We start from the raw sequence: 122,765 nt of genomic DNA, 5'->3' as shown, positions 1-122,765 counted from the left end.
TAGCTGTGAAAGTGTTCAATTCAAGTACACCCTTCATTAAATACACACACTCACACACACACACAATATACTCATGAGTGGTTCGTAGTTCGTCGAGACTGTGGCTGTTCATTTTACACAATGTCATCAAGTCCATCACAATTTGCACACCAGCACTCTCTGAATACTCAGATGTCTGTTTTTGTGTATCAGCAAATGTTAATTGTATGAGCCCAGCAAATTTAGAAATCACTAGTGTCAGCACTAGAGTCACTTCGAGCCAAGAGTCCTTCAAGCACTTTGGCCTCTTTACTCAAAAGGTAGGTGTGTGTGTGTGTGTGTGTGTGTGTGTGTGTGTGTGTCTCGGGCACCATACTGCAGATGGCCATCATCATTCCTCACTGAGGGTCTCTGGGGTGGAGTTGAAAGGCGGTGTGGAGTGTCAAGGCCACATGGGTGGAGGGCACAGAAACGATGGAGACACAGACAATGAAGCAGGGTTTTTTTTCCCAGTGTTGTTCAAGGCTGCAGTGCTTTAGTGTATCACAATGCTGAGGTAAATGCCAAAAAGTGATCCCACTGCAACCCAAAAAACTTCTGCCATATTCCCTCATATATAGCTCATAATGAACATTATTGAGAATAACCATAATCCTTATGTCTAAAAGAAGATCTTGTGATATTCAATGATCTGTATATGAACTATCTTGAGGTGCTTTTGTCATGCTAAACCTTAGCTTCAATATATATGTTTGATACTTGAAACTACTGTATTTGAGTATTATTCATACTCATGAACTGGATTTAATACTGTTATTGCAAAGTATATTACTATTATAGTATTGGTAGTTTATTTGTGTAAAATAAGTGCTGTTATTGTGAATATAGTACTATTTGTCAGTATATTGTATTAATGTGCGTCTACAGTACTATAGATAAAGTACTAAGAGTCTGAAATACTACTAACATGGATGTAGTACTATTAGTATAGATAGTACCATTAGTGTATCTATAGTGTATTATTGTAGCTATATTACTATTAGTGTAGATATAATACTATTAGTGTTGATAGTGCTATTAATATTAATGTGGCAATATAGTTCTATTAATGTAGGTATAGTCCTGTTGGTGTAAGTATAGTACTATTAGTGTAGAAATAGTCCTATTAGTGTAGGTATAGTACTGTGTCCTGACTTGACTTGATTTGACTTGGTAATATACATAGTACTATTAGTGTAGATATAGTCCTATTAGTATAGGTATAGTGGAATTTATTGTAGTTATAGTACTGTTAATGTAGATATAATACCATATACTGTTTGCATAGGGAGAGTACTATTAGTGTGGATATAGTATAATAAGCTGTACAACACTAGAACTATACACAACAATAATAGTACATTAGTACTATTAGTACTATAAGTGCAGGTATAGTACAGTACTATTGGTATAGATACAGTATAATACTTTTAATGTAGATATAATTCTATAAGTGTAGATTTGGTACAAATTGCATAGATAGAGTACTATGGATATAGTACCACATTAGTACTATATTAAAAATAATAGTACATTAGTATAAGTGCAGGTATAGTACAGTACAATTAGTGTAGATATAATACTGTTAATGTAGGCATAATACTGTTAGTGTAGGTTTGGTACTATTACTGTAGATATAACACTAATAGTACTATTATTGTTGATAATGCTGCATTATTTATACAGCTATTCTACTATTACTGGTAATATAGTACTAGTGTTCACTAGTAAGTGTAATTGTATACATAGAGGCTAACTCGTATTTGTCCAAGCACAATTTGTATTAATCATTCTCTAACGTTCACCAGTGGTTAGTTTATGACCATAAAACTCATGTTAGCTGAATATTTCTGGTTCTAGCCTAGTCTACCTCTCAGTCAGATGTGCTTAACTTTGTGCATCAAATATATTTTTATTCTGAAGTAGCATATTGAAAGCCTCTAGTGTGAATGATCGGCTGCTCTGTAACTTACTAGAATATTTTCGTATATACATTTTTACCCACATACTTAAAAAAACCAACAAAAACAACTGAAGACTGAGTCCTCTCAGGACACTACCCAATAAATAGAATAAGCATTAGCATTACACTGGGCCAGACATTTTACTGCTGTCCTTGTTTGAAATCACGTCTGTGAATGAGCAAGCACTTAAACAGCCATTGTTGTGTCAATAGTTACAGCCTTTTTGTCAAAACAGCATTACAGTAATAAGAGTGACACTGGCGTCTAAGCAGCAGCATGGACAGGAAGAGGAGGGAGGACCTGTGGTGTGACCTTTTGTTCTGTAAGAAGGATAAATGTTGATGGACCACACCTTGACCTCTACCAACCATCTTTTTTTTAAAGGATGAATAAAGTATGACCTCAAGACTGTATCTTATCCATCTGTTGTTTTCTTTCCCTTAATGTCTTAACTGAGGCATGCCGAGTCATTTACTGAATTGGCCTATCAAATACAGACATTGTATTTTGGGTTTGTAGGACTTTTTTTATCTTAGCGAGTGAGAATATGGTAACTTTGAGCTCCACCTGATCACATTGATTTGCACATTCCCTAACAGCACTGTGTAAACAGACTTGTGAAAAGGAAATTTATCCACAGATATGTATGCCGAACTGATAACAGGACTTCTCAGAATTCAAACAACGAATCCATTCAACCACATTTAGCTTAATATTTAGGAAAAATATATGAAACCAAGGTCTAATAATCTGAGTCCCTTACTAGAACTGTTTGTACTACTTTATCTTAGTTCAAGTAAAAAAGTTATGGCTTTATCTACTAAAATATCAGGGAAAAAATACATAATGAATAACACATTATACTAATACAGAGGTGCTAACATTGCTAACAAGAAAGTACTAGCTGGGAGAGAATTTTTTTTTTAAACTAATTTAAGATTTTAAAAATGGTCACCTATTTTTAAAGTCCAAATGAAAATATTAAAGGGATAACTACCAATTTCCCTAAGCAATTAATTTAATACTTGAATTTTATAAAAGGTTTTTTCAAACAGCTATATATACACTTGTTCAAACTTTCAAATAAATGACAAAATGAAATAACAGTTCTTGGGCATAAACTCAGATTTTCTCTCATTTATAAGTATACAGCTTAATAAGGCTGTATTAGCATAAAATTAGAGATATAACACCCAACAGTCACTGGGATGGTGAATTGTACTCAGTAGCACAGCTGGAAAAAAAAAATCAGCAATTGAATAGACAGTAGCACAGTTAAGGAAATGTTTATGCCCATAACAATACCCTAGCGTGAAAAGATAAAGTGAAAACTAATGAACTCCTGAGAAAATAATTCATCTTGAGAGACCATTAAAAAGGGATGGAGAGACACACACTTGACGGAACAGGAAGGGAGAGGTGGTTGAGATGGAGACAGAGGGAGAAGGCGAGCACGAATCTCCTAGACGAGGTCAGAACTAAAGGACATACCACGTTTGGTCAGCACCAGCAGCCCATAAAAAAAGATTAAGAACAATGAGAGGAACTACAGTATTAAAAGATCCCTATGACCCCTCCCTCATTGAGAAGAATGGAGTGATGAAGCAAACAGAGACTCGTGACCCAGGGGACCAGGACACACGCTCAGCATGAGGCAGATATTTTTGTAAAGAAATAAATGTTTATGTAAGAAGGAGAGTGATAAGACACAAAGGCATGGAGACACTCATAATTAACTTTGCCCTCTTTGCACACACCTTCATCCCTCTAAGTATATAAACACACATGAAGCTGTCTCCCTTTGTGATTACGTATTGTGGCTGAAAACAATGTTCTTGTCACATTGTAGTAATACATTCAAAGACAAGTATGAAGCACCAAAAAAATATGTTCAAAAACATGTTAAGTGCATACAGACGGAGATCTAAATTAGACGGTAGATAAACACCAGCCGACGCAAATCAGGCTGTCAGTCTGTTTATATTGTTTTTGTTCAAGTTTTAGTAACCCATAGTGGAATGCTTGGACTTTGTCTTGCTAGCCAGGCTTAACTCTCCATATCCTCTTCTATTCAGCGCATTGTTCCTTTTACCGCTGATTAATATCTTGTTTAAACAGCCACCAGACGCAACACACCACCAGTGTGTCCATAAATTCTCTAGAGCTGATCAACACAATAGCTGCATTCTTAAACACAGAGCTTCACGTAACACAGCATCTCCATAACACTCGAGATTCTGCAAGGGTAAGCTTAAAACAAAATCAGCACATTAAATCAGTGTGGCACCACTGAGAAAAGAAATGACTGCCAAAAATAGAAGATATTTAACACTATATTTATTAACAAATATAACTTTAGAATCCAATAAAAAACATTGTGGTTTTTACTATGTAATGAGAATAATGTAGTGAAAAAGAGGAAATCACAGATAATATAGTCTGCAGTCACCTCGATTCACAGCAAGTCCTTCTCAGGTGTCACATTTCAATTTCCTTGCTTCACTGAGACTAAAGCGTACCTGTTGTGTGATTGAGGCATTTCATCTTCAGTAGGACTGCACAATCTTTACTGGGTCATATAGATGTAAATCTATTGGATATGAGAATACTGTATAAAATTAGTGATACCCTGGTATAAGAAGTGATATTAAAATCCTATACGCTATCATACATTGTTATAAAAATCTCTATTAAGATAAGATATTTGCTATATATGTGCTATAAGGAACAAACTTTATTTTCCAAAAAAAATTAATGCTCCAGAGAAACATTTGTGTTATGGTAAAGAAAGTAAAATTCTAAATAATATCGTACTTTTTAGATAAATAACAGTATATAAAAATATAAAATAAATAATAATAAAAATAATAAATATAATAACAAATAGATAAAATAGATAAATAAATAGATTAATAATAATAATAATAATAATAATAATAATAATCAAGTCTTTCTGGTATTTTAGCTGAAGAAACCCGAAGCACATGAGAAGCAACGCTTGTAGAAGAACTTCAGCTTAACCTAATTCTGTACATGTTCCTACTGATCTGGTATTTATTAGATGTAAATATATTATTATTTTTTAAATTTATGATTATTATTCATACTATTATAGTAATATATAATATTACCATATTATATTAACATTATGACTTCGTATTGCAATAATAGTGTTATCTCAACACATCAGCCAGCCCTTTCAGGTTGTTCTGGTGGACAGTAGCTGAGATGCCAGCCATGACTTTTTCAGCTCGAAAGCATGGCTTTCTGCACGGAGCACCAAGCACACAATAACAGTAATCGGGAGGAGTTCATTCATGAAGCATAACATTGGACTTTTACCAAAATATGTTATGTATTCACTCTTTGTTTCATACCAGGTTGGTGTACGTATGAGATTGTTATCTCCAGCACACATTGCAGACATTGTTTAAATGTACATTATACAGGCAGCTGGATTTGTTGGCTGAGATGAAGTCTAGTGAGCTCCATAACGTTCACCCTGAAATTCACGCTTCAGTTTCCTTTAATTCCTTTGAAAATGATGACGAGTTATATTAATGCACTCATTCTAAAACCTTCTCATTTCTATAGAAACAGGGACTTGTATGGCAAACGCTCCACATAATCTAAGGCTAACAATAAGGAGATTAATCAAAAGTTATTTAGCAAGGAAAAATGGAGAGTCATTGATCTGGTGAAGCTTTCTGTTCAACATTTATTTGACATTTATAGAACAATTCTCCAGTTTGAGTGCTCCGTAACAGTCAGTTTCTTAGTAACACGACAAGCTGCATCTTTTTAACTTCAAGAAAGAGAAAAAAGATAAACTGGTCAAGGAACGATTGTTTATAACTACAATAATGTAAATAACGTAAGTAACTTGGATCACTGCCATTCCACAACAATAAATGTAAATATAAATGGTTAAAAAGTATGACATGCCATTCAGTAAAAAATTAAAAAGTATAATCACTGGCACATTTCTGTGGTAGAAGAAGAATAAAACACTTTGGGACATGCTGTTATTGGAAAACAATCAACTTCAAGGTGTATATGTTTAATTTTTGTTCTATTCAATTTAAATTATTAATATGTTTTACACTAGACAAGTTCAAAACTAGAGAAGTGCAATGTCTTATCCAACGCACACATATATGCTGTAAAGCAACCATTTGCACTGCCTTTTCAGTGATGGTCAATGTGAAAAAAGACAATACAAACTCATCAGGGTCAAGTTGCAGTTTGATCAGTGAGGCAAGAACAACCTATATGATTACATCTCTAAAACCTGCTTTGCTTCTGAGCAGAATACTGAAAAAAAGGGCCTGAGAGAGCAATCTATCCCCCTCAGGAAATGAGTGACTCTAATAACTGCTAAATGCACATGGTTTGAAGTTACACCTTCAGTCTGTAAACAATAGCACTTTGATCACAGTGTGGGCCTCAAACACAGGTACACATTGTACACTTCTTTTCCTGTCTGTCACACAAGAAAGAAAGATGGGGCACTGAAGAGTTAAAGTCTATGACATGGGTAATGTGTGTGTGTGTATGTAGGTAGGTAGGTATAGTAGTGTTAGTGCCCATATAGTACTATTACATTTACATTTATAGCATTCAGCACTCTGTCACTCTTTTCTAGAGTGGTTATTAGGTATTTGACCTTAATATTAGTGTAGTCATACCACAATACTCTGAGTGTAGATATGGTACTATCAGTGTAGGTACAACAGTACTGTTGTTGTGTGTATAGTACTATTAGTCTAGGCACAGCACTATTAATGCTGATATTGTGCCATTATAAAGGCTATTATACTATTATTTATAAAATAGTACTAGTTTTGTGGAGCTGTTGTTGGTACAGCTTTGGTAGAGAGGTAAGAGCTATGATTAGATTAGGTGTGTGTGTGTGTGTGTGTGTGTGTGCGCGCGCGCCTTTCAGCGCTGAAGACGAGGAAACATGTCTCACGGGTTTCCTTGCTGTAAATCGTGTCGCAGTAGGACCCAGAGGATCCATCATCGCTGAAATTGGACAAGCACACCTTTATGTGAGTCCACCAAATCAGGTTGTTAAAAAAAGAAAAGGCTCCACAAAGTGATTCTTCTCAGCTACAGAAAAAAAAAACCCTTCCGCTTTGAGCCTGTCAATTGGCTCAAAGCACTCGACAGGAAAACACAATGGTTCCTGCTGTCAAACCTGTGACAGCTATATATATAAGAATGCTCATGGACAGGTAATGCATCCTAACGGCTCTAGAGCAACGTTACTGTGGATGTAGGAGGACAGACTGAGAGGACAGACTGAGAGGACAGGATGAGCGCGTCTGTGGCAGTGTACAGGAACATTTACACAGAGGACCGTTTCAGACAGACTTACGGTACCGAGGCCAAACCGCGCGAGCGCTTCAGAGAGAGACTGTGCGCGCGCTGCCGCTGCTCTCAGGTCCACTGCCTCCACCTGCTCAAGCAGCGGATGCCGATTTTCAACTGGCTGCCGAAATACAGACTCAGGAAATGGATTTTAGGAGACACAGTGGCAGGGCTGACAGTCGGGATTCTACACATTCCCCAAGGTAGAGTTACTCCTGCAGCACAGCTGACAGGAGAAACAGTTTGACTTAGAAATTTCCAACAACCTAACATTTGTTTGTGTGAGTCTCTTGGCGCCCAGGCGCGGTGGTGTAGTGGTTAGCACGCTTACCCCGCATCCGTGAGGTCCAGGGTTCGATTCCCCCTTCCGAGCACAGAAAATAGACAAATACCGTCCAGGCAAACCCAAGTTTCTCACAGCTGTTATTTTTTTAAATATAAACTCATCGGTCCACCGGTAGTCAATGTGTTTCCAATCGAAGCGACGTCTTCATCTCGTGGTGCCTGAAAAATGGTTAAATCAGTTGCTCATCCTGTTCAACTCATCATCTCTCCTGTACCCTGAGTTTTAACTGTAAAATAAGGTCTACTGACCCCTATAGAAAAGGTTTCTCTTATGAACTTCATGTCTTGTTCAGCTATTCAAACATTAAGGTCATTATTTAAATGTGTACAAAATATTCTAGCTATTTATTGGAGCCATAGAGATTTTTATTCCTAAACTTCACACCAGCAGAACATGTTAGGGACACATTGACATTATTTATAACCTGCATGTTTTTGAATTATTGAGGTTTGAATTCAACTGACCAGGCAAACCGGCTGATAAGAATAAAAAAATCCATAATAACTGCACTTTGATAATTTAATAATGGTGGATTATGATTTCCACTACTGTAACAAAAAAATAAAAAATCAGACATTTACAGACCTTACTGCTTCACTTCATGGACCCCTTTGTGCCACAAAAAGACTACCCTAATTTTCCACAAAGCAAAGCTGTTATTATACTGTAAAATTGAGATGAATATTAGCACTACTCACTCCAGTGGTTTTGTGTACCAGGAATGGCTTTTGCATTATTGACATCAGTGGCTCCGATCTATGGCCTGTACACATCGTTCTTCCCTGTAGTCCTGTACATGCTGTTCGGGACGGGACGTCATGTCTCCACAGGTAAAAAAAAAAAAAACTTTCAACGTTCAGTAGCAGTGGGCTAGACATTCCTTAGGAAAATTCACTATGGTTAACTATCATTATGGTTTTACTATGATACTATATGGTAACCATGATACTGCCAAGGTTTTCCTGTAGTGCCTCAGAGCAACTGTGCTTTAACTAACATATTTAACCAATATTGTCTACGATTTTACTACTGTGTTTAAGGCTAACTATGGATATTACAAATTTATGACTCTCATGACACTGCACAGGGAAATAATTTGCACTATAAATGGCTATATGCACAAATCAAGAAAAGAAACATAAGCTTAAAAAACTGACTTCTAGATGTGAATATTGAGATGAATATACATTCTAAACTGTACATATAAAACTCAGTAAGTGTGAATGCAGGTATTGAAGTGTAAATTTTGTCATTTCTCATCATAGTTTTTGTCACTGTAGCTAATCAGAAGTGAAATTTGTATCTGTGTACATAAAAAATATATTCCCAGTATACAATATATTCACTTTTTCTTGTATTTTTCCTGTATGTATTCCTCCCTGTATATACTCAGTTGTAATGTTGACTATGTATGGGCCGGTACAGGTACTTTTGCAGTAGTGAGTCTGATGACCGGCACGGTGGTGGAGCAGCTGGTGCCGACTCCCCCTGATCTGAACTGCAGTAGCCCAGAGGTCGCAGAGCTCGAAAATCAGAGGATCGGGGTGGCTTCAGCCATAGCATTCTTATCAGGAGTGATGATGGTAAGAAAATACCTGATATATCTGACAGTAATTCATACATGTGACATGTATTAAAAACAGATTTAATTGGTGTATTGTGTTTGTTTTTGCTGAGCTTGATTGTGTGATGGAACACTAATGTCACCTATTTCTATGGCTTTCACTTCCAGCTTTGTATGTTTGGTCTGCAGTTGGGTTTCCTCTCCACATACTTATCAGAACCCATTGTTAAGGCATTCACCAGTGCTGCTGCATTTCATGTGACTGTCTCTCAGCTGCAGAACATGCTGGGATTGCGGCTCCCTCGCCACACGGGCACCTTTTCCCTCTTCAAGGTCTGTGAGAGGCAATGAGGCCTGTCGAGTTATTAGAATACTTATTATAACATTATCAGTAATGATGGGTTGTGATATTAAATATCAGGGAGGACTAAAATCTAATATATATCGATAGGTCAACAATGGAACTATTAGGATTGAGCAATGCACTATATCATGAGGTAGTATAATAAGAATAATGTGAGGCAAAAAATTTTTTGAATTAAGTCCATAATGCTGTACTGGGTTCATGCTGTGTTTCTCCTGGATACCAAATAAGGTAAACTGAAAGACAAAAAAACACTAAACTTGCGGTTGTGTCATTTGCCCTTTTCTGCAATTTTTGTTTCTTTGCTTGATCAATGTGTGCCTATCCCTGCTAGCCCATTTATAGCAGCTTCCCTGCTTTGTATACAAGAAATAAGAAATAATTTAGAACTGAGTGAATTTATTCCAGTTTAGTGACTTGATGACAAAATGTGTTTACACTGGCAATTTCCCTTGAAGTTGTATACACTGGCGACATATGACTTGTTAACTCTATCCCACAGACTCTGGCCTCGGTGATGGAGAACTTGCCCCATACTAACCTCGCCGAGCTGCTGATCTCGCTGCTCTGCCTAGCTGTGCTCGTTCCCATTAAGGAAGTGAACACACGATTTCGTCAGCGTCTGTGCACTCCCATTCCTGTGGAAATTCTCACTGTATGCCATTAGATGAACTTTGAGACAACATCACAGTCTATATGAAAAGAAAATGTGTTTTGATTTATCTTTTATTCTTCAGTGCTTTACTCTGTTTTCTCCACAGGTGATAATTGCTACAGGAGTTGCTTATGCCTCCTCTCTGGATTCCAGATATGATGTCCAGATAGTGGGTCACATTCCAGCAGGGTAACCATTAGTCCTATTTTTGAATACTACATCTGAATATTTATTGTATGAAATAGTTTATATTGTTTTAAATTGAATACTAAAACTAGGCCTTACAGATTCCTTGCCTCTGGTTCTGTTTTGTAGGTTCCCTCGGCCTCGGCTGCCTGCTCTGCACACAGTGCCAGATATAGCTGGTGACACAGTTGCTATCACATTTGTAGGCTATGCTGTGTCTGTGTCACTAGCAATGATATATGCTGATAAGCATGGCTATTCTATTCACCCTAATCAGGTAAAGCCCCCTGAAACAAAATATCGTAGAGTATTACATGCAGTGTAATACAGTATTAATGTTTGGAGTGACTGTTTTTAATCATTTAAAGCCAGGTTTGTGTCAGATTTTAGGTTTATAAAATGTTTCTTCTTTGAGACCACAGCACCACTTCTTTAGATTATGAATACATAAACTATTTTACTCCTGAAAGTCCTGAATGACAAATGAAAAAATTTGTGGTATAATGTATTAGAAAAAACAGTATAGATAAAGAGAGAAAATATAGTATAATAAAATGCATAAAGTAACAGGATTTATTAAGATTAATAATCAGAATAACCCAAAATTTGGAAAATATGCATACTTTGAACAGAAATTACTATAAATTTATAATTACAGTAAATTATTTATCATTAAATAAACTCCTGTTGGTCCAACAAAGTAATTGAAATACTGAATAACCTATCACTATACTTATTACTACAATCATAAATGGTTCTAAATTTTTGAGTGTTGGGTGCATACTTTTTTACTTTTCTTACAGGAGCTGTTAGCACATGGTATTTCCAATACAGTATCTTCCCTGTTTACCTGTTTTCCAAGTTCAGCTACACTGGCCACCACTAACATTTTGGAAAGTGCTGGTGGTTACACACAGGTAACCAGTAAGACCTTACACACTGCAGACATATCATACTTGTTGTGTTCATTTTTCACATACGGATTGTGACTGATCTGTAAGTTTGCTGCTTTGTTAATTTGCTAGCTTTCCGGGTTGTTCACAAGTCTGGTGGTCCTGATTGTGCTGCTTCTCATTGGCCCTCTGTTCTACTTTTTACCTAAGGTAAGTGGTGGCATAAGGCCCCAAAAACACGTGCAAATTGCGACCGTTGGTGTGAACGCCAAGGCAGCAGTTACAGACAGGTGACAAATTAAAGGAAAATACAACAATGTGTCTTAGTAAGGTGTTGGGCCACCACAAGCCACCAGGACAGCTGCAATGCACCTTAGCATAGATTTGACAACTGGAACTGTACTGGACGGATGGAGCACTCTTCTTCTAAAGGATAGTCCCTAGATTGATATTTTGATGACATTGGGGAGCACATCATGTAACAAAGGTGTTCATAGGTGACTATGAAGGCCATAAAATATGATTAACATCATTTGTATCCTCATCAAACCATTTATTGAGCCCTCGTGCCCTGTGGATTGGAGCGGAGTCATCCTGGAAGAGTCCACTTCCATCAGGTTGGAAATGTTACATCATAGGATCATCATGTCACGTCAGAATATCAGTTAGAATAACTTTGTAAGCTTTCCTTCTAAGGGGTGTTGTGGTCTATACCAGAATAATGCTTCAGTCAAATGCAAAGGATGGACGGATGGATCTGGAGACAGGAGTTTCATAGCAGCTTAATTTTATTTGCAGAAGTTCTTCAGATGGAGAAAAACGGGAGTGTAGTTGGAGTTCTGTTTTGGCTTTGCAAAATTGGCCTCCCTTCCTGTCTAACTAAATGTGTCCATATAGTACACAATAATAGAAGGGATTTATTTATAATTGCACTATCCGTTGCACCCAGATGAGGATGAGTTCCCGTTTGAGCCTGGTTCCTCTCAAGGTTTCTTCCTCATATCATCTCAGGGAGTTTTTCCTTGCCACCGTCGCCTCTGGCTTGCTCATTAGGGATAAATTCACATATTTACAATATATATATATTTTTTTGTGAATCCATTTATTTCTGTAAAGCTGCTTTGTGACAATGTCCATTGTTAAAAGTGCTATACAAATAAAATTGAATTGAATTGAAAGCCTTCCCCATATATATATATATATATATATATATATATATATATATATATATAAACAAGTTCTTAGGTCATTTATGTGATAACATATTCTGAGGCTTAGCTCACTGTTTGATAAAAGAGTCGTCACATGACAGCGTGTACCACTTATCTCTCGCCTTACGTACATTCCATCCACTTATCTTATGGCGAGACATATCAGGTCAGGACACCCTGGTACAGAATATACTCACAAATAGTAAGAGAATAAAACAGAGTTTAAAAAAGTAAAAGTAAAGGAAAAGCAAATAATTCCACATTGGTCATGTAGACCCAAACCCTATCAGAAAATATTCCCCCATAGCATAACAGAGCCACCAGTTTTTCCTTTAGTTTGTCACAGATCTGTTTATAACCAGTGTTTTTCCTCTGTCTCTCTGTCCAGGCCGTCTTGGCATGTATAAATGTGACCAGCTTGCGACAAATGTTCTTGCAGTTTCAAGACCTGCCAGATCTGTGGAGGGTTAGCAGGATCGACTTTGTAAGAGTTGCACCAACACTAGGTGTACGTGCCAGTAAACATACTACAGTGTATTTGAAATATTGGAACATGTATGTGCATGTGTGTGCAGGTGGTGTGGCTGGTCACCTGGCTTTCAGTGGTTGTGCTAAATGTGGATTTGGGGCTGGCCATTGGAGTGGTTTTCTCCATGATGACTGTCATTTGTCGCACACAGAGGTGAATACGATCAATCAAGTTTCCTACAATACTATAAACCTTCTTTTGCTATTTTCTTAATCATCAGGAAGGACCATTTCGGTCAGTCAGACTGTGCATTTGTACTATTCACAGTTGTTATTTCTCTAAGCATTGGAAAAAACCTGTGTAGTTTTTTGCTTTCATGAAATGTTCATAAGAACATTTTGTTCAGTTGTAGAGTGGGTCTGTACTGTTCACATTTGAGTTTTTATTTCTCTATCCATTGGGGCAGTCTGAAAATTTAACATAATAAAAACAATACATTTTGGTCTTCTTCACAAGTTGTTGAGTTGTTATCCTCCTTGGCAGCTCCTTGGAAGATAGCATAAGCTCTCCAACTAGAGCAGTCCCAGTGAAAGCAAATATTGAGCACATGCAGTAATATTGCCAATGTAATAAAAAGCTTTCTTTACTATATTTGTGCATTTATCAGATATAATAACTGTGTTCACTGAATTTTTTATACGTATGCATGCCAAAGCTCAGGAGCAGTCTGGGAAAACTCTGAATTAATATGCACTGCAAACCCCATGTTTCAAAATACATCTCTTTTCAGAAGAAAATCTAAAATCTAAATTAGCCATAAGGAGATGAGGCAGATGAAGTAAAGACGTTAAATATACACATGATCCCTTACTAAACTCTGTTTCTCCAGAGTTAACTGCTCAGTGTTGGGAAGAGCCTCCAATACAGAGATCTACCGGCCCATCAACAATCACAATAAGGTAAATTAATCTGACAGAATCACAGCAAATGTCTTTTCTGCATGCCTTCACACTCTTAGTAAAGCAAATTAATTAGGCCAGGTGATATGTAATGAATAAAACAGGACAGGCATGCTATTATAGGAAAATAATCAACAACAGGGTGGACTAAGTTGATTGTTTTCCAATAACAGCATGTCTAGAAGTGTTTTATTCCTTTTATACCACAATAATTTGCCAATGATTACAGGTTTTATTAATTAATGAATGACACACCATACCTTTTTAGCAGTTTATAGTTATGTTTAATGTTAATTAAGTTATTACTTTTGTTGTGGTAGCTATAAACAGTCGTTCCTTCATCAACTCTTTTTTCTCTGTCTTGAAGGTAATAAGACAAAAAAACTTATAGGATTATGTGGAGTGTCTGTCATACACATCTCTGTGAATGAGATGTTTCTATGGAAGCAATAACATATTAGAACAAACACATTAGTATAATCCTGTAATATGCCTTGCTGTTAAAACTGCTGTCAGAACTGTTGTTATAATTAATCAACACTTTCTGACCAATCAGATTTGAGAATTCAAAAAAGCACTAAGTAAAACAATATAATATTGTGATAAATTATATCACAATACACTTTTTTGTATCATCAGTATTTTTGTTACACAGAGCGACTCCACTGCAGAGTCTGATTGGACTTTTTGTTTTCCGTTTTCTGTGTTAAGTAAATAATCTCAGGCTGTGTGTGTTCAAATCTATGGACGGCAATTGCACCACTATTGAACATACATGCAATGCCCTTTACTCTTATCCATTTGGGTTTGTTTGCTTCTTTTGTAAATCATGTTGGTTAAATAAAAGCAGTTCACTCAGAGGTCACAGATAGTTCTGTGTTCACGTAGAAGTTCTTTGGCACTAATCAGTTTTTTTGTACCATAGTGCTATGAAGTCCCTGGAGTGAAGATTCTGACCTATAATGGACCCATTTATTACGGCAACCGCAGTTTCTTTAAGGCAGATGTGAACCAGCTGCTCGGTCTCACACCTGAGCGTATCCACAGCCGTGAGAAGGCTAGGAAGGCGCTGGAAAAGAGAGAAAAAGAGTCCATCAACACTGTGGTCAGTTAGCAGTCAGTGCTTTCATTTAAACTACCATGCACACAACCGCTTTAAAACTTCAACCTATTATTTATGCAATAGTGAATGTTGTGTCTTTTTGATTTTCAGGACCAGGGACTAGCAAACACCTCATTTTCCTCTGAGAACGAGTTCTTCAAATCAGGTAATTCATTCTTACCAAGTAAATGCTGAGCTTTGAGGCATACTTTGTCATTTCTGATGAATGTATGTTTGATTGGAATTACTGCAGAAATAGCAGAGAATGAAGTCCAGACCGTACTAATCGATTGCAGCAGTGTTATTTTTGTGGATGTTGCAGGAGCCAAGCTCTTCGTACAGGTACACCGCGTGACTCTGGCTTGTTTCGATTATTCATTATTGCTGTTGAATTAAACTATGAGTGTATCTTGCTCATGATTTATATTGCTTGTTATAGATGTGTATTGATTGTCAGAAGATGGGATTGCGGATATTCTTGGCCAACTGTAATGGTAAGTTTTTGAATGTCTGTGTTCTGTATGTATAGTGTGTTTCATAACCATACCAAGTTCCATGTATTTAGAAAAACAACCTCTGCACACAATTTCAGTATGTGTGTATTAAGTAAAGAATAAAACATGACAGGATGTGCTGTTATAAGAAAATAATCAACAACAGGGTGGTGTGATGTGAGTTACTGTTACGACTCCAAAGTCGATTATGTCTAAGTACATATTATTCCACCGTTTATAACACAGGAGTTTGTCCACTATTATTTTTCTAATTAAAGTACAACTCGCCATACTTTTTACCTGTTTATAATTATGTTTATTGTTGTGGAACAAGTGCTTGTTATCACTTACATTACAGCAGCTATAAACATTCATTCATTCACCAGCCTCTCTTTTTCTTTCTGTCGGACTTCATAAGACACAAAAATTGCAGCTTGACTTGTTACAGAAAAACTGCAAAGTCCTTCTGTCCTAAAGACTTTCCTGTGTCATAAAACTTACAGCGTAAAGCTACACCTCTGACTGTTACAAAGCCCTGATACTGGAGACTCCTTCCAAAAATGCTAAATAAACATCTCTTCACAGAAACCGTATCAACAATTACACAGTTTTTTAATCCATTTATATGAAACATCTGCCATACAAGTCCCTGTATAAGTTATTAATATAGGAATAGTAACATGTTACAATGAGCACATGTTGTTTTCTGAGCTGCTGCTATAGAAAATTAAGAGTGGTATAATTATATGCAGCAAATTATAACTAGTCTAAGCCTGGAATCTTGAATGAAGCCATTTAACAGAACTGATTAATCTTGTATTTTTATAGAGAGTGTACTGGAGATTCTTACAGCAAGTGGCCTGATGAGCTACATGAACCCACAGCACATCTTCGTCACAGTCCATGATGCCGTTGTCTACATCCAGCAGCAAAGGGTATAGTGATTTGTCCTTTGGAGGTTTTATCCACTAATCAGAACTCATTTTGTGTACTGTAAAGTGAATTTATGGTGACTGTTATTGCTTTCTGGTTCACAGGAGAAGCCTGGTTCAGAAAACACAATGATTTGGGTGTGAATATCCAAGCATCATTAAAAAAAACCAGCTACTTTAGTTATTCTAAACACTGGGCATAGAGACTTACACAGCTGCTACCAAAAATCTTCTGTAGTGGATTTCTTTACCTTCCCGTATTTGCTGGAGAGTCACACATGATAGGTTATTCAGAGTTTATTCAGAGTAGGCAGTGTGTCACTCTGATCACTGTGGTAGCTAATGAAGCTTGCACTACTGCGGTGAGTCTTATGAAGCACACACAATTACCGTACATACTTGTATGTTTTAAAAGTTTATATGCACAAAAATATGCACACACACACAAACACACACACACATACTCTCTCTCTCTCTCTCTCTCTCTCTCTCTCTCTCGATCAGTCTGTGCCTTCGGTTTCCAGGATCTTCCATATTTGGGGGTTTATGGGAAGAATGAGATCAGTAATTACTCCTCCTTTAATTATGTTATTTTAGTATTTTGTATGCTGCAAAACTTGTGACCATTCCCTAGAAGTATTTATTTATTTCCATTTTCTAGTATGATTTTTTAATTGATTATAAATTTTTATAATCTCTCCTAAAGAAAGATGCACTGAGTGGCCAAAATGTATTTTAATTGAAAATGCTCTTCACTGTGAATATTAGTTTTCTTGTAACTATGTGTACTATGAACACAATATTCATAAATCACTATCAGGACTATACAATATAAATATAAGCCCACACTCACAAAACATGGATGAACAAATGTTTCAATAAAAAAAGAATTGAGCTTGTTTAAAATGTTCAATTTTTATCATGTTAAAATAAGAAAAAACACAGCATTTTGCTAATAAAGCTTTTACTTTCCACATTACTTGAAATTTGAATAAAACAGTTACATGTCTGTGTGTCTTTTTGTGTAAAGTTCAGTAACAGCTAATTCACCCTTTCTGTGAAAGCTGAGTGATGGTACAGGTGTGCTGTAGTGGGGAATGCAATGTGCAGGGCATGTGCCCTTGTAAAACAAGATTAAAAACCACCATACGATATACATGTGCTATTTCATTTAGATTTTTACCACAGAATTCTCTGAATTTGTTGCTGTGACACTAGTGATGTCTGCAAGACAAATCGCAGGTTTATATTAATGCACTCATTCTTATACGTTATTGTTTCTATAGTGATAGCTTACACAGGAACTTGTAGGGTAGGCACTCCACATGAACAGGTTTAAACCAACTGGAACTACCTTGTCTCATGGATGTTCAATAATTTTACATGCAACTATAAATGGATCAAATATACAATATTTTATTATGATAAAAAAAAAGGTTAGTGTTGGCAGATTCCTGTGGCTGCATCACACCACTCTGTCATTGATTATTTTCCTATAACAACGTCCTTGATGTGTTTTACATATATCCTTACATTTATTCTTTGGATGTAGGATTCTTAGCTTTGTAAAAGGTTTTTTTTTTTTTTTTTTACTATAATTACTGTGTGTAGTTATTAAATGTCAATTTTCTGGTAGACTTAAGAGGCAATGCCACAATTTTATCCCACAGTTTGTTGCCTCATATTTATTTATTTTTTCTTGTAGCTATCTAAGTGGATCTTACCCATGATCAAAGCAAAATGCAGCATGCCTCTTGTGTTTTTGCACAGTTATTGTCAGTGGGAGTGCACATGCTGCACTTCACACACTGAAACGATACACTGCCCTCTGCTGTCTCATTACTATCATCACTGACCTACTATTCACTACCTAATCACTAACCAGCACCTTGACCTGATTAAAATGAATACAGAGCCACAAAATGAATGATTTTCGTTTTTGATGTTTGATGCCCATATTTATCCAGGGCTCATTTCAAAGAACTCTCCAGACAATGAACTACCCAGGTTTTACTTTAAATAGCTACCAGAGTATTTTACTAATTGGCAGGATGGCATGTAGATCATAATTACTTTGTGATATAAAACTGCAGCCGCTCAGCCACACCTAAATCTCAAATGCCTGGATGCAAGGATGGTTCAGGCTCAGTTGGGAATTATAAAATACACAATTCTCAGATGGCAAGCCACATCATGCATAATCTTTAACATTTTATATGGAATTGTATTTAAAATGTGCTCTGATCCCTAAGCCTAAGCTTCCTGTCTCCAGGTCACAATGCCTTTCAGTAATCAGTGTTGTGTATTTAATGTAAATGGATGAAATGCCTCTAAACATGTGTGAGCAACAGTACTGAAAATAATGACAGAATGCAATATTTTCTGAAGTGGTATTTATGAAGAATGAAAGGAGCTTGTGTGAAAGTTTTTTTAGTATTTGTGCAACAGGTTGTATACAATGCCCTCCATAAATATTGGCACACTTCATATGTGAGCCATATATAACAGAAGACTCCCAAAACCTTTTTGTTGCCTTTAACCATGTCCTGTGTCCCTTGGGTATAAATATGAGGTTGCACAAAAATACAGCAGGTTTCCATGGGATATTTCTTTTGTCATCCATTACCACTGGAAAAACGAAGGAAATTTCAAGGCAAAAAAGAGATGGTTATTCTCCTGCACAAATCAGGTAATAAGTATAAAAAACACATAAGCAGTTATGTTTAGTAGTTACAGTTAAACAAAGCACATTTACAGCACAAAAAAAAGTTGCACATCTGGAAAAAGAGGGAAAATGCCAAGAATAGGACCACAATGTTCCTCCATACACAGAGGAGGATGATGAAGAAGGGAAAAATGGCCTAAAGATTAAAGTTGTGGATTTATACCGTTGGCTCAGAGGTTCTTATGAAGATTGATAGCATTATGAATTCTGCTAAGTACCAGGTTATTTCAACCCAAAACCTGGTTGCATCTGCCATGAGGTTTAGAGCTCTCAGTGAGTTGATGAGCTAGACATACTTCCAAATCAAAATAGAAATTGTTAAAAAAACACACACACATAGAAGATTCAGATGTGGTCCTTCTCCCAAACTCCAGTTATTCTATGACTCCGTGTGTACCTCTGCTTCATTAGTGTTAACATTTATATGGTCAACAGGTCCACTGTCAATTTCCATTCTTGTATGGTGTTGCCATTTGGCAACATGCCCCCAAAATACTTAGAAGACCTTTATTTTTAAGTCATCTTTAATGCAAAAAACAAACAAACAAACAAACAAACAGCAATATAACTTTTTTCTGAGAGTATCATAACGTATACAACAGAGCGTTTAGTTACTTAAACTTGCTGAGTTCAATTACTTATCTCACTAAATATTTGACATAACAATATTTTACATTGTAGACATACCTGGCCAAAGTTTAACTGTCTTTCTTTTAAAGTATAATGACTCATTTTATGTAGTGAGAAAATATGATAGCCAAAGATGACCTTGTGGAGGCAAGTGTTGCTTAATTTGCACTGCAAAAATTAAGAACCATTTTATCTTACATGCTAAGAACCATTTAAGCAGTCAGATGGTTCTCTGAAATTTTCACGGTTCTATATATAACCACTGTATTTACAAATGATCCCTTGAATAACCTTTTTCCTAAGAGTGTACTTTTAACTTTACATTAAATTAAAGAGTGAGACACAGTAACATGTTTGGGGGAACTGTTATGCAACTTCCTGCAAGTTACCCAACATCCCACCATCATCCATTATTAACAGTTAACCATGCATAATAGGTGTTTCTTAAAGACAGCCATCATGCTATAAATAGTGTACTGTGATGGCTTGGGACTGTGATTGCTGTGATGACTTTGGGGCTGCGGTTGCCACAAGCAGCTTTGTACACAGGACTCCAAAATGGACAGGTTTAACAAACCAAACTTCTTGTGAAAACTGTGATGAATTTACTGGTTGCACAATTGCACAGACATAGAAGGGATTTATTTATAACTACACTATCTGTTAGCACCCAGATGAGGATGGGTTCCCTTTTGAGTCTGGTTCCTCTAAAGGTTTCTTCCTCATATCGTCTTAGGGAGTTTTTCCTTGCCACCATCGCCGCTGGCTTGCTCATTAGGGATAAATTCACATAGTTACAATTTATTTTGGTTTAATTTAATTTGAATCGATTTATTTCTGTAAAGCTGCTTTGTGGCAATGTCCACTGTTAAAAGCGCTATACAAATAAAACTGAATTGAATTGAATAAATAGGCACAAGCGGTAAACTGTGATAGATAAATTAAATTATCTATTAATTAAATTAATTAAATTTAAATATGTGGTTAAGTAATTAATAAATAAATAAACATAATCTCGTTACAGGTATTTTCCAATTCATGTATGAACTTTCTGGTGTTTCCTTTCCGTTTTAGACCATGCCCACTTGGGGTTGAAATCTAAATCCCAATACAGATATGAATATTTGGAGCACAAAGCAGATACAGATAGTGTCATGGTGTTACACGCCTATAGCATACTATGATTTAGTCATGAAATAATATGAACATAATATAGAACTAAAACAGAACTCAAGAGGAAATTTGCAAATTTTATACTTGTAATTTTTAAATGAGTGGAGCAAGAGGTATTAATAATATAAAATAAAATAAAATAAAATAGTCATTTTAATATACAGGAGGATGTAGTGCATCCGAATGGCACAACAGAAAAGGGGCACATCCAGAGATGGCTAGGGCTAGCTCAAATCCTAATGATGCCACAGCCATCCGTGGCCAGGAGCCCAAGAGAGCAGAATGGTAGCTGTTGTGTGATAGGGGAGAGATGCTTGATGGGTGGGAATCGGCCATGAATAAATTAAGGAGGAAATCAGGGAAAAAAAAAAAATTGGATAAGGTTTACCTCAAGGTCTTTTAATTCTTACACTTACACAAAATCTGCAGTCTGGCTTTCCTTTACATACATGCCAAATGGTTTAGAAGTTTAGAAGTCATGTTTGGTCTTTTTTGTATGGTTCATTGACAGGTCTGTAAATTTGCATAATGTCTTACTTTATAACCTCTTTAGACTTCTTAAGGGAGTCTAAAGAGGCACATTCCTAAAAAAAATAATGTATTAATATTCATAGATCACTTTTAATCGTTACTTGTCATGCATTTGAAGTGGTTCTTGAAGTAAAAAAGAGCAGTTTGATTGCTCCAGGTGTTAGCATAACGGAACTTAGAATATTCCTTATCAGTTTCTGATTGTCCGAATGGCAACATCTCTTTGATCTTTGATGCATGGTTGATTATAACATCATCACAGGAACCCACATGGAGAACACCAAGGCCATCAACAAAAAACTCTAGAGTTGGAGGAAATTTTAATAAACATAAAGGTGAAACAAGAACCTTTCCAGTCACGAAACTGACCATATCATGCATTACATTTATTTAGCAATAAATGACAGACATTTTAATTTGACTTCAAACTGCTTACCTATGTGTGCGATCCGTGCCAGGCGAGGGTCAAAGCCCACTTGCCGCACCTTGTCGGTACGTGCCATGAAGAAGTTAATGACGGCATCTGTTACTACACAATTAGGGAAGCCCTCGAGAACATGATAGAAGCCCTTTCTAATGTGTAAACAATCTCCATCTTCTTCACCTTTTTCTGTTGAGATAGTATGGCGGTAGGTGGCAGTGTATCCCGTCACCTCCCTGACTGCCCCTCCTACCTGAGTGCATGCAAGCAAACACACAAGCACACTTACAATACAGGACATAAAATATAAAGAAGGGTCACATTCAAATAGACAAAAATTTTGCGCCAATGTCTTGTCAAAGGGTCTTAGATATACTTGCTCTTGCTGGTAGGGGCGGCAAATTGTCCAGCTTAGATTCTTAGAATTGTCTTTAAAATATAGTAACACTTTGAGAAGGTGCATTCCTTGACAAAGGCACTTAACAGATACTGTAAAGACAGTCTCTGGTGAGTGCAAGACCGAAACAAAATCTTGCAGCTGTAGGAATATGCAAAGCTCTCTGGGAGAGAGAAAGCAGGGAAATGAAACTTCTTGAAACCTTGGGTGTGTGTGCAGAATGTAAATTTTCATGAGAGGAAAAAGAAATTGTTTTAGTCTAAATGTCTAATGTGTACATGTGCATAGGTGACACATGGCATTTTTCCAACACAGGACAACCACTTTAAAAAATATTTGGTGATTCAGTGATATATTATCAATGATTTAATCTACTGAAATGAGGCTACATAATAACAGGACATATAACTCAGATTTGTGTCAAAAACACATCAGCCAAAAAGAGAACAGCTTTATAAATAGTAAGCAAGAGCAAACAAAAAAGAGCATAAAAGCATTAGTTGCAGTGATTCTTTAACATGAGTGCTCCCTTTCAAGTTGCTACTTTGCATATGTGCAATGTAAGTAAATTGGAATGAAGACAGGACAAAATAATTTTTTAGCAAGACTATGTAAGCTGATTTTAGTGATTTTAGAGAGTAAAAAGGCAAAGCAAGTCATCTTATTTCTCTTACCAGGTCTAAACTGGTGCTCTCTAAAACATCTACCATTTTCTCCAACTTTGTGTTAGAGGTGAAGATGAAGTCATCATCCACCCACAGCACGTACTTAGTGGTCACCTGAGAGACAGCGAGATTACGCCCAGCAAACCAACCCTGTGGTAAAGTTTAAAAGGTTAGTCAAAAAACTAACTGAGCTTTGGGCTCTGAAAACTAGCCAGGATCAAGCACTTTAGCTGAGTGGGATTGGAAGTACGTGCAACTAGTTGTCCCTGAGCCACCTTGTAAGTTGGGCCCTAAATGCCACCACCAAAAAGGTCACTGAGTTGATCCAGGAAGTACTGATCCATCACATGCATACTTCCATGTTCCCATTGCTCCAGAACACAGGTGCTTCTTGAGGTTTGCCTTCCTGGGACAGGTGTACAAGTTCTCCCCTTCAGCCTGTCTCTTGCTGTTCTCAAGATGCATGCAGGCTGTCTTGTCACCTCTGAGGGCCAGAGGTGTCAGTGCTCTTCCATACTTGGACAATGGGCTCCTCTGTGCCTCCACCAGAGAGCAAGCTTTATGGGACACTCAGGGTGGTGTGGTGCAACAGTTGTGCAGAGGGCATTTCCTCGTTCACTGATCCTGCCCATGCTGCACAGCATTCAGCAGTCGAACCACTGCTGCTGCAGTAGAGTCCTGCTCATAACCCTGAGGCAGTCAGCAAAGCCCTGGTTCCCACTGCTACTTTCACTAGTGAGGGGAACTCCCAGGGAACTTCCCTAATGAGTTGACTTACTGTAACGAGATTTTTATGTTACTGGTATTTGTACCAGTGGGAAACATTCTGCAAATGGTGTGCACTATCCAGGGTCTAAAGTGTTAACCTTTTTACAGGTACTGCTGAATAATGGCAAGTCTCCATGAAGGTGTATGTGGCAGACATCTCAGCTCATCACGACACATCATGACCACTCAACAGACCAACTGTCATGGCGCTACAAGTGTCTTTTCCTCATGGGCACTACTGGGGGATGTGCTGCGTTGGGAACTTATAATGAGTACTACTTCACTGTCATAATATGATTTTGTGGTAAACGTCCCAGCCTAGTGGCCTGCAGTGGTGTTTTAAAATGAGGAGGCAGTATATATATATATTAGTGCTGGGAAACGATTAAATTTTTAATCGCAATTAATCACATTGTTAAGCGTAAAATTAAATAATGAATTCAAAAGTAGTGTATTGTGCACTTTTATTTTAAAAGTACTGCTATATGAACAAAAGTGCAATAACATTTGGTTTGCAAACACTTTAAACAGATAAGGTGCTTTTTACAGCAGTATTCCCTTTACACAGTAGCAATTAAAAATTTTAATTTAAAATATTTCTTGTAAATCTCAACTTAAACATTAATGTAATTAAATTAAATATAAAACCAAAGCTATCTGCCAATGCCAGGGCAGTAACATTAGTTAATGCACTGTGAACAAACATGAACTAACAATGAACAGCTGTATTTTTATTAACTAACGTTAACAAAGATGAATAAATACTGTAATAAATGTTCATTGTTTGTTCATGTTAGTTAACACATTAACTATTGTTAACAAATGACACCTTATTGTGAAGTGTTACTAATATTATTTTATTTGTGAACTGATGTTCAGCTCTTTTTAATAGTCAGCTTATTTTCGGCTCATCGTCATAAAAGCTCTGTAAACACAAACACAGACACGAAGATATATCTTTCATTTCATCAAGCTGAATGCTCACTAAAAACTAACAGTCATCACGTTTTCACGCCATTTCAAGTTTTCATTTTTGACGTGACACAAAGCAGTGCTATCTAAGCGGGTGAGTTGTTTACTTACTTTTTAATTAGTCAGTAACGCCATCATTTTGTCCATTCAGGCCGAGAGCTCGAAAGTAAAGAAGAGGCGGGATTTATCGAACGAACCTATCACATCCAATCATAACCGATCATATCCAATCATAACCTATCACAAGAAACTGCCTCCCTTGCCTCCTCGGAGGAAACGCCCCTGGTCCCACCCAGATAGCAACAAAATCTGGGTGAGATCTGGCTTACTTTAGGCCCTTCTGGTTTAATTCTGGCACAGTTTTTTTTTCTCACAGTCTTGTGTGAAACAGCATTAGGCTGAGCTCTGGCATGGGTTTGCAGCTTAAGGGCCATTCGAGGGGAGTGGGCCGTGGTGGTATGTGGGCCTAATTTCAACCAGATAAGGCCCACAACCTGTTTCGCTATCTGGGCAGCATATGTGCACATGCGCGAGAGTATAGCAGTATTAAACACCACAGTTACATTCGAACCGAGTGTTCATCTAGTCTGAAATCTTTTCAGACTGACTACATTTGACTGCTTCCTCCACCATCTGCCTTCATCTCCTTACTATCTGCATCACTATTTTTCAACCGCCCAACTAGTTGACATTCCCACAGTGGCAACTTAGTCAACTAGTCGACTAGTCTATACAACCCAAAGTGAATGTTTAGTTAAACACTTTATTATATTAATAATTTGCAGTTAGCATCATCATATACTATATCTTCCTGATACATTCAGTATACATGACAGTGTGTTCAAGTCTATCTATTTTTAATGACAGCAGGCAACAAGATTACTGACATGATTATTGACTTATAATTAGAAAATTGACAGATAATTAGAACATGATGTTTTTCTTAATTATTCCATCTTTGTCAAGATAGGCAAAATAGAGTGTTTATGTTTACATTTATTCAGTTTGGTGAGATGGCATGGGACATTATGTTGAAGTGACATTTAAAGATTAAACATATGGCTCTTACATTAATTCCACTTTAAATTCATGTCTATCTTATGATAATCCTTTAAAGATCAACTAACCATTTATATTATACTGTAGGCCAATGAAATTCTTTACCTTTCTGTAAGGCATGATGTAGTGCTCTATGTAAGGGCCAGTTACAGGCTTAGGATGCTCGCTGTCGTCAGCTATAACTATTGTGACCGTTGGATAGAACTGTCGAATGCTGTCAATCAAATCCTGAAGCTTGTCATAACGCAGAAATGTTTTTGTAGCAATGGTAACAAGCGTGTCTATGTTGTATTCTAGACGAACAGAAAAGTAAAAAGTAATTATGTTTTAGTTTTAATTTTATTTATATGCTTCATGTTACATAATTACATGTCAGGACCTGTATGAATTACCTCCTTTAGGTCCAGTAGGTCCAGGATCATAGAGTTTAGGAGTAAATTCATGTTGGATTTTAATGGTGAAGGATGCTTGGAATCCATGAGTTCTAAATTGCACTGGTTTATAAAAAATAAAGGGATTGGTTATCCATATAAATTGGGTTAGTAAAAGACAACACTACAAAGTACAGAAAAAATCTTATGTCTCCATAAATCACCATAAAAGCAATCATCCAACCTCATGCAATATACATAAACATTTCTACCATTTTGTGAAATGACAGAAGGGTTGAAAGGTAAGGCTCCATTTTAATCAGTCAGCTTGATAACATTGTCACAGTTTATCTGGTTTCGTTAACAGCCTCCATTTAAAAGCCATATCTTGCACCATATGGCAGCTCACCTATGTCTGCAGTACTGGGATGAAAAATTATATTTGTGTAAGTGACGAACTGCAGCTGTCTGTTAAGTGCAGATAGAAGTGGGCTGGAGAGGTTCATGTGCATTGTTCCTTCCCCGTTTATGTGGACATTTTCCACCAAGGCTGCTACATCAAATGTACCCATACTAGCAACAAAATTCACCTGCAACAAACAGAGAAGTCAGCAGTACTGTAGCTGTTTTTCAGTTGTCTAAATAAATACATGCAAAGTAGATAAATACAAAGGAATGTTTTGCCAGAATCCTGTATAGGAATACATAAAATCCTGTACTGATTAAAAATAGGGACAAACTTTACAAAGAGAGTTTTTGATTATAATCATATTTAAATACAGAATGCCTAAACCAATGTAGCCAACATGTAGCAATTGTAAACATAGTGGAATAAGAACAATTGGAAAACTTACTGAATAAACCTTCCTTGACTTAAGTTTCAGACCCAGCCCTTAGTATAAGAAAAAGAAATTACATTGGGACTTGCAAAATGTTTTATTCCTCTTATACAACAGCACTTTAACAATTATTATTTTTTATATTAATTAAAGAATGACACATCATACTTTATTTATCAGTTTATAATTACAGTTAATGCTGTGGAATGTCCATGAGACAATATGTTATCACAGTTATAGCAGCTATAAACAGTCATTCATGCATTCATGCTTCTCTTTTTTCTCTTTAATGAAATTATGACAAAAATCAGCTTGTTATTTTACTGAGAATAACAACTTTCCCGAGGCGGAAAAAAAAAACATACTATCTGTTTGAGACTCCTTCCGTAAATGTTAAAAGACTCCTTACAGAAGGCATATCCATGAATATATAATTACATAATGTTTTTTTTTAACTTACAGATTTATATACAATTAACCATAATATTAATAGTGGCTCTCACCAGGAATTAAAGTAGACTTTTTAGGCCGGACCTGCAAACCCTGGATGGGGTACTGAAGAGGAATATTTGCCTCAGCAATGATAAGAAGATTTGCTGCTGTATTTGATCTGCAAGTCCAAAAAGCCAGCAGAAAGTACTTGGAAGCGTTTCAAGAAGCACATGTTTAAAATTTAAGAGAGCAGTGGTCACTTTATGAAAACACATGACGCAGAATATCCTGTGAGTAGCAGAGCAGCTAATAAAACAGCAACAACGTTACAACTGAATTCTTATTATTGATGCATTAATTTGTCTTTAGTCACCGCTTTATCTTGGTCAGTGTGAATACGGAGCCTATCCTGGGAACACTGGGTGGAAGGCAGGGACACACAGATGGACACCAGTCCATCACACACAAACCTTCACATGCTCCTTTACATTATGTGCAATTTGAGTAGAATCCACCTACCACTAAACTCCTGACTTACAGTAACCCGGGCTCAGGATTGAACCTCAGATCCTGGAACAGGACCCTTGAACCAGGCTCCCTGCAAGACCCTTTAGTCTGGTATTAAAAATTACCACAGTGTGTGAACAAGACCTGACTACAACCAATAACAATATTTAACAGTAGAAAACTTATGGAAATGCTTTTTATTAAGTTTATAAACTTGCCTAGGCTTCTGTAAGTAGATTCGTACTCATGGTATTTATTATATTCATGTTTTAAATTAAATTAAATGCATCTTAAATAAATAAATGTCACTTGTTTTTAGACAATCAGTGTGATAGAGTCTTTCAGTGAAATTGTAATAAAATTTTTAAATGCAATTTTCTCCTTTTGGGGAGGGGGTGTTAGGTGGAGCATCAGATTTTAAAATGCTAGAACTGTACTTGTGGTTGAGATACATGCAAAGAGAAACATATTTTAATTCAGGAAAACATGTAGTTTTCAAGTTTATTTAGTGGAAAATGTCAAAATTTCACCATGTAAATGGTTTTCCTGGGCCCTCACAACCAACCAACCAACCAACAAACAAAAATCTTACATATCCTATGCTCAGTCTTAGATATCCTACACTCCCTTTGTGCATGACTGAAACACCTGGCTTAGTGTAGGAGGAAACACTTCAAACAAAGCCAGCTGCTGGTTGCCACCTCACCTCCTCAGAAAGCTGTTGTACTCATGGTGTCTGCGCTTCTTTATTTCTTCCAGCTCTGTTTCTCTGAATGCAGTGTGCAAAGCCGCAGCACCCACCCGAGGAAACAACAGGTCACTGAAGGGCACATTAAAACTCCTTGTGTCTCCTTCACAAACACATCCATTTCTGCTGCACGAAATGCAAAAAAATACATATTTTTAAGTGGTTTTAGGTGAAAAAGCAACAGATGCGGCCAAAAAAGTTAATAAAGCAGCTCTAATAATAATGACATTTTCTTCATTCATCTTAAATAATGATGCCTCGTAATGAAGTGGTCAAAATTTTGCTTATGCAGCATCATTGTGCAGGCAGATTTATCTCACAAACCTGCTCTGATGCAGCATTAATGGGAAGTAGCATAACCAGAATGGGGCGAAGGTTGATAAATCAGCATGTACTGACAGCTTATGCTCTTTACTTTCTGACTTACACCATTACGTGCTGTTGATAATGATTGTTATAGCTAAAATTAAATGTGCTAAAGTGCAATAATCAATTTTTTATTTCTTATTCATACAAATAACCTGGAAATATGTAGAACATGATAAAAAATTATTATTTAAGCCATGGCCTCAGTCTAAGTGTATTAAGTGTTTGAGAATTGCTTGTTTGTGTTTACACTGGCCTGTCAGTCATTTCATAGACACAGAAAGAAATGGCTGAAATAGGTAAATATGTACTGCAGCCAGATAATTCTTCTGTAAAAAAAAAACAAAAAAAAAAACACACTGAGCTTCAAAAAAACTTAACAACGAGAAATGCGGTAAAACCAGAATAAACACTGGCAGTGCTTTTCCATGATGGAGTAAATTATTGCTGGTGAAAGAGATGCAGCTGGATACATAATTAGCAACGTTGCTCCTGAACGCATATGTAAACACAATCTGCATTTTCACATAAAGAAGAGGGAAGATACATTTTTATCACTTAGAGAGCCAGGTAATGCAATGCTTTGGATGAATCACCTTCACAAAAATGTATGTAATGCTAGCTAACTCCCATGCAGCTAAGGATGCCAGAGCTTAAATCTCATAAGAACTCATTTCAAAGAAAAACAGGACAGAAAATATACTCCTAACTATTCTCATAAATCAGTATGAGCTGAATTTCATGCGGGCTTTGAAGCCTTTGAATGGCCTAATGATGTAGCTAATGCTAACAAAGCAAAAGAAGCTAATGTCAGAGCTTAAAGCTCATGAGAACTCATTACAAGCGAAAACAGCACAACTAAAGCACCTTTGTCCATTCTTGAGCCATATTTTGTGTGTTTATAGTTACAACCTGCCTTTCAAGCTGTTGAATCATCTAGTGTGTTGCTATCAATGCTAACAATGCTAATACCAGAGCTTAAAGGTAATGAGAGCTTATTATACAGAAAAACAGGATCGCATAGGCACTCGCCAATTTTCATTAAAATGGTATGAGCTGAATTTTTTAGTGTCATAACTTGGCTTTCAAGCAGCTGAATGGCTGAGTGTGCTCTATAGATGCAGTTGCAGATGCAGTGTCAGACAAAGGGGCAAGGCAAGAGCCAAACGAGGCAGGGCAAAGGTCAAAACCACAGAGTAGCTATCTAGAAGACAAGAGTTATGGCAGTCTGGGGGGTCAGAGTCTGTGCTGGATGTTACAAATACACCTTATTATCTTGTGTATGTGTAATCACGCCACAAAACTAAGTACAAATGAAGCATCTATATTTAGAATAAGTGTGTGGTTTATAAACCTCGGATTATTATGAAATGTATTGCTTAATCGAGGGTGCTCGTTTGGAGTCTTGTCAGTAGTAAAGATGTTTGGGGGACATCAACATTAACCAGCATTACTTTTTTCCTTGAAAAAAAAAAAAAAATTGCCCACTACTGGTAAGTGTTTCCAGTGTTTTTGTCTTATATACCTGGAGGAAAATGTGTTCTCTGGTCCATCAAAAGCATAACTACGTTTAGTCAGGTCACTAGCCTGCGTACAAATACCACTTATTGAAAATTCTTAGGGCATTTCTGTAATGCATTTTCAAAAAGTAGCTTACGCTGCAGATGCTCCGAAATATTGGAGAAGTAGTTGCAGGTTACATTGAAGTGGTAATATTGACAAAGCAACATGATGTATATTGTGTAATGTGCTCTGTGGTCTGTCTGGTAAGTCAGTTAGATTGCAACCTTCAATATCCTGAAACTTGTGGCCAGAAAAATGTACAAAGCATATCAGATGCTCAGTGAGCCAAGGGAGAAGTGAATCTGAGGCTGAGACTAATTAGCCTGCATTTGGATGATAGTCGAAAACAAAATAATGGAAGCTAGATGGTTAATAAACACAGACAAATTACAACTATGCAATAGCAAAGTGCATCAGGCATTACTTTTTTCAAAATCAAATTATCAAGTTGTTGAGGCATTAATCTGTTGCTATATCAAGTTATATATTGGTGTGCACATCTCTTAATTAGGTTAATGACAGATCAATGATTATTTATCTTAATTTATCTTAAATATCAGTTACAGTATCAGTATCAGGAACAGTTTTGTTTATGCAAAGACCAAATCAAATAACATTTTTTCCTAAAAAAAATAATAATGAACTGCTATAATGACATGAAAATGAGTACAAAATGTAAGCATTTCTAATGCACATTGATCACCGTTTAAAAAAAAAAAAAAGGAGTGACATATTAACCTGAAGCTAAGGCTCTTCATGTTATAACAGGCTGTAAAGATTCCACCATCAGACAACCGCAAATTCACCCCTTCCATAGTGGACCCTGCTTAAAAGCCAGCTTGGTAGCTATTGGTGCAACAAGCATAGTCTTGCACAAGCATGAAAAATTGCTTTAACCCATGTCCATGCCTTTTTTTTCTTTTCAAAGTATGAAGGCACCATAAATAAAATAAAATAGATTTTTAATTTGCTGGTTTATGGCTTATATAAACATATGAAGGATATTTTCTCTGTTGACCTGAAGGAGATCAACAGTTAAATATTTAGGAGACTTTTAAATGATGTTCATAATCCCAGAGTCAATTGCTATGAGAGAGTCTACTCACCGTGCTGTAGTTTCTTTGAGGTGGTAGGGAATACTGTTGTCACTGTTCTTCAACTGTTCATTATGTTCAAGAAGCTTCTCTATAGTGGAGTTTAGTCTTTTTTGACTGTGTATCACAGTTGAAGCACTTGGGGTCCGATGAAGAAAGAGAACAGCTACTAATAGTCCTAGTATCACAAAACTCACCAAAACCTTCACTCTCTGCACACGCATGATGACCTATAGATCACAGAGATGAGGTAGTGGATGATACCCAGAATTTTAGATCACCAATTCAGCAAACATACACCTTTTGTGGTTGTGTGCAGATTAGGCAAAAAAAACAAACAAACAAAAAAAAAACAATGGGCCAGTATTCTGTTTGCCACAAACATGTTCCACTTCCTGTTAATGCACCTAATACAGCTTCATGACAGCCTGCCTATTGTCTGTGGGAGGCCATTAAAACTGAACAGAACGACACTGACATGTCCATGTGTAAAGGCCCGGCTGCACCAAAGTTTACCCCAAACACTTCATTATTTGAAAAAAGAGAAGGAAAAGCTAATGTGTATTAATTTGTGTTGCATGTTGTTTCAGTCTTTAATTGCTTGGTACCTTTTTATTCATTGCTAAAATAAAAATACTACATTTCCTAGAGTTTTTTTTGGAAAGTGCATGAAGCGTAATATTAACATTATGATTCCTAAGTTTGTGGCATAAAAGAACGTTACTCAGTTTGTATGTACGCATATAGTGCAATAGTCCATTTATTAGATTTACTTTACATGATATTATCTGCACAATTTGAAATCTATCAGAACTAAAAGTAACAGGACTTCTTGAGACGGCTTTACAATGTACCAACACCTTCTTACTCCAAACGAGTCAAATATTGAAGCATGAGCAGAAGCCTTTAGCATCACTGCACAGTTTTTTCATTTGCGGTTTTACACTATTTTCATGCGCTTGGTAATTCTACTGTTATCCATGTTATACATACAAAATAAAATAATTCAAATGAATGAATTAAATTAATTATTTCAATTCAATACTGAAAATATTTGCCCCACATCAAACACATGCATAGAAAATCAACAAGCCAACAAACCAAACTGGCCATTATGAATTTTCTGAGATCCCAAGCTTTCACCACACAATAATTTTTTTATTTGAGATTTATAATTTAGCAGTACTGTAACATTTGAACACTGTATCAAATGTCAGTAGCATATGTGTTACATAAGTGACTAAAAACCGAAGAAATATGACTTACCAGTCTAGTGGGAAGAGTGAGCTTTCATTGCTTGACAGAGCTTCACAAAATGTCAGGAGGCGTGTTTGAAAGGGCGTGGTCAGCTTCATGGGTAAGACTTTAGATTACCGTTCCATCATTAATGAATAACTACACAGGAACAAATGAGTAATGCAATATTAACATTCTAGTAACTACTATCAACTAACTCTTATTAATTATAGAAACTCTTAGTAAGTAATAGCTGTAGTTCCCTATTACCTAAACACCAACTACTAGGAGAAGGAGAACTACTCACTAACCATGGATAATTTTAAAGAAATGGCTTTTTAAATGCAGATTTCGAGACGTTACTCCTGTGGCCAATTTTCTGTCATCCCTCTGAACTTCATTCTTATTTGTATCTATTTTTTATATATTATTATTACTACTTAAATAAATAGAAGACAGCTTAGGGCCACACTTCTCACTGAATGACTAGAGAGTCATAGAGACTACTGGAACATTTCTAGAGTTATCAGCCATACCCCAAATGACAAACAAATTATAAGCTATGCATTGATTTATTTATTTAACATACCTCGCCGAAATATATGGTTCTATGTATGTTTCCTACTTCAGTTTTCTTTTGGATAGCTCTCCTAACCATTATGAATAGTTAGAAGATTCTCTACGTTAGGATTAGGTTTTCATTAATAACTATTGTAAGAATCATGGTAGCTCACTAATCATGGCTTGTGTTACTACATCCTTCTAAAGGAATAACTAGCCATTTGGAACAGTATTCTAAAGTGAAGATCATGATAACTCCCTAGTAATGACTCAAATGTTACCAAATCCGTCAGAAGAAATTACTATGCAAAACCTTACAAAAACGTACAAAAAAGTGAAATGGCTTCACTTTTTGATAGCACGTGATATTTATTCATCATGACTGAAGAAAAAACAGCACAGTGTCATGCAGGGCAACCTGTTGTGACACTCCCTCTACACGGAAAGAATGTCTTAGCTACTGAGCCACATATTACAGCTGACTTTGAACATGAGGCATGGAACTCATGGAACAATTACAGTGGCTGTGTTATTACAATGTTGTTGCCAGTCAGGTTTTTATATAAACATTTATTCATTTTATAATTATTAATAATTATGAATCAAGTGTCTGGTTTCATTTTCATTTCATCAAACAGCTTCACATAAACATCAAAACATAAACTTCTTAGAACATTGTGATGCCTGAACTGGAACAAACACATTATTGCCTTATAGTATCTTTAAATGCTATAATGCCTTCTAATATCTTTCAGAAGACATCCTAGAGTCGCGTTATCCTGTGCTCACTCTGTGTTCTCTCGTTGTGTTCCAAGTTCACTGCTCACCCAGCCTGTCAGCTCTCTGTCTCCTCACTTTCTGCTACACCCAGCCCTTCCTTGCCTTCTTCATAGTTTACTGACTCTGCACTTGGCTCTCATGCCACCCACCTGAGATCGAATTCTGACTTCAACTGGCACAAATTCCTGATTCTATTCCTAATCACTCCCACCGCCTCAAGCCATCAATACAACCTGTTTAACTAGTTTCCTGTGTCTGTGTTCTGCTTCTGGGTTCTCTTGTTCTGGCGAATGTAGCAATGACTTAATCTCCAAACTTCAGCTTTATTCTAGTAAATGACCTATTATGAGTATATTCTCAAAACATTATGAATTCATTGTCGTAATGTTACGACTTTATTCTCTATTTTTCTATTTATTATTATTGTGGCACTGTGGTTCAGGGGTACGTTTCCCGAAAGCTTCGTTAGCCAACTGTGGTCGCAAGTTCCATTGTTACCAACAGAGTTAAAAAATTTGGCGTTTCCCAAAACCATAGTTCCAACCAACATTCTCAAGCAGCATTGCAAATTTGTGTGGTTGGAACTACAGCTCTCCATGGCCGATTCTGATTGCCAATTTAGTACTACTTGGCTTCACAATCTGTGGATCGAGCTCAACATGGGGGTAGTCGAGGAGTCCCACACTGACTGGAGCAGCCCGGTGCATATACGATGCCTCGCATTGATGAATCGCTCGATCGATTAGGTTTATTCGACACTGGAGTTCACCAAGCAGTATTGGCAGATTCCCTTGACTCCAATATCCTGAGAGAAAATGGCCTTTTCCACTCCGTTTGGATTACACCAATTTGTCACCTTTCCATTTGGGTTGTTTGGAGCCCCAGCGATGTTTCAATGTCTCATGGACAGAATCCTCCACCTGCACAATACATATGCCGCTGCAGATGACATGATCATTTATAGTTATGATTGGCAGTGGCATTTACAACATACGAGGGCTGTCCTGAGATCGTTGAGACGGGCGGGACTCACAGCGAACCCTGAAGATGTGTGCAGTTGGGTGGGTGGAAGTACAGTTTCTTGGGATTCCACTTGGACCATGGGCAGATGTGTCCCCAAATTGGTAAGACAGCAGTGATTGAAGCCTGCCCGAGACCCAAGACCAAAAAGGGGGTGTGGCAGTTCCTGGGGCTGGCTATTATAGGAGGTTTGTATCTAATTTTTAGGATGTCACCAGCCCACTAACTTACCTCGCTAAAAACGGGGCGCCAGATCTGGTCCAGTGGACGGAGCTGTGCGAGCGGGCTTCCTTCCAGGTAAAAGCAGGTTTGTGTGGGGGCCCACTGTTGCATTCTTCTGGCTTTTCTCTCCCTTTTGTTTTGCAGACTGATGCATTGGACAGAGGGTCCTAGGTGGTGGAGGGGGAGGAGGGCCCTGTGCTGTACACAAGCCGGAAGCTCTTTGTAAGGGAGACCAAGAACGGCACGAGTGTCTAGCCATCAAGTGGGCGGACATCACCATCCGATGCTACCTACTGGGGCACCCTTTTACCCTCTGTTCTGATCATGCCCTGCTCCAATTGCTCAAACGCATGAAGGATGCCAACGTGTGGATCACTTGTTGGTATCTGGCACTTCAGCCATTCAAATTCGAGGCGGTCCACGGACTGGGGGCGCAGATGGTGGTAGCGGATTACCTCTTCAGCCACGGGGGGAGTCAGCTCCACCCAGGAAGGCTCCCCGGCCTGAGTTGAGCAGTGGGGGTATGTGGCAGCGTGGGCATCGTCGAGCATCAGCTGTGGATGGAGAGGAAGCAGGTCGAACCACCAGGTAATGCATGATGTCATATTACTGCCAGTTTACTTAGTTGTGTCTCTTTGTGCTTTCAGGGAATCTCGTAATGGGCGAAAGAAAAAAGAGAGTGCGAGATAGCTGGCAGAGCTTCCGAGACACGCACAATACACACACACACACACACACACACACAGAGCGTGAACTTGAACTTGACGGAGTGAAAGCTGAGAGTCTGGGACAGGCCAGTTTGTTGAAAGTGCGCTGAAAGTGACCACACCAGGGTTCTACACTCATTAATACAAAGGTTTTTTTTATTGACAATAGCTGTATTTTGCTCTTAAATGAGTAACAAGGTTGAATTTTTTAGCAGACTTTAGGTAATGGGGTTGAGTCAATGTTGTGGAATACTAAATTGTTTATATTTCACAACATATAATGGATGACTAATGGAAAAACTTGTTTCGAGACTCTGATGTTAAAAGAATTCACACGCAAAGGCAAAAATAAGATTTTTGCAAAAATCATAAAAGTTTTATATTTCAAGGTAAGGAGTAGCATAGTGGGCTGGGACTTTTATCACATTTTTATCCTACAATTTGATGTTTCTGATTAATTTTTTTCTTGTAGTTTTTTTTTTAACCTGTAATCCAAGTGAAATCAACCATGTTCCACTGTTTGAAATGAATTAGTGTCAGTAATTAATGGTTAATGATTATTTAGTGACTAGTAGGGCAGTGATGAGGAAAAGAGACAGCAGAGTTCAGTGTGTCATTTCAGGGTGAAGTGACACACTGCCCTCTGCTGTCTCTTTTCCTCATCACTGCCCTAATAGTCACTAAATAATCATTAACCATTAACTTGACCTGATCAAAATTAATGCAGCATGCAAAAGCAGGCCACAAAATAAATGATTTTCCTGCTTGATGAAGAATGCCCATACTTATCCAGAGCTTTTTTCAAAGAACTCCCCAGACACTGAACCCTCCAGGTTTTACTTTAGAAATCGTATTATTGGCAGGATGGTTGTAGCTCACATCAATTACTGTGATATAAAACTATCCAACAGCTTAGCCACACATAAATCTCACACAAACCTAAACACAAACAGCAGGTGTCTGAACCTAGTATGCTTTTGATTCATTTATATCATAAGTGTTTTTTTTTTTTTAATCAGGTCATATTGCCTTTCAGCAATCAATGTTATGTCTACAATGGGAATGGATGAAATACCTCTAAAAAGAAGGTGTATCCAACACATTTGGAAATAATGACATGTCAGTGTTCTCTGAAGAGTTCTTTAGATAGAGTGAAAGGACTGAAAGAATTTTATTTTTTATCTGTGTAACAGGTCATACAGTAAAATACAAAAATCTATTATATACAATCAAATACAAAACAAAATGTAAAACAAAATGTATTGTATTAAAATAAATGTTGCACACAATAAATCAGCGTTTTCACTCAAGAGAAACTATACCTCTGTTTAAGAAGGAATTTTCAGAAAAACATTTAAAATAGTATTTTCTCTCAAATATAATGTGGTCAAAAATATAGAATTAAGGAATAATTTAAATAAATGAAAAATAGGTCATTCATAAAAAGCATTTTATATATTATTTTTCATGTGCTCTCAGTCCCAAAGAGCTCTGTTGCTTGCTTGTTGCTTGTTTCCCTGGGGTATAAATGAGGTTGCACACATGTAAAATCCTTTAGACATCCATTACCATTGAGAAAAAAAAAACTTGAAAAAAAACGAAAATTAATAAATAACTTCCGATACAAAATAGACAGCTGGTTGTTGACCTGTACAAATCAGGTAATAGATTTTTTTCTTTAATACATAATCATAAAAATATCACTAAACACAATAACAAAAAGTTCCACGTCTGAAATTGGACACAAGAAATGGACACATGCGCACACTGTCACTCCACACTGCAGATGTGAAGATGGTGAAGAAGAGAAAAAAAGAGCTTAAAGATTTCAGTTTTAGAATTGTACAGCTGATTCAGGGGCTCTTACGGAGATTGATGGCATCATGAATTTTGGCAAGTTGCAACATATTTCAGCCCAAATTGTGATTGCATCTGCCAAGTGGTTCAGGTCATAGATAGAACTTTTAACAGTCAGATAGACTTCCAGATCAACACAGAAATGGTTAAAGAAACACAAATAAAGTGGAGCTTCAGGAAATGGCCTTTCTTCCAAACTTCAGCTATTCCATAACGCCATGTGTACCACAGCAGTGATAATAGGTATTTATTCAGCAGGCCTATTTTCACGGTACAGTGTTGCCACAAAATACCACAAAATTATTATTTTTTTAAATTATTTATTTTTTTTATTATGTATAATGTGTGTAATAGATGGATAATATTACTTCTATATAATAACCATCTTTACTAATGATCCCATGAAGAATGTTTTTTTTTAAAAGTGAACTTTTAACTTTATATTAACATTAGATGAAATACTTCATGATGGGTGAGACACAAGGACATAGGCATTGTTTAGGCCATGTGCCAGATTTAGGAAAATGCTATGTCACCACCCACTATTAACAGTTAGTAGGGGATGAGTAGAACTACTGCAAGAAACCACACATAATCAATGTTTTCTTAATTATAACCATTCTGAAACCATTTACACAATCAGTAAGATGGGATATAATAGATATTAAATATTGCTTAATTAATTCATTGAAAAAAGTAACTAATGTAATTACATGTATTTTTCAATTTATTCTATTCTAATTTCAAGTATTTATCTTCTTTTAATTAGACTATGTAACTGACATAAGACGTAGTTCATTTTTAGCCAACAGTGGGACAAAATCCAATAATTATTTCTCAGTTATGCCAAGGAGACATGAAAATTTAACAAAACATATAGAAATATATGTTTCTTAAATTGGACAGTTGAAGTGTACATTAAAAAACATTGACAACAACAAAATATAGCACAAACAGAACAGAAAAAAAAACTCTATTCTGGTCCATTACTACCATCCAGTGGCTGATGTTGAACATCACTACACCATGTATTGTAAAATGGGTCTCCAAGAACTAACATTCCTTCATTTATGTTCAACTGCTTTATCCTGGTCAGGGTGGCTATCCGGAGCCCGGTAGCATTGGGTGCACGCAGACATCCAGACTCATTCACACCTAGGCACAATTTAGCATAACAAATCCACCCAGCTGCATGATTTTGAACAAACCGGAGAACCCACAGGAGACTCAGAAATACGGGGAGAACGTGTGAAACACTGCACAGACAATAATCTAAGCTCAAGATCCAACACAGATCATATAAAATTTGTAAAAAAAGTAAAATCCTTAAAAAAAGTCATAATCCTAGGGTAAGAAATATCAAAAACATTCATTTTTATGTACAGTTACAAAATCTTACCAGTTCCAAAGGTTTTCCTCAAGTGCTTAAATTTGTGGTCTTTCATTAACGTGCCACAGAAAAAAAACAAGCTCATACTGACACATGAAAATTAAAATCTGCAGACAAACTTTCCTTCAGACTATATGGTGTAGGGGTTATTTACTTATTTATTTATTCACATGGTCATGTTTGGTCCTCAAATTTGCATATAATGTGATGTCTTAAGAAAAGTCTAAAGAGAAAGTCTAAGTAGGCATAGCACAATCAGGCATGATTAAGTCTAAGTAGGCATGGCACATTGAATAGTTAACCATTACTAGTTAGGCATTTGAAGTGGTTCTTGAAGTAAAAAAGTTCATTTTGGTTGCTCGAGTAGTTGCCATAACGGAACGTAGAATAGGCTTTATCAGTTTCTGATTGTCCCCATGGCAACATTCCTTTTATCTTTGATGCATGGTTGATTACAACATCATTACAGGAACCTACTTGAAGAACACCAAGGCCATCAATAAAAAACTCTAGAGAGGGAGATATTAGGGAATATTAAAGTGAAACTTTTCCAGTCACTTAATCAACAGCATCACATCAGATATTGTAGATAATAATCGCTAAATGTGACAGACTTTTTAATTTGACATGAAAATGCTTACCTAGGTGTGCGACCCGTGCCAGGCGAGGGTCAAAGCCCACTTGCCGCACCTTGTCGGTACGCGCCATGAAGAAGTTAATGACGGCATCCGTGACCACACAATTAGGAAAGCCTTCGAGACCATGATAGAAGCCCCTTCTTATATGTAAACAGTCTCCATCTTCTTCACCTTTTTCTGTCGAAATTGTATGGCGGTAGGTTGCAGTGTATCCTGTCACCTCCCTGACTGCCCCTCCTACCTGTGTGTGTAGACAAACATTTTGTTTTGACGTCTTGTAGGGTCTCAAGCATACTTGCTCTTGTTCGTAAGCAGCGTATTCCATTTTGATGTTTTGATTCATAGCATTTGTGAGACATGATGGCATTTAGCAAACCTGCAAATGATCCTACTTATGTTCTGCCAAATTAAAAGAATTTCAACTGCACTGCAATTAAGTCAGCATTATAATTACTAACTGTATAATAGGACATTCATTAAACTGTAAGAACGACCCTAGTTAACAAACAATGGCAGCACGTGAAATCTCATATACAGAATTAGATTTTTGATAATGGACGTATAATGGGCATTAAATGACAATCACATTTATCTGAAGGGGGTGGAAAAGAAATGTTTTGTGTCTGTTTTATGTTGTCTGTTTTGCAGATGATATAATAAAACTTTGAGGAGGTGTATTAAATGACAAATGCAATTAACTGATGCTGTAAAGGCACATTATAGTTTAAATTGAGTGCAAGACAGAAACAAAATCTTGCAGCAGTAGCATTATACAAAGATCTCTGGGAGACAGAAAGAACTGAAGTAAGTATGCACTATACTGCTTGAAACACTGGGTGTGCATGCAGCATGTAAATTTTCTTCATTTTTTTCTTGACAGTGGACGTGTGCGTAGGTGAACAGGAAGTGATTTTACTATGTGTCTACTTTACAAACAGTGCCACCAGCAACCACACCTGTAGCATTTATCAACATGGAGCAATCATTTTGATGAAATATTTAGTGATTCACTGATATTTATGAGTGATTTAACCTACTGTAATGAGGCAGCACAATGACAGGATATATAACACAGATGTGTGGCAAACAAGCATCAGTGGAAAGAAAGAAAAGCAAGTGGGACCAAAAAACAGCAAAGAAGCTTTGAATGAAGTGATGTGTGAACATGAGTGCTCGCTTTCAGGCTGCTAATTTGCTTATGTAGAATGTAAGCAAATTGGCAACAAGTCAAGAAAGGTTTGTTTAGCAAGACTAAGCTGACTTGGGTTATCAACATAGCCCAGAGAGTAAAAGGCAAAGCAAAAGTCAATGTGTTCCTCTTACCAGGTCTAAACTGGTGTGCTCTAACACGTCCACCATTTTCTCCAACTTTGTGTTAGAGGTGAAGATGAAGTCATCATCCACCCACAGCACGTACTTAGTGGTCACCTGAGAGACAGCGAGATTACGCCCAGCAAACCAACCCTGTGGTAAAGTTTAAAATATTAGTTATGAAGATCATCAGTGAGGTTTGAACCTGGTCAAAAATATTTAATGGTTTAATGTATGTCAAAATCTTATCTTTTTTAAACAATCAATCTTAAATCTTGATTGAGCTTTAAAATGTAGGTCATCGACCAACATGTGTCACTACAGTCAATGTTTGTAACAAGCCCAGGTTCAGAAAGGAAGCAGTTAATGTTACACCAAAACCATAAAAAGCACAAGAGACCTAGACCGATAGAGTCTAAAAGAGGCTAGTAACTACGGTAAACAGGCTAATCAGGAACTAGCATGAATAAACTAAAAACACAACCATTTGAAATAGTCTGCCCAATTTAACTTAATAAACTGTTAATCAAAAATGTCATTTGAAATCAGTTCATTTTAATGTTAACAAGGTGTTAATGAACACAGTTTGTGTGCTGATGCAATTAGCTGTGAGTTAGCATGTAGCTAGCAGCTGCTGCCAAAAATGAACGTTGCAGTCTGTGGAGGCCAGGCTAGCCTACATTTTAACAAGCTGGCTATATCCATTTAGATATTACAATTCCTAAAACAGATTACAACTAATTGATTCACAGTTTAAAGGGCAATGCAGTAGCTTAGCGTTCCAGTTGGAATTACTCAATTAGCAAGGTGGTTATTTAAGAACACAAAATGTGAAATCTGATGTTGACGCAATATTAAAAGGAACACAGTTCAGTTCACAGGCTGTGGCCATGAGCTATGAGTTAGCTCAGCTAGCTAGCTAAATAACCAGTGTTCCTGTGAGGTGGACAGACAACTGCCTGCTACTAAAAAGGACATTTTAGATGTTTGATAGCCAGCTTGTTAGAAAGTAGGCTATCACAACAATGGGGAGATATTACAATTTTTTTTCTGAGTGTATGGCAAAACACAAGCAGAATTTGTTAAACATTATAATATGCAGGTTAGCAGTTACATTTTTTGACTTTGTCAGTAAATCCACCAAATAAAGAGGGATGTTTAGCAGCCCAAATATCATTTGATGGCAGAAGTAGAGGCTGGCTGAGGAATTGTGCTGCTATAGTCAGAAATTGTATACTTACATGGTAATGTACATGATAAAATGAGTGTTTATACAAGAGAGCCAGTGAGTGTTTGTACAAGAAAGGTTAACCAAATAAACTGGTATCTGAGTATACAGTCATGAGAAAAAGAAAGTACACCATCCTTACTGTCTGCGTCACTTTTTTTCGATTGCCAAGACTAGTTGACATCCCCACAGTGGAGACTAGTGAATTTATTAGTTGACTAATCTATGCAATCTCTATTGTATGCGTAGTTACACAAACTACCTGATATGCACTTTATTATACCACTATTTTGCAGCATTGTGTACTATATTTACATTTACATTTATGGCTTTTGGCAGACGCCCTTATCCAGAGCGACTTACAAAAGTGCTTTGAAGTCTATCAAAAATACATTCTGATACTGGCTCACTAGGTCACAAACTAGGAATACCATCAGTCCAAAACTCTGTTGGGGACGTATGAGACAAGCGCTAAGAAAATACAAAATCAGAAAAAAAAATGTAAGTGCTAACTTAAGTACTTTAGGAAGAGGTAAGTCTTTAGACGTTGTTTGAAGACTGCCAGTGACTCAGCTGTTCGGACATCTAGGGGAAGTTCATTCCAGAACAGAGAAGAGTCTCGATGCATGCGTTCCTTGTACCCTGACAGATGGTGAGACCAGTCAAGCAGTGCTAGAGGATCGGAGGGAGCGTGGTGCCGTGCAAATGGCGCTCAGAGGCAGACCTGCCAGGAGTGAGTTGCAGTAGTCCAGTCTTGAAATGACAAGGGACTGAACAAGCACCTGTGTGGCCTGTGTGGAAAGAAATGGACGAATTCTTCTGTTGTTATAAAGGAGAAGTCGACATGAGCGTGTCAGATTAGCAATGTGAGAAGAGAAGGACAGTTGATTGTCCATGGTTACCCCAAGGTTGTGTGCAGTAACCGAAGGCGAGATCAGAGAATTGTCTAGGGAGATTGCAAGATCCTGAGATGGGGATGAATCACCTGGGATGAACAGCAGTTCAGTTTTACTGGGATTGAGTTTCAGCTGATGAGCTGTCATCCATGATGAGATGTCTGCCAGACATGCTGATATCCGAGCAGAAACATGAATGTCTGAGGGAGGGAAGGAGAGGATGAGTTGAGTATCATCCGCAGAGCAGTGGTATGAAAACCCATGTGAGGATATGACCGCACCAAGAGATCGAGTATAGAGGGAGAACAGGAGAGGACCAAGTACTGAGCCTTGTGGGACACCAGTGAAGAGTCTGCGAGGAGCAGATGTGGATATGACCGACCGTCCAGGTAGGAAGCAAACCATTGCCATGCTGCATCATGAATTCCTATGCTCATGAGGGTGGACAACAGAGCCTTGTGGTTCACTGCTGAAAGATCAAGGAGGATGAGGACTAAAGATAGTTTGGCTGATCTAGCGGCATGTAGCTTCTCAGTGATGGCCAAAAGGGCAGTCTCTGTGGAGTGTGCTGGTTTGAAGCCAGACTGATTGGGATCTTGGAGGTTGTTCTGTGAGAGATAGCAAGACGGTTGATTGTAGACGGTTCGTTCAAGGGTTTTAGAAAGAAAACAGAGACGTGATACCGGTCGGTAGTTGCTGTTGTCAGAGGGATCCAGAGTGGGTTTCTTCAGGATGGGAATAACCCTTGCTGTCTTGAATGAGGTTGGTACATGACCAGATGTTATGGAGCCATTGATGATAGTGGTGATGAAGGGGAGGAGGTCTTGAGAGATGGTCTGGAGCATTGTGGAAGGGATTGGATCCAATGGGCAGGTGGTAGGATTGCAGGATAAGATGATTTGCAGGATCTTTTCTGTTGCTAGTTTAGAAAACTGTGCCAGAGAATGAGAATCCTCAGTGTGTAGTGTAGGAGTAGGGGTAGAAGTGAATGTCTGGCAGATTTTTTCTCATCATAAAAAATGACAAAGTCTTCAGCAGTCAGGGAGAAGCAAGAAACGATGTGACGAAGAAACGATGTTCTGGAGCTTGCGAGGATCTTGTGCAGTGGATTCCAGCTTTTCCTTGTAGAAGGCAGTCTTAGCAGAAGTCACTTCAGATGAAAATTTGGACAGGAGAGCACGGTAAGAGGCAAGATCTGTGTCGACTTGTGATTTCTTCCACTCTCTCTCTCCTGTTCTTAATTCCCTCCAATTACTGCGTAACACATCTGATAGCCAAGGAGCAGGGCTGGAAATCTTCCTGGGTTTAGAAGATAGAGGGCAGAGGAAGTCCATGGATGAGGAAAGTGAGGAGAGGAAAGTGTCAGTGGCTAGTTCCAATGGTAGGGAGGAAAAGGAATCAGGGACAGGAAGGGATGATAGGGTGCAGGAAGCTAAGGAGGACGGGGCGATAGAGTGGAGGTTTCTACGAGTGGGAGAGAAGTATTGATGGCTGGTGGTTTTAGGCAGGATAGGGAGGGTGAGAGAAAGCATAAGCAGAGGATAAGGCAGTCGGTGTAGCTGAGTTCTGTGGAGAGATCCAAGTCTCAGTTAGTGCCAAAAAGTCAAGAGAGTAATGGGAAGCTAAAGCTGAGATGAAATCAGCTTTCTTTACAGCAGACTGGCAGTTCCACCTACCACCACTGTTTGAGACTGAGAGAACAGAGGAGGGTAGATGAGGTTACTGGAAGTACGGCCTCTGGCTTGTGCATGAGAGCTTCTGGGTCTGTGTGATTGGTTTGAGGCACATGTCTGCAGCCTAGTCAGGAGTGGGGTTAGTGAAAATAAGACTGGGAGGGAACTTGTAGCACTTAACTAAGCAAGAAGAATATACAACATTAAACTTGACACTTTCTAAATTAGTATATCTAACTGTTGCAAATTATGCTTCTGACCGCTACAGCGGATAACTTTCAATGTGCATGATACATTGCATGCTCATGGCAGCTGTCTATTTCTCATGATTGCAGGCAATGAGACTAATTGGCAATTAAATTATGTGGTTTTATAAATTATTCCACCTTTGTCAAGACAGATGAAATGCTGTGTTTGTAATTTGAGTCTGTAATTCAACACTATTCAAATACAGTTTTTTAATATCAGGTCTCTGTAATTTATTTGCTCTCTCATTCAGGTTGGTGAAATTAGGCATGGGACATTATGTTGAGGAGACATTTTAAAATTAAAAGTATTAGATAAAATCCACTGCTGATCCATATCTATTTTATGATAATCCTTTAAAAGTCATTTTATTTATACTTATATTATAGACCAGTGAAACTCTTTACCTTTTTGAAAGGCATGATGTAGTGCTCTATGTAGGGACCAGTTACAGGCTTAGGATGCTCGCTGTCATCAGCTATAACTATCGTGACTGTTGGATAGAACTGTCGAATGCTGTCAATCAAATCCTGAAGCTTGTCATAACGCAGAAATGTTTTTGTAGCAATGGTGACAAGCGTACCTATGTTGTATTCTAGAAGAGGAGGAAAGTAAAAAGTAATGAAACAAACATATTATTCATTTTGAAAACATTTTATGTGCTTCATTATGTTTCAAAACCTGTGTGAATTACCTCCTTTAGGTCCAGTAGGTCCAGGATCGTAGAGTTTAGGAGTAATTTCATGTTGGATTTTAATGGTGAAGGCTGCTTGGAATCCATCAGTCCCAAATTGCACTGGTTTATAAAAATAAAGGATTAGTTATCCAAAGAAATGGCATTGATAAAAGACAGCCCTACAAAGCTACAGAAAATAAAAAAAAGGTTTTTTGCGTATAAAAATGGCATTAAAGTTAAAACCAGATCAACTGAACTGCTGAAATGTTGAACTCCAAGCAGAAATAAAAATTCTTATTTTTTCCACCATCTGTACATCAGAAATCATCCAATCTCATGCATTAATCAGTGACCTTGATAACAGTTTTAAAAAACCCCAAAACAAATCAGTTCATTTTATGGCAGCTCACCTATGTCTGCAGTATTGGGATGAAAAATTGTATTTGTATATGTGACAAACTGCAGCTGTCTGTTAAGCGCAGATAGAAGTGGGCTGGAGAGATTCATGTGCATTGTTCCTTCCCTGTTTATGTGGACGTTTTCCACCAAGGCTGCTACATCAAACGTGCCCATGCTTGCAGTTAAATTTACCTACAACAAACAGAGAGGTAGATTTAGGTCAACGTTACTATAGAAAAGTCGATAAATACGATAAATACAAAGGAATGTTTTGCTAGTATACTGTATAGGATAAAATCCTATGCATAAAATCCTGTATTGATTAAACTGAGTTCCTGATTATAATCATGTTTAAATGCAGAATGGCCTAATCTAAATATACCAAACACATAACAATTGTAAAAATAGTAGAAGAAGAACAATTGGAAAACTTACTGAATAAACCCTCTGTGACTTAAGTTTCAGACCCAGCCCTTAGTATAAGAAAAACAAATATTTATCGGAAATCTGAATTTGCAAAGAAAGCTGAAAAATAAATAAAAAATAAAAATAAATAAAAGAAAAGAAACAGCACACTTATCTATGCATTTAAAAGCAAGCAGGCAGCTATAAATAGATGTAATTTGAGATCATCTCAACACCAATGACTTCTTCACTTCCTTCACTTGTCTTGCAATCAGTTCTTCAGTGTACTGGCATAAGCACACGGGGAAAAGACAGAGATCTCCATCTGCCCAAGTTATTTGGAATGTAATGAGGATTAAAACACAATGGGGGCATGCTGTTATAGGAGAATAATCAACTACATGTGGTATGAGGTGGCCCAACATAAAGTGGAGTTACCCTTAGTTACTCTTACCACCCCAAAGTTGATTGTTTTGCAAAAACAGCATCTCCCAAAGTGTTTTATTCCTCTTATACAACAGCAATTTTTATAAGACATGGGAAGCCTGGCCTCCCCTAAAATTTTATGCAAAATGCAGCAATTAAAATATTTCTATATTAAATGTAGAAAGGTGTCTATATTATTCATCACTCTTGGTGAAACTCAGTATCAAATTATCAAATATCTCACTGCAATATCACTCTGTTCATTCATTTAAAAACTCTTGCGCAGCCTGAGTGAAAATCTCCACTGAAGCTCGTAGAAGCTTCGCTGTTAAACAGTATTGATGCACGACCTCACAGGGATCCCAAGGAACATGCAGTTACACTGTGTTTTAATGGGAGCAAAGATGAACACTCATTAGACAACCAGCTTGTTTCTCTCTCTCTTGTGTCAATGAGTGTGCAGGCCGGGGTTTTTGCATAAGAAAAAAATGGTTTACTGGACAATGCACTACTTTTGTCCTGCCCCAGACACACGGCTTCTCGATATGATGACTGGGAGATCTCTCAAAGGGCCTGAACCTCGTAACCAACTGGCAATCACTGAAAAGGTAATGAACATGACTGACATCTCAAACTTAAAAATATCAGCGCCAGTCATTCTCAGAGTTCTCGGAGCTGCAGTAGTGGTCAGTAGCCTAATCCATAAGAGTTTTACACAACTTGTATAACTTGCTATTATAATCTTTATAATTGATAAATATTGTGAAGAAATTGTAAGTGTAAAGTTATGTTTGATTATTGGTGTTTGTTTTGGATTTGTTTATTTATAGGTCTATCCAGCTAGCGGTCACTACCTTCTTCAGTGAAATTTAGCTAGCTTAGATGCTTTTTAGTGCAACGTGGCAGGCACTTCTAATTTTGTCAACCTGATTTTGGAGGTCTTTTGATGCTCCTACTTATGAGGAGAGACTGAGAATTAAACAGGAGACCAGACCAACAGAAAAACTGAACATACACAGATATATACTTCAGTCACAGAAACCTGTGCTTCCCCTCTTTTATAAAAACCACAAGTCACAACTGAGTTACAGTTATATTTAATTTTGTGGAACATCCACAAGACAAGTTATATCCTGTTATCACTTGTGTTATGGCCGCTATAAACAATCATTCACTCACCAACTTATCACTTTCTTGTTTCTTTCTTTAAGTTAATAAGACAAAAAAGCAGCTGCTTGTGTTACTAAGAAACAGGAAAGTATAGTCTTCTGTTCTGAAAACTTTCCTATGGCGGTAGACTTACTATTACAAGTAAGTGTTAAATGTTAAATGTCATAAATGTACTGAAAGCTTCACCATATCCATGATTGTATAATTTTCCTTTCTTAAATAACATGTTTTTTTTTTATTTAATTATTAGCCTTAGATTATGTGGACCATCTGCCATACAAATCCCTGTGAATAAATTATTACTATAGAAACATTAATGATTTAGAATGAGTGCATTAATATAAACCTGTGATTTAAATTACAGCCAACGCTACTGTCAGAGCTGCTGTTATAGAAAATTAATCAACACCTTCAGTAAAATCAGATTTGAGAATTCAGAAGTGCTGGAGTATAAGAAGCAATTACGATCAGTTGTGATCAGTTGTGATCTCAGAATATTGTGCACCATCAAAAAGTGAACACCTTAAACATAGTTCTAAGGACAAATTTATACATATCAACCATTACCTATTCAGAGACATATTTCTAACAATAGCTCACCAAGAATTAAAGTAGACTTTTTAGGCCGGACCACTACACCCTGGGTGGGGTACTGAAGAGGAGTATTTGCCTCAGCAACGATAAGAAGGTTTGCTGCTGTATGTGATCTGCAAATACAAAAAGCCAGCAAGCATACTTGTAAGCAAAATTTAAGTGCACACTGTTCACAATATGAATACCCATTACACATCCAACCATTCATTCATTCCAGTCACAGCTTTATTCCGGTCAGGGTGGTATGAAGCCTATCCTGGGAACACTGGGCAGAAAGCAGGGACAGACAAAATTTTGGATGCTGATTTACATCTATGTGCAATTTTGAGTAGCCAGTCGACCTACCAGTAAACTCCTGACAGACAGTAACACAGGCTCAGGCTTGAAACCTCAACCCTTGACCCTGGAACTGGGCTACATGCAAAGCCTTTTAGTCTGGTAAACAAATGACCACAATGTATGGCAAGATCTGACTCGTACACTCAAAAATCTAGTCTACTAATGAATCATACTCATGTATCCTATGCAGGAACCACCATAGGTAGTTGCTTAATAACGGACATTATTCTGAAAAAACTTCCTGTTAGCAGCAGCACATTTTGATGTGTTGTAAAAGCAGCATGTGCCTTGGATGTTACAGTCATATGCCAGCATTTCTGCTCTGACATGTAAGGAAAGTATTTAGCAGGAAATTATGCCATTAGCAGGAACTGAGCCATATAGTAAAAGGTTAGAACTATGTACAACGATGTGTGTGTTTTTTGGGTGGCTTATACAATTCTGAAACAAAATCTATTAGAATGTTTTGCAAGTTGTTACGGAGTTAAGGAGTTATTTAAAGTTAAAGAACAAATTGATTGACTATAGTAAGCCAAATGAAAGCATGACTGTTCATCCAGTTATGCGTCTCCCTAAGCCACCCAATCACAAAAGCCTTTCAAGTTTTTTTTACACATAAACGTGTATGGTAGTCTGGGAAAACCCATCTGATGTTGCTGTGGCTGTATTCTGGGAAAATAAAAGGCTACAAAGACAAAACATTTGATCAATTTCTTTCTGTCTGTAAGATACTTTGACACCTCTACTAAGAAAACATAACTATTTCCCCAAAATATTGTAGTAATGTTTAATTAATGTTCTAAAAAATGATCATGTAAAAGAGAAACATATTTCAGTTCCGGAAAAGATGCAGTTTTATGTAGTAGAAAAAGTCACCATGTAAAGGGTTTTCACACAGTAGAAAAACCTCCCTGTGTGCATGAATGAATCACTTGGAGTAGTAGGTAAAATAATACTTCAAACAAGGCTTGCTGCTGGTTGCTATTTATCACCTCACCTCATCTGGTGGTTGTTGTACTCATGCTGTCGGCGCTTCTTTACTTCCTCCAGCTCTGAGGCTCTGAATGCAGAGTGCAAATCCTCAGCACCAGTGTGCGGAAACAACAGGTTACTAAAGGGCACATTAATACGCCATGCGTCTCCTTCACAAACACATCCATTTTTGCTGTGTAAAATGAAATAAATATGTTTAAGTGGTGGTAGGAGAAAAAGACAACATAACTGATATTGCCAAAAGAAAGAACATACTAGATGAGTTAACGACACAGCTTTATAAATAATGATATTTTCTGATTTCATCTTAAATCATGTGCATTTTTACACAAATCACATGGTTCCCTATGCAACAACATGGTGAAACTCTACAGAGTTGCATATGTCACCAGATTGGGACAAAGTACAGTTTTAATTGACAAACCTGATGGAGCATTAATACGAAATATTTACTCAGTCAGCACTGGAATGGAAGAAGAGTTAATGGATCAGCATATACTGACAGCTTATGCTCCTTACTTAATGAGTTACTCCACAAATTGAAGGACCTAGATGCTGCTTATAATGTTTATAATACCTAAAAGTAAATGTGTTAAAGAACAGCTAGGTCAAAGGTATACACGCACACACACACACACACACAAATGAGAGAAATGTAACACAGGAAATAACTTGCACGGAACACAGAAACAAAAAGAGGAAAAAGAGGAGGTCTTCAGCAGCAACATTAAAACGTGAAAAAGATCTGTGTTGTTTTGCGTAAAAAGGGAACCATCTTGTCACAAAACTTTTATTATTATTATGCATCTTTATGAAACTTGTCATATCAAGAAATCAAGCCTAAAGCTGTTAAAAAAGAAATAAAGCAAAAAATTCTCAAGGTGCACTCAAGAAAGAAAAAAATAAATCATGATTTATCATGAGATTGAAAGTTGAATGAATAGTATTATTTTTATATGTTATATAATACCAAATTATACTGGGTCAGTTAGTATTAGTTGATTTTTTTTTGGTATATGATTAATGCTAATAAGTCTACAGGTTGCATCTGTCAAAAATGATGACATCACAGTTGCGTGTGAACACTTATTTTTAAATAAACTACTTTAGCCAAATGGGTCTGTTTGTGTCATTTAATAATTAATGAATAATTAATTGCTAAATCAGCTGGTAGACTCACAGGCCAGACTTGGCAATTTTGTCACTAAATGTAGCTGAAAACAACATTCTCACACAAGAAGAACCAATTTCACTGATGCTGCAAATGACCAACCATGTTTACCTGCCATTGTTTCATACAAAACTCTCCTGAGAGAGAGAGAGAGAGAGAGAGAGAGAATGTGAGAGAGAGAGTTTTCTAGCCATATACAAGTATACAGTAGAACAAAATAGCATTCTCCAAGGCCTTGGTGCGACATTACAGGGGTCACACAGCGGTGTACACAATCGACAACATGTAGTGCAAAATTTGAGGGTGACAAAGTGACAAAGTGGCAGTGCACAACAGACAATACAATAAACACAGTAAAGTAGACAGGACAATAAATACAAGCAATCAAGCAATGGGACGATATAATAAATACAACACAGCACATTAAATACAACACACAACAAAATGGTGTAGTGGGTGTGTGCTGAGAAGGGCATAATCACCACTAGCAGCATAGAAGCATTTTAAAACATTTTAAAGACGTGACGTCATGGGTATTTTTCAATACGGTCACTATAACTATAAAAATATACTCACTGTATTGCAGTGTTAAGATAAACAAAGTCTTAATAGTGAGGTGATAGTGGAAAAGAAGGACTAGATAACACAAGGAGGTTGCCAGTCTATGCAACTCTATTAACCACATTCAGCAAAACTGTGAACAACCCATTAACTTGTTATATACTCATCTCACATAACAGTGGTGGAGAAACACAGTTAATGCTAATTCTGCAAGTGTCAGTTTACTAACTTATTCACAGGGCCTCCATATTTAGAAGCATTTGATATTTAAATATTAAGCATTTTTTCTTTACTGGGTAGTCTTTTTTTTTTCAAACCACATTGACGCACATTATCCACTGAAGACAAGCCGGCAGCTACAATGTGGTTAATATGCTGACCTACTATGCTACAAGCATCAGTTTACTACCTTATTAGTCATGGTAAATCAATTACGAAATGCTGTTCAGGGGAAGCATGTATTATATGTAAACATATGTCATTTCTGGTTGACAGACATCCACAAATTCCACCCTGTCATCTACTCCAAGCTGGTTTATGGGGGTTAGTGGTACAATTAGCATTGCCTCACACCTAGCATGCAATATTGCTGGAAAACACGCACACACGTTTATATATTAAATTGTCAAAAAAAATCAAGGCATAAATAATATGGTTTATGGTTTAGTCATGTTTCGTAAATACTTCAAGGATACCCTCTCTCTTTGACTAAATGAAATTCTTGTGCTGTGATAGAGTCTACTCACCGTGCTGTAGTTTCTTTGAGGTGGTAGGGAATACTGTTGTCACTGTTCTTCAACTGTTCATTACGTTCAAGAAGCTTCTCTATAGTGGAGTTTAGTCTTTTTTGACTGTGTGTCACAGTTGGAGCACTTGGGGTCCGATGAAGAAAGAGAACAGCTAATAACAGTCCTAGTATCACAAAACCCACCAAAACCTTCACCCTCCTCACACACATGATGACCTATAGATCACAGAGATGAGGTAGCATATGGATGCTGTACAGACTTTTCAGATTATAGACTCAACAAACATAAATCTGTTGTAGTGTGTACAATGGGCCAGTGTTCTGTTAACCAGTTTCAGTGTTAAGACTCACTATGTGTTAATACACCTAACACCACCTCACCAGCCTGTCCATGATCTGTGGGAAGCCATTTTGTAGATATCATATCTATAAAGGAAAAACTCTTGCGCATTAACTGCTGTACAGAATTTTTAGATGAGCAATTCGACAAACATACACCTGTTGTGGTTTGTACAACTGGCCAGTATTCTGTTTTTTTAAAAAAACAAAAGTTTTTTTTAGATCTTCAGTGTTACAGCTCACTGAAGATCTAACATCTAACAACTTACATTATAGTCTTTTATCTGTGGGAGGCCATTCAACCTGAATAGCATAATACTGATGTGTAAAAGTTTATACCAAAGACTTATTATTATAAAATAAAATAAAGTAAAAGCTATTGTGTATTAAGTTTGTGTTGCATGTTGCTTCAGGCTTTAATTGCTTGTTATCTTTTTATTCGTTGATTTCAAGGAATGAAATGAAATATTAACATGAAGCTTGTAGGTAAGAGGAAGGAACCTTCTTGAGATGTCGCTATGATGTGTGAAAAAACCCTATAAGTTGACTACAGTTTTAAAGTGTTCCACCCACAGAGGCTGGTGAAAGAAGGCGGCAGGAAAGAAACGTGTAGCTCATTCTGAACGTGTGCTGGAGCACTAACCCCGAACCCGCGACCGATACGGCGGATGTTCAAACGGAAATCAGAGCTAAAAACACAGCTATATTAACCAACCAAAACAAGAACTAGGCTAGTAATAATCCAATCATCAAGCTCTTCTTACCTTCACGTTTATAACCGTTTAATTCCGACTTTTCTTCTCTTCCCCGGCATCGCTCAGCTGAGAGTGATCATGAGTGCGCGTGCGAGTGCGCGTGAAGCGCGCGGCTCCTCTCAGGGTTGCCAGATCCCGTTCCAAAACGTTTTTCTTTTTCAACCGAAATTCCGAATGCGAATGAAACGGAATAATTAAAAAAGCAAGCTATATATTTCGTGTTGCCAAGTATTCACATTGGGGAACTTTTTCAACTTTATTGTATTTTAGGATCTTTTTTTTTTAATCCTAAAAACACATAGACCTACATTTTCTAAGGTTATAGTTAAAATGCAGTTCTACTGAGTGTGCCATAAATCAATCCCCTACATAACCTCATGATGATTCAAATCATGCCATGTTTCATACACTGTTCCTCTGTAGCAGGTTCTGTTCTTATTCTCTGTTCTTACACATTTCCGTTATGAGATCTTCCCATAATGTAGATGAGCTTTTGTAACTACATTCTAAAAATAAAAGTAATAGGAGGAACTACGAAGGAGGATTTCACAGCGATATGCCAAAGAAGAACCATTTTCGTTTTTCCCAAAAAACCTTCAGTAGATAGTTTTCAAAAGAGCCACTTTCTACTCAGACTGGTGACACTGACTGCAGGAAGGAACACCTTACCCACAAAAACACAGACATTAATTCTTAAGTGTCATGTCATGCAGGAAACGCTCTTAAAATATACTTCTTTTGACATGTAGGTTTCTAGAAGTAGTAGTAGTGGTAGTAACTACAGGAAAAACATGGTTTGTACACCAAAATGGACACAGAATATGGTTACATGGTTTTGCATGGGGTTAGGTGTCACATGGGTTTGTTGTCACAGTGCTTGTAGCTTATGCAATTGGGTGCTGTTAAATTGCGTAAAAAATACTAAGCTTATAAGAGCAGAGTGCATCTTTTTTTCTGGCTGCAAGAGATTTGATATGATGTGAGGTTTTCTGTTTTATCTCAAAGTAAAATGTTGAAGTTTGAAGTTTTAGCTATTAATGAAAGAGCCCTGAATGCACCTTGAACTCAACTCAAACACTAACTAGTGGGCCTAGATGGTGTGAATGTTTTGTTTGACCCAGTTTTGCATGCCCTTGAACATAACTTCGTGATATCAGTCAACCTCTCCACATCTGCTTGCTTCTTTGTGTACAGGCTATAAGGCTATAAGGTGTATAATTATATCAGTGTTATCAAGAAACAAGTGCTTAAGGATGATTTATAGTAGGGCATGTGCTATTATCTCTAGGCAGGATCACATTGCACAGATAATGTATTTTTTAGCTGAAATCAGACACTTGAATATGTTGCCCAGGCCATCGATACTTACATTTTATGCTGAATTTAACAACCGAAAAACTAATGGAAAGTTACCATCAAATGACCATAGAGGTCTGTTTACCTAAATAGTGTACAGTGTTTATTACTTCTGCAACAAAATGTTTGGAAATGTTAAAACCCATGCACCATGTCCGTAGCATTTGACTGGAAAAACTAGAAAACATTAAGGGTCTTTTATTAATATTAAACCTACATATCAGGAAAAAAGTAACGCCACCAAATACAGTATATAATTAAGACAAAATAGTCCACAAAGAGGACATTTATACTTGTGACATAGCCAAGTTTTTTTGGATTTTAAGTGAATTCATCAAGGATGTTTAAACAACTCTGTTCACTGGGGTTGGATTTTTTTTTTTTTTTAAGTAATGCTTTTTTACATACAAAATAAAGGCTTAACACCATTACAGTTACATGGGGTGAGTATTTAGGGGAGAGTGGGGTCAGTTGTAACATTTGTCACATTTTTGGTAAATCTTATGTGTAAAATATTCTAAAGAGTTTTTGACACATGATACATAGATTTGTCTTTTAACTATTCATAAAAAACAAATATTATTTTCAGAGGATATATTAAATTAAAATCATAGGACTAAAATTTTACCCATGGGGTCAGTTGTAACATCGCAGTTAATTAAGTATGTTCTTGTGGCTTTCCACTAAATTTTAGACTGTGGCTACGGGAATTTCTGCACAATCAGCCACAAGAACATTAACGAGGTTGGGCACTGATGTCTGGCGAGAAGACCTGCTGCACAGTCAGCATTCCAGTTCATCCCATAGGTGTTCAGTGGGGTTGAGGTCACGCTGGAACATGTCTGGGCCCCATGGTTCCAGTGAAGGGAACCTCAGTCTGATGGCTCTTCAATTTCTCTTGCACATACACGCACACACACGCACACACACACACACACACACACACACACACACACACTTTGGAACCCTATTGTTTTTGTTTGTGTTCTTCTTCTTCTACTTCTTCTTCATCTTCTACTTATTATTATTATTATTATTATTATTATTATTATATGCTGGAAGTCTATGGTAGCCCCTAGAAATGTTGTGAGTCTTCCTCAAACATTCTGTATGGAAGATGTCCTGTAAGGCTGGGAGTTCCCCTTCAGGAACTCGAGCTGCGTCACGAAACGCTATGGGAACGCCCCCGCGTGACCGCGCTCTGAATCACGTGTCTAATCCGTCCAATGGATGGGCGAGACGTCACGAGCGGGGTGATGTAGCGACCCGGAAGCATAAAAGCCCGAGCGGCGAGCCCCGCGTTACCTTCCTGTTTTCAGCAAGCGCTCTGTGTTTATTGTCTGTCTATTTTTGTCTTTTGGTGTTTTATCGTTGGCATGTCTAAAGCCAAGGATAAGACGAAGGGCGAGAGCGGGCAGCGCTTCAGGCCGTGTGTTCCTCCCTGTCCGCGATTTATTACGGGCGGGGATACACACAGTCTGTGCGTTGCCTGTTTGGGAGCGGAGCATGTTCAGTCGGCTCTCGAGGGAGCCGGCTGCGCACATTGCGAGCGTTTACCGCTGCGCACTCTCCGCTCCCGCTGGGCTCTCTTTGAGGAGGGAGCCCTCACTAGCGTGCCTCGCGGTGCCGGCCCCGCTTCTGCCGAGGCAGAGCGGCGGTTGCGCTCGTGGGGCTCGCAGATGGACTTGGCAGAGGGAATGGAGACGGGCCCGTCCCTTTCTCCTTCCTCACCCTCCAGGTCCACTGTCCCCTCCCTGGGCTCGGAAGCACGCTCTGCGGTTTCTTCCCCCCGGGGAGCGGACTCGGCGCTCCACCTATCGTCCTCCGAGGAGGTCGATGTGGAGAGCGTCGACCCTGAGCCGCAGTCTCCTCAATACGGGGAGCTGCTCGAGGTGGTTGCACGGGCAGTCGCTAAGCTTAGCATTGACTGGCCCGCTGAGTCACGGCCTGAGCCTCAGGGATCTAGACTGGAGGAGCGTTTTTTGCGCAGTAGGCCGCCACCTCCGCCCCGGAGCCTGCCCTTTTTTCCGGACCTCCACACTGAGGTGTCGAGGTCCTGGAATAGGCCATTTTCGGCCCGGTTGTTCAGCCCCACGTCTTCCCATTACGCTAATGTGGCGGGGCTGGACTACTCCGGCTACAGGGCGATGCCCAGGGTTGAACAGACGCTAGCCAGCTATCTGTCCCCTGCTGCTGCATCGTCCCTGAAGGCTCCGGCGTTGCCTACCAAGCCGCTGCGGACCACCTCAGCGCTGGTAGGCAAGGCGTACACGGCAGCAGGTCAGGCCGGTGCGTGTCTGCACACCATGGCGGTGTTACAGGCGTACCAGGCTGACCTGCTTAAAGAGCTGGATGAGCAGGGGGAGAGTACGTCTGAGCAGGTAGCTGAGCTCAGGCGGGCCGCTGATCTGTCCCTCCGCGCCACCAAGGAGACCGCCCGTGCTATCGGTCGGTCTATGGCAGTCCTGGTGGCGGCGGAGAGGCATCTCTGGCTGACCCTGTCCGATATGAAAGAGAAGGACAGGGTCGTGCTCATGGACGCCCCGCTTACTCCCTCGGGCCTGTTTGGTGACGCGGTAGACTCCGTCGTCGAGAGATACCAGCAGGCCCGTGCTCAGGCGGCGGCGTTTCAGCGGTTCCTCCCCCGTCGCTCTCTAGCTCGTGGGGCTGCCGGGTGGGGGCAGCCCCCTCCGTGTACGGCCCCCTCCTACAGGGAGGCCCAAAAGCAGAGCGTCGCCTCCCGTGCTCCCCTGAGGCGGGAGCAGGAGTCGCGACGACGCCCTGGGCCCGGCCCTTCGGGCGCTAAGGCGGATCTGAGGACCGTCCTCATGTCCAGAAGGGCCGCGGCTAAGAAGCCCTGATGGTTTTGGCCCAGGGCTTCCGAGGGCGGGCCCCTCTGGGGCGACGCGGCGTATACCTCATCTTACGGTGCCCGGGTCCCCCCAGTGCCCTCAGGAGGTCGATCTGCCAACCCTGCCACCTATAGTGCTTCAGGGCGCAGCGGTCTCCGGCGAGCGCCTCTCCCAGTTCTCGCCCGGCAACGTAGCGGGTCTGGGAGGCTCGCGGCCTCTCCTGAGGCCTTCGCAGCGGTTAGCTCATTTCCCCCATGTCGGTTCGCCGCCTCAGGGCACCCAGCTAACCGCTTCTATTACACCAGAGGTCAGTCTCAAGAGATTGATTCCCTTAGTGAGCTTTCTGGCAGCGTGGAAACTTCTGCCGAATGTGTCTCGTTGGGTCCTGCGTACTGTAGAAAGAGGCTACCGAATTCAGTTCGGCTCGCCTCCACCTCGTTTTTCTGGGGTTCTTCCCACTGTGGTGGGTCCCGAGCAGGCTCTGGTATTGGAGCAGGAAGTACGTACTCTCCTGAGGAAGGAGGCCATCGAGGTGGTCCCTCCTCACGACAGGGAGTCAGGGTTCTACAGCCGGTACTTCATTGTTCCCAAGAAGGGGGGAGGGCTGCGTCCCATTTTGGACTTGCGGCAATTGAACCTCTCAGTCGCTCGACTGAAGTTCAGGATGCTTACGGTCACTCAGGTCGTGTCTCAGATTAGGTCCGAGGACTGGTTCGTCACGATCGACCTAAAAGATGCGTATTTCCACATCTCCATCCTTCCCCCGCACAGGAAGTTCCTGAGGTTCGCTTTCAGGGGTGAAGCTTACCAGTATCGGGTTCTTCCCTTCGGCCTAGCACTCTCACCCCGCACCTTCACGAAGTGCGTGGATGCTGCCCTGGCTCCTATGCGACTACAGGGCATCCGCATACTGAACTATATCGACGACTGGTTGATTTTAGCTCGTTCAGAGCAGATGGTGGCTCGGCATCGAGATGCCGTTCTCGCCCATATGAAGGAACTGGGGTTAAGACTAAACGAGAAAAGCGTGCTTTCTCCGGCTCAGAGAACCGCTTATCTAGGCGTCGTGTGGGATTCGACCACGATGCAGGCACGTTTGTCTCCTGCTTGGATAGAGTCGGTCCTCACAGCGGTCGCGAGAGTGAAAGTAGGCCGGTCACTCACTGTAAAGCAGTTTCAGAGACTGCTGGGCCTATTGGCAGCTGCGTCCAACGTGATACCGTTTGGCCTGCTGCACATGAGACAGTGGTGGCTCAAGACCAGGGGGTTTTTCCAAAACAGAGGAAACCCGCTCCGCATGATCAAGGTCACGCGACGATGCCGCCGTGCCTTAGCTGTGTGGAGAGAACCTGGGTTCTTGTCTCAGGGCCCGGTCCTGGGAGCTCCTGGTCGCCGCGTAGTGCTAGCGACGGATGCGTCCCTCACCGGATGGGGAGCGGTCATGAGTGGCCGTCCTGCCCGTGGTCTGTGGAGCGGCCGCCATCTCACTTGGCACATCAACCGCCTGGAGATGCTGGCCGTGTTTCTAGCTCTGAAACACTTTCTCCCAGACCTAAGAGGCCGCCACGTGTTGGTGCGCACCGACAACACGACGGTGGTCTCTTACATCAACCGCCAGGGAGGTCTGCCTTCGCGCCCCCTTTACAGGCTGGCGCTCCAGATCCTTGTGTGGTCCCAAGGGAACCTCCTCTCATTGAGAGCGGCCTACATCCCTGGTCATCTCAACGTGGGAGCGGACGCCCTGTCGAGGCAGGGGCCGGTGCCCGGGGAATGGAGACTCCACCCCGAGGTGGTGGAGCTCATATGGCGTATGTTCGGCAGAGCCCAGGTGGATCTGTTTGTGACGCAGGAGACGTCGCACTGTCCCCTTTGGTTCTCTCTGATTCATCCAGCTCCTCTTGGACTGGATGCCATGGTACAGCCGTGGCCGAGGCTGCGTCTGTACGCCTTTCCTCCGGTCGCTCTGCTCCCGGGAGTTCTGGAGAGAGTGCGCCGGGACGGAATTCGTCTACTGTTAGTATCCCCGTTCTGGCTGGGCCGAGTATGGTTCTCGGACCTGATTTCCCTCCTAGACGGCTCCCCATGGGAGATTCCGATCAGGAGGGATCTCCTCTCACAGGCGGGGGGCCATCTTCACCCCCGCCCGGAGCTGTGGAAGCTGTGGGTGTGGCCTCTGAGGGGGCACAACTCCGCGCTTCCGGTCTCTCAACTGAGGTTGTGGAGACCATCCTCCAGTCCAGAGCTCCCTCTACGAGGAAACTGTACGCCCTTAAGTGGAAACTTTTCACTTCCTGGTGCGGAGACCGCCGGCTTGACCCTGTTCACTGCCCAGTTGGTACAGTGCTGGAGTTCTTGCAGGCCCGCCTCTCTGCGGGACTGACCCACTCCACCCTGAAGGTGTACGTGGCGGCTATTGCGGCCTGCCACGCCCCTCTCGATGGCCAGTCAGTGGGCAGGCACCCCTGGGTGACACGTTTCCTCCGCGGTGCGCTGAGGATCAGACCTCCAGCTCGATCTCGGGTCCCCTCGTGGGACCTGGCCGTGGTTTTAGAGGCTCTCTGCAAACCCCCCTTCGAGCCCATAGAGGAGATTTCGGACCGTCTTCTGACGTTGAAAACTGCCTTTCTCTTGGCAATTTCCTCTCTTAGGAGAGTGGGGGATCTTCAGGCCCTCTCGGTGGCCCCTTCCTATTTAGACTTTGCGCCTGGTTTGGCCAAAGCATTCTTGTACCCCCGAGTGGGGTACGTACCGAAAGTCCCCTCCTCGGCACCACGGCCGGTCGTGCTGCAGGCTTTCTGTCCTCCTCCCTTTAGGGAGCCCGACCATCGGAAGCTGAATTGTACATGTCCAGTGCGAGCACTGGACGCGTACGTCCACAGAACTGCCCTGTGGAGAAAGGCGGACCAGTTGCTTGTTTGCTTTGGTCCCCCTAAGAGGGGTTTTCCTGCTTCTAAGCAGACCCTCAGCCGGTGGATTGTAGAATCCATTTCTCTGGCTTTCGAGTCCTCTGGTCTCCCCAGTCCCCTGGGGGTCAAGGCTCACTCTACCCGAGCGGTGGCGGCCTCTAAGGCCTTTCTGGCAGGTGTGTCCTTACAGGACATCTGCAACGCGGCGGGATGGTCCACGCCCCTGACCTTTGCCAGGTTTTATGACCTAGATACCCGAGCCACTCCCAGCTCCTCTGTCCTTGTGCCTTAGGCTTGCCTCCTCCTGGAGGCAGGGACTTGTAAGTCTGGCGGCGTGGGTATACTCGTTCCCATAGCGTTTGGTGACGCAGCTCGAGTTCCTGAAGGGGAACGTCTCCAGGTTACGTATGTAACCATGGTTCCCCGAGGGAACGAGACGCTGCGTCTCGGTGCCACACTTCCGGCGTCCCTGCGGCGCTTGCTTCATTTTCCAGTAAGCTAACGCGGGGCTCGCCGCTCGGGCTTTTATGCTTCCGGGTCGCTACGTCGTGACGTCTCGCCCATCCATTGGACGGATTAGACACGTGATTCAGAGCGCGGTCACGCGGGGGCGTTCCCATAGCGTTTTGTGACGCAGCGTCTCGTTCCCTCGGGGAACCATGGTTACATACGTAACCTGGAGACGTTTGTTGCCAATGTTACCAACTTTACTACATTTACAAGCAAGTGTGGAATTTTCTCACAAAAAGAGGAAATATCCATTATTTCCTACTTCTGCCAAAGAGCCATACATGAAATCTGGTTTTGTCTGGTTTCTTCTCTGTGTCATATGGGCTAAGTTCAGCCAAAATTAAAACAAGGTTAAACTTAATTTGATTCACAGTTCATAAAAAGTGTTTTTTGTTTGTTCGTTTTTCATGTATTCAATTTATTTTGCATAACTTTGTCAACCAAGTAACGACTTTGTTGCTCAACAACTGTTTTCACAGAATTTGGGTGTCTTTCGAGTACCATAGCTGATGTACAAGGGGACTCAGGACTTTATTTACAGTGCTAAAAAGGTCAACAGAGAGTACTTGACCACTTTGAAAACTGTTAATTACAATGATTTCTTTTGTGGGTTTGTAGCATGAAATGCATTAGCAATCAGTAAATTTGAAAAGACCAAAAGTCCATCAATCAACTACCATCATGAAAACCAGCTAATACTTTGCATGTTTGCATGTCTTGGGGGTTGAGCACCCCTGAAGGTCTGATCCTAGATCTGCCCCTGGTGTAATGTAATGTCAGATGAGCCTTACATTGTTCACTATTTGAGGACAATTTCTTTTTTCATGCAAGTTTCACAGATCTTTGTCACTTAAGGGTGCTACTGAAGATCCTCTTTTAAAGGGTTTTTTTTGTTTCTGTGTCCTGTTCCTAAATATGTTGTTTTAGAGCAAGATCTATTGCCCTTTCTGTGCATTGGAAACCTCACCAAAGTTTTGCCGTTCTTGTGGGCAAGTTTTAAGATTTTTTTGGAGGAAGCCAAATCTGCAGTGTCTACAGCTGATGTTACAGATGCAGCCTGCAGTCCGTATTTTACCTCAAGTGCAGTTTGAGGTAAAATATAGAGCAACGTAGCTGTATTGTACAGAACTGTTGTTGTTTTTATTGCTGTTTAGACTACGTGGTCATTATTGGTGAATAGTGGAAGATGAATAATTCCTTTTTAGTTCATCTTAACCAATGAATAATGGTTACCATAAACTGTAACTACCTTTTACTCAGTGTGTGTGTTCTCTACAGGTGGGGGTACACCAGAATTCAGTTCACCAAGAAATTCACCAAGTACAAAGAACTTAAGAAAAGAAAAGGAGGATATTCTCCAGGAGTCACCTACAGAAAAAAATCAGTCAAAGAAAACATTAAAGGTACACTGATCATGCAGTAATACAGTGTCAGTGATCCCAATGTCAGGCACCATGATCCTAAGCATTTGTGTCCTATCCATTATCTTCTTTTCCATCTAGATTAATATTGGAGTCATGTGAAGACAAAACACGCCTTTAGGCCAGTTTGAGGGATATTCCTACCTTTAGTTGTAGAACCTCACTGGTTTACTGAACAAGTTTTGGTTGCTGCCACCAAAAAACAGAGACTTCAACCAAGACATGGAGGATGGAGAATATATCCTGCTATATCCTGATGGCTCACAGATCAAAAACATCCCTGGGACAGACTTCCAGACAGTCTTCTCAGTTGATCATTACAGAGAGGCTGTTGGAAAGTCGTATCAGCACATCACACTGTATATCTGCACCCTCGAGACCTTCTTGTCAGACAGGAAGTATGAAACAACATTTAAATCGTCAAGACAAATGCAAATCATAAATCCATCTGTAGGGTGATGATAGGTCAGACGAGGAGGAGAAGGAGGATGACGTTGTTGTTGTTAGGATGGCACCCAGTATGTCACCTCTCTCAGACATAGTATAAGGTGCATCTCAGTATGTCACCTCTCTCAGACACAGTGTTAGGTGCATCTCAGTATGTCACCTCTCTCAGACACAGTGTTAGGTGCATCTCATTACAGGCTGCACTGATTTTTTCTGCCATGCTGTCCAATGAGCCTTGGTATTTTCTCCCATTAAAACACAGTGTACTTGAATCTGTCATAGGGTCGCAGAGAAGATGCCTCAGCATCTCTGAGTGTACATCAGAACTGTGTCTGCGGCTTCAAAGGAGATTTTTACACAGGCTGCACTGCCCACCAAAAACAGTTTGAGTTAAATGAACAAACAGTCTGATATAGCAGTGAAATATTTGATAATTCGATTTGCTAAAATATAGAATTCTTCCAAGATTGATGAATAATATAAAAACTTTGGTAAACATTTTAGGGTAAACTGGGTTTCCTGTGTAGTCTTAAAATGAAATTACCTAGGGTTAGAAATTACCATAATTTCAGCTCCACAAAATGAGGCTAATCAAAAGCCATATGTTACTATGGCAACATATACTTTTTTTATGCTGCTCTGTGTCTGGTTAGTTTTGAAGCTAAGCTTATTTAAATTTAACCAATTTAAAAAGTCTTTCATATTATTTGTATATAAATTACATTAATCAATTGTATGTTCTTACATATTCATTCTGTTGTGTATTTTCTGCCATGCCAAAGATTTGCTTTTTTTTTTTTTTTTTTTTTTTTTTTTTTTTGCAATAAAGCTTTTATACTCATTGTATAATTATAAGTTGTTTAGCTGGAGTGAAAAAAGTGGCTTTTTCACTCTCTGCCATGTCACTGTATCTTCACTCGACTGCTAGGCCTGTTACACTAAGTCAAGCGAGGCTATTTCAAATAAGCTCCACTTTTATTAGCTCGCTTCATGGAATACCCCCTGGTCAGGATTGTGGTGGTTTAAGTTATGCTGCAAGTTTGTTTATATTTTGGGAAATAGGACCAACTAAATTCATTAGAAAATATTGCAGGCAGGTACAAACAAAAATGAGAACTCTACGAGTAGGTTTATGAAACATTCCTGCATCCATGAATTTTCCAGTGACTCTGGAAAGTTAGAGGTGAAGATGTAGTCAACTAACCACAGCACGTACTTAGTCGTCACCGGAGTGATAGTGAGATTATGCCCAGGAAAACAACACTGTAGTAAATGTTAAATGGCTCATGAAGAACTAAAGTTTGTGAGTAAAAAATGTTAATACTCATACAAAATCTATAGAATAGTAAAATCTTATTTTATTATTTTTTAAGTGTGTAAAACAAACAATTATAAAAAAATTAATAAATATTTAAAAAATCATTTTAACATACGGGTACAAAAGCACAATCGTTCAAAAGGTTTACCTTACGTACTTTTTCGTCTTTAACAATATTCCAGAGAAAAAGACAAAAGAGAGTTTTTCCTTCACTTCAAGAGAATATGGTGACAAGAGAGTTATTTAGGCACATGGTAATGTTTGGTCTTCTTTTTCATTGATAGCACTGTAAATTTCCGTGTAATGCAATGTCTTAAGGACATTGAGACAATAGTTAAAAACATGGGTAGGATCACATTTAAGCATTACTGGTTAAGCATTTGAAGTGGTTCTTGAAGTAATAAAGACCATTTACGTTGTTTGAGTAGTTGATATAACGTAACTTAGAATAGGACTTATCAGTTTCCGATTGTCCCCATGGCAACATCCCTTTGATCTTTGATGCATGGTTGACTATCACATCATCACAGGAACCAATGTGGAGAACACCAAGACCATCAACGAAAAATTCTAGAGCGGGAGGAGATTTTTATAGACATAAAAGTGAAACGAGAACCTTTCTAGTCACTTAATCGACAGCATCACATCAGATATTGTAGATAATTATCAATAAATATGACAGGCTTTTTCATTTTGACATCAAACTGCTTACCTAGGTGTGCGACCCGTGCCAGGAGAGGGTCAAAGCCCACTTGCTGCACCTTGTCGGTACGCGCCATGAAGAAGTTAACGACGGCATCCGTGACCACACAATTAGGGAAGCCCTCGAGAGCATGATAGAAGCCCCTTCTAATGTGTAAACAGTCTCCATCTTCCCCACCTTTTTCTGATGAGATAATATTGCGGTAGGTTGCAGTGTATCCTGTCACCTCCCTGACTGCCCCTCCAACCTGGGTGCGTGCACACAAACACACTTACCATAGATAGGTCATATTCAAATAGACAAACATTTTGTGTCAACATTTAATTCATAAATTAATTAAGAATCAGAATCAGAATGAGCTTTATTGCCAAGTGTGCTCACACACAAGGAATTTGACTTGATAAGTGAAGCTTCCAGTATGTACACAAATGTGACAGGAAGACACATAATAAGAATTAAAAAAAAAGAAGAAGAAGAAGACACAATAAGTTTAATGCAGAATAGACATGGTACAGATGGTATGTACAGCTATGCAATTTACAGAAAGTAAGGATATATACAGGTAATGGAATAAATAGGAGCAAATTTACAATTGGACATAAGAGTCTATTCAGGTTGAGTGGGGTCTGAGATGTTATTTACTATCCATTTCCTCATTCTGGAGGGAGGGAGGGCAGAAGAGCAGCAATAATCCTTTCAGCAGTCCAGACTGTCCATTGTAGTCTTCTTATGTCCGCTTTGGTAGCTGAACCAAACCAGACATGCTGTTAAGTTAACAGGCTCAATGACAGCTGAGTAGAACTGAGTCAGCAGCTCCTGTGGCAGGTTGAACTTCCTCAGCTGGCAAAGGAAGTAAGCCTCTGCTGGGCCTTTTTCACAATGGAGTCTGTGTGGGTCTCCCACTTCAGATCTTGTGAAATGGTAGAGCCCAGGAACCTGAAGGACTCCATGGCGGCCACAGTGCTGTCCAGGAAGTCCGTGATCATCTCCACTGTTTTGAGCATGTTCAGTTACATGTTGTTTTGACTGCACCAGACAGCCAGCTGTTCAACCTCCGTTCTGCATGCAGACTCTTTGTGGGGTCCAGCAAGGGTCCAGTGATGTCCTTAAGGTGGGCCAACACCAGTCTTTCAAATGATTTCTTGACCAAAGATGACAAAGCAACAGGTCTGTAGTCATTCAGTCCTGTGATCTTGGGTTTCTTTGGGACGGGGATGATGGAGCATTTAAAGCAGGAAGGAACTTTACACTGCTCCAGAGATCTGTTGAAGTTCTAGGTGATGATGGGTGACAGCTGGTCAGCGCAGACTTTCAGACAGGTGGGTTAGACACTGTCTGGGCCAGGAACTTTCCTGATCTTCTGTTTCTGGAAGAGCCAGCACACATCCACTTCAACGATCCTAAGTGCAGGTTGAGTAGCAGGAAGGGGGAGAGGGGGGTAGCAGGAGGTGTTAACAGTTGTGTGGCGAGAAGATCAGAGCGGGTGTGGGGTGTGAGACTGCCCTTTTCAAATCTACAGCATTACTACTTTAATAGTAAATTAGCCTTGAGGACAGTCATTTCTAATGCTGTAATATTACATGATTAAGTAAACTGCCAATTTTGAGTCACAAAACAGTTTGTTGCACTCCATTATGTATAAAAACAACCCTAGTTAGCAAACAATGACAATAGCCACAGCTATAATCTCATGAATGAAATTAGATTATACTGTAGGTAATGGACATAAAATTATATAATGACAATTCAAATACAAAGTTAACAGAAAAGGAAAATATCTGAGATGTCTATAATATAATAAGACAATGTGAAGGTGCATTAAATGACAAAGGCACTTAACTGAGACTGTAAAGGCACTTTATAGTTTAAGGTGAGTGCAAGACAAACAAAAAAAGCTGTAGTATTATGCAAAGATCTCAGAGAGAGAACACACTGAAATTAATATGCACTAGGTTGATTATCCAGTGTGGACACGTGTTGGTGAAGAGGAAGTGATTTCAAGGGGCACTCTGGCCAAAATCTAAAAATGAACCATTTGTTGTAAACATATTTACAGTAATGAAAGAGCAAACTCTCTAGCGTGATTTCCCAGTTTGAATACTGGGGAAACCCGCTTCTGATTATGTTGAGTGCATATGAAAAGTTTTCCGACCTTTGCAAGTTTTTCACATTTTGGTATGTTCTAATCAGAAACTGTGGTGTCTTAGATGTCATCAGAGAAAATTGAGAGGGGGGACCTTCACAGAGTAAAATTTTAATTCAGTGCAATTACTAATTGCACTGCTCCAGATCTCTCTAGCGTGATTTCCCAGTTTGAATACTGGGGAAACCCGCTTCTGATTATGTTGAGTGCATATGAAAAGTTTTCCGACCTTTGCAAGTTTTTCACATTTTGGTATGTTCTAATCAGAAACTGTGGTGTCTTAGATGTCATCAGAGAAAACTGAGAGGGGGGACCTTCACAGAGTAAAATTTTAATTCAGTGCAATTACTAATTGCACTGCTCCAGATCTCTGGAGCAGTGTAATTTAATTACACTGCTCCAGAGATCTGTTGAAGTTCTAGGTGATGATGGGTGACAGCTGGTCAGCGCGGACTTTTAGACAGGTGGGTTAGACACTGTTTGGGCCAGGAACTTTCCTGATCTTCTGTTTCTGGAAGAGCCAGCACACATCCACTTCAACGATCCTAAGTGCAGGTTGAGTAGCAGGAAGGGGGAGAGGGGGGTAGCAGGATCTAAGAGCAAAACTTGATCTAAGAGCAAAACTCCACACTTGGGGTCAATTAACACAGGATAATTTGTTTCAGACACAAGAAAGTCAATCCTGGCTGTATAATAGGGACACTCAGCTACAGGAATTTACACTGGGAGCTCAAGTGCTCATATTGCTATCCACATCAAGCTCCAAATTACTCGCAAAGTGGCAAGGCCCTATTTAGGTCACACAGCTTGTTGGGGACCACTATGAGGTAAGGTGGACAGATAAAGGTGGGGCAATGCAAATATACTACCTCAGTCTCCTCAAATCATGGTGAGAGGTGGTCCTAGTGGATTTGGTGATGGTGATTTCCGAGATGGAGGAGCTGGAACCAGAGGTGAATCTAAAATGGGTGGATCAATCCACTCCACTCCCCTGTGGTGATCACCTCTCTCCGTCCCAAATTGCAGAGGTTGCAGAGTTGGAAACAACTTTTTCTGATGTGGTTTTGCCTCTACCTAGGCACACTCATCTCATAGAACACCACATTGAAATGTCCCCGGGGTGGTTGTACGCTTTCCAACACAAATCCAATACCACGAATTGATGAACTGCTCAGTCGGTTAGGTGCGGCTCGCTTTAATTCAACACTGGATTTGTCTAAGGGATATTGACCTTGACTCAATCAGCCTCCCTTTGGAGTTTTTCAAATGTGGTTTTACAGGTTCAGTACTTGCCCTGCCATCAGCATCACACAGTAGCAGAAGCACATATTTTCTACTGTATGCCAAGCAAACACTCCTTCCTGTACACAATCGTATTTTAACAGACAATATGACAAGTGGCATCAATAAATCATTCAGTCAGTATTTTATTTAAGGAGCACTTAAATAAAAGGAGTACTCTTTTCATAGAAAGAGTGTAAATGTACATTATAGTATATGACCTACCAACTGAAATACATAAATATTACAGACAGTTTTGGAAAATCAGTCTCATAAATGTGCATGTACATGATAAATCACATCCAGAAGATCCATTAATAGTGTCTTGGTTGAGTGCATAAATAACATCCTCTTCACCATGTACACTATGAATGAACCTCTAGTTGCAAACCAAGTTTCAACTTGGTTTGTTATAGTTCAAAAGATTCTTCGGAAAGCCTCATTTCGCCACCACTGCTTATGTGCAATGTAAGCAAATTGGCAACAAGTTAGGACATTTTTGTTTAGCAAGACTAAGTTGACTTGGGTAATCAGCATAATCAGAGAGTAAAAGGCAAAGCAAAAGTTAATGTGTTCCTCTTACCAGATCTAAAGTGGTGCGCTCTAAAACATCCACCATTTTCTCCAACCTTGTTTTAGAGGTGAAGATGAAGTCATCATCCACCCAAAGTACATACTTAGTCGTCACCTGAGAGACAGCAAGATTACGTCCAGCAAACCAACCCTGTGGTAAAGTTTAAAAGATTAGTTATAAAAGCAGTGAACATTGTGCAGCATAATGGCCAGTCAGATTGCATGCAAAAAAAAACCCCATAATGATCCTGTCATAAGAACAACGCTGACAACTAGGACAAAATATTTAATGGTTTAATGTATGTATAATGTATAATCATGAATGAGCTTTAAAATAAAAGGTCATCAAGGCTAACCAGAAACTAGCATAATGAATAAACTAAAAATATTTCTATCTTACATAATATGCCAATTTTAAATGAATAAACTGCCATGCCAATGTAATTAAACACAAGATCATTTGAACTCTGTTCATTTTAATGTTAATAAGGTGTTAAAATAAATACAATTTGTGTACTGCTGCAATTAACTGTCAGTTAGCATGACATAGCTAGCAGCTGCTGGCAAAAATGAATGCTGCAGTTTGTGGAGGCCATGCTAGTCTTATGTTAGCCTACATTTTAACATGTTAGCTACATCCAACATATTAAGTGAATGTATTAGTCAACTAGTCTATGCTATCCCTAGTATAGGTGACATTGCAAAAACTACCTGTATGTATGTGCACTTTATTATACCACTGTTTTGCAGCATCACATACTATGTGTGCCTGATACATTCCATGTACATGATGCGTTCAATTCTATCTATTTTTCATGACTGCATGCAACAAAACTACTGGCATGATTATTGACGACAGTTAAAATTATGTGTTTTTCTAAATTATTCCACCATGTCAAGATAGTTGAAATACAGTATTGGACAGTATGTACTAGGATTAGACTCTGTAATTCAACACTATTCAGACATTTTAATATCAAAAGTATGGCTCTTAGATTAAATCCACAGTTAATCCATGTCTATCCTACAATAATCCTTTAAAAGTCAGCTAACCATTTATTTTATACTACAGACCAGAGAATCTCTTTACCTTTTTGTAAGGCATGATGTAGTGCTCTATGTAAGGGCCAGTTACAGGCTTAGGATGCTCGCTGTCGTCAGCTATAACTATTGTGACCGTTGGATAGAACTGTCGAATGCTGTCAATCAAATCCTGAAGCTTGTCATAACGCAGAAATGTTTTTGTAGCAATGGTGACAAGTGTGCTTATGTTGTATTCTACAAGAGGAGGAAAGTAAAAAGTAATGAAACGCAATTATTATTCGTTTTGAAAACAGTTGTATGCATTTCATTACATGTCAATACCTGTGTGAATTACCTCCTTTAGGTCCAGTAGGTCCAGGATCGTAGAGTTTAGGAGTCGTTTCATGTCGGATTTTAATGGTGAAGGCTGCTTGGAATCCTTCAGTTTGAAATTGCACTGGATTATAAAAAAATAAAGGGATTGATTGTCCATGCCAAAATTTGATTAATAAAAGACAATCCTACAAGCCTACAAAAAATTTTTTTAAATGTTTTTTTTGTTTGTTTTTTTTTTGTTTTTTTTTACAATAATGACAATTTAAGTGATGTTTGAAAAATATTCAATGTCAAACTCCAGATAAAAATAAAAATCTTATTTCTCCATCATCTATGCATTTCCAAAAAAATCATCCAATCTCATGCAAAATATATAACCATTTCTACCATTTCTTGAGAAATGACAGGAGAATGGAAGTGTACATATTAATCAGTCACCTTGATAACATTGTTACAGTTTTAAAAAAACAAATCAGTTCAATTCAATGCAACAGCTAGACTTGAGTCACATGGCAGCTCACCTATGTCTGCAGTATTGGGATGAAAAATTGTGTTTGTATAAGTAATGAACTGAAGCTGTCTGTTAAGTGCAGATAGAAGTGGGCTGGAGAGAGTTATGTGCATTTTTCCTTCTCCGCTTCTGCTGACCTCATCCACCAAGGCTGTTACGTCAAATGTCCCCATGCTGGCAGTTAAACTAACCTGCAACAAGCAGAGAGGTAGAGTTAAGTCAACGTTACTATAGCACAGTTGATATATACTGTACAAGGAATGCCCTAAACCAAATGTACCAAACACATAACAATTGTAAACATAGATGAAGAAGAACAATTGGAAAACTCACTGAATAAACCTTTCTTGACTTCAGTATCAGACCCAACCCTTAGAACAAGAAAAAAAATTACATAAGGACTTGCAAAAGAAAACTGAAATAAAGTAAGGGACATAGCACACTAATCTATGCATTTAAAAGCAAGCAGGCAGCTACAGTGGATATAGAAAGTCTACACACTCCTGTTAAAACGACAGGTAACGTAAAAAATGTTCAAAAGTAATTATCAGACAGCTGTCATCAATGAAATTATTCTGATTAACCCGAAATAAAGACCAGCTGTTTCTGTAGGATTTTCTTCACATCTTCTTGGGTTCACCTGACTTCTGAAGCCATGGTCTGCAAAGAGCTTACAAATCCTGTACAGGGTCCCACTGTCAATAGATATCGATTAGGAGAGAGGTACAAAAAATTTCCAAAACATTAGATATACCATGGAACACCGTGAAGGCCATCATCAACAAGTGGAGAAAAAGGAGCACCACAGTGACATCACGAAGAACAGGATGTCCCTCCAAAATTTATAAAAGGACAAGACAAAAGCTTAACAGGGAGGCTGCCAAGAGACCAGCGGCAACATTAAAGGAGCTGCAGAAATATTCAACAAGTACTGATTTCACTCTGCATGTGACAATGATCTCTCATATTCTTCACATGTCAGGGCTATGGGGTAGTGTGGCTAGACGAAAGCCCTTTCTCACAAAAAACATCCAAGCCTAACTAAATCACCCCAAACCCTGTGGCAAAATGTGTTATGGTCTGATGAGACCAATTCCAAAAGGTATAATAATTACATAATTCTGAATCCAACTAAAAATCTGTGGAGTGACCTGAAGCGGGCTGTGCACAGGAGATGCCCTTACAGTTTGATGGCTCTAGAATGCTTTTGCAAGAAAGAGTGGGAAAATATTGCCAAGTCAAGATGTGCCACGCTGATAGACTCTTAGCCAAAAAGACTGAGTGGCGTAAAAAAAATCAAAAGACTTCCACAATGTATTAGTTTATTGGTGTGCACATTTATGCAACCAGGTTATTGTAAGTTTTTTTATTTTTCCTATTTTTCCCTAAAATATTTCTGATTGTTTTTCACTTAATTTTTATATGTTGTAATTTCACATTGAGGGTGGAAAAACGTCTGATGTGATTTATCTTAGTTTCATTTTTTTTTTACATCACAGTAACCTGCCATTTTAATACGGATGTGTAGACTTTTTATATCCACTATATACATAAAAATAAGCATGAGACCAGGTTGATCACACATCATATTCATACCACACTTCACTTCTTTCAGAAAATAAGGTTTTACCACCCTAAACATTCTTAATTAACATAACATCCAAATTTGCTTTATGAACAAATATTTTAATTTTCTTATATGTACAAGAATCATGTCTCTTGCAATCAGTTCTTCAGTATATTGGCATAAACACACAAGTTTCTGCCCAAGTTTGTGCTGTTGTAGAAAACTGATCAATGACAGGGTGGTGTGATGTTGCCCAACATGAAGTGGAGTTACTGTTACCACAGCAAAGTTGATTATTTTCCTATACCAGCACATTCCAAAATGTTTTATTCCTCTTTTATTCCTTTTCATCCTTTTTCTTAGTTAAATAACTTATTTTATTAATTTAATTATCAGTTTTAGATTATGTGGCGCATCTGCCATACAAGTCACCATGGATGAGTTCTTATAGAAACAAGAAAAAGATATTAGAACAAGTGCAGTATAAACCTATGATTTGAATTATAGTAGGCACTATTGTCAGAGGTATAGAAAACATCTTCTGACCAATCAGATTTGAGAATTCATCATGATATAAATAAAAAAGCAATCACAAATGTAACAGTGATCTCTGAATATTGTGCAAAATCTAAACACATACACCTTAAACATAGTTCTAACCATTATAAAAATTCACTGATGCCTAATACAAATTTACATACAGTTAACTTTAATTATCTATTCAGTGATGGGTTTGTAATGGCGGTAATTACCGGGAATTAAAATGGACTTTTTTGGACGGACCTCCACACCCTGGGTGGGGTACTGAAGAGGAATGTTGGCCGCAGCAACAATGAGAAGGTTTGCTGCTGTTTGTGATCTGCAAGTCCAAAAATTTAAGAGAGCACTCATCACTGTATGAAAACACATTACACAGAATATCTTGGAAGTAGCAGGGCAGATTATAAAACCACTATCAGCCACTACAATTAATTAATTTCTTTCTTTCACACCTATGTATAATTTTGAGTAGCCAATCCACCTACCAGTAAACTCCTCACGGACAGTAACACAGGCTAAGGATTGAAGATCTGATTCTTACAACCAATAAAAATATTTTTAATGGTAGAAAACATAGACTGTCTGATACACCTTATAAGTGTGTACACACTATGCCCCTGAATGATTTTTATGTTTATCTATGTATCTTATTTATGTATTATCTAACAGAAATAAGAGCCAGGGGGTGTAAACTTCTGAACAGGATGATCGATGTAAATTGTTATTATTTTGTCTTCTGGGAAACATGCAAATATCTTATGTATCTTCTGAAGGGCAGTACTAAATGAAAAAAACAAGATTTTTAAACAAAATAATAACAATTTACACCAATCGTCCTGTTCAAAATTTTACATCCCCCGGCTCTTAATGTAGTGTGTTGCCTTCTTGAGCATTAGTGAATGTTTGCACCTTTTGTAATAGTTGTGTACGAGTCCCTCAGTTTTCCTCAGTGTGAAAAGATGGATCCCAACATCATATAGCCACTGTTGGGAAGGGGTCAAATATGCAGAAGATATTGGAAAAGCAAATATGCAATACCTAGAGGATTTTTCTGAAGAAAAGTGGGCAGTTTAACTGCTCAGGACAAATGAGGGACTCATGAACAACTATCAAACAACATCATCCAGGTAACAACACGCAGTATTAAAGTAAACTTTTGAACTGGTTCATTTGTGTAAATTCAGTTATTATTGTGTCTTGTGGACTATATGTAAACATCTCTTATGTGAAATTTTATGATCCCTCTTTTTTTAATTATTAACATTTTGCAGATTCTTCAAGGCGTATGTAAACTTATGACTACAACCCCCTTATTTAAAGTCAAAGAACAAACTGACTGACTTTAATAATCCAAGTGCACTGTGACTGTATTCTGGCAAACAGCATAAAACTTTGAAAAATTGGCTTTTTACCAACATTGTTTTTTTTTCTATAAGGAAAACACAACTATTTCCCAAAAACGATTTAGAAACATTTTTTATTAACTTACTAAACTTGACTGGGCTCTCTACAAAGATCACATTATATAGATAAGGAACCATTTTAAGGAACATGGCTGTCAAAATGGCTGTAGAAAGGCAGATATGGTTATATTTATAATTTTTATATTTCATTTATTAAATTAAAAGCAGTGGAATTTCAGTGGAATCATCAAAAAAATCTTTAAATGCAGTTTCTCCCTTTTCACTTTTGCATGTAACCATATTTGAAAATGATAGAACTACACTTAGGATAAACATGTAGGTACTCACTAGGTATAGAATGAAAAAACACAAACAAAGCGTGGTGCTGGTTGCTGTATCACCTCACCTCCTCAGGAACTTCTTGTACTCCTGTTGTCGACGCCGCTTTATTTCCTCCAACTCTGAGGCTCTGAATGCATTTTGCAACTCCTCAGCATCCACCCAAGGAAAAAACAGATGACCAAATGGCACATTAACATGCCATGCGTCTCCTTTACAAACACATTCATTTCTGCTGAGTAAAATTACATATAGTCTTAAGTATAATAAAGAAATGTTAAGATTTCATCTTAAATATTGGGCATTTTTACACGCATATCATTTTTACATGCATATCACAAAACTGATGCAGCAACTTTTTTTCCTCAGGCAGCACTGGAATGGAAGAAGAGTTTATAAATCAGCATATACTGACCGTCCTTACTTTCCAAGTTTATAGAAATATTGTAACCATAAAATGTTAACCACAAAACGTATACTCATATTTGAGAATATTTAATCCTCAATGTTATAGATGTATGGATTCGGTATAGTGCACACTGTGACACGGAGGCCTGAAAGGGATCTATATCACCTTACATAGGCAGTGGTATCCTGCTAATGTTGCGAGAGCAGGAACAAGCAGGAACAAGCTGTAAATTTAAGTGAGAAAGCCTGCCTTAAACAATAACATAAGCATATATTGGAATGTTAGGTCTTGTGAAAAGGAGGATGTGGAAGTTTTTTTCATGTAAATGTATATAACAATGCCCTTCTGAAGAGCTGGGCAGCTTTTCTCCACAGAGAACTGTTCGACTTGATTCTGGAAAGAATAAAGTCTATGGCCTCGAACCTCTGCTCTCCGGAGTGATATTTGATCTTCATTACTGGCTATGACAAGTTACACCACAAAAGGGGAGGACCTTGATGCTATTCATAATGATTATTATAGGTAAAAGTAAATGTGTTAAAGGACAGCTTTGATGAGAAATAGAGAAATATCTAGCTCATTAGTACACACTCACTATCAAGATAAAAGTAATGCAGAAAATAACAACTAGGACACAGAAACAAACAAACAAAAAACACCCTTCAAAAGAAGATCTTCAGGAGCAATGTTAAGTGACACGGTAGCAATGTTAAGTGAAACTTGCATGAAAAGAAATTGGATGAGTGTCAGATCACTCAGATCCCAGATCAGATTTAGCTAGCACACTAGCTGGTTTTCATTATGCCAGTTGTTTGATTACTGTTACTTTCCCTAAAACCCCACATTGGTGATCTCTAAAACTAGCCAAAGTGTTGCCAATTTGGTTGCAAATCATGGTCTTTTCAAATCTCCTGATAAATGTTGTGTGTGTGTGTAAAACTAATGCATTTTGTGCTATAAACCTACAAAAAAAATCATTGTAATTAAAAGTTGTCAATGTGGTTTTCAGCACTTCAACACAAAGTTATTATGTAAAATATATTTAATACATTCAAAACAAAAAAGACAATCTTCATGAACTACAGGTACCAAAGTAGGTTTAACCTTGTTATTTTAATTTTGGCTGAACTTAGCCCCATATGACACAGAGAAGAAACTGGAAGAAAACCAGATGTCATGTATGCTCTTTGGAAGGCCGAAGTAGTCACATTTATTTCCTCTTATTGTAAGGACATCCGGTTCCAGTGCTTGTAAATGCAGTAAAGAAAAAAAAAAAAAAACAAAGACCTGAAATTACTGAATCTTTGTCTCAATCAGCTGCTGTTTAGGGACACTGGACACCACTGGGCAAACAACTAGCTTAATCTCAGTAACACTTAAGATCATTCACAAGCAGTTTAACTTTATGTGTTGATATCCTAATGAGATCACGCCACCTTAGAGTTTTCACTGGAGCATCGAAGCCCAAACACTTTTCTGGATGTGGTACTTCTGTCCACAAAGTGTGGCACGCAGAGTAGCTAGCCTGCAGTCCTCTCATGAGCTGATTGGGCATTGTGCATATCCGTTGTGTTTGTGTTCACCAGTCAGCAGAGAGGCATATACCCAGAAACAGTGAGGCATGTATCCAGAAACATTTCTTCTGTGGGTTTAATCAAATTCGTAATAACATCATTTAAATCACAGTGACTGCGCCCCCTAAAAGGGTCTAATCCACCTATGCATTACATACCCATGCCCATGAGAGTAACCAGTCATGTTTTGACAATGGTGCAAGCTTGTTATATATAGTGTATTCATCTTGAAAGTAGTTGTGGTAAAATGTATTCACAGTGTCTGAGAAGTGTGAATGGTGAAAACAGCTGCTTCACTTCACTTATACAGCTATGGACAGCACAGAGTCACACTGCAGCATATGTTGGTAAGAATCAAACATGGTTTCGTGTTGTTATTTTTTCTTCTTCCTAATCATCTTCTTTTAGTTGAAGCCAAAATTAAATGCTCGATGAGGCGGAAAGGCTCCAGGTGCAAAAATGCATGTGCACTTACTGTTGTGTTAATGCACAGACCCACACAACTCCAATAACGTTTTTCAAAAGGAAAATAATGAATTAATAAAAATAAAATAGTATATAAAAATAGAAATAAAATAGAAATAAAAATTAGTACAAGATATATGCATTTATAATACACGAAAAAAAAGAATGACATCTGAAGTAGAAGGTTACATTCGTATTACAGTAGACTGTAAACATTTCCGCTTGACAGGAAAACTCCACCCTGTCATTATGAACCCTGCTTAAAAAAAACAGCTTGAGTTTTATCTACTTCGAGCTGGTTTATGGTGCTTAGTGGAGCAACTAGCATATAATATAATATATATAAAGATATACTAGCATATAATATAATATATATAAAGATATACTAGCATATAATATATACTAGCAATATTATATAATATATATAAAGATATATTAGCATATAATATATATACTAGCAATATTATATACTAGCATATAATATAATATATATAAAGATATAATGTTATATTATATTTAAATATAATATAACATGATATCTTTATTTGTAAAGATATTTACTCTTTTTGCCTGAAGGACCTATAACTATTAAATATTCATGAGACTTTTTAAAGTTCATAATCTTAGAGTCAAATACCATAATAGAGTCTACTCACCGTGCTGTAGTTTCTTTGAGGTGGTAGGGAATACTGTTGTCACTGTTCTTCAACTGTTCATTACGTTCAAGAAGCTTCTCTATAGTGGAGTTTAGTCTTTTTTGACTGTGTGTCACAGTTGGAGCACTTGGGGTCCGATGAAGAAAGAGAACAGCTAATAACAGTCCTAGTATCACAAAACCCACCAAAATCTTCACCCTCCTCACACGCATGATGACCTATAGATCACAGAGATGAGGTAGCATATGGATGCTGTACAGACTTTTCAGATTATAGATTCAACAAACATAAATCTGTTGTTGTGTGTACAATGGGCCAGTGTTCTGTTAACCAGTTTCAGTGTTAAGACTCACTATGTGTTAATACACCTAACACCACCTCACCAGCCTGTCCATGATCTGTGGGAAGCCATTTTATAGATATCATATCTATAAAGGAAAAACTCATGCGTTTGCTGCATGTTGCATGTTGCTTCAGTCATTAATTCTTCTTTTATTCTTTTTATTTGTATTCTTTTTTATTTATTCATGTAGTTAGTCATTTCATGTATTTTTTTAAAGAAATATTAATATTAAGTTTGCAGCAAAATGAAGAAAATGAACAGTATATTTTTTAGATTTACTTTATATGATATTATCCCCCCAATCTAAAGAACTGATCAAAGTCACAGCAGTGAAGCTTGTGTGCTGGTGCAGAAGTGGAGCACTTCAACACAATCTGCGACCAATGCAGAGGAGGTTCAGCTTTTCTTTTGTGCCAAACGGAAATGAGAGCTAAAAATAATATGTAGCAATTTTAAACAAATGAATAAATAACTTTTAATAATCCAGGCAATCTCTTCTTACCTTCATATTTCTAACCGTTTAATTCCGACCTTTATTCCCTGCATCGCTCAGCTGGGAATGATCATCAGTGCGCGTGAAGCGCGCGGCGCCTCGCTGGGTTGCCAGATCTGCATGAAAAAAACTTCAGCGGGCGCCTTAAGTGCGGAAGTTTTATGTTGTACTGTAAAGATAACACATAAAAAAGAATAAATACGCTATACAGGCAAGGAATTAAAGTTTCCTTCTCCTAATTAGTTAATTACTCTCTTATAATAATAATAATAATAATAATAATAATAATAATAATGATAATAATAATAATTTGAAACAATTTAACCAACATTTAGAATACGACTGAAACATAATAATTAAAAAAAGTCTGTTATATATTTATATATTTATATATATTTTTCTTTTTTTTTCAAATAATGATTCAAGATTCAAGATTTTTGTCACATACACGGTTATCTAAAGTATATAACTTGCAGTGAAATGAAAACCTTACATAACTAAATTAAAAACAAGAATAAGAAATAAGAATTAATAAGAAATAAGAAATATTTGTACAGTAATGAAGTCTTTGGAGTGAAGTTTTTGACAAGATTTTAAGAATAAAGTAATAATATTTCAAAAATAAAGTAATTATAATAGTTATTTCACGAAAAAAAAAAGAATAAGATATTATGAGGAAAAAGTTGCAATATTTCGAGAATAAAAAGTCATAACACTAGGACAGAATTGTGCATGTCAGAGCCACGAAACTCTTCTGGCACATCAGTACCTGATGGCTTAGTGTTAGAACTCTGGAACCACTGTGCAAGTCGTGCCGCATCACCCATATTCTCCAAATATTCATTTATTCTTTTATTTATTTATTTATTTGTTTTTTACAATGGCCCTAAAACCCCGTCGTAAGCTTCTACACATGGTACACCATAACAGTTTGTTTGCTGAATATGATTTTAAAAGTCTGTACAGCATCCATATGCTGCCCCATCTCTGTGGTCTACAGGGCATCATGCGCGTGCAGGGGGTGAAGGTTTTGGTGAGGTTTGTGATACTAGGACTAGAGTAGCTGTTCTCTTTCTTGTGCTCCAATTGTGATCCATCCATTCTGTATCACTTTTCCTACACACGGGGTGCCATCCCATCGCAGGGCACAGTCTCACACACACACACACACACACACACAGAGAGAGAGAGAGAGAGAAAATGCCAATCTGCCTACGGCGCATTTTTTTTGACTGCAGGAGGAAACTCCCGAAGCACACAGGGCGAGGCAGGAACTGAAACCCCGGTCTCTGGAGGGCGAGGTGCACGTGCAAACCACCAACAAACCACTCTAAAATGTCACACCGAAACCTACTGAAAAAAAACAAACAAACAAACAAACAAAAAAAACTAAAAAGACTAGACTCCACTACAGAGAAGCTTCTTGAACATAATAAACAGTTTAAGAACAGAAGCAACATCTCAAAGAAAAAAAAATGAGCAAAGTGAGTAGACTCTACTTAATACTTAATAGTTAATTAAGTCTTAATAGTTATATTTCCTTCAGGCAAAGAGAGTCCATATCTTTCAAATGTTTATGAACTTGACTAAGTCAAACCAACAAATTGAAAATCTAAGCTTAGACTGTAGGTCATAGTATTTATGATGCCTTGACATTTGACAATGTCAGTAAAGAAACAAACAAACAAACAAAAAATAATAATTAAATAAATACCATGTGGTTTCCAGCATTGTTGCATCCTAGGTGTGAGACCATGCTAGTTGCACCATTGCCCACCATAAACCAGCCTGGAGCAGATGAAAATAAAGCTGGTTTGCAAGCAGAGTGCAACATAGCAGAGTGGAATTTGGGGGTTTCCATCAACCAGAAATGTTTACAGCCTACTATAACATGAACGTAACCTTCATAATCCTGCTTTTTTCCTCCCATATATTATAAATGCTTACATTTTGTACTCATTTTTTTTTCATCAATTTATTATTTTCTTTTGTCCTGTGCATATACACAACAGTAAATGTGCATGCATTTTTGCAGTTGGGGCCTTTTTGCCTCATGAAGCATCAAATTTTGGTTTAAATCAAAAGAAGAAGAAGAAGAATGAAACTAGAAATCATGCAGTGTAACCTGCAAAACAAAATTACCGTTCTTAGGTTAGAAATGATACATTTTTGCATCATTCTGGGGTTTTCTTAGTAGTCCCTGGTGGTCCCATGCTTTCATGGAAAATCAGAGGCTGACATCAGCAAGGGCATCCGGCATTTAAAAACAAACAAAACCCTCTTTCCCAGATGACCCCTAACGTGAGCAGCCGAAACAACAAGAAGTTATGTTTTCTTAATAGAGGTGTCAAAGTATGTTGTAAGAAGGAAAAAAATCTTCATTGTATGTGGTTTGCCAGAATACAACCACAGTGACATAAGACAAAAAAGACCCTTAGGTGAGACACATAACAGCATGCACAACTGTGATTTCACTTCTCTTATTATAGTCAGTCAATATGTTCTTTAACTTCAAGTTGTACAAACCTTTCTAATAGCTTTTACTGTATGTTTCATGAATGTAGACACCCTTATTCCATGGGAGTTGTACCTAGTTGTACATAATTCTAACGTTTTACTAAATGGCATACTTTGCTGTTAAGCATGACTGTACACAGCAGTGTGATAGTGCTGACACACAACTCTAACAGCTGAGGCACATGCTGGTCTTACTGCACTGCGAACTGTGGTGTTGTTGCCAGGACATTTGTTTCAAACTAACGTCAATTATTGAATGACTATACTGTATGTGGTGTATCTTAGTCACTACTATGCACAATACATGAGTAGGCTTTATTAGTAGACTACAGGAAATACACAAATACATGCAAACACAATCACTCAGGGGTATATTGTGCATACAGTTATAGGATGTACAGTATCAGAGGGTCTATGTTTTCTACTGTTAAATATTGTTAATGGTTGTAGGAACCAGGTCTTCAATCCTCAGCCCATGTTACTGTCTGAGTTTTTCTGCTTTATCTCATTGTAAAACTTTGATGTTTTGGCTATTAATGAAAGAATGAACTTGAATGCAGCTTGAACTCAACTTAATCACTAAAAAGTGGGCCTAGATGGTGTGCATGTTTTGCTCAACCCCATTTTGAATGTTCTTTAATGTAACTTTGTGTAATACCCAACTTCTCCAAATACATGTGTCTCTTTGTGTACAGGCTATAAGTGTCTTGTGTTAGTGGGCAATACACTTGTCATTAATTATATCAGTGTGATCAAGAATCAAGTGCTTAGAGATGGTTTATAGTAGGATATCATCTCTATACAGAGATTAAATTGTGCAACTATTGTATTCTCTAGCTGAAATCTGACAACTGAAAATGTGACTCAAATACTTACATTTTTATTCTAAATCTAACAGCTGAACAACTAACAGAAAGTTAATGTCAAACCACTGTTTAAGAAAAAGAGGTCTATTCACCTGAGTAGGATACAGTGTTTATTTCCCAAAAAGGATGTGCGGAAAAGTCAAAAAAAAAAAAAAAACATGCACCATGTCTGTAGCACTTGACTGGATAAACTAGAAAAAGTTAATTTATTAATATTAAGCTTTTCACATATATAATAAATAATACTACTAAGCTTTTCAAATACAGTAAAAATATTCCACAGAAAAGATATTTTTAATTATGTGTCTTAGCCAGATAATCTTTTGGATTTTAAATGAAAAACTCTAGTATTTTTGAACAACTCTGTTCTTTTTTGAGTAATACTATTTTATATGCAAAATAAAATAATTTAAATTTAAATTTAAATTACATTTTGGCAGAAATAAACCTTGTGAACTTTTCTCCTCATCAAACACATGTGCAGTTTACTGGCACTGTACTCTGTCGCCCCCTGTGTGCTGTATTTAGGGGAGAGCGGGGTCAGTTGCAACATGTTACTTTTGTACATATATATATACATATAAAGTTGCATGTTGAGTTTTTTTTCATAAAGCTTTTTTTTTTTTTTTTTTTTTTTTTAAACACATCTGTACATTTATCTAACTATTCATAAACAAATACTCTTTTCAGAGGATATATAAAATTAAATAAAAGGAGCAAAATGTTACCCAGAGAGTCTGTAACATGGTGTGGGGTCAGATGTAATGCCTCAGTTGATGTATGTTCTGTCAGGTAGGTGGATTTGCATCATTAAATTGCCCACAGATGTGAATGAGTGTGTCAATGTGTGTGTGAATTGTGCCCTGCTATGGACTGACGTGACAAATTCAGTCACCTTGCACCCAGTGTTCCTGGGCTTGGTTCTTAATCCTCTAACTAATAACAGCCCCAGAAGCACAACCCACTCTACCTTCCATGCACTGCACTTTATCATTTTCATTTACTCTGGACTCTGACTGATAGACAGACTGATATCAGACTCTAGTGCTGCAATGTGTCTCATGCACCGCTCAACACAGAATATATTCCAGGGGCCCCTAACTCAGTTAGCTGGATTTGATTGTTGACGATTTGGCATGATCTTGGATTATTCGGTTCTTCAACGCTCATCCTGAAGTTGTTGTCATAGCAACGGGTCGGTAAGCTTAAACCTGCTCGGGAGCAGGCTTATTTCACGTAAACAGGATTAGATCGCGGCTTTATAAGCGGAGGTGATACGGGAAGTCTGCTGCAGCCATGTCTTGCCCGTTTTTACGAGAGCAACAAGTTGCGGAAGGTGCGAGGATAATTCGCAGAGCTTTTAGAATTAATCGCGTTTTGTGAGACAGACCAGGTCCATTAGCACAGTGCGATAGATATCGTTTTTCATGTGAGGGTGTCATAGTTGGAACCTCATATTAAAAGTTCGACTCGTCGGAGTAGGGCTTTAACAACAGCAAAAACTGTGTGCATCGCGTTGAGATTGTTTGCGAGTGGCACTTTCCTTTACACTATTGGAGATGCGGAGAACTTGCATATGTATACAACAGTACACATACAGTACATGAACAGTATATGTAGTTAATATTACCATTTTGTAGAATATTCTTGTATTTCACCTTTACTTGTTCCCAAGTTCTAGCGGGTCCCGTGGTGGCTCTAACATAAAAGATTAAAGTAATTATGAAAATTTAAAAAGAAAAAAAAAAGAAAAGTACATAATATATACTGTAATAAGTGATAAAAACATCCAACACCGTCACTACTTATGCATTTAATTTGTCTGCAACTTTGTGCCAACCCTCTCTCCTGGCTTTTGCAGCCTTTGAGGTGTTCCCTGACTTTTTATTAAATTGTGGAACTCGCCATAACCCTCCATTAAGAGTTCTTGTTCTGTCGCTGAGAAAAAGTGGGCACGCTCTTTGGCCATTGTGGGCAACCAATAGCAGCGCTGCTGATCAGTGTTTCTACTATCTATACATAGCCCCTTTTAAACCAGCGCATGAACGCGCAATGATCTCAGATAACTCAATCCAGCCATACTAATCGTCAACAACAGGTGTGTTCGAAGAACCGAATTAGCCAGATAATGATTAGCTGGATCATATCATCTCGGATGTAATAAGCGACGTACGAAGAACGGGCCCCTGTACACTTGTGGTTATGGTGAAGTGAAAATAAAGTGATTTGATTTGGATCCACTGCAAAAACTGACAAGAATAAAGTGGTTACTGAAGATGAATGAATGTTGGCGATATAAGCTCATTTTTGCAACTTATTTTATCATGCAGTAAAAAAAAAAAAAAAAAACCCATTGTAGTTGCACAATGTTTGCACCAGATGGAGCACTTTCTTTGCTAAAACACTGTGTGAAGGTAACACACTATGCCTCTCTATAAAGTGAAGATGAATGAATGTTGGCGATATAAACTCATTTTTGCAACTTATTTTATCATGCAGTAAAAAAAAAAAAAAAAACCCATTGTAGTTGCAGAATGTTTGCACCAGATGGAGCACTTTCTTGGCTAAAACACTGTGAAGGTAACACACTATGCCTCTATAAAGTGAAGATGAATGCATGTTGGCAATATAAGCACATTTTTGCAACTTATTTTATCATGCAGTAAAAAAAATCTTAGTGTAGTTGCACAATGTTTGCACCAGATGGAGCACTTTCTTTGCTAAAACCCTGTGTGAAGGTAACACACTATGCCTTCCTATAAAGTGTCTTGGTTAGAGGAAATGTTTGGGCCAGACCTCTCTCTGATGGACAGGTGGTGGTCCTGGTATAAGCCTCCTATAGAGAAGCATACAGCCAGTCCACAGTGGAACATCCTTCACAGGGAAGTAGCTACAAACAGACATATGGCACACCTAAATCCAGCAGTAACAGCACAGTGTAGGCCTTGTGGCCATTTAGAAACTGTACAACACACACACACACACACACACACACACGCAAAAGGCTCGGCCTATCATTTTAGCAAGAAAACAGAAAGCATAAACTAGACTCCTTCCATAAATGTTAAATAAATGTCTTCTAACAAAAAATGTCCACACATCAACGATGATAGGAACTACTTTGTTAAACAACGACCCATTTTTACAACAAATCCATTTATTATTAGTCCTAGTTTTCATGGCGTGTCTGCCGTACAAGTCCCTGTCTATGAGCTGTTACTGTAGAAACTGTAATGTATTAGAACGAGCTCATTAATATTAACGATCATGTTACAGCCAGAGCTACCTGTGCTGTTATACGAAAATAATGCACACCTTCTGACCAATCAGAGGCGAGCAGTGGTATGAGGTTTAATAGTATACAGCTTTCCAAACTCAAATCAATACATGGCCATATCCCACTGTTCCACCAGAACTCTTGCCATTGAGATACAATAGTCTCATAAAAAGCTTATCTAATTTCAGTCTGTCAGTACACACCTTTCTTCTCATACATATTGCAGGAACTTTATCTGATATCCATTGTAGAGTTTATCAGTAAATTCTGAGCCTGTTTTTCTACCTTTCATATATACTTCAGTGAACATGACCTTTGACTGTTTCTTGTCATTTGCTGTCAGACTGCCTCTTGGACTTTGTTTGTTTGAGTAACTGTGTTCTCTACCTCAGAACATTTTGTGGATATTATGTTTTTGTACTTAATATGCTCTGGATATACTTCTCCAAAAAATAAGCTGCACATGGATTTTCATTAGTCTTGCTTCTCTGGTAAGTGAATGTGAAATGTGTTAGGAAAAATTAACCAATAGACTGGAATAAAATCTTTACTATTGTGTGACTTAAGGCTAGTTGTTGGTACAGCTTTGCTACTGTAATTGACAAATAACCTACAGAATATCAGCATAGGCTATTAGTACATGGTACTTTATACAGAATAAACACAGACATACAATACATGCAGATCACATGTGCAATAACAGTCAAAGCACATGACAGGAAGTGTCATAAACAATGTATTTGTGGGGGAACCTTTAATGATTCTATGTAAAACCCTACAGCCTAGTGTTTTTTTTTTTTTTCCTATCAGAAAATTTTCAAAACTAGAACATTTTTAGGAAGATTAAGAATGCTTAATGATACAAAGAACCCCTTGTATGATGTCATTTAGTGTATAACTATGTACAAGGTTTATCAGTGTAAACAGGCTGTGTTGTTAAGGTGAAATCAGCTCCCCTTGATTTTTTTTTTCCATTATTTGAGGGAAAGCAAATAATTATGCAGGTGTGTCATATCACTAATATTTGCAGAAAGAAAAAAATATGGGGGATAAAGTATAAAGTCTTATTTAAAAAATGGGCTACTATCAGGAAGGTGAAATCAATCCCATATTTACTAGCAAGTTAAACTTAAAAAAAAAATTTAAAAATCAAAATGGGAAACTCAAAATATTTAGTTTAGCACACTCTGTGCAATGTATGTATAGCTACATAAAGTTTTCTCCCACTAAGTCTTTTAAATGAGGTATATTTTTAGTGAAATAAGGCTAGCGGGGGTGTTATTAGTTAACATTACTAAAAGCTCTATAGAATCAAATAGTTCAGGACATAAACCTTATTATCCTAAAGTAGTAAAGATGATGTTATGGTGCTCTTGCTGAAATAATATGGGCATCTGAAATGTGTGTATACAGTGTTAGTGCAGACAGTGGGATGAGGTAATTATAATAATAAATATAGGTTTCAAAAACGTCATCCCAGCAGAACTACATTTGTACTTACACTCACAGTCCATTTTATTAGGAACACCTGGACACCAGCACATTCATGCAAATAATCAATCAGCCAATCACGTGGCAGCAGTTCAATGCATAAAATCATGCAGATACAGGCTAAGACACTTTATTTAATGTTCACATCAAACATAAGAATAGGGGAAAATGATCTCAGTGAGAGTGACTGGGCCAGATGGGCTGCTTTGAGTATTTCAGAAACTGCTGATGTCCTGGAATGTTCATACACAGCAGTCTGTAGCATTTACACAGAAATGTGTGAACAACAAAAAACATCCAGTGAGCTGCAGCTCTGTGTGCAGAGGCACCTTGTAGATGAGAGAGTTCAGAGGAGAATGGCCAGACTGGTTTGAGCTGACAGGAAGGCTACAGTAACTCAAATAACCACTCTTTACAACCATGGTAAGCAGAAAAGCATCACAGAATGTACAAAATGTTGAACCTTGAGGTACATAGTGGGCTAGAACAGCAGAAGACCACAAGAGATCCCTCTCCTGTCTCCCATCAAGAATGTGAATCTGAGGGTACAGTGGGTGCAGGCTCACCAAAACTGGACAGCTGAAGGTTGACAAAAGACAATGCTTTTTCAGGTGTTCCTATTAAACTGGCCAGTAAGTGTACATTTATGTGTCAGACTTGCATAAAATTAAGGAATATGTGCACCTCCCTAAGGTGCTGGTTAGGAATTTCAACTTATACAACTTGCTGTGAGCAAGTATAATTGGTGACAGCAAAACTTTTGGACTGATTACTCATTGGAAGTGATCGTTTTCCTATATTGAATAGATCTGGAATTGCTCTCATTATTCATCCATTATTTAGAAGTAATGAGTAACAGTCACTCATTACTTCATTTTATACAGATGTGTTTTGAGATGATCGGAGCCATGCTATATTCAATTTTATTTGTATAGTGCTTTTAACAATGGACATTGTCATAAAGCAGCTTTGCAGAAATAAATAAATTCAAATTAAATTAAACCAAAATAAATTGTAAATATGTGAATTTATCCCTAATGAGCAAGCCAGAGGTGATGGTGGCAAGGAAAAACTCCCTGAGATGATATGAGGAAGAAACCTTGAGAGGAACCAGGCTCAAACGGGAACTCATCCTCATCTGGGTGATAACAGATAGTGCAATGTGCACTACATGGACAAATAGTGCAATTGTGCAACCAGTAAATTCATCACAGTTTGCATCGCAGCCCCAAAGCCATCACAGTACAACTCCCCATATGAGATACCCAAGCCATCTCCACGGCCCCTATCCCCAGCAATCCCAATGATCTTCAGGTTGTCCATGTGGGGCCACCCCCAACAGCAGCGAGTGATCTCGACCGATGAGAAGTCCAACCAGAAGTAGGGCATCAGGATGGATCAGGCAGGTCCGGAGAACAGAAGGGGTCAGGATCACTGGTATCTCAGGAGTAGCATGTGTAGCTCGACAGAGAGAGAGCAAGAGAGAGCGAGAGCGAGAGAGAGAGAGAGAGAGAGAGATATGCTATAACTTCACAATGTTGCCATCAATTTTATTCCATTAAAACATGTAACTTGGCTTAGGAAAAAAATAGCAAACTTAGGAACACAATTGGCATAGCCCTGAGGCAAGAAGAACCATTAAAGCCAAAAAGAAAAGCAAACAAGGACACAAAGACACACATATAAGCAAACAAGGACACACAGACACACCCCCCATGTGTGCTTTGGGTGGTGTAACTGACGCTGCAGGAGCATAAGGCCACGTGTAGTAAATCCTTTGTAGCAGTTCACAGCCTTAGAAACAGGGTGACAAAAACAAACAGTCTGAGGCATAATGCAGAAGTCACTCTGATCTAGCATATTTTTTCTTCTCTTTCAGGAACTGAAGCAGGCTGTACAGAGGGAACATAACACATCACCTGGTAAGGACTGGTTAACAGTTGAATGCAAATATTTGCATACCCTTGGGACAAAGAGAAGAAGACAAAGAAAATTAATTTAAAGCAATAAAGCATTAGTGTTAGGTTCCGAAGGCGTCCGTTCATTACCACAGCCCTGCTGAACTATCCAGCGAACCAGCTGCAAAAACGGCTGGTAAGTTATTTTTCAGCTCATTTTATTACTTGACAAAATAAATGTTTCTAATTTCCTTACTGTTGTGTTATTATCTTAAGAAATAACTTAAAAATTCAGAAACTGATGCCAGCTGGTGAAGACGATCTACTACTTGGGCTGAGTTTTGAAAGCTGGTCAGACTAAGCTGGATTTTTCAGCTGGGAAGTAACAAAAAGGTCAATTAATGTGTGTTTTATTAATAGCGAAAAACATATTAATAGGTCTATCATTTTTAATGTTTACATCTCCCTTAGTGAATGTGATATATATTTTTTCTAATAGCTTTTAGATCATCTCAGCTGTTACCTCCCACATTTTTCCTGTTTTCTTTAGGATCAACAAGACATTTCTGTGTTGTTTGTTTAATTGAGAGTCTCCTCATACTCTCTGTCAGGGTGATTTTGTGTAGTTTTAGTGACTTGTGTAGTTTTAGGTAAGTTGTTATTGCACCTAGTCATCAAAAATGGGAACTACAACAAGCTCTAAGCTGGCTTATACCTATTACCTATACATATTCCAGCTGTAACAGAGGCCCATTGGGGCAGGAATCACCCTGCCCCATGCTCGCTTTTTACATATGAAAGTTTTTTTTTTAATGAGTGGGCCAGGAGCAGCGAACAGGACAGTTAATGATACCTCTTCTGTGTTCGTCTCTCACACTGTGACAATTGTGTCAGAACCACACCTGCTATATCAAAGGTAGTTGAATTTCTTTTTTAAAAAATCCATTTGAACATAAGTTAGCAAAATGAACACTGATATCTTTTTAGTGCAGTTTTCAGTCTTTTCCTTAATTGATTAGAAAGGATGTTGACTAACAAGTTTACTTTACACTGTTATCTAGCTAGCTGTGTAACTAGCTAGGTTGTTAATGTGTCTTTGGAGTGCAATTACAACCAGAAACCATCAGATTTGCACCAATTGCTTAAAAAATTGTAACGTCAGATTTCATTAAAGCCATGATCGAAAATTTTGTGCATCCAAAAGATTAACTAAAGCTAAATGTCTTTACAAATGAGGCAAATAAACAGTGTGGTAGCAGTGTTATGTCAGAGAGGTTCAGTTTGATCAACTAAGGGAATTGTATTTTTTTACTTTTTGTGAGGCTGTTTGTCTTAGCTGAAGCACTAGATTTTAGATCAGACTACACCATTCTGCTTTCTTGTTGAAAATTCTTGTAGATTCTCAACTTTTACTCTAAAAATTCTGTAATAGCCTTTAGAATAAGTCAAGTGTGATCGCCTCTCAACTTAATGTTGTTTGAGGCTACTATTTAATGTTGTCGTACCCCAACAAAATCTATGGTGACGAGATGCTCCTCAAAATGATTACAGGAAGAATTTTTCCAAATGAGATGTCCTTGCTCACCTGAAAGGGACTTTATTGACTGCACTTATTGATGTGTTTCCTAGCTGTATTCACTGTTATAACAGATCTGCATATACACAACACTGGTTACATACAAAAATTATTCTTAGTGTAATCTAAAATGTTAATGGTTTAGCCTGCACAAAATTCTACTCATCACATGACTTCTTTAAACTTTAAACCAAGACATATTCATTGACTTTCATGGCAATATTTTTATTTTTAATCATTGTTACTTTAATTAACATTATTCATTTTATATTTATGGTTCTTGTTATTGTATAATTTATTGTAATTTGTTGTCTGAGAGAGGGGGAGCATTTATAAGGTAGGCCTGCGTCACGCGCTGCTACGACAACAACAACAACAACAACGTTACTTCCGCGTAGGAAGCACCTGTGTATCTTTCTCTTTCCTCTCTGCTTCATTCCTCCGACTGCATTTTAAGAATTTGTACATCCTTTAAATGGCTAACTCAATCAGTTTTCGGCTCACAGGCTGAATCAGGTAGGACTGAGGAATCAAGGAACAGACATCCGTTAGAGCTCTGAAAAGTGTTAAGCTCTTTGAAACTTCGCTCACCCCAGAATGCCCGGATGAGACAGCGGTATATGATTTGCCCATATGACTTCCGCGTTGTTGCAACGGATATGTAGTTCTCAGAAACGGACTACTAGAACTACAAGCATATACTATTCACATATACGAAATGTACATTTGTTAGTTATTCCAGTAAAGCACTTTTAATAGAATTAATCGACTTTCGTGAGAATTTTTTTTTATCAGTGGTGACGTATTTTCAACACATTTCCGCAAGTGGGCGGGGCTTCTGAGAACAGAGAGCTACCGTTCCTCCAATGAAATCGCTCAGCGGTGCAGCTGGTGGTAATGCAGCGCGTGAATGAAAGTACACAAAGAAGGCCTTTAACGGAAACCTCGTCGGCGTCAACGAGCGGAATCTGACGCGAGGTGTTTTCACTCCAGTCCAACATTTGTTGGGATTTCTTTGCTTTCTGGACTGTTTAAACGTTTGTGATATGACAACTGAGTAATATTTCAGCGGATAAACAGAAGGACAACGACGAGGTAACACGCTGGAGTGGAATTTTTTTTAACAGCAGGAAATAGATCAGCTGATAGATGTGTGATTTTATGTTTTAATGAATAACATTAACAGTCATTGTATTTCAAATTCACTAATATTCCAACTCCATTCATTACTTAACATTTGATACAAGTGTGCTTAAGTTATCTAGTGTTTCTGAGTATGCTGAGAATAATCATAGTGACCAAACATAAGGAATATCTTACCTACTTGTGTCATGTGTACAGCACATTTGTTTGTCTGGTTTTGTTTTAATCCAGATTACTAATTATGATTTGATGATGTGACTTAAAAGAAGCAGATGTCCTGTGCTGGGAGCTAAGGTAAATACCAAGATCTTCCAGTCACTCAAGGTAACCAGCTTAAAGTGCTCTTCATCCTTATCTAAATCTTACATTATCTCACTGCAAGGTAGTCTTACAGGAGCCAGATCTACAGTGCTAAAAGTGTTGATACTGTGGTTCAAGGTGGTGGAAGAGGAGCTTGGGAGAATAAATGTGCGCAAGTGTTTGGGATCTGGTCTGACTGGATTTTGGCACTATACATACACCCACACACAATCCAGTTTGATAGCCTGAGAGGAAAAAAAACTACACTACTGGTTAGTGTAGTTTCATCCTGAGTTAGCGAATTTTCATATGTTTCTTTATCTTATTCAGATCTGGTCATGTGGCTGCCTGCTTAGTTGGTAGCAGTTGGTAATTTTCAGGCCACTTAAAGTAATTAGTTGTCTTTTTAATCTCTCGCAGTGCTGCACCCAAAACAAAAGTTTGTGGTATGCCAATTAAATTAAAGGAATATTAACGAAATAGTAAACGAGTGTTCCACCAAAGACCTGAATCTGTATGGTTAAAGTCGTATTAACGGCCCGCTCATATTAACTAGACTGTAAAAGTGCGCTTTGTCAATGGCAGGGTGTCACGTCAGTTCTTGTTATACAGAAAATGCCAAAAGTGGTAGGATTAATTCAAGACACACGTATTTATGGAAACAATTTATTTACTTCACATTGCAAAGTGAAGGTTCTGGCTTATGTCTGTAGTGTAGTGTGGTGTGGTGGAATCTCTATGCATCAGCAGTGCTTGGTGTAGTTAAGTGTAGTGGATGGATGGTGTCTCAGCCCTGAAGTCTGAAGAGGGGAGAAGAAAGACAGGTTATTGCACAAGTCTGAAGAGGGGAGAAGTCTGAAGAAGGGAGGAGAAAGACAGGTTATTGCACAAACACTTGTGCATTCATCTACCTCTTCTCCATCAGTGGCCAGCCATTTCTTTGCTTTGGATGAGCTTTATATAAACATAAGCCCAAGGTACTTAATGGGTGTGAGTGCAGCTCCACCCTGGGAGCATGTGGATTTGTGTTTGTTCTGGTCGCTGTTTGTGGTGCTGAACATCAATCCAGGCACTTTTTTTTTGCAAGGATACAATTTGGGAAAATTGTCCCAAGACCAGGCGGGGGAAAGAATTCACTGATGTGTTGTATAGGCTTCGGTGAATAAAAAGAAAAATGCATGCAGTTATCTAATCAGCCAAGCATGTGGCAGAAGTGCAATGCATAAAATTATGCAGATACAGGTCAAGAGCTTCAGTTACTGTTCACATCAAACAACAGAATGCAGAAATAATGTTATCTCAGTGACTTTAACTGTGTCCTGGTTGTTGGTACCAGATGGGCTGATTTGAGTATGTCAGAAACTGTTCACAACAGTCTAGAGTCTAGAGTTTACACAGAATGGTGCATAGAATTGTGATGCAAAGAAATGCTGTAGAGCAAAGATGCCTTCAAAATAATGAAATGAAATGTTTCTACATTAAAAACAAATACTGTAAAGAGCAGTAAACAGTAATAAATGAAACAAAGTCAATATTTGGTGTGACAACCCTTTGCTTTTAAAAAAAAAAAACTCTCAGAAACAAACAACGAATGAATATGACTTGTAATATTCACTGACACAACACAGATGATGCACACAGTAAAATACAGGATATGGTTTGTTTTAGAGCATGTGGCCCTTCCTGTAACTCTGATGCTTTGCATAACTTGGAGAGTTGCCAATGAGGGTGTGCTATAATGCTGTCTGTCCATGATCTGAATAATGCAAGATGCAGTTAAACAAATAAATACAAATATCACTTCCTCAAACTGTCAGTTCTTTTTCTTTACAGCGCTTGAGTGATTGTAGCGGACTGTGAAGAGATTGCCATGAAAGGGGTGAGCTCCAAGTATGCATTCGTGCTGGGCTTTCTGGTAGGATGCTGCACTCTTTACTTCTTCCTGAAGGAGGTGTGGTTTGAGCAAAGCTCCAGCCTGTGGCTCAGTGCACAGCAGAATGAGCAGACCAGCAACAACTTCAGCTGGGTGGTGCAGCGTTCTGCTCTCATCAGCCTGAATCACCCTCATCATACAGGTACATCAGTGCTTCCCTCTGTTGGTCTGTACATGTGACTTTAACAGCAGGTGTAACATGAGAAAGTTAGTTAGTATAGTGCTAGGGTAAGATGATTAATGTAACTTAGACCATTCAGCCATGACATTAAAACCACCTGCCTAATATTGTGTAGGTTCCGCTTGTGCCCCTAAACAGCTCTGATCCATCAAGGCATAGACTGCACAAGACCTCTTAAGGGGTTCTGTGGTATCTGGCACTGAGATGTTAGCAGTAGATCCTTTAAGTCCTGTAAGTTGTGAGGTGGGGCCTCCATGGATCGGACTTGTTTGTCCAGCACATCCCACAGATGCTCGATCGGATGGAGATCAGGGGAATTTGGAGGCCAAGTCAACACCTTGGACTCTTTGTCATATTCCTCAAACCATTTCTGAATAATTTCTGTAGCGTGGCAGGGTGCATCATCCTGCTGAAGAGGCCACTGCCATTAGGGAATACTGTTGTCATGAAAGGTGTGCTTGGTCTACAGCAATGTTTAGGTAGATGGTACATCTCAAAGTAACATCCACATGAATGCCAGGACCCAAGGTTCCCCAGCAGGGCATTGCCCAGAGCATCACACTGCCTCCGCCGGCTTGCGTTCTTCCCATAGTGCATCCTGGTGCCATCTCTTCCCCGAGTAAGCCACGCACACGCACCCGGCCATCCACGTGATGTAAAAGAAATACGATTCATCAGACCAGGCCACCTTCTTCCATTGCTTTATGGTCTAGCACTCTGACCGCTCTGCAGCTACGCAGTCCCATATGCAGCAAGCTGCGATGCACTGCGTGTTCTGACACCTTTGTATCATAGCCAGCATTAACTTGTTGAGCAATTTGTGCTAAAGTAGCTCTTCTGTGGGATTGGACCAGACGGGCTAGCCTTCGCTCCCCATGCACATCAGTGCGCCTTGGGCACCCATAACCCTGTCACCGGTTCAGTGGTTATCCTTTCTTGGACCACTTTTGGTAGGTACTAACCACTGCATACCGGGAACACCCCACAAGACCTGCCGTTGTGGAGATGCTCGGACCCAGTCATCTAGCCACAATTTGGCCCTTGTCAAAGTCACTCTGATCCTTAGGCTTGCCCATTTTTCCTGCTTCCAACACATCAACTTTGAGAACTGACTGTTCCCTTAGAGGTGCCATTGTAACAAGATAATCAGTGTTATTCACGTCACCTGTCAGTGGTTTTAAAGTTATGGCTGATTGGTGTATAATTACTTACTGGGAGTAATAGTAGCCACAACCAACTATTTTTACTTCTTCTTAGGCGCCCTTGACTGTTTTTAATAATGTTTGCCCTTTTTATGCCTTTTCCATGGTGTGTCATTAAAGCATGATGTTTGATTCCCAAACTTGAAATGAAGCATATAGTTTTTTAACTGCATTACTGAGTGTATTACTTCCCTTTTTTCACCTTAGGTGAGGACAGCCATGTTGCAGATGAGCTTTACAAAAAAGTACGTATCCTGTGCTGGGTCATGACAGGCCCTAACAACCTGCAGTCAAAGGCACGGCATGTGAAAGCAACATGGAGTCGTCACTGCAACACGGTGCTGTTCATGAGCTCGGTGGAGGATCGTGACTTCCCAACAGTGGGCCTTGGAACAGCAGAAGGACGCGATCAGCTCTACTGGAAGACCATCCGAGCCTTCCAGTATGCCCTGAAAAACCATGGCGAGGAAGCAGACTGGTTCCTCAAGGCTGATGATGACACTTTTGTGGTGGTGGACAACCTGCGCTGGATCCTGTCCAACTACTCGTCAGAAGAGCCGATCTACTTCGGCAAGCGCTTCAAACCCTATGTCAAGCAGGGCTACATGAGTGGCGGTGCTGGATACGTGCTCAGCAAGGAGGCACTGAAACGATTTGTAAAGGGCTTCAGCACCCAAGTATGCACTCATACTTCCTCAGTGGAGGATCTGGCCTTGGGTCAGTGCTTGGAGAAGATGGGCGTGTTGGCTGGAGACTCGAGGGACAGTGTGCAGCGCGAGACCTTCCACCCATTTGTCCCGGAGCACCATCTCACTCAGATTTTCCCCAAAACCTTCTGGTACTGGAATTACTGCTACTATCCCATAGTGGTGGTAAGTCTCTAACCATGTGTTTGAAATTTCCATTAATGTTATGAGTTGAGCATCAGGGTAAAACTCAATACACTTGCAAGTTAAATCATAGTAAGTCAAGGGAAATAAGCTCAAAATGGGTTTGCCCTAGGCGCACCCTCATGAGTGGCCTGTATGAATATATATTGTTTGCGCATGACTGTGAAATGTAGGTTTTATGGAAAACCAATTGTTACACCATTATTACTCCAGTGACTGAATTATTTGTGACAGTGTGCAGTGCCTGTACATTATTTGTGTGATTTCATGGGGGATTCGTGCTTGAGCCTAAGTAAATATTGTAAATTCTTTCATCAGACGTCACATACTACTCCGATGAAGATTAATATAAAATAAAAAAAGTAGCACAAAGGAGAACAAGGCGAATTTTAGTTGTAATAATTTGTCAGCACATCTTTTTGTCTAACATTTGTCTAATGTGCCTGATAATTCAACTATCAACCCTATTGAGAATCAACTTGAAATGAACAAAATAATCAACAGAAGAGAAATAAAATTGCAGGTATTATCTTACAAATGAAAATTGAGCAGTGATAAATGAAAATAATGTGATGAGTAATAAACACGAAGGGTAGTGCTGTTGTAGAAAAATAATCAATGATGGGGTGGTGTGATGCAGTGTTAGCACCCAGAAGTTAACTTTTTATCTATAACAGCACATCGTAAAGTGCTATATTCCTCATACACCACAGCAATTAAAGAATGACACATTGTACTTTTTATCCATTTATTGTTATATTTCATATTGCAGAATATTCATAAAACAAGTTAGTTTCTTTTTTTAATAGCTCTAAACATTAATTAACTCACCTGCTTCTCCTTTTCTCCTCCCTCTTGAAGTCAGTAAGACAAAAAACCAGCTTGTCATGTTAGCGAGAAACCAGAAAGTCCTCTGTCCCGAAGATTCTCGGGAAACAGTAAAGTTACTGACAGTTAGAAATTGCTGACACTGGAGACTCCTTCCATAAATCTTGAATAAATATCTTCTTACAGCATGTTTTGTCTCTGTGTAAGTTGATATTATAGAAAGTCTTAGATGGAGCACATTAATATAAACCTGTGATGTGCTTTGCAGGGCAGCACGGTTGTCAGAGCTGCCGCTCAAGAAAATCAGTTAACACGTTCTAACCAATCAGATTTGATGATTCAACATTGCTGTGGTATAAAATATATCATAATGAGTCCTATTGTTGTGATTGCTGATATTCTGTTTATGATTCTGTTTCTCAGAAGCTCTTTTGAATTGTGTTATTCATGATCATCTTGGCATCATCCTGTGTGATGTTTGTTCACAGGGTCCACTGTGCTGCTCTGATCTCGCCGTGTCCTTCCATTACGTGGACGCTGAGCTGATGTACATTCTAGAGTACTACACGTACCACCTGCGGCCTTACGGCTACCATTACCGCTACCAGCCTCCAGATCCATCTCTCCTTAGCACAACAGCTAACACTGAGAGACCGGTGAAGGTCACTGTGAAAGTAGCTCAGCGTGTAGCAGAACAACCAAAGGCGTCCAACCTGACGCAGCCGAGCCAGGCCAGGCCAGAGGGAGAGGGGAAAACAGAAGGGGACTCGGTGCAAAAGACAGTCCAAGAGAATAAGCCAGCAAACAACAGCACTGCAACGGTACATGATAGAACATCTTCAGGAAGGTGAAAATGTTGTGTTTTATGTAGAGAAAGGGAATGTGTGCATGGACATGTAATGAACATGGTGATATCGTGTTGATATTGTGTTGAAAGTTTCTCAGAAGCTAAAGGAAGAGAAACCAGTTTATTCAAAATTATATCACAGCACTGTTGAATTCTCAGCCCTGATTGATCAGATGTTGATTCATTTTCTCTCTCAGTAATTCCAGCTGCAAGGCAAATCACAGGTTTATATTAATGCACTCATTCTAATACGTTATTGTTTCTACAGTTACAGCTAATTCACCGAGAAATTGATATTGTGAAGCTTTCTGTAAAGAGATGTTTGTTTATGGAATATTTATGGAAGGAATCTTCAGTGTCAGCACTTTGTTACTGTCAGTAAGTTTTCTGACACAGGAGAGGCATCAGGACATTATTATAGGAAATGAAACAAGTTTGGACCGGTAATAGTAACCTGGCTTTGTTTTGGGTTGCCCTCGCACCACCCTGTTGGTCATTATAACCATGCCCTTATTCCAAGGCATTCTAAAGTCCTGCATGTGTAGACTGGTTTCTTCACCCTTAATTTTACTTTCAGTTCTAATTTAATTTCTGCCAGGTAAAACTAGCAGCATCAACACCGATGTTCTGGACACCAATGCATTTGCCATCACTGTTACGAGAGTCTCTTTTACTCATTGGACTGTTGATTACATCTTTGGCAGCAGATAATTGTTTAGATATTCATTTGATGTGTGTGTTTCATTCATTTCCTGTGCTCCACATTTATTTTTTGCTCTGCAGTATATGCTGGGAGAATTCAGACCTGTGTAAATGATGATGATAATGATGTAGTACCTGGACATGCTGCCTCACCATACACTGTAATTATGATTTACAGTAAAGACTAAAATATCTTTGTACTGAGAAATGAACACTGACCATTTGAAATGTTTTCTCTTAAGTTATTGTGCAGCAAGTGACATATCAATGTACAGGATTTATTTCCCTCTTAAATTGCCTTGGGCTAAATTTGAGGTATATTTTTCTTTGGAGGATGATAAGGTGATGATTTCTCTTACTCTTTCTTTCTTTGTTTCTGCTGCTGTTTGTTAAGTTCTATAACTGTCTCATTGCAAAGAAACTATTTTACCACTAATAAAGCTTGGAGGTCTCTACTGCATCTGAGGTTGTGACTGTGGTGGAGTTCTGGCTATTTGTACATATGTCTACTTAATCATAACATACATATTAGAGAACTGATCAAGAAATAATTTAAAACATTCTAGTGTTTAATATCTTTAGACAGTGTAAGACTTTTTGCTCTTTTTACCCATTTAATCCACCACAAATCTACTTTCAAAGAAATGTATCAAAGTTGATGAGGACTGGACGTGGCAGGAGAGAAATTAAAATGTCAGTCTGTATTTATTTTTCAACACAACAGCACCTTAAACTGAGTAATTCTACACATCAGTGCCATTCAACTCTATACTGTGAGTCATTTTTATGGCTCATGTGCCATAAGATGCATAAGAAAGGCTTGCTGCTGTTTACACTCATAGCCGGGTAAAAAAAAAAAAAAAATCCAGATGGCCTTGAGTCTAAACATTTCATCTATACCTAATATCATGCCAGTCATATTCATTGTCTGGATTTTTGTCTATTTCTAAAGGACTGTTATATATGCTACATATAAAGTCTTAATATGTAGCATATAATGCAGAGCTTACAGAATAACTGGGTTTTAAACAATACATCCTCTCTTTTGTGCTGCTGAGGGTACTAGAGCTTCAAATATAATTGATATATCAACATATACAGTATTCTCTGTGTATCTGTATATCAATGATGAGCTCAATTAAATAATACATTTATTTACAAAAAAATCATGTTTTTTACATTAGAAAGTTAATGTGGTAAATAAATATAGTCAGATAAAGATGTTGTTTCTAGAGATTTATATACTGCTACTGGTATATACAAATCTATGCAAGTTCTAGTTGCAGTTCAACATAAATCATCATCTTATGACAAATGTAATTTAGAATAATTGCTATTGTGTAATTATTTGACTCTTTTTTTTTTTTTTTGCAAAGTGTGTCATGAAAAGGAGTTAATTCTGTGAGAATGGCACAGTTGATCCAGAGGATTTTTGCCTATAACCCACGACGAAACCTGCAATGAAAAACATTGGCTTTAGTTGGCAATAATGCATGCGTGTGCTGCAGTTTTCAAGGCCAGATACAACACTAACCTCAGTCTGCATTTGTTAAAGAACAGGCCACGTGTCTCTGGGTAGTCTTTCCTCCACGGACGTTCAGCGTCTGTCAGTGTAAATACAACACGTCTAAGCTGATGGGAATTCACACTTGCAAATCCCCAGAGTTGAATTACCAACACAGAAACCCAGATGGACTTACACAGCTGATAATTCAGCACTGGGGATTTGGCTATGCACTTGTCAAGGATATAAACTGTGTTTGCAAATTCCTAAAACAGCAGGTATTTGGATTTAAATCTATTCTCACCATCTTCACTGTTTCGCCGTCCCATGAGTCCCACAAAGATGTCATGCATTTCTCCTGAAATCAAACCATAAAGCATAAAATGAGACCATTTCTGTGGACTGGAGAATAAGAATGAGTGGAAATCAGAAAGGAGGATGGTCTTACTTTTACGCCGAGTCTGGTCATTATCAGCAGCATCTGAGAACAAATAACACTGTCAGATTTTCCCACTTAATTGAACTTTTCTTAATCATATTAGGAAAAGGACTGGAAATGGTCTTGGCTGGTAAATAGGATTAGGGTAGCTTTTGTGTAATATCTTTTTAGCTCAAGTTTAGGGTGGTTACAGTGATTTATTATTATTATTATTATTATTATTATTATTATTGATATTGTTGATGCCGCTGTTGTTTATATTATCCTCCCAACAGCCAAGCCAATCTGTCAATCCTACAAAACATGGCATGAAACATGGCATCTCGTGCAATCCCATAACCACTACAGTCATGAAGGATGTGAAAATGCACTCTCACCGGCGCTCCTGCGGCCCATCAGTCCGACAAAACTGTCGTAATCTATGTCGTGATACCGCTTGAGCAAGTTACGAGCCGCGAGTCGAAAACTTGAACTCTCCTGCGCGCACAAAAAAAAAAGAGTGGAGAACATGATGCTACCAAAAAAAAATCAAACAACAAAAACCATACAATGATTTAAGTTAAAGGTAAATCACTTACTTCCGAGGTCGATCTCTGCGTCTCTTGTTCCGCGCAGCTCGACTCACTGAGCCGAGTCTCAACCAGAAGGATGAGGAACACCAGCAGCAAGCCTCGGTACATTTTCACACACAGTCTGAGGAAAGAAAACACCAGAAAGTGTTCTGTGGTTAATATACACTCAGAACTGAGCAGAACTAAATAAAGCAAAGCATCTTTTGCGCTCTTTTAACCTTCCGTTCCGGTGCGTAATGCGTAAATGTGCGTAATGCGTAAATATCATACAGGTCTTTTAACATAGCACATCTCTCCCTCTCTCTCTCTCTCTCTCTCTCTCTCTCAGCGTTACCAGATTGGGTAGATTTCCTTCCAAAGTGTGTTACTGTATAGTAAATAAATGCAATCTAATAAACACTGTATCCTATGTAAGCATAAGTGCCACTAACAATTCTTTCACACTTTTCTGGAGAAAAGGAAATACAAGAAGTGCCAAATGAAGGCGCAAAGCACAGACAGCTTTTATTCTCACGTTTATGATTCAATATTTGTTTAGTAAAGTTACAATTTGAGCTGGTACCAGGTAGTTACCTGGGCTGTTAAACCGCAATGACACTTTTAGGGGGGAAAAAGGCTTGAAATCCAGGTTCTTTGGTTGTTCCTCTGGGGACCCTTAAATGTTCTATATACAACCCGACAATAAAGTGTTTCCCCATCTGTGAAAGGATTCCAAACTAGAGCGTTTTTCAGAAGCTTATAACCCGTAACAATACAAAGAACCCACTGAAGCACCCTTAACATTTTTCTAAGAGTGTACCTACGATGGAACACTTCCAATCTGGCAACCCTGTCATTTTTTAATCGAGGAACCGTAACGTGTTGTGTTGTATACATCCTAAATGTCTTTCACGTGCACATGTGCATAATCTGAGTTAATTCTATTATTTTCTTCCATCCCTGAGTTCTCCCATCCCAGTGAGAGTCATGTTTTGCGCATTAAGCAATAACTATATGGCACTCATAACCAAATAGCCACATGTAGTTCAAAGTTAGCTTTAAAGTGACGGAACAGATTGTGCATTCTTCAGCTAAACTAGAATAACCGTAAAAATAAATAAATAAAAAATAAATAAACACCCACGCGAGCGAATGCGTAAAAATATCTAAGTCGTGAGATCCTGGAGTGCCTTTTCCTTGTGATAATACAGCCAGTGGTTGGGAATAATGCATAGCAAGAATGCAAACATGGGATCAATCAAAAAGATGTAACATAGTTCAGATTGTATGATCATAAAAAGATGGGAAATAATATCCAAAAAAGGGAAAGACCATGATGTGAGTTTGTGCGTAATGGAAAGGTTTCGCCATATAGGGCTGAATGCTGATTTAGTTTCCATTAATTTAGATGCAAATTAGATGATTATAATACAGAACCTTTTTATGATTTGTCATCTAATGTTGACAGTGATTCCCAATTTAAGCTTGTTATTTCGGAGCTGGAACAAATATCGCTTTTTGGTGTGTTTCACTTCTGCTGCGTTCTGGATCGCTGTGATCAGGTTTATACATCTATAAAGTGTAGGTTGTTAAATAAATAAGTTGTCCTACATTCAGAACCACATGATTTACTGCATTTCAGAATTTTTCTAAGGCACTGTTTAGACAAGTGGTGCACTTACCTGAGCTGATAAAACGTCTGAAACGCACAGGTGAGGCGCACGAAGGAGTCACTTGGATGCGTTAGAAGAGGAGCTGATGGTTAAAGCTGTGCCTCGATATCCTGTCAGAGCAGATATCCGCATAGATGATCGCTGCATCAGCTAAGTCCAATCAGCCGTGTCTGTGTAGATGTGGTTTGAGGTTATATAGCCTCTGTGTTACGCAAATGAAGATCCTGACATCACAGGGTGCGAGGGCGTTCCATAAAAAGAAAACCCCGCAGCGCGCGCTTTGGTCACTCACTGACGTCATTTAGAGACTTTAGATATCAGGGTGCCATTTCTCTAAACACAGCATTAAATTTAATAGAAATATAATATGTATAGAAATATAACATGTAATGAGCATTTAAACATTGGAACAGAACTTCAGACTGCAAAATACACTATATAGCCAAAAGTTTGTGGACACATGACCATCACATCCATATGCGGTTCTTCCCCAAACTGATGCCACAAATTTGGAAGCACACAATTGTATAGGATGTCTTTGTAGGCTATAACATTACAATTTCCCTTCACTGGAACTAAGGGGCACAAATCTGTTCCAGCATGACCGTGTCCCTGTGCACATTGTCATTATCACATGAAGACATGTTTTGCCAAGGTTAGAATGGAAGAATTCGAGTGGCCTGTACAGAGCTCTGACCTCAACCCCATTGAACACCTTTGGGATGAACTGGAACAGTGACTGCCCCCCAGGCCTCCTCACCCAACATCAGTACCTAACCTCACTAATGCTCTTTTGGCTCAATGGGCAAATCCCCTCAGCCATGCTCCAAAATGTAGTGGAATGCCTTCCCAGAGGAGTGGAGCAAATTGGGACTAAATCTGGAATGGGATGTTCAACAAGCAAATGCTGTATGAACGTTATGGTCAGGTGTCCACAAACCACTGGCCATATAGTGCATGTCTTGTACTGAATGTTATCATTATAATTGGCCTGATACTAATATACTGATTTTGTAGAAGGCAGTAATATGGAAATAAGCCTCTATAATAAGCAATCAATAAATTACTATAAGCATCCTGACAAATTTACTATCATACTGTAGCATTGCTAGTAGACATTGATTCAACACTGTCTTATATAAATATTATAATGTGTTGCAGTTTGATCAGCAAGACTCCTAACTGTGACTAGTCATCAATGTTTCATATCACAATAATTGCAAAACCTCTTATCATGGTTTACAATGTTATTCGGATTATAGAAACATTACTATGCTGATCTTCAGTAACTGCTTTTTCCTGGTCAGGGTAGATCCTTTCCCAGGAACACTAGGCTTGAGACAGGTATACACCCTGGATGGGGCACCAGGCACACACTAGCACACTCATTCACACTTATGTTAAAGCAAACAGGGGCAAAACATGTGAAACCACACACAGGCAGTAACTCAAGCTCAGGATTGAAGCGAGGACCCTGGCGCTGTGAGACAGCAACGCTACCTGCTGCAAGCACCCACAGTTCTACATGTTTATAGATAAACAAATTTTTTCTGAGTATTATCCTTTTTTGGTTTATTTATTTTACCTAACAATGCTACATTAAATAACAAGTCAATTAGATAAAGTGTATTAAAAAATATTGAATAAAAAAAATAAGTCAAATGACTTCCATCCTCAGATCTCTCAAATTAAGATGCTAAAATGCTGGCCAAAGTCAAGATCAAATTCCAGTGCAAATATATAAAGTCAGATCACCCCTACACTGATTTGGGAAGAAAGGTTCTTCGGCTTGTGACTCTGGAGGAACCCTTGAAGGTTTTCTATCAAACCCTATGACAGTGTTTCCCCATGAGAAAGAATTCCAAGTAGAAGACATTTTTTGGAAGCTAAGAACTCTTAATTATCCACAGAACCCTTAAAGTTTTTTTTTTTCCCTAAAAGAGACTGCAGAAAGTTTGATCTCTGTGATGCTGTGCCATTTAATAATAATCTTGTTTATTCCAAGTCATTGTAGGAATAATCGTCAGGTACGAATTTGACCTCTGATTGTTTGCCTTGGATGAATCAAATGAGGAAGTGCATCAGGACTTGACAAGACTTTATCAGTGGAAAATAACTCCGTAGGAAGTAACTACGTCAGAACCTAACACAATCAAGTGACATCTCTGCAAATAGTGTGAATGCTCAAAACCAGATCATCATCAACCAAACAGAAGGTTCTTTGTGATAAATTGTAATTTTTGAATATTTGCTTCCAAAATAAAAAGAACAAACAACAAATCATCAGTAAAACCTTTGTTTGCTAAATATGCTGGAGTGAAGAGTATTGGTGAAATCCTACATTTTATTAATGTGCTCTCAGTAAAGCCTTTTCACAGTAAAGTGTATAAAAGTTTATATAGTATTTTATTTTACAGTATGTACACCTGTGCGTGAGACTGTTCAACATACTAAAATGTCATCTTTGTTGACATAATGTGTTTGAACTCTTCGTTTTTGCTAAGTAGGGCCTTATTGTCCTTTTTTCCGCCTGGCTGCCTAATTGACAGAGCCATTGGCGAGAACGTAATCTCGCAAGGAAGTAATTACATAGATAGCCTTGGCAGAATTGTCTCACAACCTACATGAGCTTCTTAAAGGGGGGAAGGGGGGAGCATCTGACTGGTTAGCAGTGGTGCTCAGATGATTAATGGAGACATTAGTGGCCACCCACCCTGAACTTACAGACCATAACTCATCATCGTCATCGCCATCAACTACAACAACATTCTAGAAGTCTGGGAAATGGGATCGTTCCCATTTTAAAGAAACAATTCTACTCTTTTGTTGAGATGAAGTCCATGCAACAAGTGCAGTTTCGACTAGACTGAGTCTACACTTGAGTTGAAAGCAGTGTAATAGCTTGGAAAAGACCAGGCATACTTCCTGTGGTGAAAATGAGTAGCTCTGTACCACTGCATGTTCAAAGGTCCCTTGTAGGAGTATTCTCATGGCTGAAAAATTTACAGATAAGTACCTATGACAGCAATCATAAAGAGCCTGCATGGCAGACCATTTGATTTTAAATGAAGACTATGATCTTTTATAGAATTATTCCTATTCGTGCAGCTCACAGTAAATATTTCTCAAATATTGAAGAAGATAAACTACTCAGTGACTCATTATGCATGAAATGAAGAGCATAATTTGTATAATCCTAAATAATAAACTTTGATCGCATGCTTTTTTTTTTTGCCTCCTTCTTAAAATGCTGGGAAGGATTTGTGCAGCATCAGAACAGCAGGTAAGTACACAGCATCTACGGTAAAGTAAATACTGAACATGTAATAATGGGCAAAGATTGCTGCAGAACGGTTAGAAGAGCATTCGAAAAGTCAACATAGCATGTTCTAAGGAACTTGAGCTTTACACACCATCAGTTACCAATATTTAAACAGAACAGGAAGGAACTACAACAGGCTATAATTAACTCACAAGTCTCTAAATTATAAATCCCAGTGCAATATATTCAAATATCAAACATCTGCTGGCATTTTACTGAAATCAACTGATGGAAAATTACCCTTTTATCAGGTGCGCACGCTCATAGGATAAACGCTACATCTACAATACTTAAGGGTTTGAAGGTTGTACCTCTGGAAGAGGCCTCAAGCTCCAAGTTCTTTGTAGAACCCTAGTGTTTCCTTAATTATCCAAAGAACCCTTGAGGAAGCCTAATAATCTAAGAGTGTAAGCTTTGTCTGTAATTTATAATAAATCTCACATATTTCATTCATATTAGAGTATATTCTACTCTACTGTAGATCTATAGTATCTAGTCATATTTTTAAAGTCTATTCCAATGTTCACTGCTTAATAAAAGTGCATCAAATCATGTGTTCTAGGTATGCATGTATTAGCACACAATTAGCAATATTCATTTATTCATCTTCAATAACTTTTTCCTGGTCAGGGTCATGGTGGGATCCAGAGACTCAGGATCTCGAGAACACTGAGAGCAAGTCAGGAATCCACCCTGGATGGGATGCTAGTTCCTCACAGGAGACCACATACACACACACACACACACACACACACACACACACACAATTTACACCTAGGGGAAACCAGTGAACCTGGAGGATTCCCTTGCAAACATGCAAAACACCGCACAGACAGTAACCTGAGTTCAAGACATTTTTTTAGTGAATTAAGAAAAGAGAACATCACTAAAGGAAGGAAATAAATAAATAAATAAATAAAGATACACAGGAAGATATGCTTGACTGGTCCATTTGGTGACTGTTGCCCCCCCTGCACACTTCTAAGATAAATACTGATATTTTCTTGTCCGCCATCAGGAGCATTCATTTGCCGTAAGAGATTATACCTTAGTGTTTATTACAGTTGAGTAAATATCATTGCAGCTTAACCTCACCTTAGAAACGGGAGTGATTACTCCTTTACTATTAGAAAAATAAATTAATTCCAAATCCAATTTGTATGAGAAAACTTACCTAGCTATAATGTGGAAGCAGGCAGGTCTGCTATGCTTGATAGTACAAAACCTAATTTCCAGAACGGCTGATTATAGTGCATGACATTAATTTGCAAACATTTAGCCTGTACAAGCCCTAGTAAGCCCTGCAGACACATGTGCTGCCCTGAGACCGAACAATGAGTGGTGAGGATACATGTTGAACAAGAAAGGGCAGGTGGAGGGCCAAATGGTGTCTTTCCTCAAAGGGTACGGCATTACCAACATGATGTTTTAGTAATGAGCCCAAAGCCATATTTGCTATCTCTTCCTGCACTCCGTGGATCACAGTGGGTCGATAGGAGGATAGAGTCAGGGCAACAGGGAGATCTGACAGAAGCGGGGGCAGAAAAAATAATTAATCGCATTCGTCTATAATTAATGACTTTCTCTTCCTCTTAATCAAAGAAACACATCCTGAGGTTATCAATGAGGACGCATGGGAGAAAGCCATAGGCTGTTTATTTAGATCATGCGTGAGTGTAGGAGGTCACCCACTACGACATGAATTATTAACGATTCATGTGCATGTGCAGGGTGGAGAACGCAAACCAATACAATAATTACATATTGTCAAGGCATAATGAAATATTGCTTAACATTATTTACTTCCTTCCCTTTGAGGCAGGGCTGCTAAATGAGGACTGGGAACAGTTGGTTTGATTGAGATGGCACATATCTATCAAACTTAATCATACCCACACCTGCTGCCTTGTCTTTAGATGCCCTAACCATTGACACTGACTGTCTGTGGATCTCATGAGGTTCTATGTCTGCTGCTACAGATGTTCAAAATCAGATGTTCTTCACACACATGTTCTGAAATAATTCTTTCGGTAATGGTGAGTAAACCTTTATAAGTTCCTCCTTTATGTTCTTGCTCAGTAGAGAATAAAGTGCCTGTCAGAAGATCTGGTTGGTGAGTTTGGTTCAAATAGCCAAGAGCCATTTACACCTTGCTAACATCATTTGTTCAAAGACAGTTTGCTCTCCAGTGAGAAAGAGAAAATGTGAATATGATATGACAGTTGATGAGATGGAGGCTGACAGCTTAGATTGATGGTCACAATGCTGGACTCAATAATAGCAGGGTGCTGTTGAGGGACTCTCGCTGGGTCTGCATTAAAGAACACTGAGAGAAATGATCAATGAGATGTCAGAGCAGTAAGCACCTTTTAAAACTCTGAGTCAAGTCTGAAGTCACCACTGGACAAGTACAGATCCATGTCACTGGTAGATCATCAGCATTTGAGACATTTGAGACATATTCCAGAAATTTTCATCCAGAACAAAATGTGGTTGAAATGTATTCATTTTTGTCTTAGGAATAAAATACTATGCTGTTCAGGAAATAAGCAACAATGGGGTGGCACGATGCAGCCCAGTGTTTTATTCCTCTTACACCACAGAAATTTGCCAATTATTATTATTTTTTATTTATTAAAGAACAACACATCATACTTACAAATGAAATAATGTCTCTGAAATTTAGACTTTTGTGACCTGTTTTTGAGCTCAGGTTGGAAAGTGTGCAGCACGTGAAAGATTTGGTTATGAATAAATCACTACACACACAGCTCTTCCACAATAACAGGAAGCTCTGGATGCTCCCATGGCTGTATCTAGCTATGAGGACAGTGAGGTCTAGACCTCAGTATTTTCAGAAGCTTCTGAGTGTTTTTTTTTTTACCTCACTCCCCAGTCAAATTCAATATGGAAAGCAGTGACATCTCGATAATACAGTGGCAGAATGCGCAAAAAAATGCTTTCCAAGACCCAATCAGAAGTAATGACTGGTTCTCAACTGACCTCAGAGCAGCTGAGGAGGACATTTTACATTTGCCCATAGAGTTATTCAGCCATTATGTTTAGCTTTCATGAGCTCATACTATGCTACCAGACCTCTTGTTGAAAGGTATGCAACAAACATATTACAGCCTAATTACTGACATAGCTCTGATATGCAAAGACATATGACATGAACCTAAGCATTTATGAGGGCAATTAGCAGCTTGTAAAATGCAAACTTGTCATAACATTGCTAACCACATCAGCTTGCCACAGCAGTTGCAATAACTTAGCTGATGGTAGTAATGTTGCTGTGGGGTACATGGCATTTTAAATGTATGCTTTTTCAATATTCAGTGAAGATAAGTGAAAGAGAAAAGGAGGATGAGCACATGCACAGAGAAAGACAGAGATAACTATAAGCCAACATATTTAACATAATGAAATTAAAACTGAATCAGAGCAGGTAATGGAAGAATGGAAATATAACATTAGAGGTGAGTCAACTAAAAATTGGTATCCTGGATAGTCATGTCTTTAAATGTGTTACATAAATAGCCTTTATATTTTGCTTACCTTTGTATGAAAGAGATAAAGTTTGATAAAATAAACATTCACAAAATACTAGTGTTAGAGACTGGAGCTACTATAATATCCAGTTTTTGACATTAAATTCCTGGCACACAATTCAGTGCAGCACACAAATATTCAATGATTTATTTTAATAAATCATATCTTCATATCTGATATAACAAATTTTCAATATCTGATATAACAAATTAAAGTAAATTAATGAACAATAAAAATTGGTCATAATCCTCTTTTTAGTAGGCTTGCTCATGAATTTCTGTCATAAAACATAGAACACTCTCATCATCTTTTGATAAAGGACGCTGAAATGAAGCACTGAACATGGGAAGCAACCTTGATTGCCAGACTGCACGAAAAGATTCTGAGAAATACACGAAAGTATGAACCCACAGGTCTGCATGTTGATTATGTGTGTATAGCGGAAGCGGGGCAGAAGCACAAGGTTGTTGTTTTCTCCCATTGCGTTGGCAGCCAAAGCTGAAGACCTCAAACTTCTATCACTTTGTGTTGTAGAAAGAGCATGTGAGGACTCATTACAGTGGAAGAAAAACTGCATCTACTGCAATATTACAAAACACAAGATGACAGGATGCTTCTGCAGCCAGCGTTTCTCCTTGTCACAGATTCACAATGCCTTTTAGGGATAAGGGAGAGAACAGCACACGACATTTCATAAAAGTAGCACAGAAAAATAACCCAAATTAATTTTTAGCTTCTTTATTTTAGATTAGGTTCTATTTATTACCTTGCAATTGACATCCCATTGAACCAGAGCATCTTTTTTCCCTTTTTTTTCATTTTATGAAAATATATTGTCTACATCATCATCATCATCAACATTTCCCTGCCTAATTATATTATTTATTATTATTTAGGGAAAGCTACTAAACCTAATGTCTTGTGTTCAGAGAGGTATGGCATGTTAAAAACAAGTGTGGCTACAAAACATGATAATAAATAAAAGAATCCAGTAAGATTAAATAAAACATATGGCCAAGTGCAAAGGTTTTTTTTTATTTTTATACCCTACAAGACTTAATGAAGGAGCCAAAGAAATATAATTTATAGTCAGATAGTGCATGTTAAGTAAGGTACAAACTTCATAACTTGCTGTTATAGGAAAATTATCAATGTCGGGGTGGTGTGATCATTACCACTGTGAAGTTAATTATTTTAGTCTTGATATGTTTTATTCCTTTTATATCACAGCAGTTTGCCAACAACTACATTTTTATTCATTAAAAATGACCCATACATTTTGCCCATTTACAGAATACTTTTTACAAAATAACTTTAATATTGTAGAATGACTGTGAAGTTAGTTCCTGTTGTCACTTATGTTATAACAGCTATAAATCGTCATTCCCTCACTTGGCTATTAACAATTAGGCATGTTTTTTAAATCCATTTATTAGGTTGGTGTGCTGTAGAAGTCGTCATGTAAGTTGTTACTATAGAAACCATAACATATCAGAACATTATTAATGAACATCATTAATATAAAGCTTGCATCTGAACTATTGCCAGAGCTGCTGTTATAGAAAATTATACCACAGTGCAGGTGAATGCTCGAATCTGATTTGTCAGAACGTGTGCATTATTTTCGTATAACAGCATGGCTCCGACAGTTCTTCCGGCTATAACATGAACAATAGGTTAATATTAATGCGCTCATTCCAGTACATTATCTTTTCTATAGAAACAGCCCATACATAGGAACTAAGGACAGGCACTCCAAATAACCTAAGACTAATAATAAATGGATTTTAAAAAAATGTTGTTTAACAAAGTAAAACCTATGATTGTTAATGTGGTGATGTTTTTTTTTTTTTTTTTTTTTTGGGAGACATTTATTTTACCATTATGGAAGGAGTCTCAGTTGTAAGTACTTTGTGATAATCATGGTGCTTTGTTTATGTTTCCTGTTTCTCGGTAAAATGACAAGATGTGCTTTTTGAGAGAGTGTGAGAGAGAGAGAGAGAGAGAGAGAGAGAGGAGCGAGGCTGGTGAGGGAATGACTGTTTATCACAGCTACAATGTAGGTGAGAACAGGAACTAACTTGTCTCTCAGACATTCCACATAATTAAACTGAACTATAAACTCGAGGTTTTATTAGTGGCAATCCGCTTGCGCGTCGTCCATCATCACCCCCCACCAGCATGCATTTTCATTTAACCACACAGCTGGTCGAGTCTCATTCTTTATTATTTGGCACCTTCAGCTAATCAGAATCAAAATTTCAACACTACTGTGGCACAAGATATTAACAGTGAAAAAAATAATCAAAATGTCAGTTCGAATGTTTGCTTTTCCATTTCTGAATGCAACTTTATAACTATATAACTTTATAACCTTTATAACCACCTCAACATCATCAGAATAAATTTTCTCAGTAAGATTTGCCCCCTTTTAGTTCAACTCATGCATTCTTTATAGTAATAAAAGTTATAAATATTGTATAAAGTGATGTTCACATTCATTAGAAAAAATTACAAAAAGTACACTGCATGAAACTGACATCTTAGCAAGTGGAAATATATTGAATATAGTTCAATTTATCCAGTATTTCCTATAATAAGATTAAAATAAAGTAATTATAAAATTATTAAACCTATTTTTAGACATTTTTACTCATTTCACGCTTTAAATTTTCTTATTTTGTTGGCGGATAATTTTGCTTCTTTCTCAAAATAAATGCTTAAAATTAGCAACATGATCTGCAAATAGACGATTTCAGGCACAAAATGAGTAAAAATGTCTAAAAATAGGTTTAATAATCAAATAAGATTTGGTTCATTGTAATCTCATAATAGGAAATACTAGATAAATTTGACTATAATCAAGATATTTCCACTTGCTAAGATGTAATTTATTTTGCAGTGTATAGAAATGTTGGAAAACAATAATAGCATTTAAAACAGACAGGGACATAATGGTTATTAAAAGCCAGAGCAGAGTGGTGCCCATGTCACAGCATGCGTGGACAGGCTCCTGCAGGGCAGCAGGGGATTGATGGCAAGTGAAGCCTGAGGTGTTAGGCAACGTGTAAGAGAACGTGTCAAATGGGGAGGAGAGGCCACTGAGCGACATGGGGAAGCTCTGAGAGTTGCGTGCTGCTCTCTGCTCTCAGTGGTGACACAACCAGGCCAAAAATAAAGCCAACGAGAAGAAGCTCAGTCCTCCCCACTGTACGTGAAACTTCAGACACTCTCCGTGCTAATTGGATTAATTGGCTGTGATGCGCTGAGGGACTTCTCAGAGACTCTGTTTGGCTTGTGATAGGTTGGACTTGTGACAAATTACATCAATAGAAGATTCTCTAGACAAGACCAGATACAAGATCTTTACTTATCGAGTGCTTACATAATATGGATATAGCATAACTGATCAATTTGTCTGCTTATGCACATTAGAGATAGTAAATTATGGGAAAAAGAGGGTTAGGAACTGAAACAAGACAAGTGAGACTACATGTCTTTCAGAACAAACATACACTGTTGTCCTTAAACCCTAAAAAAAATCTGACAAAGTAGAATACACGCAGACACAAGGCAGAAAATCTTTAAAAACAGTGTTCAGTCAGGAATAAAAAACAACAGGATTGGCTTCACTTCACTTCAGGTGAGGAATAAATCGATGTGGAACCAGAGCCTATTCTGGGAACACTGGGCATGAGGCAGGAATACACCTTGGGTGGACACAGGCCCTTGCAGAGCACCGTACACACACTCAGTCACGTCTAGTGGCAATTTAAAACTCCTATTATGTTACAGGTCAATTTGACCCATTTTCACTTTTGAGTAGTCTGAAATACTGGTTGCCCTCTCTTTTTCTTCCTGAAATTGTTTGACCTTTCCTCATTTAGGGTCATGAACTTACATGCAAATTCTGATCACACTGATGTGTTGTGGAAAGTCGGTGCAATATTTGTATACAAAGATGGCACTGTGGATCATTCTGACCCCGATACTTTCATGCTCAGAGATGGTTTCACAGACCTAAAATAAAAAAGTCTTTGATGTATATAGTTGTTATGATTGGTTCTGATTTCCCTCAGAGGGTAAAAAGGAGCTTACCTACATTTCCTGTCAGTGCTGCAACACTTTGTCAGACATAGGTGCTAAAAATGAGCTCAAAAAGAAGAAGCTCCAAAAGAAGAAGTCTTTTCAAAGATTTTGCACTGTGATACTGAAATAGAGGAAGAGGTTTCAGAGAATGCTTTAGATGTAGCGGACAATGCAGTTGAAGATCCAGATGTTGAATTTTCTTCAGGTGAAGAAGATTCAGAGGATGAGTCTGCCATAGAGTCACCTCCATTAGAAACAATGGAACACAGCCACCATCAAGAGGATTTGGACCATGGAAATATAAAGATGGTAGTATAGAATGGTCACCTTCACCATAACAAAGCCAAGCATACTATCAGCTTCCTGTGTAATCAAAATGGTTCCAGGGACTACATGATTCGCTGTCACTCGATTATATAAGCAGCTACAGAAGGCAGCTGCAGTAAAAGCCTGGCAAAGCACCTTAAGGGAGGAAACTCAGCATTTGGTGATGTCCATGGGTTCCAGACTTCAGGCAGTCATTTACTGCAAAGAATTTGCATCCAAGTATTAAAAATAATCCTAATCTTTAAGATTATGTTAGTTTGTCCAATTACTTTTGAGCCTGTGAAAATGGAGGGACTCTTTAAAAAATGGCTGTAATTCCTAAACAGTTAATGCAATATTTTTTGTTAATCCCCTTGAATTAAAGTGGAAAGTCTGCACTTCACTCACATCTTGATTGCTTCATTTCAAATCCGTTGTGGTGGTGTACAGAGGCAAAATTATGAAAATTGTGTCACTGTAGCGCATGAGTGCCCTTTGGCCTCTCGTGATTTTCTAAAACATTGTAGATGTATCTGCTTGCAATGCCTATATCTTGTGGACTGAAATCAACCAACAATGGAACGAGGACAAATTGCACTGACATCAGATTACCAAGATCCAGAGGCAAACCTAGCCACCTTTATCCCCGGCAGCTGCAACCATTGTCCAGAAATTTCAAGCTGGCATATCCAAACCTGCAGCCAATCAGCAAGCAATGAATGCAGTGGGTACAGATGATGGCAAGAAGTGGAAAAGGTGCCAGGTCTGCCACCCTCAACAAGACTGTAAAACCAGCACCACATATGGTATTTCCAGTGCAGGAAATACATCCGCAGAAACGCACTTACACTGTGCTCACCATGTTGAGAGAAATGAAAAAGCAAGAGAATTATTTTGGACAGAAAGAGTGAAAGTGTAACCATAACTGAAAATACATTCACAAAAAGGGCCATCTTAAAGAATGTTGAAATCTTTGCATCACATAAATTAAAATGTCACAGTTTATGAAGAAATATGTTTATTAAATATTTGTTAAATATAGTGCACCATATATATATATATATATATATATATATATATATATATATATATATATATATATATATATATATATATATATATATTATTTATTTATTTATTTTTTAATTTTCTGACGCATAATATAGTTTTACTATTTTGACCTGACTCTTTTAATATTTCGGTGTATATTTAAACTGTTTGTCCCATGACATTATGGATGCCATTTTTTTCTCCAACATAATACAAAGGTTAAATTCTCTTACTCGCATGTTTTTGGGAGGTGGGAGAAAAGCCACACAGACAATAACCCAAGCTTACAATACCTAAAATAACTATAGCATACCTACAAATAATCTAAAGCACAACGTCTATAACTGTTACACACACATTTTCTTCATGCAAACAGTTTTACAGAGAGGAGAACTTCTGGGAGATCTTCAGAGATTCTCAGTGGCATGTGGTGTTGGTTGGATGCCAACTTTGTTCCAGAAACAGTTCAGTTGTGTTCAGGTTGTGTAACTGTAGGGTAACGTGTGTGATAGCTTTCACCCTTCCTGGTTAGTATGGAAAAATTCCCTCAAAAAATTCTAAAAAAAGGTAACCCTGTGACTAGCAGTGTATGTTTTTCAACCTTTAATTCTCAGGTATAGGCCCTATTCAGACTTGGTATTAACGTCAGGATAAAGTGTCCCCAGTCACTGGCCTGATGAGACAGATTACCATTTACTCTAAGTATTGTATGTGTCTCATATGTGTCTACATGTGATCGCATTTCCTGACTACAAGATTTGGCAAATCTGACAAAAGCAACCTGGTGTCATTTCAGGAACAGATCAATGCCAACACTACGAGCCCAATACCAACAGTCAAACGAAATGTACTAGCCCAATACCAACAGTCAGCATTTTGTAAAATAAACCATCTGGCACTTAGATTGGCCAATAAAAGCAATGCTCACACAGTCAATGGCAACCTGGCAACACTGGAGACTAGGTGGTCTTGTTGTCAGGGCTGCATCAGGATGCATTAGCGTTCACACTAGTAATATACTGTGACCAGGTCTGAACATCACATTATACTAATTTCAAACCCTTGATGTCTGTTGTGTGTTAATTCAGAATTAATACCATTCTCATTTACAAAACTTTTAACATTATTTACTCTTCTCTGGTATTTATGTGGTCTTGGAGAAGAGGTGTTTCTTTAAGACAATCTGAAATACCGTAAAATCCCTGGGCTATTACGTATTCCACTCACTACATTCTGCCATCCACACTATGCCATGTGACAGGATTCAATCTGCGGACACTAGAAAAAAACACCACTCCATTTTTGATTTGGCTCTTCAGAAAGCTATCAGAGACTGACACAGCTCTTCTTCCACCATTTCCTATTCATTGTCTCTCAGGGTAGAGCTGGAAATAGTGCTGTGGTGTTATTGGATCTGCTTTTAATAATTTGCTCCTTGTGATTTTAAAGAGGTAATCAGTCTTTTCTCTATTTTCTGTCTTTTTTCCTCTATCTTCAGGCTGGCCTTTTGATTTGAGAACCATTGCCCAGAACTCTTGGTCACTGATCAGCCTCTTGAGCTGTTTGTCGTGCAGGTGGGTTAATGTTAAGAGGCAAAGCAGGAATCAATTTAAATGTTCCTGCCAGTAAACATTTATTATTTATCATTTTTAAGATCATTCTACAGGGTTTCACAGTGTGAGTGTTTTACTTGCATTTAAAAAGTGTGAGTAGATTTTGGACCTAGTAGCACATGTGCAAAACCAGATTTTGACCCGCACATGCTAGCATTCTTTAATGTTGTTTTATTTTAATAAAACTGAAGTCTATAATACTTAAAAGCTTTTCACATGACAGGCTGCTCTATGTGTCTATAAAATGCTAAGTGCATCAAGTGTGTGTCTATAAGCTATATCCAACCCATAAAACAGGGGTGAAGAACTTCAGTGCTAGAGGCCAAAGTCCAGCAAAATGTGGTAATGTTCCTGCTCAAGGAGGGACTCTTAAACCTGATAATTAATGGGTGAGTACAATCAGGTGTCTCTGAGCAAGGGAAATAACTGTATTGTAGTGGACAAAAATAAAGTCTGTTTCCAGATCACAGGACATAGAAGTCACTTAACTGACTTCAGTATGGAAATTTTAGTGGGTTTTTCCTTGAAGCTTGTAAATTGAGACAATATCTGACAGGATTTCTGAAATGATTTTTAACTCATAATAAATGTTCACAATTTTCATAAGGATCACTAACCAGCAAGCTAGCATATGATATTCTGACAGAAATTATGAGTATTAGAATAAATAATAAATCATAATCTTTGCAACTAACACTAGCTAACATGAACTAACGTGACAGAATTTTTTAGAGGATTTTAAGTAATAATAAAAGTTCATAATCTTCATAACTAGCATTAACCACCTAGCTAACATGACCTAACCTCATAGAATTGGTAAGAAGTCATAATAAATGTTCATAATCTTCACAACTAATGCTAGCCAGCTAGCTAACATGACCTAACCTGACAAAAGTCATATTCATAATATGATCTCATAATCATTGTTAATGCTAGCTGACATCTCACTGAATTCCTGAGAGGATTTTTTTTCAAATAATATTCATAAATGTTTATCATCATTACTGCTAGAGCTAGCTATTTAACATAGGCTAACAAGAGATTTTAGAATAGCTCCAAAGAGTTTTTTAGCACTTCTATCTCCTGTGCATTGCATAATTACACCTTTCAGGTTGTTCACACTAACCAGTTTCTCACAGTAAAAAGAACCTTACTTGTGATTCTTTGCTCCATTTTAGCTTATGCTACTTTAGGCTATGTATATGTGTAGGATTTATTAACACAACACAGTGAAAGAGTAAATCAAGCTTCTCTTCTGCTCAGAAACCAGGCATGGACACAACTGCTAGCAGCGATCTGGTGCTCTAAAAATACACTTGACCTGAAGGAGAGAGATGCTAGCTCTAGCCTATGCACTCTAATGTCCCATGTGTAGCCTTATGTCTCACGGGAAAAGTAGTTAATGAGCATGGAGAACACTTCAGATTTAACCAGTGTTTTCTGTCACACATCACTAGTTCATTTTGAAAATCTCCTACACTCTTTTAACATCGTAATGTTGTAACAATGCTGTAAACATGCAAGGTATCAGGCAGACCAATCTGTATTCTGAAAAAAGAAATCTGGTATGTGTGTGCGTGGGAGAATGTAAAGGTCTCCAGGGAGCCTCAAGAGAAGCTGAAATGTGTTTAAGAGGCAGCACTTACTGAAGAGATGTGCACTATCCTTCTACGGCATTTATTTCCCATTTACAAAATGTTCAGCTCACATTTGCACAGCCATTGTACTTCAGTTTTAATGGATTTTGTAAATAAAAAATATTTTTAGCCCAGAACCCAGGAGCCCAATTTGTTGTGGTGTGGGTGGGTGGGTGAAAGGTTTGAAATGGGTGAAAGGTTTACACTAGGACTTTTTACACCTTGATGGCTTTTTGGGCAAAACATTAGTTATTTAATGCTCTGCATATAAAGTTTGAGGCTTGAATAACACCAGAATTTGTGAAGATCCAGTTACAAAAAAATTCCTTCTTTATAAAGGTCCAGGTAAGTAACTAAAGGCAACAACAGTTACCCTTTAATGCTTAAACATTAATGATTAGTTTGTGGCTATATATAAGACAGTTTGAAGTGGTTATTTTTTGTTTTGCAGTGGCACTTCATGTTACCATTTTTGACCAGCGCCACAGATAGACATCCATTTTGAACTTAATGAGGGGAGAGTAAACATACTTATCTGAAAGTATGTGCAAATTTCCCTTTTCTGGTCTAATGTCTCTAACCTTGTAAGTAGTCTCTGGTTCAATGACCTGCCAATAGCTAAATAATTTTCATAAATGCATGTGACAAAATATGATCTACAGAGGCAGGATGGTTCATTTTTAGAGAACTACTGTAATTTACAAGTACTTGTTCAGTCCACTGATGCTGCATCTGGACGCAGGTCTGCCAATTCAGTTCACAGCCTCTGCTCTATGGCTATCCTCAGTTAAAGTTTACTTAATTTCCACAAACTCCAATAGTTTCGTGCTCCAATAGTAGCTAGCTTGCAGAAACAGTTATTGCTCCTGCAGATTGCTTACAGCTTATTACACATTAATTCTCGAAATCGACAGATGTTTGTGCATATAACATTTTTCTTTTTCTCCATGCAGATCAATTTAAGTATTCAGAGCCCACAGACAAAATCACACAAACTTTCTGGAAATGCTAGCATTTTGTAATAGGAGTGTCACAAAGACTCATATGAATGAAATACTTGAAATGAATCTTTTTGCATCTTATCTGATGGAGCCACAGAGCTGTTTAGCTTATTACTTGCTTCATTTCCCCATTTTATACGTGACTGCTTGGTCCCGCTGACCTCTCTCCCTGGCAGTGCTTTCCTCAGCATTGATCAGAAATGTTTAAGGAAAATTGCAGCATCAGAGGGATCACAACGGGCCAAGCAATAGCAGGAAAAGAGATTGGAGAGGATTTAACTTATGCGTTTGCTGATTGCAGTGGAGAGAGCAATCTTTACCTCATTGTGTTTTCCCCCTCATTTCTCCGTCTCTTCTCTCTTTCTGTGGATCCATCATAATGCTGAAATTGGACACTACTTGACATATATGATATACTGCCTAAGGTTTTAAGGAGGCTGTCAGACAAGTGCTATTAATCAGTGTTTACCTACAGCCTACTATGAATAAGCTTCCCTTGGGACTGGCTTACACCAATGATATGACCTAAAGCAAAAATATCTACCTATCAGGTCTTGATTTTTTTAAAATCTGAAACCTAAGGGTTTAATGTGTCTTTAAGAGGGATGAGTATGTGAATTTACAGGTTTTGTGGGCAGATTTCGAATAAGCAGTAATGTATGTGATGTATTATCATGTCCAAACACTGCTTCTACAGGGGCATAAGCCATAGGTGTAAAGGTAATTTCAAAAGCAATAATCTAGCTCTTCCTTACTCAATCCCCCTGACATTTCTGTCTTTTCTTTCCTTTTTTAAAGGAAGACAAAAGAAACTGAAGTCTATTAAACACATTATTCATGTAGCGCCTACCGCTGCAGGTCCATTATACATAAATAGGTAAGATTATTGCTTCTTTGGCATTTTTGCGATCCTTAATGGATTTTGACATAGCTCCTCCTAAAGCTATGTGCTTTAATTATTTCATTTAGATTGTCTGGCAATGCCAATGGTGATATTGGCAAAAAAGGTACAAAGTGGACACTTTTAAATTACTCCAGAATAATAGTAGAATTACCTGTCTTACATTAGTTCAGAATAGGAGTTGTCATTACAAAATGGTTTTCCAGTTGTTTAAATATAAAGACTAGACCTTGAGGCAAGGTTATCAAAATCTTACAACACATGGCCCAAAATCAAACACACAGTTTTCAACATTTCACACACCTGTTTTTAATAACATTTCATGTGTGCAAATGAATTGCTATTACCAGATGACTATTCATGTATACAAACTTTAATATGATTGTTTAGTTTGCAACCAGATAATGACAAAGTAATGTATGCTAAAGGTCAAGAAAAGATGTGAAAAAGCGAACTCAGTTCTTCTCATGATAGATTCAGTGGCCAGGCTAGAAGAGCAGAAGAACTGTGTCTGGTTCTGCAAGATGCTCAGTAAAACAGCACAAATTGTACCTGAGACTACTATTTATTTTTTTTAAAGCGAAGGATCGTCACACCAAATATTGACTCAGTTATTACTGTTTACTTCTCTTTATAGTATTGTTTATGTAGACAGTACTGTATGTATATATATATGTATATATATATATATATATATATATATATATATATATATATATATATATATATATATATACACATATATATATATATATATATATATATATATATATATATATATATATATATATGTATATATATGCATGATTTTATGCATTGCGTTGCTGCCACATGATTGGCTGATTAGATAACCTCATAAATGAGCAAGTGTACAGGTGTTCCTATTAAAGTGGACAGTGAGTGTATATTTCTATTTAACATATATAGTAAATATATTTTCACCAAAGTGACATGTTACCAGTAAAAGCAGTCAGTCTGGCTAAAGACGTCGAAACCCTCACTAGATAAGTGTACTTTTCTCACACAATAAATGTTACTCTTTGAAGCTGTTGAATGAGCACATGCCATATTAAAACTGACATAAGCCTATTCAAATTAGTGTGTAATCAGATACCGGCTGTCAAAATGTTTGCAATGCTCCATAAAAACAGAAACTAGGCAGTTGAAGATTTGAAAAAGGCCAGGTTTTCCACTCTTCAACTGTCCAATTTTGGTGAGTCTGTGCCCCGTGTAAACTCAGATTCCTGTTCTTTGCTGAAAGGCTTAGACCCCAATGTAGTTTGTAGACCCCCAGTGTAGACCCCACAATGTTTGTTGTGCATTCTGGGATGCTTTTCTGTGCACTATAGATGTAAAGAGTGGCTTTTTTTAGTTATCGTAGCTTTTCTGTCAGCTCAAACTAGTCTAACCATTCTCCTCTGACCTCTCTCATTAACAAGGCATTTACACCCATAGAACTGTAGATCACTGGAGTTTTTTTCTTTAGACTCTATAGACTGTTGTGTGTGAAAATCCCAGGAGATCAGCAGTTTGTGAAATACTCAAACCAGCTCAACTGGCACCAACAACCATGACACTGAGACCACATTTTTCCTCATTCCGATGTTTGCTGTGAACATTAACTGAAGCTTTTGACCTGTACTCTGATTTTATGCATGAGCAGTGTTACAGGTGTTCTTATTAAAGTAGCCAGTGAGTATATTATTCACATAATGTCAAATAGATTTACTTCTCATGTACAATTTAAGGTGTAACATAGAATGCACTTTCACATGTTTTTCCACAAGTGATCACACATTGCTCAGATTATCATTTGAAAAACCTGTGATTACATGCGAAATGTGTGTGATTTGTCTATAATTTGTTTTCTGTGCTTGAAGCCATTATGATGTTTCTTAACCTCCTAACACAGAATGTGTATGATTTAATGGATGATTCAAGTACAGTATTCAAGGAAAAATGAAAAGACAAATGTGAAGCTGGATGTAAGCCAAGGTCAGAAGGAAGCTGCTAAAGGAGAAAAAGCAATGGGGTCCATTAATATTCACTTCTTTGTGTGTGCTTAATTTGAATTCAGAATAAAACATGTTCGATGTATTGACATAGACGTGGTTTGAACTTGTGTCAGCAAACAAGCAAGAGAACCGAATAATTGTGAACTGTGTACACTATACT

General features: G+C 38.4%; 6 protein-coding genes across 16 annotated transcripts; 2 read left to right on the top strand and 4 right to left on the bottom strand.

Moving 5' to 3' along the window:
• Positions 1-6,978: 6,978 nt before the first annotated feature.
• On the top strand, positions 6,979-17,539 carry slc26a10 (solute carrier family 26 member 10). The gene is made up of 18 exons (XM_026921433.3): positions 6,979-7,558; positions 8,421-8,531; positions 9,127-9,284; positions 9,434-9,598; positions 10,132-10,284; positions 10,391-10,473; positions 10,600-10,747; positions 11,274-11,387; positions 11,496-11,573; positions 12,963-13,058; positions 13,150-13,256; positions 13,933-14,002; positions 14,928-15,107; positions 15,216-15,270; positions 15,358-15,446; positions 15,544-15,598; positions 16,427-16,533; positions 16,636-17,539. The coding sequence occupies exons 1-18, from the start codon at positions 7,300-7,302 to the stop codon at positions 16,672-16,674; spliced, it is 2,067 nt and encodes a 688-aa protein (XP_026777234.3). The 5' UTR covers positions 6,979-7,299; the 3' UTR covers positions 16,675-17,539.
• A 150-nt stretch (positions 17,540-17,689) lies between these two features.
• Positions 17,690-33,164, bottom strand: LOC113530881 (beta-1,4 N-acetylgalactosaminyltransferase 1-like). 3 transcript variants are annotated; one of them, XM_053240868.1, is made up of 11 exons: positions 33,058-33,163; positions 31,804-32,021; positions 28,727-28,894; positions 27,585-27,691; positions 27,097-27,134; positions 26,652-26,832; positions 26,264-26,365; positions 25,977-26,164; positions 23,082-23,222; positions 22,026-22,263; positions 17,690-21,891 (listed from the first exon to the last, which is right to left on the bottom strand). In XM_053240868.1, exons 2-11 carry the CDS (start codon positions 32,013-32,015, stop codon positions 21,680-21,682), a joined length of 1,587 nt encoding a protein of 528 aa, XP_053096843.1. In that variant the 5' UTR covers positions 32,016-32,021; positions 33,058-33,163; the 3' UTR covers positions 17,690-21,679. The 3 variants fall into 3 exon arrangements, with proteins under 3 accessions (XP_053096843.1, XP_053096844.1, XP_053096845.1); XM_053240869.1 differs by having other exon boundaries at positions 28,727-28,891; XM_053240870.1 differs by lacking the exon at positions 23,082-23,222 and having other exon boundaries at positions 33,058-33,164.
• Positions 33,165-37,804: 4,640 nt separating this feature from the next.
• Positions 37,805-55,615, bottom strand: LOC113530674 (beta-1,4 N-acetylgalactosaminyltransferase 1). The gene is made up of 11 exons (XM_026920894.3): positions 54,142-55,615; positions 53,037-53,254; positions 50,563-50,730; positions 49,233-49,339; positions 47,067-47,104; positions 46,643-46,823; positions 46,251-46,352; positions 45,964-46,151; positions 41,526-41,666; positions 40,206-40,443; positions 37,805-40,073 (listed from the first exon to the last, which is right to left on the bottom strand). Exons 2-11 carry the CDS (start codon positions 53,246-53,248, stop codon positions 39,862-39,864), a joined length of 1,587 nt encoding a protein of 528 aa, XP_026776695.3. The 5' UTR covers positions 53,249-53,254; positions 54,142-55,615; the 3' UTR covers positions 37,805-39,861.
• A 9,347-nt stretch (positions 55,616-64,962) lies between these two features.
• On the bottom strand, positions 64,963-79,451 carry LOC113530618 (beta-1,4 N-acetylgalactosaminyltransferase 1). 2 transcript variants are annotated; one of them, XM_053240889.1, is made up of 11 exons: positions 79,311-79,450; positions 78,466-78,683; positions 75,429-75,593; positions 73,832-73,938; positions 71,846-71,883; positions 71,523-71,703; positions 71,021-71,122; positions 70,733-70,920; positions 69,653-69,793; positions 65,655-65,892; positions 64,963-65,512 (listed from the first exon to the last, which is right to left on the bottom strand). In XM_053240889.1, the coding sequence occupies exons 1-11, from the start codon at positions 79,314-79,316 to the stop codon at positions 65,301-65,303; spliced, it is 1,596 nt and encodes a 531-aa protein (XP_053096864.1). In that variant the 5' UTR covers positions 79,317-79,450; the 3' UTR covers positions 64,963-65,300. The 2 variants fall into 2 exon arrangements, with proteins under 2 accessions (XP_053096864.1, XP_053096865.1); XM_053240890.1 differs by lacking the exons at positions 64,963-65,512; positions 65,655-65,892 and adding an exon at positions 65,899-68,333 and having other exon boundaries at positions 79,311-79,451.
• Positions 79,452-86,295: 6,844 nt separating this feature from the next.
• Positions 86,296-99,412, top strand: c1galt1la (core 1 synthase, glycoprotein-N-acetylgalactosamine 3-beta-galactosyltransferase 1, like a). Of its 8 annotated transcripts, XM_053240834.1 has the most exons (7): positions 86,296-86,452; positions 89,332-89,546; positions 92,301-92,393; positions 92,508-92,641; positions 94,203-94,444; positions 95,893-96,557; positions 97,892-99,412. In XM_053240834.1, exons 5-7 carry the CDS (start codon positions 94,240-94,242, stop codon positions 98,252-98,254), a joined length of 1,233 nt encoding a protein of 410 aa, XP_053096809.1. In that variant the 5' UTR covers positions 86,296-86,452; positions 89,332-89,546; positions 92,301-92,393; positions 92,508-92,641; positions 94,203-94,239; the 3' UTR covers positions 98,255-99,412. The 8 variants fall into 8 exon arrangements, with proteins under 8 accessions (XP_053096809.1, XP_026776385.1, XP_026776383.1 ...); XM_026920584.3 differs by lacking the exon at positions 92,508-92,641 and having other exon boundaries at positions 92,301-92,363; XM_026920582.3 differs by lacking the exon at positions 92,508-92,641.
• A 49-nt stretch (positions 99,413-99,461) lies between these two features.
• On the bottom strand, positions 99,462-103,295 carry tac3a (tachykinin precursor 3a). The gene is made up of 7 exons (XM_026920593.3): positions 103,129-103,295; positions 101,474-101,588; positions 101,273-101,372; positions 100,905-100,937; positions 100,761-100,814; positions 100,487-100,556; positions 99,462-100,407 (listed from the first exon to the last, which is right to left on the bottom strand). Exons 2-7 carry the CDS (start codon positions 101,573-101,575, stop codon positions 100,389-100,391), a joined length of 378 nt encoding a protein of 125 aa, XP_026776394.1. The 5' UTR covers positions 101,576-101,588; positions 103,129-103,295; the 3' UTR covers positions 99,462-100,388.
• Positions 103,296-122,765: the final 19,470 nt, after the last annotated feature.

This window comes from Pangasianodon hypophthalmus, chromosome 16 (genome assembly GCF_027358585.1).
Source record: "Pangasianodon hypophthalmus isolate fPanHyp1 chromosome 16, fPanHyp1.pri, whole genome shotgun sequence".
NCBI lineage: Eukaryota > Metazoa > Chordata > Actinopteri > Siluriformes > Pangasiidae > Pangasianodon > Pangasianodon hypophthalmus.
Note: the sequence above shows the minus strand (reverse complement) of the source record. Positions and strands in the feature narration are given on the sequence as shown.

Bases quoted from the DNA above. Each gene is read 5' to 3' on its own strand.
- slc26a10 (XM_026921433.3), top strand. From the start codon at position 7,300: ATGAGCGCGTCTGTGGCAGTGTACAGGAACATTTACACAGAGGACCGT. The intron at 15,108-15,215 runs GTCAGTTAGCAG...TTTGATTTTCAG, and splicing joins AAGAGTCCATCAACACTGTG to GACCAGGGACTAGCAAACAC. The intron at 16,534-16,635 runs GTATAGTGATTT...TCTGGTTCACAG, and splicing joins TCTACATCCAGCAGCAAAGG to GAGAAGCCTGGTTCAGAAAA.
- LOC113530881 (XM_053240868.1), bottom strand. From the start codon at position 32,015: ATGCGTGTGCAGAGAGTGAAGGTTTTGGTGAGTTTTGTGATACTAGGA. The intron at 27,692-28,726 runs GTGAGGTGGCAA...TTGGACTTGCAG, and splicing joins TACAACAGCTTTCTGAGGAG to ATCAAATACAGCAGCAAATC. The intron at 27,135-27,584 runs GTGAGAGCCACT...TCTTATACTAAG, and splicing joins AAAGTCTACTTTAATTCCTG to GGCTGGGTCTGAAACTTAAG.
- LOC113530674 (XM_026920894.3), bottom strand. From the start codon at position 53,248: ATGTGTGTGAGGAGGGTGAAGGTTTTGGTGGGTTTTGTGATACTAGGA. The intron at 46,353-46,642 runs GTGAGCTGCCAT...TTTATAAACCAG, and splicing joins TCCCAATACTGCAGACATAG to TGCAATTTGGGACTGATGGA. The intron at 40,074-40,205 runs GTAAGCATTTTC...CTCCCTCTCTAG, and splicing joins GGCACGGGTCGCACACCTAG to AGTTTTTTATTGATGGCCTT.
- LOC113530618 (XM_053240889.1), bottom strand. The intron at 71,704-71,845 runs GTGAGTTTTCCA...TGCTTGTTGCAG, and splicing joins AGTCAAGAAAGGTTTATTCA to GTTAGTTTAACTGCCAGCAT. The intron at 69,794-70,732 runs GTAAAGAGATTC...ACTTTACCACAG, and splicing joins ACATCATGCCTTACAAAAAG to GGTTGGTTTGCTGGACGTAA.
- c1galt1la (XM_053240835.1), top strand. From the start codon at position 94,240: ATGAAAGGGGTGAGCTCCAAGTATGCATTCGTGCTGGGCTTTCTGGTA. The intron at 94,445-95,892 runs GTACATCAGTGC...TTTTCACCTTAG, and splicing joins GAATCACCCTCATCATACAG to GTGAGGACAGCCATGTTGCA. The intron at 96,558-97,891 runs GTAAGTCTCTAA...GTTTGTTCACAG, and splicing joins GCTACTATCCCATAGTGGTG to GGTCCACTGTGCTGCTCTGA.
- tac3a (XM_026920593.3), bottom strand. From the start codon at position 101,575: ATGTACCGAGGCTTGCTGCTGGTGTTCCTCATCCTTCTGGTTGAGACT. The intron at 101,373-101,473 runs GTAAGTGATTTA...TTGTGCGCGCAG, and splicing joins CGCAGAGATCGACCTCGGAA to GAGAGTTCAAGTTTTCGACT. The intron at 100,815-100,904 runs GTAAGACCATCC...GTTTGATTTCAG, and splicing joins TGACCAGACTCGGCGTAAAA to GAGAAATGCATGACATCTTT.